This window comes from Ornithodoros turicata, chromosome 3 (assembly GCF_037126465.1).
Source record: "Ornithodoros turicata isolate Travis chromosome 3, ASM3712646v1, whole genome shotgun sequence".
In the NCBI taxonomy this organism is placed as follows: Eukaryota; Metazoa; Arthropoda; class Arachnida; order Ixodida; family Argasidae; genus Ornithodoros; species Ornithodoros turicata.
In genome coordinates this window covers 36,682,742-36,826,920 of record NC_088203.1, presented here as the reverse complement: position 1 = coordinate 36,826,920, position 144,179 = coordinate 36,682,742, and the positions used below count along the sequence as shown (strand labels likewise).

The 144,179-nt window shown below is 45.0% G+C and overlaps 2 protein-coding genes and 1 non-coding gene across 3 annotated transcripts; all 3 read left to right on the top strand.

The window, feature by feature from the left end:
* The first annotated feature begins 54,204 nt into the window (after positions 1-54,204).
* On the top strand, positions 54,205-54,277 carry Trnat-ggu (transfer RNA threonine (anticodon GGU)). The gene has a single exon. It is a non-coding gene; the product is annotated as a tRNA-Thr (tRNA).
* A 714-nt stretch (positions 54,278-54,991) lies between these two features.
* Positions 54,992-74,653, top strand: LOC135386870 (uncharacterized). Its single transcript, XM_064616385.1, has 4 exons — positions 54,992-55,118; positions 55,978-56,023; positions 62,055-62,269; positions 73,706-74,653. The coding sequence occupies exons 2-4, from the start codon at positions 56,008-56,010 to the stop codon at positions 73,955-73,957; spliced, it is 483 nt and encodes a 160-aa protein (XP_064472455.1). The 5' UTR covers positions 54,992-55,118; positions 55,978-56,007; the 3' UTR covers positions 73,958-74,653.
* Positions 74,654-80,775: 6,122 nt separating this feature from the next.
* On the top strand, positions 80,776-110,230 carry LOC135386869 (uncharacterized). Its single transcript, XM_064616384.1, has 4 exons — positions 80,776-80,857; positions 105,117-105,212; positions 107,741-107,955; positions 109,716-110,230. The coding sequence occupies exons 2-4, from the start codon at positions 105,131-105,133 to the stop codon at positions 109,971-109,973; spliced, it is 555 nt and encodes a 184-aa protein (XP_064472454.1). The 5' UTR covers positions 80,776-80,857; positions 105,117-105,130; the 3' UTR covers positions 109,974-110,230.
* The last annotated feature ends 33,949 nt before the right edge of the window (positions 110,231-144,179 follow it).

Here is a 144,179-nt window from a genome sequence, read left to right as displayed (position 1 = left end):
CCCACTGCCATTTTCGTTTTCGCCGGATTAGCAATCCGAAGCACGCGTATTACATGCGTCCTCGACAGATGGCGCGGGGTGATGCAATTGTTGACAAACTGCTCGGTTACCTACTAGGTCCTCGGACATGCAATTATGGAAAATTCGATTACAGAAAAACTACAGCGATTTCAGCGGAGTTCTTGGATATTTGAACTTTTGAAGGTCCAAGCTTTTCGCTGAACATAAAGTTTCGATAGGCTTATATTCACTTTTCGGTCCCTTTAACAAACGCATGTTCCACAAAAAAAAAAAAAGGTTTTCGCACCTCCCATTCCTGCCTGCTACATGCCGCTTCCTGTCATTTAGTGACGCAGGACAGTACACAGAGGAATTACAAAATTTAGCAAATAAAGAGTCCTATTGGAGAAAAATTATAACTGAGCCTGGAACACTCAAAGTCATCAATAGTCTCATGTAATGCGCGATACACAAAGTAACCTTTTCTTTCTGTGCTCACAACCAAATGTCGGAGACTGCGCCTGTTTTCGTGTTAACGGTCGACGTTCCAAAGGTCGCGCAGAACTGAGGAAAGCGTTCCAGTTAGGTGGCCAGGCCCTCTATTATCTAACAACCACTTTATGACGTCACAAAATTATCTTCTTTATCACATTATTAATGATTTTCAGCCTTCCATTAAAATTTACAAAAAATATCGAAAAAAAGCGCTCTGCTCTATTCAATCTTTATGGAGCACAACTATAATTCTATCTGTAAAGATCCCTAAAATTATAGTCACTCATTATGAAAAGTGTGAAATGTATAAGAGAAATTGGCCGTTAAACACTTTAAAGGGACTATGAAATTTCCCGAACCCCCATACTTTTTTTCGATGGAAACTGTTCTTCCCGCAGAGAAACTAATATGCCACAAATTTTTCCGGACGAAATCGCTCCACTCTGCGAGGAGCGCGCGCTGGAAATGTCTCTTCCGCGTTCCTCCTCTCCCGCGCATATTTCCCTGCCGATGGTGTAACTGTACGGACCGCACTTCGGTTCCCCGTTACGTCACCGGTGTTGCACAATGGCAAGTAATGCCGCGAGCTCGCGCTGTGGCTGCCGCCACTGCCGAAATCTGCCGATCACGCGAAAGCTGCTGTCATGGAGATTTCCACTTCCGATGAACGCATACGCGGGATCCTACGGCGCATGCTCCTGGCGGGATTCCTCGGCTCGGCGACACGTCACGATGACGTGTTGCTGAGCCGGCCGTGGTCGCGTCAAGTTGCCCGTTGTGTCTCCACTCGGCAGCTCGCCACAGCGTGGCGCTAGCTGTCCTCCCTTCGGCGCTCCGTTTAAATTCGCTCCCGAGAAATCCGCTCGCGCGACGAAAGTAAAATTTCGGTTCTAGACTCGGAAAAATGTCTTCTTTTGAACGAAACGAAGAAAAAAATCGTTTCATAGTCCGTTTAGCCTCAACAACAACAACAACTTTATTTTTAAGAAGATTAATGAGGAGTTTCATCGCCAGGGGCGATAGTCTACCCCATTTGTGATGGTGACTTTAACCTCAGAGTCATAAATATATACTCACTAAAGGACTAAATAATGACTAAACACACTTGAAAAGCACCTTTGCTAATTTCAATCATCAAGGACCACATCAATACTTTGGAAATGGTTTGGAAATGGCAATGAAAACTGCTGCTCTCTAAAACAATTGCCCGATTAAAGACGACAAAAACTAAAAGTTAGCCTGGAACAATCTAACCTATCAATAGGCTTACTTTATGCAAGAGAACAAGCAAAAATTACTTTTTCTTTCTTATTTTGCTTTAAAAATTAGCTTACTGCTAATAAGGCGTGCCAAGTTCTTTCTAACTTCCCATTTCCCTCTGCAACACAGCGCGCGATTCTACTCCTCTGTCATGCAGTGAAGCAGACTCACATCCAAAAGAGTTAATAAATTCAGCAAATGAAAAACATTTTGCCATACCGATTCGCAATCTGCTTCCATCAGCATGCCTTCCCTTTTGGTATGCAATGCCTTCACATTTGGTATGCAATTTAAATAATATTACTTTAAACGCAACAAACTGCAGTGAAATGTGGATGCGTCTCAGGGAGACGGGAATTTCCACTCGTTTGTTAAACGCTCAGATGCCGGCATTTCTGCTCGAATAGCAAAACACATATGACTGCAAAAACTAAGCACAGTTTACTTCATCGACATAATAGATATAATGCATGACATATCTTCGAGCAAAGTGAAATTATTTTTCATACTGAGGAGCATGACAAAACATACAGCAACAACAACTATCAACTGACAAACAAACAGATTTCTGCTGAGAGAAGATTATTGAGCAGCACCATGCGGCACGGATTTCTCCTCAGTAAATTAAGCGCAAAACAAGGTCTCACAAATTCTCTGAGCACAGAGCAGTGAAAATGGTTTCTGCTTGAGCAGCATAATACGATATAATCTGACTTTTTTACCGAGAAAACTAAGCTTGAACGCACACGCTAACAAACAAGAACGTTTTTATTTAAAAAAAAAAACGTGTTAGCGCCTTGAAGCAACTGTGGCTATGAGCGGTCTGCAGGCGTGGATAGATGGAGATAGGGCAGAACGAAGTAGTGGGAACTCAATTATGAACAGCATAAGTGTCACAAGAAAAACGCACGCTTCCCGTTTTCAACAAAGCAGTGCAGATAACGATATCATTGGAGATGATGGGTGGCTAGCAGCGTGCTATGCGGCGAAGTTAATTTTTAAGAGTGTAATAGGGAGCATCAGCGTCAGGTGTTGTCCCCCGCGGGTGTCTCAGGACCAGTTTCCGACGATCTGCCTTATCTACGAGAGGTTCCTCCAGGCCGTGTCTTTCCGGGTCAAAGACCTCATTGTTACTTGGCATGAAGGATGTTTGGATGTTAGGAACGGGATCAAATGTATGGTGAAGCAGGTGGTCTACGTGCACATAACGTTCTCTATCGCTCACCGTCACGATGCATGTTGAGGGGATAACACGAGAAACGATTACTCCAGTTAACCACAAGCTGTCGTTTGGTCAGGATCTAAATACTTGTACTAGACCTCCTGCGTGGAACTCACGATGGGGACCACGGTTTCGATCTGCAATATACTTTACTCAGGCATGGTGTCTCTGCATATGGGATGCCATACTGGGGTGCACCAACGACAGACGTGTCCCGAGCCTCTAGGGCAGGACCATTTCAGCTGGAGAAGCTCCTGTAAGCGCACTGGGGGTATTGAGAGAGGTTGACAGGAATTTGTCCAGGCGATTCTGCAGGCTCTTGACATCAACACTGCTCTTCACGTCCAGTAGCTAACGTGCCAAGCTTCTTCGACAGCTTGAACACACCTTAATGCGGTGCCATTGAATGCCGCGCGATATGGCGAGATGCGCTTATGGCGCTTAGCTTCACGCACCATTAGCTTTAGAACACCACTAGCTTTCAGGAAACTGCAAAGTGTCTCTGACACAAACTGGGGGTCATATTTATCCGTTACTATCTCCTCTGGCAATCCAACCTCAGGTCCTACCCATCCTGGCGTTTTCGTGTAATTTGCGGAATTCTACAACGATGTTGAAAGTCTCCGCGTACCGGCATTCAGAGTAGCCGCAGCGTGCTCCAACACATCCGTGACATCGTCCTTTTTTGTCGATGTATCGCTGAAACATGCCGTAGAGCGAACAAAATGCGCTGCCCTTCCGTGCCCAATGCGAGCTGTGAAGCAATACGACGCTTCGATGACAGCGTTGCATCGGTTGCGCAGTTCAAGTAGGTTTCGAATCTACGACGCGATTATGCCAAAGGCAGTTTGCCTGGGCATTCCAAGAAAGGCGGCAGGGATGGAAGGCTTCCTTTGCTGATGGAGTCAATAGAATGCAATAAAGCACGTAAGATCCAAATATGTGGTCGCCAAATCGTAGTCGTCGGCGAGCCAGTCGGTGAAGTTTGCGCGTGAAGTGATATTCGTGTCGACATCAAGACAACACGCGCAGACATCTTACCACACGAACAAGTCCGCCAAACAACTTTTCTTTGAGCGCCGGCGACGCTGCCCGCGAAAGGGGGGTGTTGGAACTACTTGCCTTGCCGTAGTCTGAGGCGGGAAACGTCACGACTGTCGTAGGGGCAATGCGTCTTGGGCTGATTTTACAGGGAACTGTGCCGACAAGTGTGTGAGGAAAGCCAAGAGAAAACAGCCAGACACCCATTTTCGAAACCGGGTCACTTCCAGAGAAAAAGTGCCAGTTTGAAACTGTGTCAACCAATCAGAGCAAGGCCTCTCGACCAAAACAAACGATCCCACAATATTGTATCCAAGTGTACTGTATAACCGGCACAACAAAGGCAGGATATAGTACAGGATATAGCACAAGATAACATCCACAGCAGCAGAGCTACATGCAATTTTGAAAGCTCTGTGCCACATTAGAAAATCCCAAGCCGGGCATGGGTAGTGTGCTCCGACTCCAGAGCGGCCTTCTACTCCATCCAAAAGCAGGGTCCACATGACCGTACATGACGGTATATGACCGTCGCACAGCGAAGCCGAAGCCTTAGGACATACTATATCACTCCAATGGATACCGTCTGACTGCGACATGCCCGGAACTGAATGCACAAACAGAGCTGCAAGGGAAGCCCTTAGTTTAGCCAGATGCCAAAGTCAGATGCCAAGAATCTTATCCGTAAAAGTACAGAAAGAAGATCCCGCACAATATGGAAACAAACAAGGACACCAAAGAACTGCCTTGCATTCATCGACACTGAAGCAGACAGCATTATTGCAAACAGCCATAAGTCAAACATAAGTAAAAACAGCCACACATTGCACACGACTTGGAGCGCTGTACACAGGAACTACAAGACCCCAGCTAAGGCTCTGCGACTCGAACCTTTTGCAAACGATGCAAAGTCCCAGAGGATACCCAGCACATAACCATGCACTGCCCAGAATATAGCCAAGCCAGACTTATACTCCAACAGACTCTAGCGGCACTAGACAACAGGCCTTTCTCCTTTAGCAAGATTGCCACAAGATGCCCATAAAGCAACAACAATCCAAAGCAATGAAAGCGCTCTGCACTTGCTTAAAAGACAGCGGCATAAAGGACCGCTTCTAAATTCCATTCTTCCCAATTATTATTATAAATTAACGCGTAAGAACTGGAGCTGAACGCGCCCTTAGAGCAGCCATCTAGCTCCAATACACCACAACCCAGCTAAACTTAACTTATCTATCTTAGCTACTGTATCCATGTCAAGCCCTTGCTTCCTCCTCGTTACCCCCACGGACGTGCTCGATGCAGCAGCAATGAAAGTTAGGCCTGATGTCAGACGCGTCGAGTTCCCCAAGCGAGGGACATTGCGGTCGCTCGATACTGGAACGTTCAGATGAAGAGGACCGTTCCCTGTCAAAGTCATCGTTCCAACGAAATCGAGATACCAAGAATCCCATGTTCGTCGCTAATGAAAAGAACAAGATGCTACCGCTGCTCAGCGGTACAGTACTCTATTTCGCTACCCGACGTTGTGCAAACATGTGTGAGTATCGCGCACGCTAAAACCCAACTAATGGCTCATTTTCGTGGTCTGCTGGCAGCTTTCTTCCCCATGTTCTGGGCAGCTGCGTACTCGTGGTCACAGCGAGACAATCGACCGCGTTGTCGTGGCGCGTTCCTGGCGTGAGCAATTAATTCGTCAGCTAGCACACTTCTGCCCGTTCAGCATCGGCAGTGATGGCTGCCCAGCTACATCCAGTGTCGTCACATGCGCATCGCGGGGGCCCGCGCGTCGAAGATAATATGTGTTAGCAGAGGACATACAGCACCGGAACAGGGGCGCTTGATTCCAGCCACGCATGTTGGTTTGACAACTGTAACGTGAACCAGCGCGGATGCCAAGCTAGCAATCTACGTGCACTGGGTACGTGTTGCTACATTTCACCACCCGAATTCGCCATAACTCCACACATACGACGACAAAAAGAAGAAAAAGAACTTACATATTGTCACTTTTGTCAATATTGTCAAAACTGTTACATTATAGCGAGGCGGCAAAACGACATGATGGCAATGACTTAACAATAGAATGAATGCCACTGACAGGCCTCTGTGATCGTCGTCGCCTCTGCTACAATATTCCGAGTGCAGAGGGGTGTATTCGTGTTGCTGCCGTAGCCATCTTCACAAGATGTATTCGTGGCATCGGAGGTTTTCTTTTTTAAGAAATCATAAATGCATCTTGTCTCTGTACCTCAATGAATCTGTGAAGGAACCCGTGAACGAACACTCAGATGATAAAACGATTTTACAGTGCTTTTTCAGTCGCAGTAACGAGTACCCACTGTACGTGCCCTACAAGAATTACAAAGAGGATCCATACAACGGCGATATGTGCTTCAAAGGGCAGAAGTCAAACACCTCTGGCGTTGGCGATATAACCTACATCAAGAACGGAAAAGTGTAAGTAACGTATATGCAATTGGCCATGTGTAGTACGGACGACAATATACACTGTAAGTACAAAATGAAGAGTTATTGTTCAGGTAGCTCAATTCAGTGTCCCGATCCAGTCGTTCTTTCAGTAGCAGTCCCTCAAGTTCTTCGAGCCGACGGTACCAAAAACTATACCGGGATGCGGTTCGCGCATCTTTCTGAGCTTGAGACCGCATACCCACATGCGGAGAATCTGGGCCGAAACGCGAACGCGGGGCGGTAAACTCTTGCCGCTGTGCGGGAAAAGCCACCTCCGCTTTCCGCTTTTTGGCGATCGCGCAGTCCACGATTTTTAGCGGCATCCGCACATGCTGGGCCAATCAGGAAGTAAACAGAAGTTGCGTGGTTCTTGTTTTCTTCCGGCCTCCCGCACGGAGAGCATTGACGGCGTCGTTGACTGGAAGGTATGTCACAGTGATGCTCACGTTTCTCAGCCGGCGAATTTATGACGGAAATAAAATGCCATTGCTGCCTACATTGTAGAGCGTTGCATTAAAATGACTTTTTGGGTCGACACTGGAATAAGATTTGAGAGTGCAGGTAAGTAAAGTGACTGTCATAGTGTCAGAAAGTTGAAAGCTAAACATTGTTCACAAGAAAAGAATGCGCTATTGCCACAGCGAGTGAACTCAAAGCCTGCGTTTCTTTCGTCTGCGATGTTAGTAGTAATAGGTCTTGTCCAGTACGGACCCTAGGTGCCTGGTTCAAACCCCCACAGCCTCTGGGCCGACTTCACTCGCGTATTTTTTCCCGCGCCCGGCGGGCGGCGCGAGGGTGCACTCTAAATCTGGTACCTTCTAGTAAAGGGTAAACATTTCAAAATTTTCACCCTCTATTTCAGAAGTTACCCTGTAACCTATGGGCAATAGCCTCTATTAACGTTACACAGGTCACCTAAAAATAGAGGTTGCTGTCTCCTAACCGCCACACCGACGTAAAAGTAACAGTTTCGCCAGCCATGGCTGTCTCTAAGACGCCCGCCTCTTCACAGACGCTATAATATATGTAATTCATCCAAAGGCATCCAGTGGCGAAAAGCGAGTGATCACTACATGTACAGATTCACATGCACAACAAATGAAAGAAAGAAATAATTGCAACTGGAGCATATGTATTATTTAATTGGCAAACCTGGAACTACAGCTGAGGCAAGAGCACAAGGACGTCACAATACCTGTGGTGAACGACATTCAGTTTGAAGGAGGCATACTATTTACAGTCCTCACGTTGTTGCAACTCCCTCTCCAGTACGCCGAAAACATTTCTATTCCTTTCCGATATGTCAGAATGACACACCAGCGACGCGGCTATGGTTAATCAGAGGCACATGAAGAAGTAAAACGCAAGGATGACAAGTACTAAGCAAATAACGGACGTAACACACACACGTACACACTGTGTTGAACCGTTGAACCGTGTTGAAGAGACAGACTGTGCTGCGATTAGTGTTCCAAGACTGTCCAGCAAAAACGTAACTACGTAAACTTTGTAGTGAACATACCGTAGAAATACTCTGATAAAGTTAAGTTCCATCACTTCAGCCTTGTGCTTTCTTCACAATTCTGAACACAATCCGCAGTTCGTACAGACGCAGAGACAACGTAACGCACACTGATCCGAAACTCTCGTACTGAATGATTGAATGTGCGGCTTGAACGAGAACACAGGGACTTTTTAGCAGTACCTTTTATACAGGTTACCTTGCAAAGGAACAAGAAACACAAACGAAGGAAATTCAATCGCGGAATTCGTATAGACGTTACAACGTCCCTATAAAGGGTACATTTATAAGTTACGTGAATTGGATTTCCGTTGAACTCTGAAGTAACCTCTATTGCCCCTCCAGTGTCACGTTACAAGTCGCGTTTAACCTCTAAATAGAGGTATCGGGCGTGTAACCTCTGCGATATTTAAAAATCTACGTCTATAAAAAGCTTACACATTGCTAAAAGTCACAATAAAGGGTACCGAGTTAAGAGTGTGGACGCGCTTACCGGTGGGCGGCGCGTGTGCGGAGGGCTGCTTGCATACACAAAAGTACAAGTGAAAATATATTTATTAAAGTCAGTAGTGCAAGGAATCATGCTGTGACTCTGCGTGGAGGAGAAAAACCCAGCAAAAAAACCTGAAGCAGGAGAAACACAATACGTAGAGTACACGTAACAAAGAACATACTTATTACAGGTACGATACTTGAATAGGTATCACAGGTCAAACACAATACTTTTTATTAACAGTAATCATACAAGTTTTCAATGAATTATAATTCAAATGGAGTAGCACATTTAATCAAAGAAGATATTTTTAATCAATGCCATTACAATCAAAATTACAAGTTTTATTATAAAAAGTCTGAGACGTGAGAACCTGATAGATGTAAGTAATTTCGAGCACAATATGGAAGCTAAGTTTAATATTCCAACATGACACAAATTTAATTAATCAGTTTCTTATGAAGTGAATAGCGCAGACATAAGGAAATAATTCGAATCAACACGATCAACACATAGCATTAATATAGAACCTAACCGACATATCCTCCAACATGTAAGGAAATAATAGCTACAAAATACCATATCAAAGCGAGAAACGGTCACAACATTTAATCGAAGAAGATATTCTTAATCAATACGATTACAAACAAAATTACAAGTTTTATTATGAAAAGTCTAATGTTCCTATAAGCGACCACCATAGTGGAGCTTTAATTACAAGTTCTGATAGTTGTCTGTAACTAACTGTGAACAGAAGAGACCCTGGAAGACCATGGGACACGAACGACACGAACACAAGAGGAAATAAAATCTCTACCACTACCAAGAAGTTCTTAAAGGGACTCTGACCAGAAGTTGTGGGAGCTCTTTCGAACTTGCAGTCGATAAAGCACCCAACAAGGACTCTCCATGCGAAAATTCACGCATTAAAACCCCACGGTTTCTCTAAACTCGAATTTTAAACATTCGACTTCATCCGAGTTCAGCACGCCCACCGTCAAACCGAGAAAACAAACGTTTATATATAATATCCACTCCGGCCCACCATCAAAATTACGTCAACATGAGGGCCACTGGCAACACCCACAATTGGCTCAAACGCGTCACGTGGTCACACAATACTATGTCAATTCCCTTTATGAAATGGCATTTATATGTTAATACGTTTTTGTTACAGAGCCTCAAAAAGAAAAATATACCCTGCATTTAACACATGCAGTAGGTTCTAGGATTGCCTTTTCAATCTCCGTTCTGTTGTCTTGCGTTCCATATGGTTCCGTATCCGGTCTGCTGTAATGGCTGCCATATGACGGACGAGCTTATGAACTTGTGTGATTCCCGGCTCATCCTGCCTTTTTCGGGTCATTGGGTTGGTGTTGGAGTTTTTGATATGCTGTGAAGCAATGAACCGCAACGGCAGTCACTCGCCTCAGCGAAATTCTGTCTGCTGCATATCAAAGGAGCATCGGGACCTGATGATGTACTGCAAATGCTGAAGTTGAATTCTTTGAACCTTCATCTAAAGAAACCAAGTGTGCTATCGTGTGCTTCTGAGGGAAAAGCAGTTTCAACAAGGTTAGCACATTTATTTTTCAGCTCCAAGTCTACGCACTCAAAACCATGCAAGTGCATCCGATCATTCTCGTAGCTGTTCTGTAACACGTATGCTCTCTTACGTGTCTCACAGAACCCTCCGGTTCATGAACCCAGTTATACTTTGTGGCCCTTTTGATGGCTCCTTGCTAGGCTCTGCCGCCCTGAAGCATTGAGATGACGAAAGGTCGTGGGCGCTGCACCTCTGCTTTCGAAACATGAATCAGTCATTTCACACTGTGCTTACTGGCTTTGTATCGAGTCTGACAAATCCGACAGACCTTGACTGCCTTTTTCAAGGAAGTTTGAAATGCAAGCATGTGTTACATTGGTTTCACATATCCCCACCACATATTGAGCGTGTATATAGCTGTACCTTTGATGCTATACCATATCTGGCGTACATTATTATTGAACACCTAGTGTGGAAAACTCGACACCAGCCACACAATGCCAACAACTGTCTCTGCCTTTTCTTCGATTGCTTATTTTTATTATATTATTTTAGTATAATCGTCTGATTTTTGAATAGTCACAAATTTTCCATGGTTTTGGCGTACTATAGCCTCAGTTGCTTATGCGCCATTAAAATTGAATCAGCATCTTTAACTGCCATTATTCAGCTGAAGTGCCATGTTTCAGTTGGATACAATTCAGTTGGGCAAGAGATATTTTTTTGCTTTCGTTCTGGAGTTTCTCATTTCAGAAGAAAGTCAATGTGAAGTTTGTTTTCGGTAACATTAAGACGACTAAAACGAAACACTTTTCTTTCAGAACATCCCTTATGCACCTGCATTTCAATTAAGATCTGTGTTACAACGATGACAGACCACCCAACAGCGATGAACATTTGATGGTGGAAGTGCTGGAACGAAGATGCGTTAATCTGTGTGAAAGGTGCTTTGTATGTGTCTGAGTCGAGGGCATAGGTCACAAGCTAATTTCTGTCTTGAGAAGAGGTGTGAGCTATGCTCCTTCTATCTACTAACCGGCTCCACTTTTTAGGGTTCCCTGTAACTTAATGGAGCACATCATATACCAGCGCTTTGTTAGCCATGTTGAGTCTATCAATTTCTTTTTTTAAATGCCAGCATGGATTTAGAAAAGGTAACTTAGGCAAAACTAACATAATTCTGTCACAGCATTTGAAACTGCCTTGATTTCTGGGTCCACGTAGATGTAGTATTTTTATTTTGTAAGGGCTTTTGACACCATGCTTAATGATCGCTTGTTTGCCAAACTAGCCTCATTAAAGTTTGATCCTGCTACCATTAACTGGATATGCAGTTTCTTGACTAACCGCAACCGTGCCAACAATTCGTGAGGAGAACCTATCATATCGCCACCATGCAGTGTTTGTCACGTTATATTTGCATCGCATTTTAATCTAGTGTGAAGCAAGGCCTTTAGGTGATCAGTCTTGTATAATTACACGCCACTCTGTTATGTAACACCACACGTTTCTTCAACCTATGAGAGATAAATAAATATATTGCCAAGTAAATTGTTTACAAGGCTCATTACCCCATTTCACCGCATTACCGCAAGCAATTGTTAGAGTAGTGGCCCAGGGTATGAAGCTTGCCACTAATCATCATTCAAACAAAGTTCATAATATAGAATCCTTTACTGAAAATACCGACTTAACACAACGATTGAGAACAAAGAGAGTGAACGTTTCGTCGCCGATCCGTCTGGCATCATCGCTACAACAGAGAACAGTCAAAAACAACATCGAAGAAGTCAAATCAGTTGTGTGTATTCCTTTCATCCAAGGTGTTTCAAGCGCCATTTGAAGAGCACTCTGCCCATGAGGCACTACGACTGTGCATATAAAGTTAAGTGCATATAGACTGTGATGCCATCTACATTGGCGAGACAGACAAAAGACGTGGGACAAGACTAAAAGAGCACACACGGGACGTTGCCAAGGCTTCTAATGCTACTCAACCCAGGACCGAATTAGTCTACCATTGTTGGCCTAACAGACGTGTATTTAATTTTGATGGTGCGATAACATTTGCACGTGACTAGCGATGTGGCCATAGAAAGTCCTGGTTGATCAGACGTGAGCCATCAGCCTGTAATACAAACCGTGGCCCCCTATCGGATGTGTACGACGCCCTCTTAGATAAGTAGGCTGATGTGCTCGTCTTTGGCCTCTGTTGTACTGATGATACCACCCGCATAGGCGGTAAAACGTATACGCTCTGTTTTTAATCGTTCTGTTAAGCTGTGTTTGCAGTAAAGGATGTTACATTAAGAGGTCGTCACCCGCCATTTGGAATATATTTTCAAATAAAGTTGTTGTTTTACAAAGCCCATTGCATTGTAGAAATCATTCTTATTGCCTATTGTTTAGGGGATACCATTCTTGTAGTCACATGAAGCACTGAAGGACCAATTTCGAAAGTAAAGACAATATGATTTATGTTCTTGCCGACATGGCACAGCGTATGCACGAGGTAGCTCCATTTCAGGAGCCTGAGAACACTCAAAGAAATTAGTGTGCTAGCATTAGATATCCGTAGAGCCGTAGAAGGCCCCGGCCGTAGAAGCCCGTACGGACCCTTTCTTCCCTCCGGGCTGTTGACCCACAATTCGCATGAACCTTTAACACGTCACACCTAACCCTTTAAATACCATGCCAATGATGAGGACGGTGCCCAGAAGGCGGCTCCTGTCCTGAGGCAACTCCCTTCGTACTTCTCTACCGGTTCGCTGGATTTCTACCCATCTATATTATCAGCTTGGTGTTTTGCAAAACAGCCTTATATCAAACAGTCGACCTTATGAAACAAATTATTTATGATCTATAGAAACTTTTTTGCAAAATCTCAATAAGAGCATGAAGAAACACAGTAGGTGGTCTATAGAGATCCTATTGGACCCCTATTCCAAAGTGTCAATAGACAACTTATGCAACCTTATGCAACAGAGGCTCAATGGAAAGACGTTAAAAAAGTTTCACCACGTAGTAGATTGACAGGAGTTGAAGGGTGGTGACTAGCTGGTGCATAGATGATGCAGTAGATGTAGCTTTTGTATCCTTCTTCTTGTTATCGTTTTCTTCCTCCATTGTGGTGTCGTGGGGAACGAGCAGGCCGACAGCGCCGCAGAAGCAGCACCCTCGTATCGGAAACGGACCAGTATTGTTCTGCTGAGAGGAGACCGCGGTTCAATTCTGCAACTAGTGACACCCCTGGCTTCCTGCCAATGGACAACCGACATTCTCCCCCCCCTCCCCATGTTGAGCAGAGTTGATCCAACGCTCGCTTTCCGCATGCACGAAACACCTCTCGTCAAGATGCTGCATTAATCCACCCTATGCGCCACGATGTGGCCTTTACAGCTCAGTGGCGTTACCGCTTGAGACAAGCTGACTCTCCCACCTGCTACCACTGTGGTGTTCTTGAGGACCTGGAGCATATTCTTCTTCATTGCTCCCACTACCAACCTTCCCGAACCACACTCTCCGAGTCTCTTCGTCAGCTGGACTCTCGTCCCTTCTCCCTATCGAAATTGCTTGGTCCCTGGCCTAATCCAGCAGAGCAACGCTCTGCGCTCAAAGCTCTTCTGACATTTCTGGACACCATCGGACTTCGATCGTTATTGCGAAGGGGTTCGTTATTTTATTCCCCACATTCCCACCAGCAATAGGGTAGAGTATCGCGTGTGGCGATGAACCTCTCCACTCTCCAAAGCCAAAAAAGTAGTTTTTGTTGTTTTCTTCCTTTTCCAACATATATTAATGCGCTCCTGAAAATACTGTGAGAACGTTTTCCTTCATGTGTCTATATGCTGCCGTGGTTTGAGTCATGAAGCTGTATGCCGTAAGGGATATCACTTCGGAAAGTGATTGTAAGACACTCACTCTGAAGTTGTATATACTGGGTGGTCCACCAACAATGATAGAAATTCACAGTAAAAAACACGCAAGCCACGGAGAGACATGCCGTCAAGCGATTTTTTTTCTGCCAATAGCCCTTGCCACATATTGTTAACATTTTTATTTCATTTCAATTGACGGAAAGTTAATTTCTTGAATTGAGCTCCGAACTTTCCCAAGGCAACCTAACGTTTTCTTTGCAGAAATGGGTTCCCCGTGGTCATTTTACTCCTGTAGTAGAGTAAGCGTTTGGGCTGGTTGGTTCATATTGAATTAAAAACAATTAAAAACCCCCAGTGCTGGGTAGGACAAGGACAGAGGATAAAAGGACAAGGACCGGCACTGAACTGCAACCAAGTGAAGTTTATTTTTTTCGAGCAAACCAGTGACACCCCTCTCACCCCGCAAAAACCGACCAAAAGAGAGCGCTATACACTAGTGCATAGCGCTCTCTTTTGGTCGGTTTTTGCGGGGTGAGAGGGGTGTCACTGGTTTGCTCGAAAAAAATAAACTTCACTTGGTTGCAGTTCAGTGCCGGTCCTTGTCCTTTTATCCTCTGTCCTTGTCTTACCCAGCACTGGGGGTTTTTAATTGTTTTTAATTCAATTTTACTCCTGCCTGCCTGCCACATAATCCCACCCGTAATGGAATGGCAATTGCCGAAATAAATTCGCCGAAAATCCGTGGAAATGAGCCCTTGGCTCCGCCTCTTTTTTGACGGCTCTATTTTGACCGCAAAGCTGCGAAGAAAGGAGGTTATATTGACACGGCACACGAGGGGGGAAATCTTTCTTTCCTTACCCACGGACGAGTTCCACCGCTAGGTATCAGCTTTGCCCACGTCAGTTTCAGGGTCGCGCTCTTTTTCCTGTATTCGTTTTTTGCTCAGTGTGTTTGTTTGCTTTTGGGTGCGCGTGAACCCGCTCCTCCTGTACGCGGCAGTTTTCACTATGACCGCAGATAGCGGTCTCGCAGTTTTTCTGCACCACCTTATTGTCATGAACCTGTGTGTGTTTGAGAGAGAGAGAGAGTTGTATGCGCGAACGCCTGTCAGCGCTCTTCTTTTTTCAATTTGTTTGTTTCAACATGATGCGGATTTCTTCACATTCAATAGACTTCCTGTGTACTTTTATTAGGTTATCATTAGCAACACTTTCAATGCTGAACAGGATACGTTTCACTGAACAATAGAAGACAAACCAACTCTTAAATAACAAAAAACGAAAGTTGAAAGCAAAACGAAAGGCGTGAAAGCAAACTATCACCATGCACCAGGTATGGGTAAAATTGTTCGAAGTGTTCGCCGTCGGCTGCAATGCACAGGTGGGCTCTCCGAATTGTGTCTTTCACGGCCTTTTTTATTTCGGATCTGGAGACCGACGAGCAGAAAGAAGCTATTTTCCCCTGCAGGTCAGCCGGCGATCGTGGATCGCACTTTTGTATACTTCGTCTTTGATGCGACCCCAGAGGTAAAAGTCCATCGGCGTTAAGTCAGGAGACCTGGCGGGCCATGACACTGGACCAAATCGGCCAACCCACTTCTCCCGGAACTTCTCCCTTCTGACGGAGCAGCTGTATGCACGCCGCGCGCAGTGTGGTGGAGCCCCATCGTGCTGGAACTATACGCAGGTCCGTTCAGCAGGAGGCAGGTCATCAACAAAGCTGAACACGGCATCTAAAATTTCGCTACATTAGCGGTTGGCATTTAGGGATCCCGTGAAAAAGATTGGCCCAATGATGGCTCCGTTATAAATCCCGGCCCATACATTGAATCCCCACTCGTACTGATGCTTGCAGTCCCGTAGCCAGTGTGGGTTTGTTTGGCTGCAATAATGCGCGTTGTGGAGATTCACTTGAGCGCTATGGCAGAAGTGGGCCTCATCAGTTCAAATGACACTGTTCACAAAGTTTCTGCTTTCCTTGGTCTGACATAGGATCCAGTTATAGAAATCCAGCCGTTTCTCATTGTCGCCCGGCTGGGAATGTTGATGAAGGCTCACGTACGGGTACGGGTGGAGTTTGTGCTTGTGTCGTATCATCAGCACACTTGACTGTGATGTTTGTATCCGCTTTGCCAGGGTGCGCAGACTTACGTGGGATCATTTCCTACTTCTTTCAGGACCTTGCCTGTTTGTCTCGACCCACTGGCACTGATTGGGTGTGGCCGGCTCTGGGTACCGGAATGGAAGCTTCCTGTTGTGGACAGTCTAAAAAATGCACGCCTTATGGTACAAGAGCTCACCACCCTAGTTCGTGAAAGCATTTCACTGTATTTGAGGACTGCTCTGCATAGTCCATACCTGCGGCCCCTAGAGCAATGATCATCCTTGTTTTTTCGTGGTTGGAATACACGGCGCTTGCCATCACTGCCGTTTACTTGTTCACTGCATTCATTGAGACTAGAGTGCAGAACGCTCCAAAAATGTATTTCCTTCCCTACCTGTCAACACGTCGGGTGACCTCATTTTTGATAAGATAGCTCTGATTCCCGCCCAAGCAGCACAATGTACTGAAAGTCGAGTGTCATGGTGGTGGACGGTATGTGTCTTATCACTGTTCCTTAGTTTCAAGAGTCTGTTCAAGGTCTTCCACTTACCCGTCCACCCCTATTGCACTCGACTTTATGTACATTGTGCTGCTTGGGCGCACTCACCACGCGTGTTTGTTTTGTGGGTAAGGCTTGTAACCCTTCCCCCCCCTCGTGTGCCGTGACAACGTAACCTCCTTTCTTCAAAGCTTTGCAGTCAAACAAGAGCCGTCAAAAAGAGGCGGAGCCAAGGGCTCATTTCCACGGATTTTCGGCGAATTTATTTCGGCAATTGCCATTGCATTACGGGTGGGATTATGTGCTATACTGAGTAAAATAACCCCGGAGAACCCATTTCCGCAAGGAAAACGTTAGGTTTCCATGGGAAATTTCGGTGCTCAATTCGAGAAATTGACTTTCCGTCAATTGAAATGAAATAAGAATGTTAACAACATGTGGCAAAAGCTATTGGCAGAAAAAAATCCCTTGACTGCATGTCTCTCCAGGGCCTACGTCTTTACTATGAAATTCTATCATGGTGGGTGGACCACCCTGTAGACAGGTAGCGAAACTCCCATAGGCCCCTGCGTCTTCAGAATGACGCCATGGAAGAGACCGTCAGCGCCATCCATCCGTTGTGCGGACTACTGCGATTGTAAATAAATGACGTCAGATACGACGTCAGCAGTATGAATAATAAGCAGTGCATAATTAGCCATAGCGGGTTTACATTCGCGCAAATCGTTTGCATTGTATTCCCTTCCGCTTTTCCTGACCGAACCATACTATTCACCTAGGGCTACAATACCAGACGAGAACAGAGAAAAATAAATCATATCAGCTTTATTGGCACATATCAGTTCGAAATACATACAGTTATCTTATCGCAGGTTTCGACAACTCGAAACAGAAGGGTACCGTGATGATCACAAATAAACTAGGAAGTTTTACTTAAGGTCAATTTCTCACCTGGAGCTAAACGTACACGTAGTGATTAGCCGTTTGCATTTCTTCAATGAGTGGTGATAACGGGTCAGTTGCAAAAAACATGTCATCGTTGGTGCACAACTGATTCCTGCTAGCACTGGCGCTATCATGTCCGGTCGAAGTGCAGCAGGATTCGGAAACGTACACGAGTGGTAAGTGATGTCGTATATGTGTACGAGTGAGTCAACAGATAGCTTTTCCTATATTGAAATTATGAATAAACTATAAGTACATACAAGAACCATGCGCACGTCGTAAATATTTTTTTGTATACGATCGTACCTGTGCTAACCAACACCCAGGATCGCTTGAGTCACGGAGATGGCAGTGTTGCCGGGTCAGGTTTGTTTTATTCCCGCCTTCGCTACCTGGTTAAATCTGCCTACCAACACACCGCGGCTTCGCAAAGTGTGGACCGCCTTTAGCCCGGAAAGCAGCTTAAGAAGTGAGGACGTGTATATGTAGTTATTTTATGAACAATTCATAGGCTGCCAGATATCACTATCCAATCTGATTAGAATGCTCCTGTATTAACGACTGCGTTTTAATTAACTTACTCTTTAACTGAAATGAAATCGTCTCTGCTACCAATTAATGTGATCCCACACGTTGCGGAGGTAAACGTATACAAAACTCTGAGGGTATAGAGGTAAGAGAGAAGTACCTTATAATACCCTCAGCTGCCGTCGAAGGTGTTCTATACCTCCCGCATGGTTTAAACGGAGTATGAACTGCGGTAATGAGGTATAAATATGGTACTTTAGCCCCGGATTATACCTTTTTTATACATTCTATATACCTTTTCTTCTAACAGTGCAGTGTATCGTGCAAGTGTGTACCTGATCTTTTTGGAATATCCAAGCAAACATGACAGCCTCGCAGGGAGTGGAAAGGAAAGCGTGGATGCAGGTGTTCTCATCGGTTTCACATCAAACGTTTGCAAAACAAAGTAAAGAGGAAAGTCGAGTGCAGGGTATCTGGCTTTGAATGCTCGCATCACGTCTTGAATGATAGTTGTCGCTGTAGCTCATCATGCCGCAGTGGGGTACCATGCCGAACGTGACCCATGTGAGTCATTCCAGCTCAAACGTCTCAGTGGTGTTGCTCGACCAACGTCGATTTCCGAGGAAAAAATATATGATTTTGGGACTCGCGGGGGGTGTCGCGTAAGCGTGCACCAGATTTTTTTTTTTTTCAGACGCAGTTTAGACGGGATCAAGTGTCAGCTCCGGGCAAAAAACCATGGCGCGCGCTTTGGCGCTTGTGGAGGGAATAGGGCTGTAAATAAATAAAAAATTCGAATTAGGTCGTTTTAAGGAAGGATAGTGCCATCCCAGACAGCTTACGTACCTCAAGCGATCAACGCATTATAGCATACTGGACAAGCAAAGTCAGCGCACATTGTGCCAAGTTCTGGATTGTTTTCCTTAGCAACGGTTGGCTAAAATCAGCTCATTATATTTTCTCCGATAGTGAAGTACCAATACATTGCAGAGACAAATATTTTAGGTCATGTGACATATAGTTTATTTTCTAAAAAAGTGCGAAGTTGGCCTTTGGAGCAAATATTGGCAAATTCGGCGTGCAAAAAAGGGATTCGTGCACGAGTTACGGATCCGAATTTGCCACCGAGGTACTAATCATTACCCGGCTACCAATACTGAAAGTATCTGCAGGGCGTTTTTTTGTTTTGTTTATGGTGCGTTACGAATTTTAAAGGAGCCATAGTACGAGAAACATGAAACGGCGCGGAGCAATGCTTTCAGGACATGCAGCGGCGTCGCAAGTGGTCTTTTAGAGTTTTCATTTTTTTTTCTGTCGAAAGAATTAAATTACCAACCACAAGCTTACGCTAGTAGCTGGCAACATTTGCAGATTACTAGTCCTGTAACATTGCATGCTGCAAGGCAATGGTTTGTGCCAATGGAACCCGTTTATGTTCCCAATCATAACCGGCTTAGATCTTTTTCGTGATGCTTGCGAGGGGTCAGCTGTGTCCTTCTGGTAACTGCACTCTAATTTCCCTTCGCTGCTCTCTGCTCAGTTCATGGCCGGTGGCTCAAGGATAGCTACCAAAGCGAAAGTTATCCTATATAGTTATTCATTTGGGGTCTTCGAACGCCCGGTATGCTCCAAACACCCCCTGCAATACAGTACAATTCTTATATGCGATAGAGTACATTACAATATATTATGTAAACATTCTAAACACCCGGCCTGTCTAAGAACGTCTAATATGTCTGCAATGTCATGAGAAACGTAAACATACCGGGGGTTGCTTGACCAGTGGCATTACACAGCACCAATGATAACAGGAACCCACATAAAATTTAACGTTTGAAAACCAAGGAACTGTGATAACATCGAACGACTATAGTAAGGTCACGTGCACGTTTAAATTCACGGTCGCGGACAGATTATTATATAGTACAGGACGCTGTAAGGTCACTATTTAAAGTATGCCATGTTTTATTTCCATACCCCACACTGTCAAAAAACTGGGGGGGGGGGGCAAAGCGTGCAACTCCCAGCCTCTTTCCTGGAGAAGGACACTGCGGACTATGCGGGTGTTCAGAGATTCATGGTGTTATGATCATGGTGTTAAAATCATGACGACCTATGAATAAATAACACCGATTGAATAAATCCCACCGCTTAGTGATCGTAGACAAGTATCTCGCCTATCTCTTTTTCGCAGAGTCTACCATTCAGCCACGCTGTGACCACCATATATAGCTCCAGCTCATCAGATACACCCCAGGCTTGACCATTCTCATAAGGTTGCACCCATGACTGCAAGAACGAAGTCCTTCTCATTATCTTTCTTCCTAACGTCTTCTTCACGTTCTACGATGTCAATTCTCCTCTGCAATTCATTGCCCGGACCCACTGTAGCCCAAACAAACCCCGAGCAGCTCCATAATGCAATCAGACGACATTTCTCGTGCCGAGACATGCGATTAATGTCATAACAATATTGCTGTATTGCTGTGCTTTCTTTTTACTTAGTTGCTATTTACTTTGTATGCTTGTCTTTCCCTTATATACTTATGCATCTATGCAGATGTATCGAACGCACGTGTTATCGTATGCCACCTCGCCCTGCCCCATGTAATGCACTCCCCCATGGCCCTTCGGGAATATACAGGGTGCTTTTTTTATGCGCTACAGAATTAAAAAAATTCTGTAGCGCATAACAAAGCTATGAGATCAGCGTAGATGCCGTTTTTGCAGTTGAGTTCTACGGTCCGGCCGACATCCTTTCGAAGAAAGTATGTAACAAGATGACTAATTACCTAAAATCCATGACTGACCCTTTAATTAAGGGATTTCGGGCAAAAGCGGGAGATCAGAATGAGAGGCCACCCTAGTTGAAACCCATTTCACGTTTAAAAAATCCTGAAACACGCACCTGCGTTAAGATTTCCAACCCCGAATTTTGATATCCAAATGAGCCGAAGGTGAAAAAGCGCGCCTGAGAAGCACATCACCTTCGACGACGGGGGGTTATCTGGGCGGGAAAGCGGCTGATCTCGCACGCAGGTCGGCACCTACTCCAATCATCTACATCACTCCACATCACGTGGACCTCTTACGTGAAATGAGGGCCGTACCCGCCGCGTTCCAGGTCGCCCCCGTTTCAGTTTCGGCTCATGGGCACATGGATCAGAACAATACAGACAGAGTTTTTCGGTCGCGGCACCACAACACGTCAGCGATTGCAGCATTTTTCGGTTTTCGTTGATGATGAACGAATTCTGCACCTTAATACACGGCTGCAATTCAGTAACTTGAGGAGGTCAACAACCCAGCCGATAATACTTCCTGGCAAGTACTGGTTTACATGGCTTTTGGTGACACATGTTCAAGTCCAACAGATGCACACTGGTGCTCAAGAAGTACTTGTTCTGCTTCGAGAGAAATATTGGATTCTCAGAGGACGTCAGACGGTAAAACGAGTGATTTACTCCTGTGTTGTTTGCCGAAGATTTGCTAGTAAGCCTGCCTGTCAAAAAACCGCTCCAAATCCCTTGGACCCTCTCTTGACAATCGAGGACTTCGACGTAACAGGTCTAGATTTTGCGGGACCCGTTTACTACCACGACCTTTCCGATGTCAGCCTCAAGTTCTACATCACCTTATCTACTAGTGCAGTGACTAGAGCAGTCCACCTAGAACTGACTACCTCCATGGATATCGAGAGCTCCTTACAAGCTTTCAAACAATGTGTTTCTTGCCGGTCGATTCTAAGCAGGATATACTCTAATAACTTTGACACTTTCAAGCGAGCTTCAAAAGAACTGCGAGAAATTTCCAAGATGATCGATGCTGTACCATTTTAAACGTACTGCTCTAAACACGGCATCCGGTGGACCTTCATTGCTGAGCCTGCCGCCTGGTGAGGCGGATTCAGGGAAAGGTTGGTAAGGACAGTGAAGGACACCCTGCATTAGTCTCTTCGAGGCAGCTGCGTCACGTTTGAGGAATTAACAACCCTACTGTGTGAGATAGAAGCTACCATTAATTCTACCACTGACGTATATCTCGGACGATCCTGGAGACTTCTCAGCCCTTTGCCCACTTCGTTGTAGACAAGCGGTTAACCATCCTGACCGGAAACCACCAGGACACTCAGGATATTGAGGAGACCCGATCATCATTCCTGGAAAGAAGACGTCGGCACAGAGATATGCGCGAACGCTTCTGGGACAGATGGGCTCGCGGGTACATGTCCGAACAGCGTTGCGCTCACCGGTTGCAGTTTTCCGCTGCCGTTCTAAATCGGTGAACTGGTGATTGTGTCGTCGAAACCACAAGCACGGGCCGCCTGGCTGCTAGCTATGATCACAGAAGTACGCCCGGGTCGCGACGGGATTGTTCGTGCATACAGTTTCTGTTTTCGTTTTTTGGACAGCGCAGTTCTTTCAGTTGCGATAAACGTTCGCTTCACACAGGCTGTGGAAGCATCCTCTTCCTACAGTATATGTAGGACAATATCTCATTCTGCAATCCCGGTTTTGCTCGATATCCCCTAATTAAAGAGTTAATTAATGACTTTTAGATAATTAGTCATCTTGTAGTTGTATGCTGTCTTTGAGAGGATGTCAGCCTGGCCGTACAGTTCAACTGCAAAGCATGGTTCACACTAGTGCGTTCTGCTGCGTGCGGATGCGTGCGGGCGCTGGTTACCGTGGCAACAGATAGGTGCACAGCAGAACGCAAAGAGCTCGCCCGGGCTCAACTTTTTCCGACGCACGCAGCCGCCCGCAAGCGGAGAAAGAATCGCGAGGCCGCCTTCCGAGCATGCGAAGTAGGTTTCTTTCTGCGTTTTGTCTCTCTGCGTCGTCTCTGTTTTCAACATGGCGGCCACCGGAGTGGAAGGCGTTGAAAATCCCGCTCGGCGCTGATTGGCTTACGGGTTGATGACGCACGCATTCGGGCGCAGGTACGTGAACAGCGGAACGGATTGCTTACAACGAATGCATACGCACGCAGGCGCCCATACGTAGCAGAACGCACTAGTGTGAACCATGCTTAAAAACGACATCTATGCTGCTCTCATGATTTTTTTAAATAAAAATTCTGTAACGGTCAAAAACACCCTATATAAATAAATAAATTGTGCACACTTTTCACTTGAGACCTTGAAGGTCCAGGGAGCCACGCCCCCCCCCCCTTTGCCCCAGCTCGGTACGCCTCTGGCAGCTGACACTACACAGAATGTGATAGCACTTGATAGACCTCTAGGATATGGAGTTTTAGCAACTGCTCCAAGTGTTTTCTCAAAATAAGCAATATTATTAGACCTCGTGTAGTATCTGAAGTCTATTGTCTCACATGCAGTGTCCATACGAAGAGAGAGTTCTCGTTCTCTTCGCCTGCCGGATCTAACGCAGGTAACCTGGTGCACTTCCCAACTGAAGATGGTAAGACGATTTTATTTAATCCATATGACCTATAGCGGAACGTGTTATGACAACTTCGTACAGAGAGAGGTGAAGTAATCTCACGTCGTACTGGCGCACATACATCTTGAGAAGTTGAGTTTGCCCTAGCGTCCTAGCCGCGTCCCCATGAAACAGCGCAAAACTCACCCGCAGGTACCCACAAAACCATCATTAGAAAATTTTTGAGACTCTAGGTACGTACTGTCAAATTTGTGGGGAAATCTGGAACAGAACTTAACAATAAAGAAGGAAACGTAGACGAACTTACATTTACATTCGACCTCCGGGCGTTGTGGGACTATTCTGGCTCATTTCCATTGCGCTGTGTGTATTAGTTAGAACCAGCTTAAACTAAAATTGTGAAATCATCCTGTTTCGCTAATTCGTAAAGATACAGCTACGGTGACCATGACGTCCACGAAGTCAAGGTATGCGGTGGACAGAAATTGACTGACCCTTGGCTGGCTGAATTGGCTGAGCCTCAGATGCTCAGTGTTACCCGCTACGAACTGTGCAAGATTTCTGCGATACACGATACGGTCGCTGGAAGCCCGCTGGCAAGGTGACGAATAAATGAAAACCCTTACGTCAGCTACTCCTGAGTTTCAGAAGCGCAGGCAAACCTTTGTTCACGCAGGGTACACGCTTTGTTTGACGACGTTATTGTAGTCCACGGGATGACAGGACAGAAGTTCCGACTAAAGCAGGACATGAAAACATTTCTGAAACATCTGAAACCTGGGAGTTGTTCGTTCGTGTCGTCTTTTCGTGGGCTTCCTCGTCCTCAAATAAATGTTTTCTCCAACTTCCAAACAAACCTTTCATTTCGGCCACACTGGGTCCTTCACGGTACTCCTTTGCTTGAGCCTTTCCCATCTGTTCCCTGTCACAGAAGTACCTTTACCTCTCTGGAGTTCCCGCATAACTATGGTCGCATTTGCATGAGCGCGACAAGAGCAGATCGAGTTGGGTCGTCGGGTTCGAGTCACTCATATAAACGCTGTGGGGTGTGTTGACCGCGCGTCGCGTCGAGTCAACTCGACAGGAGGGATAGGTTCATTCGATCTGACTCGATCGTTATAGACTCGTCTAGCTAGGCGCTGCTTTGATCGCCTCCGGTTGGAGCTAGTTATGGAAACAAACAGTGTCGGTCGGGTTATGAATTGTTCGCACCTGCGTGTAAGCAGGAACCCACGACACCGGGCGTCATCACCTCAGTAACTGACTTCGAATCGCATCTTTCCGAGAGCTACTCTCGGATTCACCTCGTAATATTCCGTCTTTGTTCTTGCTGGCTATACACGCCTTTCCCCTGATTTACCCAATCTTAACGTGGTACTCGGCTGCCGTGTTGGCATCCAGAGACAATAAACGGAATAGATTTGCTTTAACATGTCGTTCACGTATAATTTCGTCTAAGAGTTCTCTTCTCCGTTTGTTTTGTTGAGCCCTTATTTGACCAATTCTTGAACCAATGCTTTCACATGAAAACTGAGCGTTTTGTGTGACATGCACAGGACGAAATCACGCAGGGATACCAGACGGTACAGGGGCAAGGGAGTGCCCATCCTCACTCCCTTTCAGGCATCGAGATTGGGCATGGTGTCTGCAAGTCTGTCTTACTTGGAAGGTTTTACAGGATTTGCATGCTCGCTAGCATGAATTTCATTTACTTTTTTAAGAAGCCGTATTCAATACATGTGATTTTGCATAGGGCTCCACGTCTCCTGTTGAACGGCCATGACAGCTTCGTACGCGTTCCACATCAAGCAAAGGAAATTTATTACTCTGCATAAATGTGCCAACCAGTACCGTAACTCCACATCTGATACAGTATACATTCAAAATCTAAGGTTGCCTGTTCCTGTTATTCACAATGAGAAGGAGTATCCGTTTCCATGTAACCGAAACTCGTAAGTATAGGAGCTACTCAAAGTATCGAAGTCATTCTGCGCTGCATGTATCATGCGTCGTTCTATTAGGACCACTTTATGCTCCGCATGCGGGCAACGTCCGACGCCCCTATACCATTACATACTTCCGCGCTGTGCGCAGATTCCCAGTAAGCCACCGAAAAGTTTCTGGTTGGTATGCAGCTGCTTGATGACGCCTCGCGCAGACGTAATAATAATATAATAATAATAATAATAATATGTAACTTATGATGTTCGTGAATACTTCGGAGATACAATCTCTGTGAGAGTATCGAAATGCTTGTGCTGCTTGCCTGAGGCTGCTAAATAATACTCATCTCAATTAATGTCGAACCTACTTTCATTGCAGGCTGTGTGACTCAAGAACATCTCTATGACCAATGCGACGAATGCTTGCTGGTCAAGCCGCACTACATCCCCGGTACGTTCGGGAATTCCTGGTCCTCACATACGGAATCTAGTTATTTGAGTGTGGCCATACAACTGGCTAGTAAGTGTCGGGGATCCTCAAATACAGATAGAATTGATGAACTAATGGAAAAATGATGGAAGCGAAAGGCACATGTCGGAAGCCGCTCGTATTTTGAACAGAGACTGCTTGTTTCAAGCCCTACCTGTCCTCATTTCGCGCTCAGGATTAATTAATCTTCAGATTTAATCTCAGAATTAATTAACCTCCTGGAGTTGTGTGCTGCGACTACCGCTGGGAAGCGTCCTATGCATATGTCACCTTTGCACCATTTATTGTTGTTATTGTTGTTGAAGTCTGAATGTTAGACAAAACAGTCTAGTAGGCAGTTCGTCCACCATCGGCCGGTATCGTATCATAGTTACATCACAGTAACTCAGTTTCATAGACTGCTGCTATCGCATAGACTGCATAGTGTACCGCTAAATTGCAGGTGTTCTTGCTGCGCCACATTAATAATGTGCGCGAACAGCACTTTCATAACTGCTCTCCAACCCTGTGAGAAGACTCACCAGTCGATCAAGAAGGCTGTAGTTGGAAGCATTCCTATTTCCACAAGCCCTTTTCAGTGCCTAGATATTGGTATGGAAGTGTACACATCACCGGTGTCGGGCGCACGCCATGCAAATAGTGTTGCCGCCTTTCCCGTCGGCAGATACCGGTCAACGGGGATGGGGGCAACGCAGTGGGCTTTGTGTGCATTGACCTTGAAATGAGTTCGATGTATGGCAGGTTGTTTAACCAAAAGTTACTTTAGTTATTTCAGACTACAAATGACTGCGCGTAAATCCAGTAGATGTCGATGGCAGCCAGGACGTACTGAACGGCGTCACAAGCAGGAAGGTCCCTGATTGGCCAGCTGGAATGCATAACGTCGCATTTTTATTGGTCCTGTTAATTTCATTTGCATTGTGCCCAGTGCTGTGTGAACTAACTTAAACTACGGGTTCTATGGGGAGCTGTTACTGCCACACCACCCTCCAGGTTTTGCCATGTCTAGGATTAGACCAAGTGGATTGTGAAGGACAGTACCAAATTTCGCCGCCATGCACCACCAAATTCATGACACTTGAAAGCTTTTCGCAAGGCATGGATGGTTCTGATAAGAGGTTGTCTACAGTATCATCATATTGGATCAACGTAGCTTTGATTGGGCACTTTAGCTATCGGTCAATCTTTCCCGAGGATGACGCAAGCGAAAAACTCGAGTCGTAAGGTTTTTACTTAGACTTGGCAATTTCCCGAACATTTGATGTCCGTATTACACCTTCACCCAGTCACCGAACAGAAGCCTTGAATTTCCGAAACTGTTCGGGTGAGATCCGGACAGGTGGCAACCCTGTAATGCAAATGTATTAAAATGGCTATAAATATCAAGCTAAACATTGTGCAGACGAGAGCATGACACGTGCTTTCTTTATTTTTTAGGAAATTTTATTATTTATTTCTTCATTTTCTGTGCCAGTTCCTTGGTCTTGACGTATAAAATACTCTATTCTCAGGTCTCGGAACTGTGATGCATTTACTGTTAAAATTGCGGCACAGAAATTGTTGTCAAATCCAGGGGTTGTGGTAAAATTGTTGAAATCACCCAAAGAAGCACAGAACAGAATTACGCACCTGCAGTCCATGTACAAAACTGCATCAGGTACTTTAATCTCTGCTGACACTGCACAATATATAGCTGCAACCTTTCTCCAACAATGAACGCTGCACGAGGTGTCTTCTATTTAGCCGAATTTGTCGTGTGACGAATTCAGTCTCTCCCTATTATTTTCATCGGCAACATCAACATCTATTTGGAAAGCGCTCACACATTTGGCAGCACCGTAACATCATGCTTACATGATGATATACAATTGTGCTCGTTGAGGAAGGGCTCTCTCAAAAAGTTTCTCAAGTCACGAGTGTTTCGCAGGTTCCCCAAATATCGACGGTTTCTCAAGCTTTCGTTTCCACAGCGTGTACCGCATACGGCATTCATGTTTAGCGATGTGCAAAACTTCATTTTAATCATACGAGTTTATCGACTTCCGTATCTTTTGACTGATCCATCAGCTGGAAATTCGATTGACAGTTTGCAATGAAGCAACATAAACATATATTGTTATGAGTCGTGCAACGTAGAACTACTAATGAGGAAGTTGGTATGCTCCCCACGTCCTCACACTCGCAAGCAATGAAAGTTTTGTGTCGTCGTAAACTTTTTCTCCAGCGAAACAGCCGAGCGATTATCAGGTTGCTCCTGCCTGTTGCGGGTAGTATTGCTCGTATGATTACCCTCCTGCAATTGCTGCGAACGAGTGTGCCGTTACAGCTTCCATCTGTTTGCACGGCGCAACCCGGATATGCGTCTCAGTTGTGCGCCACAACCTTTGTAGTGCGGAAACACACCCGTACATCCGTCGCAGCTGAAACAGGGTAGCTTTAGCGTGGCTTCCATATAGGAAAATGATGCACAGCTCGGACACCATTGGATGATCCAAGCTAAGGTGTTCACTTGTAAACATTTTTACGTTTAGACGCATCAGTATTTCACTAAGGTATCGTTTTCCTGGTCAACCCCACCGTGGTCACTGCTTAGGGATGGGCACGACATCTCAGTTAGTGAGATATCCAGCGACACGGGGAAGGTACAGGGCTAGACTAGCAAACATAAAGAGGACCCCGGTTCGCCCGTACGAAACTTTGTAGACTAGCCCCCGGATTCATAGATGGAACTTGATCTCGACTTGACTTGTACAGTGCTGGACAAAAGTTTACGGAACGCGCGAGCGGCGTATTTTCTCTGGGCAGAGACACCCTAGCGGCGAGCGGAAGCGGGCAAGTCCAGTCGTTCAAAGGGATGGAAGAGTGCGCTTGTGGCGACCCGCCGTGGTAGCAGTGGTAACTTTGCTTTTGAGTGTAACGAACGCCAAAATTGTTTCGTTTTCGGTCTACTGCACCGAGCACGATTGGCTATCGCGGGAAGGAAGTCTCTGCGCTATCGGAGAGGTAACAGGGCGCTAAGATGAATTGAGGTGACAACGGGCTGCAGTGCCTAGCTTTTTGTCTTTTTTATTATACAAAAACAGAAGAGCGTGTACCCTTGAACACACACACACACAAAAAAAAAGAGTCGGGGGAGACGATACTGTCTCAATACTTTGTCGGCCCCCCTTTCGCAGCAATAACTCAGGCCATGCGCACAGGAAGGGAAGCGTATAGTCGACGGACAAGGTCCACGTCTTCGCGTAGCAAGGATCACTCTGCTTCTATAAATTCCCACAGTGCGTCCTTGCTCCTTGTAGGCGTTCGTCTCTTGCTCATCCTATTCTTCAGGATGCCCCGGACGTTTTCGATTATGTTTAAGTCCGGGCTCTGTGCAGGCCATGTCAGCTGCATTACGCTGAGGTCGTCGAAAGGACGCTGCTCCCCTATGCTCTGGACTGGCCGTTCCCGGATGGGTGCTACCATTACCAGCATGATGGCAGCTCCGTCCATCGTAGTAAAACTGTCCAACGCCTTCTCGACGACCTCAGCGTAATGCAGCTGACATGGCCTGCGCAGAGCACGGACTTAAACATCATAGAAAACGTCTGGGGCATCCTGAAGAATAGGATGAGCAAGACACGGACACTACAAGGAGCAAGGACGCACTCTGCGAATTTATAGAAGCAGAGTGGTCCTTGGTACGTGAAGACGTGGACCTTGTCCGTCGACTATACGCTTCCCTTCCTGTGCGCATGGCCTCAGTTATTGCTGCGAAAGGGGGGGCCGACAAAGTATTAAGACACTATCGCCTCCCCGCCTCTTTGTGTGTGTGTGTGTGTGTGTTCAAGGGTACACGCTCTTTTCTTCTGTTTTTGCCTACTAAAAAAAAAAGAAAATACTAGGCACTGCAGCCCATTGTCACCTCAATTCATCTTAGCGCCCTGTTATCTCTCCGATAGCGGAGAGACTTCCTTCTCGCGATAGCCACTCGCGCTCGGTGCAGTAGACCGAAAACGAAACCATTTTGGCGTTCGTTACACTCGAAATCAAAGTTACCACTACTACCACCGAGTGTCGCCACAAGTGCACTCTTCCATCCCCTCTGAGCGAGTGGACTCGCCCGCTTCCGCTCGCCGCTAGGGTGTCTCTGCCCAGAGAAAATACGCCGCTCGCGCGTTCCGTAAACTTTTGTCCAGCACTGTAGCTGCCATGGAAGTCTGTCAATGCACTTCAGAAACCCCCCTAGGCTTGAAGCGTTCTTACGCACCGAGCCTACTTGAAACGTGTGGTTCAACTTTCAAGTCAGCGCCCGGGCTACCTTGAACCCGACTTGGGGAAGCCACATGACAGTCAGAATCTTGTGTTGTCTTGGCTTTGCGTGCTTATGCTTCATCAATTTCTTTACAGGATCTTTGCACAAATATTGGTGCAAGACGAAAGGTGCAACACAGTTTATGAGTCCCGAAATGAGAAAAGAGATTTGTGTTCGCATGCTGCACAGTAAATTTTAAGTGCAAATTTGTACGAAAATCTCGCTCTCAGACGAAGTTAAACGTAGCAGGCTGCAAGTTGACGAAGTACGTCAGCGGAAGCTAGCTAGTGTTCATGGAACACGCAGACCGTCTTGAGCGAAGACAGATCTTGGCGCAGACTTGCACAAGTCAAGATGCGGCTTGAAGTCTGGATACATCTGTGAATTCGGGGGTAACAGCCATTCCTCTTCAGTTTCATTGATACTTTTTGCAGTCATTGTGCGCATCTAGCATTGTGCGTCTAGAAATTTAAAAAAAAAAAAAGCAATCTCTCACTATATGATGGCCTGATCAAAAAAACGCCATTTTTTTTTCTCGTGTCTGCTTCTCATTGATATCGACACACACTGGTGACGCTGCCTACAGGAATGTGACATGCTAACGTTTAGCACTGATTCACTTCTTCTGGGGCCTTTAGCTTGTTCTGTCCAACTCTGTCAGACGACTCAGCAATCGATCAAGAAGGCTCTAGTTGCAGGCATTCCTAGCCACAATCCTTTGATCCCACCTGTGTGTTTGCCGCCTCCTGTTATGAAAATGAAGTGCGCACATAAAAAAAATGGCGGTGTGTGAGTGAGATAGGCCATAGAAAATGCATGGGCTGGGAGACATTGTTTCAATTCTAACTTTTGCTCCACATGACGATAACGCTTGCAAATAAATTTTACAAAACTTCAGACAAGTAGTCATCAGTCTGCAAAGCTTGATGCGGGATAAACGCAGTCTTCTATTTTTACGATGCGATCGAAGTGTGTAATGTTTGCTAGACTATCGCTGTAAATCAAAGGTCGGTTTCTCAGGAGACTAGGCCCCGATCTTCAACTTTCACATAGCGATCGTTATCGTTATATTTAGAGCTCGCGCGCTCCAAAGCGTCTTTAATAGGCTCACGCGAGAGCTCGTTGCGAACGTTAGCGTGCTGGCCGTGTCACGTCGCGACTGCGTGGTACCGGGGTTCGAATCCCGGTGCCGGCTGTGCTGTCCGGGGTTCTTCCTGGGTTTTCTTCGGACGTTTTCAGAGATATGTCGGCACAGTTCCCTAATGTCGGCCCAGGACGCACATTGCCCAACGACGTCAGCCGTGACGTTGCCCACCTGTGTGAGGCCGACAACGGCCGAGCCCTTTCACCACCACGGGGCGAAGTGATACATTTAACGCGGTTTATCGGAAAACGACAAGTTGAAGATCGGGGTCCAGCCACACTTGGAAATATAGGTGTCTCGTGTATAGGAATATCGTGTTTTGCTCTATGCGAATTAATTGGGTTTGCCAGACTTATTGACCCAAGTAGGACGGTAATGTCGTACGCATAGCGTTGCAGCGACGAGTGCCCCTTCGAAGCTCTTCATATGTAGATAGCACTACGCACGTGCTAAATGGGCAAACAGCATGCCGTTAACCTTGGCTTCTGTTACTTTGTGCTTGCGTTCTACTTTTGTCAATGGTGATTCACATATCGTACGAGCATATGTAGTCGACAATTTCTTTCAGGTAACGCATGCTTCCTGCTGGTGAAAGAACCCCTACAAGTGCCATCGTGCTGCGAGTATGTGTATACTCTGTTGTGCGGAGTCAAGAAATTCTACGATTACAACCAAGACTGCGAGAAGGCTTATGAATCATAACCAGAGATGCCCTGAATGTCAAACACCCACGTCTGACATGTTATCGAATGCCGCGTAGCATTTACGTATGCCAGCCACGTCCTCAAAGCCTTGTCACCTCCTTGTATCAGCGCCCTCCCAAGCACAATTTCTTGTATCTTTGGTGAAAATGTGAATCAGTTTCAAATATAGTCACTGCTCTGCTACTCAGGTTTAAACGTAATCTTTACGTACGCCACTTCTATGATTTGTATAGTCATGCCGTCGTCCTTTGGACGTCGACCAAACCAAGAACTGGGACACTCACACACTTCGAAGATTAGCAGCACATTTGCTTATTGCATTTGCAGAGGAGGTGGTGTCCCCCTACATGAGACATGACCGGCGGTGATGCAACGTTTCAGCGTTCAGTTCATGTTCGTGAACTCACTCTAGGACGGTGCCGATTGGTGTGGGACGGTGCCGGAACCGTGCACTCTATGATAGGACGGTTTTGCTGCTGCCCGTTGCTGGCGATTCCCATTTCCTGTCCGTCCCCGTCCGTCCCTATCCCATCCCTTTTGCACTGTCTGGCGCCGCATTTACTTTGACATGCGAGTAGTGTGTATGCAACATTAATTCCAAAGTAGTCGGCTCAAAATGTATTCTATTCGCGATATGAAATAGTACCTGTACATAGCACAACATGAACAAAATTTCGTGCGTATGGGCTCACTTTTGCAATAATGAAAAAGTTTAGCATGTAGGCAGTTTGTTTCGGAACTGTCGACAAGTAGCTTTCATCCAGAGGAATTCGCGAAAATGTTATTCCGCATTGTCCCCCAGAATTATTGCACTATTTATCGCAGCAATTGACGTGACTGCCCGGCACTGAGGCCGTTTTTCTTGCCATTACACGCATGTGGAAGAGAAGAATTTATAAGAGAACGCAACGACGAGGCACGGAGAACGGCGACCTGCTTGCAATCCGCCCGTATGTCGTGCTGCTGCTGTTATCCTGCACCAACACTACAGAAAACACTCAGAGCGATATTGAATGAAACATGTAAGAAATCCATAAAGGTGGTACCGCTAACTCGAATTCTACGATGACGCCTTCTAGTGCTGGCCGTGAAACACGGCGAGTGTCCCAGGCGTGGTAGAACTATGGACAACTAGTACAACATGCTGGTAGGCGCAGCGACGCGCGGCAAAGAGGCGAGTTGTCGTCGTTCACGGGCCGCCACACATTTGATGTGTTTGTTCTCGTTCGGTTCATCATGCGTCCATCACACGTCGTCGTTATCGGGGATGCTTACTACAGTCATGGGTGTTTAATTTGCAGTTCACTTGTTTACTTGCACAAGAATTTACCGTAGGCAGCATACTATGCACCGCGAAAAATATTCCGTGAAAAAAAACGTGAAAATGCATGGCAGCTGTAATTGTGAACACCGTGAAAAAGACGGGACAGTGTTTTTGAGATATAAGACACAAACTTGTGAAATTCACATGTCGCAATCGTTCACCGTTATTGTGACGGGATACTGTATTATAGCAACACGCACCAGTCTGTAAAAATTACTTTCTATCATTTTATGGAATCGTGTTCGACCTGTATCATTATCAGACACCTACACAATATGTTCTGTGTTCATAAAACAATATATTCACTGAAGTGTACAGTGCAGTAACTTTCTGCAGAACGGCAGTTTGCAACGGCTCCTTAAATCAGAACAAAACATGAAATTAGGAACATTGAGTGTAAGGCATAAGAAGAGACAAGCCATATTTATGTATAAACTGAAGTGCTCAACAGGCAGTTGAATCTGTGCACTTGAAAAAGCACAATGCATGTATGTAGACAAAGTACGCGAAAGCACAGAAGTATGTCTGTTGTGCCTACCCTGTAGTATTCAGCTTACCCTAACTAACACATGTGGAAGAAGATGCAAGGAACAATATCAAGACTCGCAAATAGGGACTCAAAAGCACAATGACAAATGGTTAAGAGTATGAAAAAATGGGGGGAATGGTGATCAAATAGAAATAATCAGTACCAAATTGCAGACTAAGAAAGGGCTAAAGGGATACCTACATTTCAACTTTACCCCACACTGTAAACTTTTTATCACCTTTAAAGGTGTGCGCTATGCACATTCAACCTGGTTGCGTAACATTGCATCTCCAGGATGTTATTTTACAAAATTAGGAAAGCATTACTAAAGATCAAATGTCAGTGCAAATCTTGCTTTCAATATGTCTTGGATATTGTCAGTACGTGCTAATGCATATATGCATCGCTACCGATAATCGAGCACGCGCAAGTGTCTACAATACTGTTCAACAATGTTGAGATGTTGCAAGACTGCATTTTTGGAGGACAGACAAAACTCGAGTAAAGAAAATTTGTGCGAAACCGTGCTCCATTATGATGTTACCAAAATTACACCTAAAAAGGCGTTCGCCGTGCACGTTATTACACCTTTAAAGGTGTGAAAAGATTTAGAGTGCAGTTTGCAGAGGAGTGATAGAATTCGAACAGGCATGCCACTTAATTTGGTTCACCATTGGGGGCGCTTTGTTCCTCTTTCACTGCTGATGTGTCCAAAACAGCTGTGGAATAAAAAGGAGTGAATTTTCCACCAATCCTAATTTTTCATGCCGTACCATGTCAGGTGTTGGATTGCCTTCCCAGCTTCATGGGCAGGTCAGCCAGCTGTTCATGAATTAGATAAGGCTGCTAATTTTCTTCTGCCACCGGAACTGGCACAATAAAATTTGCAAACCTAGCTGTCTATAAGTGAATGTATGATAACCCAGTTGCCCAATAATGCCACGTTGCCTAGAGCAGCACCAGGTTTTTCAGTATCTGTGAAGCCAAGGAATATAAACACAGAAAAAAGAAACATTTGAAACAAATGGCCGCAAAACTTATTGTCACTTCACGGTAACTATAACCACGGTGGTGTTGGGGGTGCACACTCCACAGCTGTTGGCAGAGCTCTGTGCTAAAGAAAGATTGTATACCTCACTCAGTACTGCAAACAATTGAACAGTGATATAATAGACATCAGACACAAGAAAATATGCAACATTAAACAGAAACTAAATATATAATCGAAAACATAAACATAAAAAAGTACTGTGCACTCGTTACTTCTTACAAATTTTTTGTCTGCACTTTGCTATATCACTCACAGGCAGGAAACAGAGACAATGGAGAAAATCGCCTGTGATTGCCTAGTTGCTGCCATTAGAACTGCTTGCCTGAATTAAAGTTCATACACCCTACACTGACACAACTTTCTGATGTCAATCATACTGCAGTCATCTTTGATATTTTCTTTTTCATGTGCGTCGCCAAGAAATATGTCAATGACCATATTATCACAGAAGAACTCTCAGAACCAAGATGGTGCATAAGAACTTACAGTGTGGAACGAGGTGCGGACTTCATAGTCTTCATTAAAATATGCGCAGACCGGCTTCAACACAAATATATGTTGTCGTCCTGGGCAGCCATTTTCACCACAGGTGCCCTATATGGGCTGCAGGCTGCAGCAACTTTCTTGTTTGCGGCTTCCATTCCAGTCTCCCTGGGTACATGACACAGATACGTTATGTATAGATGAATGTATTTGGAAGTGCCTTTGATAGTCATAATGGTATATTTGAGGTAGTTTGCATTCACAGCAGAGTACATACTCGTTTGCTGCTTGCTTCTTGTCTGTTTATGTCCAGACCCTGTTTGGTAAGAAAATAGAGAAAGAGATAAGGCCACAAAAGTATTAAAAACAGGGCGTATATAAGAAGATGCCTTAAAAGGAACGGTGTTGGCGTCAGAGTAAAAGCTGTGTATAGAAAAAAAAAGTATTGTGCTTGCTACACTGTCACTTCATCAATCGTTATTCTTCCCATTCAAAGCGGGCTCTTCTTGCTGGTGTGCCGTCAGTGCGGTGCCGTTACTCGATACCGCTGTTCATATCAGGCGATGTCGTCGAACGCTTTTGGTGCTAACAACGAAGATACTCTCGGGTATACGGGACAAGGGAAAATACGTCTCGCCAACGCTTTTACCAACATTTCTGCTACTGTTTTATTTATTATATCAGGTGTTTGTTTCGTGCATTCTGTATAGAGTATTGATATTTGCCTCATAAATACTGCAAACACTTAAAAATTATATAAACAACGGGCGTAAACAATGGCCTCATTCCAACAACGTCGGTTAAACGAGATCCAAGGGTCCCTCGACTTGGAATTGCGACTCAACTCTCTTTCGACAGCACTGTCAAGCATTTCTAAAATAAATTTAGCGTCCCGAATTAGCCTTATTAATAAAAAGGTGTAAATGATCCTCAATCTCGGTTGAGCGTTCAATCTCGGTTAGACGGCGTTGGTGAACTCCGGCCTATTTCAAATGTCCACGCCAGTGAACGCAACGGGTTCGCGCCTGTTATTTTCGCGGCGATATGCCCGTATTTTTCACGACTGTTTTTTACAGTGTGGTAATGGCTGTCTGGCTGCCAGAGAAGTAATATTTCACGTGGAAGTTCCTAGTTTACAGCTGCCTGGGCGAGTCTTGCTCTGTTCATGCGCATTCGAATGCTTTTAATATGCACGAAGAAAAACGGAAGCCTCCAGTTCAAAAGCGAGAAATTCCACTTCGGTTACCGGAACATTGAGGTTCTGTGTAATGTCGTCTCTGCAGATAGCATGTCATCCTGTTCCAACCAGGGTTGCGGAATGGGGTCACCCATTCCATTCCATTCCGAGGAATGGAGATTTGTGTTAATTACATTCCTTTCAATTCCTCGGAATGAAAAGATGTATCCAATTCCCATGCACTCGTGGAATGGCTCGGCAACCCCATTCCATTCTAAACGCCAACATGAATGGATAGAAAACTCAATGGCTAACAGAAGAAGTCATACTCTGCTAATCACGTATATACCTATGCAAGCGACTAGCTTTCCAAGTGCATGTACGCCACAGGGGTGAGACAAACCCGCCATTGCTGTAACTACCCTCAAGCGAGTGCTTTTGGCAAAACTGCCATCTCGTCCTAGTCGCACGTCATAGCAAACGTCATTTTGAGGTCATGTGACTTTGTTTACATGTCGTTTGGCCGCTTACCGACATCTTCCCGTCGTCATTGCCAAGCCAAGCCAAGTCAAGCCAAGAGATGAACTATGCTGGTATTTACCAGCGTAAACTATGCGGTGCTTCTTCCGCAACATGGTGGCCCATTTCTCCTTAGTTTAAGTACATCGCATCGGCTAGTGAGTCTTAAGAGGACATATCACATAGGTCTCAACTCAAAAATGAACTTTTTTCTGCGATAGATGGCGCCACACGCGCGACCTTCTCACTCCTCCGACTTTGTAAGAAGTCCATCGCATCTCTGATTGGAGGACACGACAAGCCCACGTGACAGGCGGAGACCTATGAGCTGGGTTGTGTTTCCTTTATTTTTAGATTTCCTCCTTTCCCCGATTTGCTTTTGCGCGGTGGATTTGGTTGTCTCGCGTTTGCTGTTTGGTGTGTACGTTTTACTGGCATTTCTCGAACATGCCGTGTGACTGTCGCATACCGCCGTTACCACCTCGCTTTCTCGTGGATGAAGATTGCTCTAATCGGTAGCAGCGGGCTAAAGCTTTTCACCCGATACGCAGAGACTGTTCGTGGAGGTGTCTATTCGTGATATGGTGATCGTAGTTTTCAGTTATCGTGGTGTCACAGGATCACATGTCCCTGAGAGTATCGGGGGACTCCAGTTGAGCTGAATAGCGATTTTTGTCAGAGGCAACGGTATCCAGAAAGAACGCCGGGTTGTCGACGGTCATATGACAGTGCAACAACCCGTTGCAAAACATCCCTGCTTTTCTAGCCAGTGACATTTACGCTGTTGAACCATGACGTTCGTTGCTGTCGATTGGTGTCGTGAAAGCGCTCCCTCAATCGGCTCGCATTATTTCATAGTAGAACTCAAGGCCGGTGCGCTCGCACAGGACTGCTAGCAAATTTCGATAGGGTTTCGCACTCCCCTTTAGAGCATTGCGCGGGCCTTGTCGGGCCGGGCTTTAGGTTTTTCGCACGTGCCCGTGCTAGGTTCGGACTGGACAACACATACCATGGTGCGGCATGTACGTCAACAGACTTCATGAGACTCGACAGCTGAATGGTTGTGTCCATTTTCATGCCTATTTCGTGTAACGGGTCTCGGTTCTTCTTCTTCATAGGGGTTAGGAGATGTCAGCCAGATGGCCACGGCTTGCTACTCCAAATTCCACACACATGCACTCACACACGTTGGGGCCCACAGGCGTGGTGGGCGCGTTTGGACAGCAGAAGGAGCGTCTTTCAACAAAGCCTGAGAGGAGCAACCGCGTACACACGACACCGCTCTCTCCGTGAAGCAGAGTGAGACGCTGATCAAGAGGAAAGCCGAAGTGCGGAGTTTTCAGGCGTAGTGCAGGGTTCTGCACGACCCGCTCTATCCTGCGGTGCGGATCCCGGTTTGGAGTTTCCCGCGGGTAGCGGGTCGGTTGCGGGTGATATTATTGACACCCGCGCGGGTTGCGAGACTGTTGCGGGGCAGCGTTTTTGGCACAAGCACTGCTGGCGGGTCGGCCACGAACAAGCAACGGCTACAGCAACAACAACGAAGAGAAAAGATCATATCAAATAATAAGTAAACAAAGGCGCCGCAGCCCCTGCTGGTCGGGTCCGGTTGGGTGCGGATTTCATTTTCTGGTAGAGCGCGGGTGGCGGGTCTTGTCAGAGGAGGTAGGGGTCGGGTATGGATTTCACCCACAAATAATGGGTTGCACGTCATACGGTCCAAATGCCCATTTTGTCAAACTACCAAGTGTCCGTCTTGCTTACGCGAACATTTGGGAAAACAAAATGCGTGATAGCGCTTTTCTATAGAAACCGCTGTCTTGTCCCCCGTCCCGAGTTTCTTCAGCCATCAAACAAACCAAACAATGCACGTATGCACAGGTCATGCGCATTTTGGCACTGTAGTCGCCTCTTGAGAAGGGGTAGAGCACTGCATGGGCCGGATTTTCAGGCCCGTGCCCTGCCCATACACCAATATTTCCATACTGAGGCCCTATCCAAACCCACCTCTGCTCTAAGTGTTCCCCAGGCTCGTAGCGGGCCCGATGGCCAGTCCCATTTGTCCATTCCAATTTTCATTCTGTGTTCTCGGGAAGGATAGCTCCATAACATACCCGAAACTCGTGCCAAAATTTTGGCGGCGATTTTGAGTAAATGGCCGCCGGATTTGGCCAATTTCGTGATACAGTGTGCGTGCAGACGGCAGGTGTCAATTTGTTACTTCCCTCACTGTATTATTGTTACTTTTTTATGGGGTTTAATGCTAGCCGGGCCATCCTCAACCACGATAAAAAATTCATAATTCCAAGATAAAGCAACCTGTCTTCCAGTCTGTTCAGGCTGACGTGTTGAATTGTTTGTCTGAATATTCGATATTTCGGACGCGACTGTTTATCATAGTGTAGTTTGCATCAATTGCGGACTATCCGATTCAGAAATAAAAGAAAGTGTTTATTTCCGCGGCAATCGAACTACGATTTCATTTTCACCGTCAGAGATTTCAGGCGAATTTCCATCCTTTCCGCGGTGCATATACAGTTCATAAAAGGACGCTTTTGACCACTCCATAAATAATTTGTTGTTTTTGGTGTTTAAACATATGATCGTCCCACTACAGCGAAGGATTCTTAGGAATACATGCAGAATGCTCATGACAAATAAATCCGGGTTTGGGTAGCATGCCGCAAAATCTTGTGGCAAACGTCCCCACCCTCAAGATCATCCCAATATATTTTGTTTGGCTGGTCCATAAGGCCCTAAACCAATGTGCAAAACACCATAACCGCATTTGATTTTATTTATATTTTTTTTTGGCATGCGGTGGGTTTGTTGTGTGGGCCCCGTCACAGAACATCCGCGTCTGCACGAGCTGGCTGCCAAAGGCTTGGCCGTCGCGTCGATCTCAACGAGCAGACGACCAGACAGCCGTGGAGAGGAGGACTGCGCAACGGCGCCAACTGCGTCTCGCGCACGGCACAGACGCACGCATGGTTCTCCCTTGCAGCTTCTTCGGAGATTTACTTGTTTAGCGTTCAGCTGATTTTGCAGTTCGCCGCATCGCGCATTGTGATCCCAGAGAAACGTAAACGATGAAAGGCGCGTTGGTTGGAAGTAGCCAGCTGAAGTTTATGACGCGTGACAGGTTGTTCGTGGACGCTGACGTGGAAATCGTCACTTTTAGCTATCCCGGAGCTACAGCGGCCCGTCTGAGAGAAAAAATCTATCGACTGCACCTAGCAGTAGACTGGATCGTCATGTATATCGGTGGCAACGATATCCAGGATGGGAAGAGTGCCGCAGCTGTTTTGCGGGAAGTCTCAGTAAGTACAGATTGCAACGATTTCAATCTCTGTCCTGCTAAAACCCATTTCCTCTGACACGCCAGGGAAGATTCATTTCCATGAATTGTCTTCTTTCACAGGATATCGTTGAGGTGGCGAAAGGCTGCGCGGAGCATATATTCCTGTATAAGCTGATGCCACAGACAAGGCGGCCTGAACTTTCTGGCACAATTCAGGGATATAACGCGATGCTGCGCACGATTCCAGCTGTCCGTGTCGGTGACGCTACGGTGTTGAGCATTGACGTGAGCAGTCGCTTCTCGAACGCTAACTCTGGAACTTCCTGGTGGTCATGGCAGGTGTTTTGTACAGTATGCTCGTTAGTTTTGGAAAAACAGTGGGACAAAAAGTAACTGGGGCTACCTTTGTGGTGCTTGAATTACAAACAGGTGCTGGTCTTGATGCGGTACCTGTTTGTAATTCAAGTATCACAAAGCTAGTTTCCAGTTGCTTTTTATCGCGCAGTGTTTCCGAAAATAAAATGCGTACGAAGTACTGGCACATGCCTACCAGGAATTCCGGTTTATTTGTATTGCTGTCTTTGTGAAGTGCTGTTTGCAAAAACATTCCGTATATATGTTCAAATATATTTTCCAGCACAAGGTCTTTACCAGGAACAAGGAGGTGAAAGAGGGAATGCTTTCACGGGATGGCTATCACATTTCGAGGGGACGGGGGTTATCGTGCCTAGCAGACATCCTCCGCACAGCCCTCGTGAAACGCTATGGACCATGGCTGAAAGCACCGGGTCCGCGTCGTGGCATCGTACTCAAGCCAATGGAGTCGTGTGAAGAATGTCGTGCTAAGGGACACCCCACGAGTGCATGCAGGCCTGTGTGCTCACCGCGGTGAACGCTCACCATTTTAGCCGCCATGCCATGACGACACAGAACGATGTTAGCACCATTACCTGCTGTATTATAACAACCACGTCATCTGATCCCCAATCCTATGCTCACTTCTGTCAGCAGCAGCAACGTAGCCAACGCTATTTGTAACCTGTTCCTCCTGCCATCGCATACTTTGCCCCATGATTAGTGTACAAATGGCCCACATCTTACACAAGACCTGCCCGATAAAATTTTGTAAACAACTATCATCATTCCAATGGCGATTTTGTAATGGCTCCATGCCGTCTGCCAGCTTCCGGCTGGGCTGTCTGCTCGTTACCCTAGGCACCCTGAGACCAGTAGTTTCCTTAGAAGTTGGTCCAGGGCACATACGCCCCCCTCCCCGTGATATTTCCTGGAGCAGAAACTCTAAACGTAGCGAGGTGGTGCATGATAATGCGTGTGAAATTTGAAATTGAAAGACTACTGCGTTGCTTGCCACTATGAGTGCGAGTCACTGATGCCCACTGTAGCCTGAATGAGATGGCTGGGTATTTTCCTACGGGTGCAGCTCGTGCGATATGTTTTGGTTAATAAAATATATTATGCTTCATAGCAAGCTTTTCAAGGGAAAAATGTATTTCTCCTCAAATTCGTATTGTGGTCCGTACAGATGTGTTTGCAGTGTTCCCCCGGACTCAAGTTTTTTTTCAGATGAAATCTGGTCAAGGTGACCAATAGCAATTGTTAGTAACCACTGGTTCACAGATTCCTGCAAGCAGACAATCCTAGACAACCAGCACCCGAAAGATTAAAAAGAAATCAGTAGCATGTGTTCACTATTGGTAGATTGGAGATAGTTTATTGAAGAACGCAGCATGTATACATCGTCACGTTTTCTGCATTACTTATGCGTATCAGCTCATGCTTGTAGCCTCAGAATGTTCATTCGTGGATACAGTATCCAACAGAGCACATTTCATCATTGGCGATGTGGCATAAACACATAATGAAGTACCATACAGTCCGCTGCATGTAGGCGCACCTGGACATGAAGGTCTCGCACATACGGCATCAACATATAGCATCCTGGTGGAGAGAGCCAGATTCATAATATGGGAATAGTGAAAACTTGGAACGTGTTACTCAGCAACGAGTTTCCTTTTTGAGCAATGAAGTAGCAACTGATAGTTGCTTTTGCCATGCTTGTCAGTTGGCAGCTAAGGCCTCAGAGTGTGTGTTTATGGAAAAAAAATGTCCAACAGGGCACCATTCATCATTGGCCACATAATGCTGAACCAGGTACAACACTGGCAAGGGCAGGTGCTTCATAATCAGGGAGAGAGTGGGAAATTTTCAAATGACAGATAAAGACAGTAACACTTAGGAAGTTTGACCTTTGGGCGTCTGGCCATCATATCTGCAGTAGTACTGGAAACCTGAATCTGAAAAGGCAATTTTCATATGTTGAAATGACACCCAAGTAAAGGCAAGATGGCAAGAGGACGTAACGCAGAGCGACGTGTTGGGATGTTGCTCGTGCTCAACAATGCGGGGAACTGGCGACAGTTGGGAGACAGCTCTGCACAATTATGATACTTACCGACCTTGTCAAAATATCAAAATGGATTCATACTCAAAATGCCGACATCTAAACAGGCCGGTGGAGCTTCAAAAGTGCTAGGAACACCACTCATGTTTCTTTCCACAATTTTCATACACTCAAGCCAAGGTAGAATACCATGATGGCCTCACACATATAGCATCAACGTGTGGACGTGTTTCAACAATGCCTGGGAAGAACGACGGTTTGGGGACAGCTTTGCTATATTTTCATACACTCAAGCCAAGGTAGAATACCATGATGGCCTCACACATATAGCATCAACGTGTGGACGTGTTTCAACAATGCCTGGGAAGAACGACGGTTTGGGGACAGCTTTGCAATATTTTCATACACTCAAGCCAAGGTAGAATACCATGATGGCCTCACACATATAGCATCAACGTGTGGACGTGTTTCAACAATGCCTGGGAAGAACGACGGTTTGGGGACAGCTTTGCTATATTTTCATACACTCAAGCCAAGGTAGAATACCATGATGGCCTCACACCCCTCCGCAGGGGTAAGGGACCGAGCCGAATAAGGGCACTTCACTTCCACGACAGTGTCGTCACCGACAAGCCCGTCAGGTGTTGCAGCAAGGTATGCAAACTACCGATCAACAACAAGGCCGCATGGTGAATAGTCACCCCTAACTCATCCTACAGCTTAGCAATTGCAATGGGCTCAGTGTCGCGACCATATCGGAGAGCCTCAGTGTCAAAATTACCATAGAGCAAGGAACGAACAGTACTTGCACTGCTCGTTGCATCTCGCATCTTGCATACCTTGCCAAAATTAGAAGCGGTGAGTCGCTTTCGCCTCTCCTGCATCCACAAAGTTCTCGCTTCTTGACCTCGAGTATCAGCCTCGAGCTGCTCTGCATCTGGTTGGGAGAGCACAAGGGAATCCTTGTACGCCGCAGCAGCTTCAACATAGTCATCGTGGTTCGTGTCTGGGGCATACACTATGGAACCATAGTGGTTGTCGCTGGAAGCACGCTTGCAAGGCGCACCTTCAAGTGAACGCTTACAGCGAGCCGCCCCAGAACTCCGATGCCTTATGCAAGCAGCACGAACAGCTGCTTTACGCTTCAGCATAATTTTTGCATACTTCCCAGGGCTGGTGTTGTGCACTGCCTTATGTACAGCACGATGGTACTGCTTAGAGTTGAAAGACACGACAGCCCCTGAAGCCCGCATTCCGAATGATCCCCTCTGGGAAAAGTTTATTCTTTTCCCGCCAGAAAACTTTGCAACGAGAGAATTGAAATGTTCTGCAGCATTATTGTTAACGTCAAGGATCAAGCTGCTATCATTGTTTGCCAAACGACTCATCGCTACAAGGATTTCATTGAAAAGTCCGCATTTCCTGAGCTCTGGGACGTGATTGACTTCCCCTTCTTTTGGACCACTGCAAAATTAACCCGCACATTTTGCGTGGTCGCCGAACACATGGAGTGGCCCATTATGGATATCAGCCACCAGGTTACGAATCTGATATTGTTTGCTGAACTCAGCCTGCTCTTTGCGATAGTGAATAGCCCTAGCAACTCCAACTTTTAGTCGAACAGCATTATCCAGAAGTAGCGTCTTCAGCGATGGGGGAATGGGGGTTGTTCTCTTTGCCAAAGCAATATCTCGAAGACGACTTACATAGTTTCGAAGAAGGTGGTTGCGACATTCTATCTTCTGTACTACCTGACGCTGGTACGGTGCAGCTTCAAGAATTGACTTGTATGTGCTCGAATCACCATCAGCGATCAACTGCAAGTACTTTACCCCGTGCAACTCAATGCTGCGCCTGAAGCCTTCAATGACGATATCCTTCTCCATACTGGTAGAGCTGCTGTCCCAGTTCTTGAAGCACAGATGATTTTTTGGGCTCGACCCTGCCTTGCATCTTGCGCACATTGTACAAAATTTGTTCCGGAAGCCTAGGAACAGTACTTTCTTTGTGCGGTACCCAACAATTACAGCCTGCAAAAACGAAACAATGTCAGGATTGTATTCCACAAAACTCTACCCGCAATGACAATGTTTCCAGGAATTATCCCAGGCAGCACAGCGCGACGACCCAACGTCGGTGCGCCGGCGGCGACCGACCCGACCGGGTCGGCTCCCGACCATGGTCCGGCATACGGTTTGCAACACGGGGATGTTAATGGTCCGTTATCGGCAGCCTGTATCGTACCCCAACGATTTCCATAGGTGCAGCCAATGCACACTTAAGGGTACCTCCTACCCCCCAAGCAAGAGTAAATTTGCGCGATTTTTAAGAACAAAATCAATATGTCATTGTAGAAAACTCTTTATTGCATCATAGTCACAAGATACATGGGTTCTTTAATGCATCACTTCACCAGCAAAGAAAAAAAAGAGTTACATTGAAAGTATCTAACCACCAGTCCCGCATATGTACTATTTACTTCACAAATATTCACTTAACACAGGTTATATGGAACAGAGATAGAAGTTGGAACTCGTTGCCGGTTAAGTTAGACTGTTGAAAGATGGAAGTCACTGAAAAGGTTAGCCTGAACATAATTGTTGGCCGGTTCCACGTTAGCTCAGACAGGGAGGTCCCATGGACCTCCTGAATTTTCATAATTTTTTATATATATTTAGACGCTCATCGCAGATGATGATCAACATTGGTAAAATTCATCATTCGAATACTTCCCGTGCAAAAAATCGAGAAATCCAGCCCTGAATTCGATTGTTGCAATCTTGTCGTGTTTGCACGAGTATACATCCTGAGTTTTAAAAGATATCGTAGTGCAATTTTTTTGTGCTTTAGTATACCTACCTGTCAGCACCCCGAGTGCAAATTTAGGCGCACAGGTGCAACACTGTATCGTGTAAACAGCGGCGAACATGCTCTGTCGCGCAGTTATGTTCAAATGTCGACACTTCTTGCTCTGGCTGTAGATATCTCCGACACGTTCGTACGCAGTGGGGCCGCGTTTTAACGCGCTAATCAGCAGTATACGCCTTTGGAGAAGAAGGTTTTGCGTTAGATGAAATCCCTAACATCGGGCCATACCCTGGCAAAATATATACGAAATCAAGTGGGACCTTTTTGAGAAATACATTTTATTTCGAAATATGCCTAAACATTTGCCTATTTCAGCAAATGCCGCTATGAAGTATATGCAGCATAGATATACCAGATGAAAGAGCATTAAAAGCTGAGTGAGCTGATACCAAGTATTGCGAACAGGGACATCGATAGCCAGGCGTCGAAATTAGGACAAAAGTGCGCGAGAGGGCATGTTCGCCATTTTTTATAGCACACAGCGTTGCACCTGCGCGATCAAATTGGCTCTCTGACAGCTGGCCTGTAGGCGTAATAAAGCAGCATCAAAAAATTTCACAACAATATCTCTTAACACTCGGGAGGTATACGCGTGCAAATACAGCAAAAATGAAACATCCGAATTCAGGGCCGGATTTTCTCGATTTTTTTGCACGAAAGCTATTCGGCAAAAATGCTGATCATGATATACGATGAACTTATAAATATAAAAAATACTCAAGACCCAGGAGGTCGAAGGGACCTCCCTGCCTGAACTGACGTGAAACCGGCCCGTAACTAAATTTCAAACGCAGTTACACGTAATAAAACGTAATGAAAATTGACGTGATGTTCCTAAGCTACTTTAGAAATGTAACAGGTTCCCTTCAAGTTATTTTCTACTTAATATATATACTTTTCAGCTCCTGACCTGTCTATATGGTTAATTCAGACCTTGCTGTCACAATGGGCGATTCAAGACGTTTCAAAATAGTTTTGATATACAAAAATGATATCAATATCTGCTACGACAAAACAAGCCTACATTTATAGCCTTCTTTAGGGAGGGGTTTGATGATTTTGATCTCGTCATAAGGCACATGAAAAAGGAGCACAAAGCAAGTTTATATGCTCTACGAGTTGTCCCCTACATTCATATCCTAGAACCGTGCCAAGTTTTAATCCTGCTACTCAATGCCCTCTATCATTATCAATACACTGCTTATCGTTAAGATGCGCGATACCTGAGCTTCTTAATGCTCGGCTAAAACATAATTTGTAACATTCACCGTGTAACAACGGGAATTACTCGCGCCGTGCACGTGCCCTCTTTCATCTCAAGTCATGGGGGGAGGACTCAGCCTGCGATGTTTGTAGACCTGATTCGAACAAAAGGAACTTTGAACTTTCTTCAAATTACTTCGACGAACTTAACCCCCCACCCCCACCCGCGAAGCAAAAGAAAAAGGGAGAGGAACAAGCTCCCCAAGCAGTTACTGGAGCTCAAAAGCAAAGAGCTATGCAAAAAGTTACTGAAAATAGCTAAGCCGAGTAGCCTAGTTACAATATCGAGTTACTCGTAACGAGTTACGCCCAACAACATAGAACACAGGAACAACTTGAGAATCCGTACTACATGTGTCGTGATCGTTCTATACCTTCTTTAAGAAAATAGAAGAAATGTTTGCGCACCTTTGCTAATACGAGGGCAACATACACACAATTTGGGAACCACAATCTAAGAAAAAAGGTGTGAGAAGGTAGTAACTTCCATAGTTACCTCCTAAGCCAACATAGCGTCTGATAAGGGGTGTAAAAAGGTGGTAAAAGAAATTATCATCCATCCAAATTACAACAAAAAGGTGTACGCCCCCTCGCTCACCGAATCAGAAGCGGTAACCCTATTATTCGTGTCAGAGAGTGAGGTAGCAGGTAGAACTTTGCAACCTTTTAGGCACAACATATGCGACAACTATTACCTCCTAAAAGGTCTAATTGCTCCACCCTTTTTTCTGAGAGTGCAGTATGGCACACGTAGTGTGACTCGTACCCTTGCCTTTAGGAGAAATATTAATGCATCAAGAAGATGCCTTTTCTTATGTCTTTCTTGCTACGAAGGCCTCTTACCTGAAGTCCTTTTAAAAGAAAAACAACACATCATACCACATTGTATTCCTTTCAAGCAAGCATCGCATCGCGATAGGTTCATAGTGTTGTAACCGAAGTGCGGGGTGGATTCTGAAAGTGGAAGATCGCTTGAGGTCAGGGTTACACTGAGAAAAGTACACCACACCACACACACAAGTGTGCACCACAAGATGCAGACGTTATTGAATACAGACCAAATAGCTAAACTTACAGTTTTCAGCATGACATGACAAGATCCGCTAGAAAAATCTTGATCATCATCACTGGCTCTGAGGCAGAGATCTGGTGGTGGGCACTTCGGTGATACCTTCATCAAGGCATTCATTCTGACATTCTGAATGAAAGACCAGGATAACTTTCATTCACTCACAGTTTCAAACAAATTGACATATCATGCGTCGATCACATCACGCAAACGGATTAAAGCGGAATAATTTATTCGCTTCGGAGGTTCCTTTTTTTTCTTTTCTTTTTATTTAGAATGACTACAAAAACGAACCTTAAGCTGAAGTCCTCCAGCATTCCAGTTTTGTACGCACGCAGGAGATGGAAAGCACAGCTGCAGCACGCAGTCGTCCTGAGAAATGATTATATTTCGTTTAATGTCAAATACACAATACATACGATTCCACACTTTACTGAACCATATTTTCACCAAAACGGAGTTCATTATACTAAAAGCAACGCATCAACCACAATGGATCGCTGAAATCGAAACTATGCGATGCTGCGCTGCTAAGTTTCCAGAGAAGCCTTCTAGAAAGGTGTCACTCATGTTGAAAAGCATCTATGAGTAACGTTTATCAATGCGAGGAATACCACAAAAAGAAATAGCACTTACCACTCGATGAATCGCTTAAAAATATTGGAATTCCTCGAAAGTTACGGGAGCACGGCCGGATACATTTGTTTCTCGCAGCGAGAGCGACGGGGACTCCGAGAGTGCAAACACGGCTGGATGATCGGGGAACATCATTGGCCAGATTCGAAACTGTCGGTTACGTGATTGCATCACTCGGCGCCTGACAGTCCGGGAAGAGAAATCCGTTGCTGCACCCCGGTCATGTGACTGATTATCGTGAAGTGATCAGATCAGCATCGGGGAGCGATCCTATATTTTGGTCACATGAACAAGTTCAGTCCAGACCGGGAAATGGTCAGAGCAGCATCGGGGAGCGATCCTATATTATTGTTTACATGACCAAAAGGAGACCAGAGCGGGAAATGATCAGGGCACCGTCGGGGGACTACCTTATCTTCTCTTATGTTCTACCTCCTCAGTTCCCACACTACTGGGAACCAGTCGGGCACTATCGCCCGTTCAAGAGCCGAGGCCCCCATTGCGTTCCCATTCTTTTCCCGGGGGTTCGTGCTGCCTGGGATGCATCTGTATGCGTATCGTACAAACTCATGCCACAGGATGTATACCACTCTAGTAAGTGTGTTTGCCAAAAGACAGCAGTGCCACTAATAGCACCAGAGGGGTCAACTTTTTCCTCCAAATAAATGCTCATAGTGTTCTTTCCGCAAATGGTGGGCACAGACTTCCTGTATATCCCGTCTGCCAAGCGGTGTGCAAGATAAATCCTTCTTTTTCGGGCACCTTTATTTAGTGTAGATAACAATATTTACGTACCAAGCCAGAAAGAGCGTCGTACTTGTTCTTGTATGAACGTTTGCACCAAGCACCATCGGCAACGACCGTAATTATAGGAAAACCGTCAGCATCGACGTCCCCAGCCTCCCTAGCTAACCAAGCTTCCTTAATGCCTGCTTTTCTTATTTCTTCCCAAGCTGTTTTGTCGATTCCTTTAGCAACAATATCCTGATACTTACTGTACGTGGTACAAGCCATGCCGGGTATGTCCAGAGCACCTAGGAGCTCGAGAAGGCCTGAGAAACCACAACCTATAGACACGATACCGTTCACTGCTGGGGAATTGACGTCCATGCGTTGTTGAACAAGTTGATCAACTGGTGCCTCCGTTGTGACTACATCTTTCCTCAGACACATCCTGCACTTCAAACTGAAAGAGCTACACAGACCTCGCCGATGTTCTGATACAATTTCCATGTAAGCCAGGCCGCAACCAAACGGACTATGTACCGACAAACTTTGCAAAGACGAGAAGAAGTGATCAATCTCCACTATACGCCGACCATTCACACTGCTTGTGCGCTGACTCTGTGTCTGGTGAACATTGCCAGTATCGAAAGATGGAGATCGACTGGGTGTAACAGCGGCAGTGGTTGGAACGGGACTTGCTCTGGAACCGGCCAGCTCGTCACAACCTGAACTGCAGGGGACTACATTATCTACCCCAGATGAATCAGCAAATGACGAATTTGAAGGACGAATTTCGCTTGTGCTCGTAAGCGAAACAAGCATTCCGACCGGCATCACTTACAGTTTGAGGAACAACACTACCACCAAAGGTTGAGCCTACAAGGGTATCTGCGCGATGTGGAGTCGTCGAAGTGCAACGATCACTTGGAACAGCACGGCTGGAGCATCCTGCATTACCAAAATCTCTCAAATCCGCAGGTTCCGTCACATGCCTGCCTCTACCACGTAAATTCGCAGTCCTTCTTCTTACGTTTCCGTTGTCCGTAGACGTGACTTCGAGCCATAATGGGTAAATACTATGAACACGCAGAAAACACACAAGGACCGAGAGAAAATGAACAGGACAAGAAAGTGAAAAAAACGCGTAACTTAGCCACGAATTGGTCACTTCAGGACGAACCGAAACCACGGACGCCGATCAGCTGCTGCGCAATACGCGGAGGTTTACAAGCGGAGTACGTTCGGGCGCTGCGAGCGGACGGCGCCACCTTCCGGAATCAGTGGTAAACGCGCCTTGGATGCATGCCTGTACTCACTTTTAATTCTTTTTCGGAAAAACAGAATGCTAAAAACACACAAAAGACGGGTCATTTGAATCCTGAAACATGTCCCCGGTTAACCTCAGAAGCGGATTGTTTTTATTTGCTTTCATTTATTTATTTGGATTTTTTGAAGCTGTAGCGACAAAATTCGTTTCTTTTTTTTTTTAATTGCAATGCTAGAGCGATATTTCAGTTCGCAGAGTTAAGAGATCTTGACGTCACCTTTCCAATGAAAGTTTCCGCATTCCGATCTGTCTCATAGTTCGGGGACAAAACCTATGTGAAGTTCACATAGAAAACAGAGGGGTTCCCAACTTCAGGGATCCATAAAAAAAATTACAACGCTAGAGCGATATTTCAGTTCCCAGGTCCCCCGCGCACGCATACACTTTTTGCCAAACACTTCGGGGGAGCCAGACTACGGCCTGTTGCCCTATTTTTAGATTGAGATGGCAGACGATCATGACAGCGTACGCCACCTATTTTCGACAAATCAAGGGAGAGAACGGTGTCATTCGAGATGATGGTTGCTTAGGAATGAGGTTACTGCCCTTTCGTTTAATGCACTAAGTTCGCCGCGTGACTAGGGTATTAGAAAGTAAAGCGCTAGCCACTCTCATGCTGATCAGAATGAAAAGAACATGCCAAGCTGGGTTCCTTTGCGGATTTGAAATAAAAAAAAGCACAGACAACCATACTGACATCGTATTTAAAAATCGTCAATGGGTCGAAAATGAGTCGAACTCTCTGTTTGCACTTGGTCTGTCTTTGTTCCATAGACACTTCACTCTAACGGCGACATGTCACGACGGCGGTGGTCAGTGCATACACAATAACGCGCCTTTTACATAAAGACCCCGAGCTCATACTCTCACTATTCCAATCGAACTCACATGAAGCGCCGTTTGCTGATTAACGTCTATTCGCGACTCTGACTGGTAATGAATAATTTGAATGACTCAAATAACTTAGGTCAAGGTAGCATGCTTTGTTGACTGTTATATTCCTGGCGAGATTCTGCGAACAACCCGGTGGGTGAGCCAACACCCACGACATGAGCTACGCGCAGGGACAGTCAACACAAGCCGGTAATTCATGGGTATGCTCCTCTTGTAACCACTACTGACCTTGTCTTTAAAATCGCACAAATTCTTTCAAAATCCCTAACGACGATTGACGCCTTCCTGTCCACTTCCAGCACTGTACCACACAAACGGAAGTTTCCTTTAACCTGCCTGTTGTGCTTCATTCGTAACTGTGGCTTCTGAACCGGTTCGTGAACCCGAACCGTTTGGAAAAAACTGGTCTGAACCATTATAGTTGCTTTCTTGAAGCTGAACCGCAACCGAACCCTTATCGTCGTACCTAAACCCAAACCGAACCGATAAACATGTCGGTTCGGCTCTCTGCCTTCAACGTTGGTTTGAACAGATTTCACCCGTGGCTTTTAGTGAAAATAGAAGTAGACTTGAGAAGAGACTTCCAGAGTGGAGGAATTCTTATTAAACCCATTAAAAACCAGAAACAATGCACTGTACCAACTGTACCCAAACACATACAAATATAGTTTGTTGTAGTTATGTGCATGTTAGCCCATTACAGCTGAGCAACAACCACTGGCGGATCCAAGGGGGTGAGAGGGGACGGATGGGCGATCGCCCCTCCAGAAATGTCGGTTTATATATTGGATTTCTTTCGCTCCCCTTCATGGATCCGCCACTGCCAACCACACACAGTGGACACCCAGGGTGAGAGCACAAGCATACTACTACTGCAGCCAGTGTCCTGAAATTATGAATTACCATTTTTCAGAAAGCGATGACCACACGCAGCCTAAAAATTATATTGGGCTTCTTCCATTATTCTATTTCTTGAGATCTTGTTGGCAGCCGCCAAGTTCGCAAAAGTGACCCTTATCCAACGAAAGGATGGTAAATTGCAAGCGAGCTGGTGATAAGTACCATGATAGAGAAACCCCAAGAAGAGGGACATTATAGGGACATACACACACAACGTTGGAACATTGCGCATGCCCCTTCCTATCTATATACTTCCTATCTATAACTCTACACTGCTGCAAGTCGTACCAACAATAGCACACAGCATATTCTGCACTTGAATGCACCAGAATTCAAGCCTCTGCAGGAACAACAACTTCTGTGACCAAAACACAACAGCCGACAGATTTATTTTAGTTAAACCTCAGAGGGAAAAATAGCTCTTGCACACATGATGTTGCTTGAATGTAATCCTTGAAGCCTCTGGAAGAAGAATAGTTCATTTGTGACCAAAACACATCAGCTGGAGGATTTAGGTTTCGATTACACAAAACTGAGAAAAAGAATGTGCTGTTGCAGACATGATGCTGCTTGAATATAGACCTTGAAGGTATTGGAAGAACACTTTATTTGTGGCCAAAATATGACAACTGAACCAATATTTAAATTTATACCTTATTTCAAACACACAAAACGTGCTGCCGTACACATGTTGCTGCTAAAATGTAGGTACACTGTGAAAGCAATCAAGTAAGCACACTTCACTTGATAAGCAGAAACCTTCGCTAATCATGGGAAGCGGCGCTGGGAGGTTGTGTAAATGGCATGGTCTTTCTAATCTTGTAGATAGTGGTTAGAACTATGAAGTGAGCTCACATAACTCGATGCAACTGGACGCCACAGGTCATTCTCCACGCCAAGAATATCAGCTCTCAGAGATATACGCTCTCAAAAGGTTTTGTCTGCCTCCGTGCGTTGCGCTATCTTTGTGGATGAATATGTCCGCGACAGGGATGTAGCCACTGACATTCCATAAGAGATAACTTGGGACGAAGCATCTCCCCTACGTCGGCCCTTTATCATATTTCTGAGCAATGACATTGATGTCGTGCAGTCTGGCTAGCACCAGCTAGCCCTATTTCTGTCCAACGTCTTCAAAACTGAAGTGAACGAAAAAAAGCCGGAAAGTGGGTACTCGATAGAGGTGTTAGAAGAATTAGAAGAGCTCATTGCAAAGAATGTGGGACATAAACGTAAAGCAGGCTTCTCCTGCATGCTGCCATAGGCGCGATGCATTAGGACCAAGCTAATAGAGAAATAGCAGCGAACAAGTGAAACATTGATTGCTTCAGGCGCATTATCGCTGACAGAGGTGTGCGAATCCGAATACTGTAAAACCCTTGAATTACGCGAGTTAAGAACCCGCGCGTATTCGCCGCCTCTGAACTTCGCGAATTGAAATCTTACGCCTTGATTACCTCACACTGCAAAATTTTCGCGCACACGTAAAATTCGCGAAAATTTAAGGTTTTACAGTATTTAGACCAGAATGGAATAACGAATCGAATAGGAAATAGAACGATGAAAGATGAAAGTCACTGAAAAGGTTAGCCAGCTGTAGGGATCGAACCCACCATTCATGTTTATATGAGTGAGCAAAAAATGTAAGAGTGAAAGGAGGGTGAGTGAGAGTGAGTGGCTGGTTTGTCGTCCCTTCAGATGGCGCACCCCGAAAGTCGCTGGAGAGGCGTGTTAGCTTAGCTCAATTGGTAGAGCCCTGGACCGGTAATCCAGAAGATGTGGGTTCGATCCCTACAGCTGACTAACCTTTTCAGTGACTTTCATCTTTCATCGTTGATTTCTTAGGCAATTTGAGGCTTTGTTTGTATCTGTCCCTTCTATGTTGTTCCAGCCTCAGAACATCAGTTTCTCCCTTGTTCGACAGGAAATAGAACGCCAAATATGAAATCGAATATCAAATAGTGGTACATTTTCACAAACTATTATTGGAAGTAAAATTTACCAGGACTCCATGAAAAATTAACTTTTCCACATAAAAAGCAAATTCCACGCGTTTGCTTCATGTTCAAACGTAATGTAGGACCAAATAAAAGCTATATTAGAGGAGAATTACTGTTCCTTGACTGGCGATCACTATTTTCTTCGGGTAGTTCACTGGAACTGTTCGCTTCATATTCGCGAGTGTGGGCAAGAAAGTGGAGAGAGTACATGCAAAGTGACACCAACACCGTAAACGTCCATAGAGAACCGGCTTGTTAACTTTTACCCCGTTGCATTCTGCGTTTCACGTTCTAGTGAATTTAGTTTATTGGTTGTCATTACGCATAGAAATGTAATCCCGCCTACGAAACAACCCCCCCCCCCTCCAAAAAAAAGATCAAAGGCATGCAGATAGACACAGCAAACCTTGTGTATCGAATATAGTGCAGAAGAAAAGAATCACACAGTGCAAATGATATATCGTGCATAATGCGTTATTGCGTGTTATCTCTGGCAGAGAAGTGATTGTGTGCACCCAGTTGGTTCTTTTTCCAGAGCGAATTGCACGACATTTCAAGTACAGGAAGAAGGAGATAACGCCCTTACCTAGTTGTACAGAGCGACGCTTCGAGCAGTTCCTCATTCAGCGTCTGCAGCTGCACAGGTGAGTTCTCATTTGACTATTGCAACTGTTGCAAGGTGCCGTGGTACACGTAGCTTCTTTTCTAACAGCTTCATCGGTTCGCAACGTGTTTTCTTTCCAATCCCAATCTTTCAGTCCCACAGAAGTTAATGTGTGCAGACAATATAGTGCATACCGAGGGCTGGAACCGGAGATACGAAAAAAAAGTAAAGAAAAATTCGTATTGTGTTTTTTTTTTTGTTTTTGCCTCCGTTTCCAGCCGTCAGTTTCAGTCCCAGCTGATGACAGACGCCGTATATTGGGTATGCATGTCGTCTCTCGCGGAGCTTGCCCTGGTGCTGCGTGTTGTTCCTCCCGTCCCTTCCCATGTTCGTAACCATCCTAATGACGAGTTTGTTCGCAAATTTTTGTTACGCCGTGGCATAAACTGACGAAAGGCTCTTTGGCTCCGACTTTGTCGCGGCAAACGTCCCTATTATTTTCTTTTTCACTAAGCTAAACCGACAAGCAGCACCATGGCCATTTTCTGCTCTTGTGTTGACAACGCCCGGAGATTTGTTATGTTCTTCCTGTCTCGTATGCCCCTGATGCTTAGCTGAGTAACAAAACAGAAATCAATTGTTTGTTCATATTACTGCTGTTACTCGAATGCCATTAACTTGAATACTGTCAGCTGGAATATGAAGCACGAATGCACGCGCTCAAAATTACAATCAACATGTACGAGCACAAGTAGGCAGATATGAGCGCAGTATGAAAATGCAACACACGAGATATCTAACCCCAGTGACAACGAAGGATCAGAGCTAGAGGCCATATTATTCAAATGCTCGGTCTTATGTGCTCTCCTATGTTCTTTCTAAAATCCTGCTGTCATTAGGTGCTGACGGGAAAGACCAGTGATCCTCGAATGGCAGGCACAGTCAGTAAGTGCCCTTTCTATGTATTTCTTAAAGGGACTATGAAATTTCCCGGACACCCCACCAAAGTTTCGCTGAAAACAGTCATTGCTATCGAGAAACCCGTATGGCATTACTTCTTTCCTGGCAGAGCCGGACCATTCTTCAACTTCGCCGGGTGAAACTCGGCTCCTCTGTTTTCCTCCTTTCTCGCGCCTTCCTCCTCACACCTCGGGAGCTACTATGCGAACGGAACGTTTGCACACGGCAAGCTCGGTGCACTGAACCCAGCCGTATATTTCGCCCTTAAGCGGCTTGCACGGCGTGGCGCTCCTAGTCCGCTTAAATTCGCTCGTACACTCTAAGAAAAAAAGGAGTAAAACGGGGAGTAATTGCAGCTTCTACTCCCCTAGTCTGCAATTACTCCCCATTTTAGTCCCCTAACCCAATATTTAGCCCCGACGTTTACTCCCCAGGACTGCAAATTGTCGCTAAACTTTGCGAATGGTCTCCTGAATGCAAAAGTCTACGTAAATATGTGCCCTGGTCAATGTGAACGACATAAGGCTGTATAACTCACACAACGTAGCAATTTTCCAGCCACACAGAGTAAGAAACAGTTAGCGCATCTCTCTTCGCAAATTGTGCCCTAGTATGGCGCAAGATTTTATATCACTCGATATATCACGGTTGACGGTTTGCTTCAAAGTACCTTCATGCATGCGCACCAATTATGTACCTGGGACTCTTACAACAGCGCGTGAAACGCGGTCTTCACTCTGTGACATTCATTTACTCCCGTGCATTTACTCCCGAAAGGGACTATTTTTGTGGCAATGCAAATACTCCCCAAAAGGAGTAAAACTACTCCTTTTTTTCTTAGAGTGTAGAAGAACGGCACGCTTGCGGAGCGTCAAACTTGTGTCGTATGTTCACGAACATTCATTCTATCTCTCTAAAAAAGGAAAAACAAAGAGAGAGAGAGAGAGAACAGAATCGTTTCATAGTCCTGCGGGTCCAATATTTAGCTATATGAGTCCAAAACACGCGCGTTCAAAGAACAAGAAGTGGTTATATTTACTAATTGCTCTCTCTTTTTTTTATGTTTGGTGGAGGCGCCTGCTGACTGATGAAACAACGAACAGCCGAAGTGAGCCACAAATATAGAAGATAGAAACACTTAGTACGCTACGCGACATCCAGGCACGCAGACTTGTGCCCGTTCCCCCCCCCCCCAAAAAAGGAACTAAATACCGTTACCCGTTAGTTGAGAAAAAAGTAACTAAATACTTTACTCGTTAAAAGTAACGAGTTCTCGTTACTCACAGGTAACGAGTTACTTTTAGGTTACCGCCGCATAGTTAAAGGGACCAACAAACATGCCGTCACTTGCCTTCAACTCTTTATTAATGAGGAATTCCACTTCAGAAGAAGCTGATCGCCACACGTGGCAACGTGACTAGTGACCCTTTGTTTTGTCTTGTTCCCCCTCTGCGTCGCGTCTTGGGTATATAGTCTGCATGATTGTAATAAACCTTTTGCTGAGTCTGAGAATTGTCGCCCGTCCTTCGTGTTCCGTGTCTCTCGGCCCCTTACCATGAGTATATATCAGCTTGCCTGGACCTTTTCCCTTCTTGCCGAAGTGGGGGTGATCAGAGATTATGAAAACACAAGAAAAGACATCGATTTTCGTACCACCGATCACCAACGGTACCTGAAAACAGACGAGGGGCTGCGTCATAATTTAGGGCGCTCAGAAGCTTTGCAAAGACAAGAAAAGGCTAGAAGTTGAAACGCGTTTTTTTTTTTTTTTTTTTGTAGCCATAGCACAATTGGTGCCCATTCCTGTGAAGGAGGGGTGGTCGGAGATTACGGAAATAACAGAAAAGACGATTCTCCACGTCAGCAACACATCCAGCGAGGACTGCAATAATACTTTGAGTCACACGTGGTCGTGGACGTGGTCGTGGGTCACGCATTGCGCCACAATGAGTGCCGAAGTGTGCTTCCCCGTGCTGAAGAAAAGGAACGAGTAACGTCAGTAACGAGTTACCAAGTTTTGTAACTGACTCCGTTACTATTACTATGTTTCAAAAAGTAACTGAATCGTTATATCGTTACCAAAAAAGGAACCGTTACTAAGTAACGAGCTACTTGTAACGAGTTAGGCACAACTCTGCAGGCACAGCATATCCCATGGACTTTTGCGTGAATTTCTGCATGCTTATATGACGTTTCCTGTGGCCACAATGTCACGCGAGGACCCACGTTGGGTTGAGGCACATTAAGGGAGAGATTGAAGTGCACAAGAAAGTCCTTTAAAGGGACTATCGCATCTGGGAACGTATGTACGATACCGAAAGGGTAATGTTCCTCACCACTGCAGAGACAACTTTGCCAAATTTCTCTTCCGGAAACAGCTTACATATTAAGTAAACGAGTTTTAAAGGTCCGCATTCCATCTGCAGCCACGACGATGATGACGTAAGCCAGGCGCACGAATTGGAGCGCAGCGCAAGCGATTGTCTCCGAGATCGTCTGCTTGTCGTTCGCATCGCAATATACTGAGTGAAAAGTCCTCAGTAAATACGCTGACTTTCGCTTACCAGTGTGAGTGCAGACGTAACCATGTTACGTGAAACACGGCGTTACGCCCCTGGCTGTACGAACACGTTCAACGTTAACCAGAAACATCATTCCGCGAGCCGGTAACAGAGAAGACGCCGTCCCATAGCATTCCGCCTCGCCCGCCTGCCTGTCGGTCTGTTGCCAAGGCTACCAAGGTCCCTCCGGCCGCTCCGTGATTGGTATTCCCCATGTCAAAGGGCGCGCAGTGATTGGCCTCGTCCGTGTGACGTTTTCAGTGAGGGAATCCAGTAATGCGTCGTCTGCTCTTGCCAAGTTTTATATCAAACTACACAGGAACAACGCTGCCAATTCGCGTCGGGTTTTCGGCGTTATTATCAGTGATGAACGCGGAGTAAAAAAGCACTACAGTTTCGGAATCGACCGGGACGGATGCGATAGTCCCTTTAATCTGTTTCTGTGACTGCGACAGAACGAGGACAAAACATCTGGGTTTACAATTGACATCGTAGAACGTGAAGAAAAACAATGTGCAAGTTTCCGGCGATGCAGAATCAAAAATAACAAAGACGGTTAAGAGCATCAACTGTTTACTATACACACATTAAAAAACAAGAATTTCGTGCAGTAGGCTGCACTTCTTCAGGTTTGAGGACCTGTTGCAAGTGGTGAAGGATATATCTATAAAAAAAAAGAAGTCGCATGGTACAAGAGAAAAGGGTGAGGGTGAAGAGAAATACAAACAAACGCAATACAAATATAAACAAGGTCAGACAGACATACAGACGGGTCGGAGGTGTACGTGGAGGAGACCAATGCACATCACGTGAATAGGCACAGCAGCCAGTTGGCAGAAAGAGCCTTAGAATGTGTACGGGGAAATGGGGCTCAAGGGCGAAGGATTGAGGACACGGGACACCTTGATTGCTAAGATCTTCAGACTCTGGGAAAGTGGTGCGGAGTTCGTGGTTTACTGATGGTGTATCATCGTGAAAAATGGCAGACAAATGATAATAGGCGGGAAAATAAAAGAAATATTAAAAATAATCAATAAATAAACTCACAGTATAAATGACTGTAATGGGCTACCGTACACGTTGATGCCGTGCGGTTGCAACGTTGCAAATTTCGAAATGAAATAGGATTCTCGATTTTTGCGTTTGATGTCACTGGCGTCATTATGTCCATTGACAGAAGACAGTCTGATGCCGTTCACATCAGGCCGACGTTGGGAAAAAGGAAGGAACTTGGCAGCGCAGTCACTTATGATGTAGTGATGGACCTGTTCTTGCACTGATCTTCAAGGGACGACAAGGGATATTCGTGTCAGTCGGTATGGGAGCGACGATGACAGGGGTATAGAGTCTGGTCAGTCCGCCCGAGCCTTTGGTGAGATCTTCTGCAGCCTCAGCTCACTCTCCGTCTAGATGAGGGGTGCCGAAGTGGCGGCACGCGTGGCCCCCGAGCAAAAAATAAAAAAAAGAACTTTGCCCAGGCTTCATGAACAGTAGAGGTGTTATCATTCGGCTCTGCACTCGTGCAGTTTATCTTGCGTTAATTAGTTATAGAAAACTGTTACCACTGACCTGTAACAGGCGGTGACTCTCTAGCTAAGAGACAAGCGGGGCCGGTTGGCACATGACAATAGCGAAGACGACGAAAGTAATACAAAGGGAACGAAGGGAACACAGCCAGCTAGAACACGTCGAACTTTCAACGTTCAATCATAATCAACCCTTAATCATATGATAAAAGGTGGAAAGTTCTAAGTTCCCTGTCTGTCTCTTGTTGCTCTCGTCGTCTTCACCTATCAGTCTCGAAACCTGCCCCTGTGTCATATATTTTATTGATTAACATTACTAGTATATTCCTACCAAAATTTCTGAGCAAACCCGATTGGTAAAGTTGGTATCTTCAATGCCAAAAGAAAGAACCAATTCAGCCGAAGGCTTGATGATCTACCGGGTGAACTCGAGCAAAGATTATTCGAGTGCAGGAGACTTGAAACGGAGGTTTTTGGCTCGCCGTTTGCCGCAGTTCTTGACGACGCTCCTGATGGTTAACATATGGCACAGATTGACCTGCGTTGCGACGCACCGATAAGAACAGGTTCGCTGAAGTGCTTCGCTGAAGGTTCGCAACTGTGCGCACAAATTGCAACACAGTGAGTGACAAACTAAAGCATCGGGTGTACGTGCGCTACTTATGGCATCACCTATGCACTCGTTCCTTATGTCAAAACTGGAAGGTGGTGGGTCCGAATCCTACCGCCGGCTGTGCTGTATGGGATTCTTCCTGGGTTGTCGCCATACCATTAAAGCGTACCTGTGTTGAGTTCGGACGTGTGGACAGATTTCGGGTTCCTGTTGCGTTACGCTCTATTTCATACGTATACACTATAGGCAGGAATGCCTCGGCCAGGGGGCGCGCTCAATCACCGTGTACAGCACCGCTCCTGTCAGTGACCCAACTAAAGTCTCGTGACAGTCGTTCCTCCAACCTACAGGCGCCCTACCCTTAAGGCTGGAAAGCCTCGCGCAGGGGCGCGCTCAATCACCCGGTAGTAACTAATCATTAATTAACTAAATGGTGGCTGTCTTGTACTTTCTAGCAGGCTAGGTGGCGCATGCTATCGCCAATCCAAAGGGAAGGCCGTTATCCATCCATCCATCTAACCATCGTGCAGCGCCGCTGGCGGCAGTGACCTAACTAAAGTCTCGTGATATTCGTTCCTCCAACCTACAGGCGCGCTACCGTATACACAAAACGAAACATGCGAAAGCCCCGTGGTTTGCGAATAAATGAGTAAAATCGTACAGGTGAACCACATCCGGTTTCGGTTCATCGTGACATCACCCCATGCCTCACGTGACGGCCAGTCTTTGGAAATGATTTCATTGCGAGCAGAATGGACGATAATGAGGCGTCTGGAAGTGATGACAATTCGTACAACGGGATTGACATCGAGGACGAAAGGTACGAACGCGAATGCACGCCCTCAACGCAATCTGCATTGGGCATACGCCGGAAGCTTCGCCCCGTGACGTCATGATACGTTTTTTATTCGAGGGTAAAGTCCCAGTCTTTAAAATTCAAGTAAAAGTTATCTATGGCACGTACACGCGAAATATTTTTGTGTTGACAAGTGAAACATGCGAAAGTGAAACAAGTGAAACGTATCGACGGGTTCTACGAGTGTCGATCGTCACTAACTTGGGAAGGAGTCGTTGTATACTCTTATGTACGACAGGTTTTTGAAACAACCAAGGAGATATGGCAAGAAAGCCAGCAATGAAGAAAGTGTGATCATTTCCTCTTTAGGAGTTTTCATATCCAGAACTGATCCGTGCCAATCTGTCGAGCTCGTCCCAGCTCTCCACTCGTCCATCCATTTCCATATTAATGAAGATCGGCCGTCTCTATACATGTTTATATGACGCCGTAAGTAATAAACATCTACGATTCTTCACAGGCAGGAGCTTTGGAAGCCCGCCGTTCCACTGGGTGAGTGCAAGTCATGGCAACGTGCCGCACAACGCCGTTCCAGGTGGGAGAGACTCTGGTGAAACTCTGTATGTCGGGAGGGCTCACAAAGGAGGAGACCTCATTCCAGGAAAGATCATCCCCTCTCATCGTGTTATCTGCGTGCCACGCATGGGATGGGAATATCCGATAACGTCGTATGAGGTAAGATAGGCCATGGAAACAGAAATCATTGCATCTCATATCACACGCCTACAAAATCAGTAAGAACCAATACGCATTTGTCCTAAATCTGATGAATGTTCCACTTAAAAGTTGTAACGCGCTCATCCTCCCCCGGACGAACGAAGTACTCACTCCAGTACACCACTTAGGTAGTTCACAAAGTAAATGAACCTTGCACTGTTCCAGCTCCCTCCTTGTTTCTCGACCCTCACTGGTCCCTTTCACGGTCATGTACTGTGGCCATTTCGTCAAAACAAAAATAACCAATTTCTCACACACAAATTCATAGAAGAGTGTCTGTGTGAAAGGGGAATGAGGTCAACGCGTAAATATCTTCTTATGTCAAATGGAATTGTTGGTATAGACGACAATGGCTACATGCATAAGGTCATAGCTCGTGTATAAACGCGCGCCATTAAAGTTTGGGGACACTTAAGTGCTCCTTTAGCACTGAAAGGACGCCAAGGGTATGCTTTATTTTTTCGCGTATTTACTTGTTCAGAATATTTTAATGACTCTGGCATAACAATTTCCACAAGCAACCGACTGACATATTTATATACTACGGTATACAATACAAAAATAATACAACGAAGTCAAACGACCACACAGGTTACTGAGTGTATTGCCAAGTAGACTAGTTATGTACAATTCATCGTTTGTATGTACACATGACGAGGAAGATTAAAACATTTTACGTCGTAGAGCAGACTATATACAATATATACGTCAGGAAAATATGTTTATCAGATCAATGTTGACATCCCTAATGTATATGTGCATGTTTAACCACTGACGCAGAAACCCATGCTCCCCAAGGGAGAACAACCGATGTTCAAGGTAATCGCTGAGCAACTGCAAAAGGGTGCAAGCCTTGGATGCATAGCTGCAACCCGCCTATTTTGCAGTACCGCGCGGCAGTTGAACTTCGGAAGTACGTATGGCACAATGATTACTACGAGGTGGTCGAAACTGCTTCGTCTTCGCGTTGAGACGTTACGTCTGACGGTAAACAAGCGGCATACCAAGGTCCACATCGTCGACACTACCGTCGAGCCTCACATGGTCTAAATGCCCATTTTGACTATACCCTATTACCCAAAATGTCCGAATGATCAGAAGGTCTAAAATATTTTCGGTCCTTATGAGCAGTTAAACCAAATGAGCAGGTCGGGGGGACCGGTAGGAGCTCATATCCTCCGAACTCCCATTTCCACCGACGTCCCAAATCAACCAAAAGCTGATTTCCTCCGAAAAAATATTCGGAGGTTCTGGGCTTTCGGTTGATCTGGGCAGGCGGGTGGAAGTGACCCATATCCCCCAAATGCTCTTTTCATCCGAGCGTCCAGAACCACCGAAAGCGGGATATATGAAAGGGCACGCTTCCCCCGTTTTCCAGGGAGAGGAGGAAGGGTGAGCGGTTTCCAAGTGTGCGGGAATCCAATGTACAGCTCGAAGCAGAGTTAACTGGAACGCCACTTCGACTGGTGGAGCTAAAGTCGGGAAGAGAGCAACCCTAGCGGCTCTTACGAGAAATAAGGGCAAATAGTGTTTCGACTGTCCCACTTGTGCTGCGGGGGTGTCCGCCGTGCCATGAGCTGTTGACTCGGCATTTGCTCGCAGCTATGTTTATCATTGCGATGTTTGTTTGTGTTTGCGGCGATTATGTAAAGGTGTATTCCGGCCGATATGCGATATGCCGGGATGCGATGCCTTTATCTCATTGATATACGCGAAGGTGGTCGCGTTCGCTCAGAGGAGCATTTTTAGATTTGTGATAAAACAAATGAGGATGCACGGAGTCTAGTGGCAAATTTATTGGACATGCTGTCCACCTTTGCGTGTACCAATGAGATAACAGCATCGCATCCGCATGATATCGGCCGGCATACACCTTTACATAATCGCCTCAAACCCAAACAAACGTCACGATGATAACTACAGTTGAGGGTAATGCCGAGTCAACAACTCATGCAAAGGCGGACACCCCCACAGCATAATGGCAAATTCGAGTGGTCATTTCGTGGCAACTTTTTTTGCCAGATTCCGAGCAGTCATGTTCGCTGGTTAAAGCGAAGCAATCGCGCATGTTCGCGTGGCGCTTTCCGAGCGCCAGGAATTTGCCAGCTAGCTCTTTTTTCGCCCGGTCTCGAAACGATCGAGCAGCGGTTTGCCCAACTATATCCGGTGTCGTCAAATCCGCACTGCAACGGTGGCGAGTGCCCTCATTAGCCCGCACGTCGAAGTTCACGCCCACCAGGGAACCCGAAGACGGGCGACCGCGATGGCCCTAGCGTGATCCAAGTGTACGAACTCTGCCCTGATTCAAAAGGGACGAGGCGAGCCTGATCTTTATCCTGATCCTAAAACCGCTAGATCCCTGGCACTCATGTTCGGGTGGCAACTGTCACGTGATCAAGCTCAGATCAGAGAGATATTTCGAAAATGAATTTTATTCGTATGCACGTTGCTGATGGGAGAAGCACTATCTTCGGAAGCTCAAGGAGGTCCGCGTCATGAGGAAGTCAGCGTCATGACGCGTATGTTTTGTATCTGGAATATAAAGGACGGCGGAAAACACACAAACCTCAAGCACCTAAATCTGAGGAGATTGACAGTTCAGACGATATGTTGGTTTCATGCATTCATGCTGCTTGAAACCTTTTTTCTAGGGGTTGTTTTAGCCGGTTAATAGCGTATTTTCTGAACGTCTGAACTGTATTAACAGAAAGTATAAAGTAAAGGAGGAGGTTCCTTTTGTAAGCTTTTTCGGCACCTGTGCCATGGGCGCTTTGTTACTATTCGCTTTCCACTATGATGACCTACACAGTGCCTTGGCCCGAATCACTCACTTCGAAAATATCTCTCTGTTGGGTTCGGATCACTTCTTGAACGCGATCGACATCAATAGTACATTTCCTTGTCAAACTTCACTTCTGAGTCTAGTGCTAGGAAGTATATTGGATTCCCGCGCACCCAAGAACTGCTCACCCTTTTTCCTCTCCCTGACAAACGGGGGAAGCGTGTCCTTTCAGGTATCCCGCTTTCGGTGGTTCTGGGCGCTCGGATGAAAAGAACATTCGGAGGATATGGGTCACTGCCACCCGCGTGCCTAGATCAACCGAAAGCCCAGAACCTCCGAACATTTGATCCGAACGGCGGGAAGTTCAAGGACATCTTTCTCTGCGTCTACAAATAGAAGAAAGAATGGGGGTCGCATCATTCTAGCAACGTAAGGTTTATTTCTTTGAAACATTTCCTTGGACATGCACACAGTTCCGTTCTCGCAGTGTGGCTCTTATTTATTTTCAACTTACACAGACAGTTCGCTCGCGACTCTCTTCATGATTAGCCCACTAATAATTTCCCAACAAATGGGAGACACGCTGTAGAGGTTTTAATCACGTGAGAGAAGTGCTCTGTAGCATGGGTAAATGGTGGCTCTGGCACCATCTTCTCGGAGCAGTACCTCCTGTAGCTGCATAAGAAGGACGCTCTAGCCTCTTCTATTGGTGCGTTGTTCCGAGCAAAATTGGGGTGACGGAGATTCGATTAGGCCCCGTTCAGCAGGTGCCGAATGCGTTCCTGGTCTCCAAAAAGCTTCCAGAGGCCCACGTTGGCCATCCACTGTCGTTCAAAATAGCCACAAAACAGAATGAGAGCTGCTTCTTTCCTGGGGTCATCGAGCAGTGGCCTCGATGGATTCACTGATATCGTCCAGTATGGCGTGACAAGTTCTGGAGGAAGGAGGCTGAGAGCTGCGCACCTGCGCAGCCATGCCCGGATGCCGTTGAACTCCTCTCCAGCATGTGTTCTATTCCCGCAATACACTGTTTGCGTAAGGTACCATACGTGATGATGATTGATTAAATGAGAAATAAATACCTAGTTTTACTTCCAGGCAATCTGTCGTCGTAATTTCATGTTCAAAGATATAAAATAATTGTAATGAAGAAGGAACATGAGAAGACGAAGGAGAGCAAGAAAAAAAGCTTGTTGTTCCGGACAGGGACGGATTCACAGAGTTCCTCTCTCATTACTAGTCTGGCACGGCACACTGCACAAAAATAGTATATTATTACAAAAAGATATAAACCAATATTGTTACCCTGAGGCCGAGCTCGCCGACCTTCTTCTGCAAGCACAGCCCGAAGTGAAGTAGGCACCCTTTTGTGGTGGATTCCAGGAAAATGCTGTGAAACGCCCGCATGGCACCTTCCTCGAAATCAAAGTGTGCTATTCCACCTGCTATGGCACCCACCGTGCCGTGCGTCTGGAGTCTATTCGTGGATGCAGACCCAGTTTGTCATGGGCCCTGCACCGCAACATAAATTCCGAGTCATTTGTCGTCATTTACTGCTGGTGCATTTCTTAATTCGAACTTGAAACTCAAAAAGTAACAGGCGTGACATTACACTAAAAATGACGTCGAATAACTAGTTCTGAAAGCACAAGACAACGCGATCGTATCATACACCAGCCTGCGAAATCACTTGCCTACCTTCTCTCAAGAGCGCTCCTGACGGCTTGAAACAGCGCCGTATACGTTTGCGTAGTCTTACCAGGGAGGAGCCACACCACGAGCTGTACGGCTTCGCCTCGTACAAACACATGTATCCAGTACAACTGAACGAACACTCGAGGCGTTACAAGAACGTGCCGTCGCATACAGAGTGGCGGGACGCATGTAGCATATCCAGGTCCAACGTAGAGGCAAGTGCCAGTGAAGGGGAATGTGTGCGCTGCAAGATGGCATACGAGCCCGGTGTTCCAGACTGGAAATCCTCCCAGGTCTCTGTAAGACCTTTCCCTAGCGTCCCTAGGATCTCCGATGCCGCAAACGACGGGATACCTGTCATGTATCGTTCTTTAATATGTGGAACGCACCGAGCTGTGGCAAGCAAAAAGACTGACTTTGCAGATCCATCCAGGTTACAGCAATGAACATATCTCAACTTTATAACAGCATGTGGTTGTTAGAACTGTTAGTACATCAATATTGCGACTAGCAGTTTCGTGTAAGAAGACGGGCATAACGTAAAGGACTTCGAGTGCACCAGTCTCGTCAATCGTACAGCTGCTCATTTGGATGTCTGCGCGAAAAGACAGTCCTATACTGGCCGCCCTTACGTACCTGTACGTCGGGAGATGGCTTTCTATAGTTGAACGTGTTTCTTGTCGAACACCTTTGTGGTCTTGATGAAATATCCGTTGGAGACAACTGTACGCCTCCCGAGGTGTGTTGCATGAGCATTGAAATACCTCTTTCCTGACGCCCCTCTCGTAGTGCTTTGTAGTCACCTGGAAGAGAATATGTGAAACACTGCTAATATAAACTACAAGTATCGCCAACAGACACTTTGCGCACACGTAAACGTCATCGGCTCTGTAAGAAATCTTTTCGCAAGCATGGGGACAGGGCGAGATTTTGCCATTGGAGCAGGTTGCACGAAAACGTTGAGGCGGTAATCGGAGGACAAACAGCATCCCTGAACGTGGTGCCGTACCCACCACCAGAGGCTACACAGGTGTAAGTTTTAAGCTTCCCTTATTGACCTGACTGACCCAGAATTGCATGACAGCAGTCTAGGTTAATTATCTATTGCGGATACGTAGGTTGCATACAAGATCCACGATAGATACCGCTCAGTGGTTACTTGTCTCTCTCTGACTGCTTTTCCTTGATTTCTGTTACCATCATTCCCGCATTATTTTTACAATTAAAGATTTTTCTGAAAAATAAAATAGAACCAATAATTAATTGGCCACTTAATTTTGTTCAGTTTGAAAGTCGGGGTTGCAGATGTGCGGGGAATCATCAGGACTTCCTATACAACGCCGGTACTGACCTTCAGACTGGGAATGGCGGACCCCGAGAGGTCCTCATGCGAGAGGTCCTCCTTTCGCGAACGGCATCCACTGCAAACGTAATATGCTGTACGCTCAGCGTCCTCAGCCGTGTAGTTAGCCTGTATCGGTATAGCACGCCCTCATTTGGATTGCTTCAGACCAAAGCAAGTCGTTTCTCTTTGGAGCTCTTCCACCATTCGTGGTCCTCGAGTTCTGCCATCCTACGTGGTTCAGCACAGCTGGTATGACACGGGGTCGGCACGGCAGTCGCCTTAAATTCCCGTTGAGCGAATAATGCGGAAAACCATGCTTTGTATTTGACAGCTTAAAGTACACACTACATTGATGAAAAGAACATTCAACTTTGACACTCTGCATTGAGAATACTTCATAAAACAGACAAGGGGTGTGTTAGTTTCTGCGCCATTGCAGTCTAGGACCGTAGTTATTTGTATGGGGAGAGCACGTGCGGTCCGTCGTAAAAGCGAAGCTGCTGACCTTGCGCGCCTGGTCCCCACTAACCCACAGCCCAGTCATGACAGCAGATTTGAAGCTCTGGGAAACGCTAGAGGTTGTCGCTTTTCTTTACGCCCGTTACGGCCCGATGAAGCTTCTGCAGTAACATGGGCGTACTCAATATGGAGGAAGTCTCTAAACGTGAACCATTGGCTGGGATTCTCAAAAAATTCGAACGGCCAACAAGGGACGGCTCAAAGCCCGTGCGACTCGATTCCTTCTCTCACTGTCCTTGAACTTCCCGCCTTTCGGTCCAAATGGGCGCGTTCTGACAAAATGAGCACCGGGACTTCGTGGGCAGGTCTCCCCGACCTGCTCTTTTGGTCCAATTGCTCACAAGGACGAAAATATTTCGGACCTTCTGAGCATTTGGCCATTTTGAGTAGTCCGGCAAAATGGGCATTTGGACCATATGATACTGTACCGAGCCCTTCCTGCCACTAGAAGAGTAAGTGGCAGTGCAAGTCTCCTCGACTAGACTCGCATTCGTGACTCCTGCACTCTTTCTATATCCACGTCTGGAAGACGCTAGTGCACATGTTTCTACTCGATGACAACCTTTTGATCAATATGGCACATCTGCCGGGCACATCTTGCAGAGTTCCCTCGGCACAAGGATTCTACGCTCTGGTCCTAGGCAATGCACAACAGACAAAGTTGTCGCGTTGGGGACAAACATTTCTTTGTTTAATATGGTCATGACGTTTCTAAGCGCAAACAAATAACTATACGTTTCCACACAAGGGAAGCTCCGCCCTCCTTCCGATTGCGGTCTGCTTAAAAATGCACGTGATAACAAATGTTTCTGCCCTTTCCAGAAGGTATCAGAAATTAGCGTGTGCAACTTTGCAGTGATCCCTGCGGGAGGTATTACAATTCGTGCGACATACCACAGTTTGCTGCAAAGTACGCATTTTATTAGATACACACGGTCGCGATAAGATAGTTGAAAACGATTCGGAATGTCCATCTGCCGTTCTATGTCATCGATGGCTGTGAGCCAGTTCCCCATGATGACTCCTGTTTGATTAAACTCTATTCCCAGTACAGTGACACACTCTGAGAAGTTTATACTTCCAGGCAGTTGCCCTGAGAGACCATGGACTCGCAAATCTTTAGTCTTGTTGACGTTCTAAGAAGCACCAGAGAGCACACCGTATGTGTTGAAAGCCTCTAACGTTTTCCTCGCGCTTTCAGCATCCCAGACAGAAAGAACTACAGGGAGTCTTTTTTTTCGATGCAGATTTTTCATTAAACAAAACTCTAATGGCTATAGACATCCCGTTTTCACTTCTATCATCGCTGGGCCGGCGGACGTTCTTGGCCATGTGTTGCTCAACCGTCGAAAGACTAATTACCTAAAAATCTTCATTAACTTTTTAATTATAAAAGCTATGAAATTGTCCCAATAAGAACATCTGTTCCATTCGGTCATCCAATATCGTAGCCGCTTTCAGAAAAAAAAAATCCGTTCGATAGATCGTCCGCAAAAAATTCGTGAAGGAACACCATTTTTTTCTTCATTTGGTTGCGCATCTTCGGAGACACGTCTTTCCTTCACCGCCATTATGAGAGGGTGATAGAGCACACTGTCGCCTCTTGCGTCCTGGCAAAAGATTCAAAGAAAACAGAAAATGCAACCCAATATGAGGGCAGTGTAATAAAGTAGAGGAAGCGTCTCCGAAGGAGCAGGTTATAAGATGATGCTTTAATGGCTGAAACAGATGATGAGAATGAGAGCACACCCTCTTGGGATTGCGCCACGTGCACGTAGATGCACGCGAAGGCGGAAACAGTCCTTGTTTTCGTCAACACTCCCGCCCCATGACTTGTCATTCCTGGAGTTCCAGAGCATGTAGTAGCTGAATGGGCCTTCGTATGTATGCCCCATTTGAAGTCCTAAGGGTACAGGAGCGAGCGAGACCATCTCGCCCATGGTGGACCTGTTGTATTCGTGCGAGCTTCCAAAACGTCTTGCGAAGTCGTTCATCTGAGAGCATTATGAGTTGATGTTGCGAACTGTTCTGGATGTACACTGCTGACTAAGATTAGCTCTGACCGTAAATGCGCCAGATACTGACTTGACCATTGTCTCCAGTGCCGGTCAAGAAGCCTCTCCTTCTCTTTGTTCAGACTTCTCAGAATACGATCAGCAACCGCCAGCTGTAGGCTTGTCATCGGTGGTAAAGAAATAAGCCTTTCCCAATGAGTAGATGTGAGGGAGACACAGCTTCGGTGTCTTCTTGGTCTTCTGTTAACGGTGTCAATGATCTCGAGTTAACTATTGCTTCGACTTCAGTGAGCACAGTTTGAAGTTCTTGGAATTCAAGCTCACTCCGACCCAATGCCTTTGTCAAGGCTTCCTTGACCGAACGCACCATTCGCTCCCAAAACGCTCCCCACCGCGCTGCCCGTTCAACAATGAATTCCCACGTAATCCGAACCTGTGCGGCATAATCCCGAACATCTCGAAACTGAACAGCCAGCATGGCAGGGAGCTTACGAGAAGCTTTCTTGAATGTCAAGAAATTATCTGAATAAATCTTCTTTGGGATTCCTCTTCGTGCGCCGAAGCGCTTGAAAGCCATGAGAAAATTCCCAAATACTTGATCTGTCACAAGCTCCAGATGGATGGCTCTAGTAACGGCACAAGATAATAAGACCACGTGCGCCTTCCTGTAACCTTCCGCAGTTTTGTGGTACAGTGGCCCTGGAAAATCTACTCCAATTGTCTCAAAAGGCAGGTGCTGCGTGGTCCGATCTCCAGGTAAAGGTGGTTCCTGTTCAGCACACGGACGAGTTTTTAGTCGCCGACAGAAGTAACATTGATGGAGGGTGTACTTGACGGATTGCCTTCCTTTGATTATCCAAGAGTGGTCTCGCAATTGGTGTAGACTCTCTTGTACTCCAGCGTGATTCAACCTTTCGTGTCCACGAAGCATAATTAACCGAATGAACCAAGCTTCTGAGGCTGGAGGTAGCAGGATCGGGTGCAGATTAGAATATTGAAGTCGTCCTGTAAGACGAAGGATACCTTCGTGATCTTTATACGAGCGGAAATTCTCAAGGTGTGGAGACTTAGACGACAGGAATCTGTCTTGCGTGTCTTTAATCCAGAACTTCTCAGCTCTGCTCAGTTCCTCTGCCGTAAGAGGGCCCGCCTGTTTATGACCCTTCAGATTCTGCACGCAGCGGAGAACCCATGCCGTAACACTAACGAGTCTGTTTGCTGTGCTGTATCGTACTGGTGACACAAAACTCGGGGAAGCGGAGACTAATGCCATATGTAGGATGTCGGAGCCTTTCTTCCCTCCGGGCTGTTGAGCCACAATTCGCATGAACCTCTACCACATCATACCTAACCTTTAAATACTACACCAATGACCGGCCTCGGTGGCTTAGTCGATAGCGTGTTCGCCTTCTGATCCCGAGATCGTGGGTTCGAACCCGGCCGAGGACGCCGCCAACTTGGTGGCAGGGTACAGGTTGCTTAGATACGCCGTCTTCCGCGAGGGACGTTAAATACGAGGTGCCGTGTGATGAGCTTTCCATCGCACGTTAAAGAACCCTCAGGTGGGCAAAAGCAATCCACTGACCGACCGTTGTGGCGTCGCTCATGATCTCAGTTGTCTCGCGACGTAAACCTCCATAGTAGATATTATGCAGCAAAAAGACAGGGACACATATAGAGGAAGGCACAACATGATGACTGCAAGTAACGATTGCAGTCATCGTGTTGTGCCTTCCTCTATATGTGTCCCTGTCTTTTTGCTGCATAATATCTACTATGTCACGTTACCAACTACCCCAACTATCAACAGTGTAAACCCCCATTATTATCATTATTATTATTACCATACTCCTGATGAGGACGGTGCCCAGAAGAAAAACAGCCTCTGTTCGAAATATCGGCGGCTCTCGTCCTGAGGCAACTCCCTTCGTATAGCCATTATAGTTTTTTTTTATGAAAAATCTGTATCGAAAAAAAAAAAAGACACCCTGTATATCATCAGCGTATACCGACATTCTGACATCTCCAGTACCCGGTACAGGGAGCCCACAAATATCGGCATTACTTAGAATTTGACACACAAAAAGGTCCAGGGAAATCACAAACAACAAAGTGCCGGACAGAGGACAGCCCGGCCTGACATCTCTCGAAAGAGAGAAAGTGCGGGTAACTTCGCCATTAATGCGAATTTCCGATCACAAGTTGCTATAAGGACACCTGAGTGAATCTACAAATTGGGAAGGAAATCCAAAGCACTCCATAACAAAAAAGAAAGAGTCGTGTTTCACCCTGTCGAAAGTTTTTGACTGGGCCAATGACAAAGCTGCACCCGACAGGCCCCGTGATCTGGTGTACACTAACAAATCGTTAACGGGGCGGTCTGGGAAAACCGGAACTTGATTTTTTCCAACTGCCACGGAGGCTTACGTGCTGTGTGGAAAGTTTCAGCTCACAAAATGGCGTGGTTTTCGAGACACGGAATAAAAACTACTCCTCTGAAGACATCCGGTTTCGTTATTCTCCCTCGCATACTCCTTGCCCCAAGGATCCTCTATGTACGTCATCCGTCATCTTTTCATCACCAGTAATAATATTCAAGCGAATAACGCGACCCTCGGTATAACTACGGAATGAGCATGAGCATAGTAAAGCTGGATTAAGGGCAACCACTCCAACGCCCTGTGAACGCTTGCTCATTAAGGAAAAGAAGCCTTTGACATCATGATGTCTTTCAAATTTACGGATGTCAGCTGCCTCACTTATTTACTTCCTTCCTTACTTACACCTTACCGTCGGTATACGGACAAAGTGGATTACCAACATTACCACGTTTGATGATAGTGAGAACTGCTCCGCGGTACATTTGTTATCTTTTTGTTGACGATTGGCTTGCGTAGTGTGCTATAGTCCCACATCACCACCATCTCTGACATCACCGCCTCCATCATCATCAGTCTCATTCTTGCCCCAATGGCAATGAGGTGCCGTTTCGCCTGCTTTTTAATCACCTCCTCGGCCTACTATTTTTGCTGTCGCAGGCTCTGGTGTGTGACGACAGCAGCCAACTCAGCTGGGTAGAAGAGTCCGGAGGAAAACTACCGCCTGGCGCGATCCAGGGCGGAGTGACAGCCAACGGTGAACCCCTCTACATCGCTCGGGCACACCACCGAGGCACACTCGCCATCGGGAAACTTGAGTGCTCGCACGGCTGTGCTTACATCGCATACGGTTCAGGAGAATATGCATACTCCGAGTACGAGGTACTAGTCTGGCGTGCTGGTAACTTCTGAACTGCACTTGACAACGTGGCAATGTGCGCAACAGCCGTGCTCAACGCAAGAACGTCACGCATAAGTTCCTTCCTCTGCTCATCCTTATTGATTGCGATCTTTTGTCATTTCTTTTTTGTCATTGTTGATGGCTTGGGGGACTCGATTCCACACTGTTCTTATGTGAAACATGCTTAGAGTGTAGAAAGCCTATGTCTAATAAACGTAAATGCTCCATGTCATTCATGCTATCTGCACCATAACCTGTCTAAAAGAATCGCATAACGACATCTTTGGTGACTGAACTTGAAAACTCTGAGCTATGAGTGCAACAAGAAGGCCAATACTGACGAAGCGCTCGAGCCTCAACTGTTTTGTTTGTCTTGTCACTTCCGTTGCACCCACCGCATAGGCTACAGTCACTAAGTAGGCAACGTTTCAGAATAACGGCACCTGTTATGACCACAAGCTGCCGCCATATCCCCCGCGCTTTTTTCCTGTGTAGTCTTTACCAATCAATGCTATTCTTGTTATGCAACTAGTTGTTTGTGACGTTGTATTACTTTTCCACTGTTAATCCATTTCCTGTCTTTTTTTTTTCTTGTACTCTTGTACTTTACTTGTCTTTGTAATCATTTTCATTTCTGTTATGCGTTCTCCATGTAATGCCGCAAGGTCCTTGGAGCAGTACAATAAATAAATATCGTCTGCAGTCTACACTGGCGTCACCTGACGCAGTGCCGTGTATAAACGGAGTCTGGCCATTAATGGGACTAGTGTATACCTGAATCTCCGCCCATACTGTGAACGATCTCGCCAATCACAGGTCAAAGTACAGGTCGGTAATGATCACACCATCCAATATTACATTATACCTCTATCTAAAGCAGTGCCGCAAGTTTTGGGAATCTCGATTTGATTGGATTGAAATGGATATCTCCCTCGGCACAATCAGAACATTTTATACCGTCTGTAGCTTGAGTAGAGGTGTGCGGCGATGCCGTTTTTGTCGGCGGCGGCGTTGGGTCCACTTTGGGCCGGCGCCATCGTCATCGCATCGTCATCGCGGCGTTGAAGGCGTTGAGGCGGCAGGTGGATCAAGCTGCCGTGAAATCAGCGTCAAACAGCGGAAGCTGCCATCTTGTGGAACGCAGTTACCAGACACGGAAACCTGAAGTTCGCCCGTTACGGCGGCACAAAACGCCGCTGTTGTCTTTTTGTCAAAAAAATAAATGAAATGAAAGAAAAACAGAAGACATCTACCAAAATGTTAAAGATCAATGACTTGATGCTTCCTCTTTTCCTCTATCATGATTACTCAAGCAGCTCCTTTCTAAGGACTTCGTCAGGACTGTGTGCCTTGACGAAGGCGGAGCTTCCGCGCAAGACAGCGCACGACGGGACACGACGAAGAAACAAGTGCACACACAGAGCGCTGACTAGAAACTGAAGCTTACTTCCCAAAGGGAAGTAAAGTGTTTTTACGTAGTTATGTACCAACTTGTCCAAATCTCCGCCTTAACTCTGTTATACCAACTCCTCGCCAGCTTGATCCTCCAGTTTTCTCGCGAACCGGAAACCAAGATATCGAAGATTGGCTCGCGTCCTATACGACCGCGTGAGCTCATACAACAGATGGGACGATCCTACTAAACTGAATAATGTCGTATTCTACCTCGCCGATCTCGCGAGAATTTGGTTCGAAAACCACGAAACGGAATTCGAGAGCTGGGCTGTCTTTCGCAGTCGTGTCCGCGAACTGTTTGGCACCCCGGCGATTAGGAAGTCGGACGCTGCTGGGCGCCTTTCGGTAAGTTATCAGCAACACGATGAATGTTACGCAGCCAATATCGAGGACGTCCTGGCTCTTTCTACCCGGGCGGATCCTGCCATGCATGAGCTCGAGAAGATCAACCATATAACCAAGGGCATCGGTGAAGAGGCCTTCCAGTACATTCTTCTAAAGAAACCCTCCACCGTCGCCAATGTGATCGAGGCCTGCAGATCATTTCAAGAGAAACGGAGCTCCCGCGTGTTGCGTAGCACGACATTTCTCGGTGCACAACCTTCTGTGCTTGGTACCTCGAGCCTTCCTGACGTGGGAGCACTCCGAGTGCTTATTCGTCAACTGATTCGCGAAGAGTTGTCTCGCGTTGTACAGCGTCCAACCCCCATAGAAACCTGCGCAACCTGTGCCTTGCGACCTGCAGCCTTTGATACGGGACGAGGTGGCGGCTGCGCTGAGGTCGGACTGCACTATGACACCTCGTCCGTCCTAAGCGGATGTCCTGCGCTCGTCATCCCGAAAGATAGGGACTATAGGCTCTATCTTTGCCTCCCCACCGTCGCCACCACCTGTCTATTACTGGCCGCAATGGCGCCGCCCGGAAACACGCACCAAGCTTCTACTTTCGTACACGCGGCCATATAGCGCGATTTTGTCGGAGACGCAAACGGGACATCACAACTGGAGATAACTCCTTTGCTTACGATTCTCGTGCACGTGCAACAGCGAATTCAATGCTGTTCGACCGCAATGACCATGTCGGCTCCAGTTCGAATTTTTCCCGGGACCCACCACGTTCTCCGCCTCCGCAGCGACGCCGTTCAGTCTCGCCTTTCCGTGGCCGGTCCCCCGTGGCACATGCCGCACTGCGCCAGCGAACACCTTCTCCGCAGGAAAACCGCTAGTTGTGGTCCGAGGAGGAGGGCCGACTGCACTGTTTCAAGAGCATCAAACTCCTCCTGTTCTCCCCACAATATAGTGGATGTTGTTCTCGATGGGATAGCTGTGCAGGCTTTGATAGACACTGGTGCTGCTTCATCCGTAATCACGTTGGACATGGCTCGACGCTTGCACAAAGTGATGATCCCTTTGTCTGAACCGTTAATGACAGGCGCTGCTGGGAAGCCTATTGTGCCCATCACTCGTTGTACAGCTCGCATACAGAGCGCAGACGCTTGCTACCCCGCCGATTTTTTTTTTTTTTTTTGTCCTTGGTTCCTGATGTTATGACGTGATTATTGGCTGGGACTTTTTGAGTGCGCACTCAGCCGTCATAAACTGCGCGCAGCATAACATTTTCTTGTCTCCTTTCCCAACGTATGATGTTGACCACTCACCTCCTCCGGGTCAGCAAGTTTCTCTTTCCGAAGACGTTGTTATAGCCGGACGGACAACCTGCGTCACCCTTGTACCGTTGATTCCGTCGTCGTCGCTCGCTGAAATCATTATCACGCCCGAACGTCACAGTCTGGCCAATAAAGGAGTGGTTGCGCCTTGTTTTTGTCGCGTGGAAGATGGCTGTATACTTCTCCCGCTGACAAATCTATCTTCGGAACCCGTCTTGTTACGCGTTGGCTTCGTTTTTGTGGCTTGGGAACCGGTGGCGCCGTCCGCTGCTCCCGAGAACAAGACCGTCTCAGCCGCTGATATCGCTGCACTTGAAGAAAGGATCGCTGCCCCTTTGCCTTGGAAGCATAGATCGAAGCTGCTGAACATTCTCATCCGTTACGTTATATGTACTTCCGACGCAACGTCGACGTAACCCCTCAACTTTCCACCTGATCTTCGCCCGTCATCGGTCCACGGGGCTGCCAGTGGGCTGTGCTGCTTGGGTTGTTACAAGGTCATGGCACAACAGGCTCTTAGCTCATAAGGCCCATATTTTATTATTATATATTCTTCTTTGATAGTGCTCTTAGCTTGAAAAAGTTTGCCAATCGATCGGCAAAACAATGTTACACGGACCCGCACTCCGAAGAACCAAGGAAAAAGGCTTCTTATCACTAATCTGTGATATGGAATGTAAAATGCATGCTAGTCCTGTTATGTCGTTGAGGTTTTCATAATCTTATTTTTGGCATTACTTATTCAGACTCGTTCATGTTGGGCAGAATAGGATTTTCGTAGTCTGTGAACAACGCCGGACAGCTTGCAACAGGTCTTCAGCCCAAATTTGCTCGAAACTTGAATAATGACAAATGATTACGGCAAGTTTAATTGGTCAAAGCATTGGCGGCTCTGTACACATTTTGCACCGAAATGTGTAATGAAAGAATGTTCAAACTTAGAATAATAATCAGTGCTCAAGAGCTCCAACGAATATGTTGAGCTGGTGTGTGTCGTCCATGGAAAGCAATGCTCAGTTTGCCTTCATTCGCATTACAAATCTCGTCCAACTCAATATTTTACTACCCAAACACAAAGTGGCGCCATCGAGATAAATGGGTGTTTATTGAGATCGATTCAGACTGTATGGGGATACCATAACCAATACTGCGTCCACAGGAAACTTGCATTCCGCCAGCTTCTCCTACACTCCCGACACCAACCGTGCCCGCAGATAGCACGCCTTGCAGAGAGTAAGGGAGGTGTTTCGTTCGTGCTGGTTTGTAGCTTAAATTCTTGTCTATGCACAAAGTTTTCGTGCAGCACAATATTTCCATTCGGCCTCAATGATACGTAAAATATGAGCGACTGAGAAGGTAATTGTACGATCATGAATACACTGGGTCGTTTATATTGAGTATGCTATTATTTTTGAAAAAGAAATAAGCAATTACGCTCAGGCAACTGGTCTCCATAACTATTCACGCTAGGCAAAATAAATATTGGTTCCTAAGAGTAGGATACAGATAAGCACTTACCTAGTGATTTAACCGGAGATAAGAACGTCCGCATTTGTATCGGTGGCAACGCATCTTGAACGTTCCGTTCTTCCAGAAACTGTAGGTCAGGCAGTGTTTCGACTCCAGGTTCCATTAATTTGTCGACTACAGCACGAATATCGCTTTCCGACGTTCCCGGGAGGGAAACAGAAACACGGAGCTCGAGGACATCCATATGTAAATCACCAAGATAGATTAGCTTCACCCCATGAACCACAATGCAACATATCAGAAACTAGGAGAAAACAGTTGAGTGAGGCATGGCGACACGTACCCCAAATTTAATACCCCAAAAAATGCAGTTCCGCTGGCTAAACCAGGAATACGCAAGCCACGGGAATTGAAACAAACTTCATTTCAATGGGGGTCACCATAAGCGTGAGAGAGCTGAGAGGTTTGCCAAAATTGAGCATCACGATGTCAATATGTAAATGTTGCAAGGATAAGTAGGCAACAGTGTGCTTAAAATTCAAACAAAAAGAGGAAAGTTACAAAATTTGGAGTTGGAGTTGGGAAAGAATACAATTTCTTACACTTCCTTTACACTTTTGTTGCACGAGTCATATATGGCACTTTCAACATGCGTATTTAACAGGAATGTCCTCAAGGAGACAGCAGGGGACATACTATTATGTCAAAAGGAAGTGCTTTTGGTTACATACATCTTGCTAGACAGTGCATATGATGCCAGAGGTTAAAAATCAACTAATGATTCCACATCTGCACAGCAGTGCCTTGATGCCTCTTCTAGCGTAGAGATGCCCAACTACGATTGGAAAGCTCGGTTGTGCAGTCCTAGCACGAAGAAGACGTATGCATCTGAGCGCACAATAACACTAAGTAGATGGGTAGAAATCCAGCGAACCGGTAGAGCTGTAGGAAGGGAGTTGCCTGAGGACAGAAGCTGCCGATATTTCGAACGGAGACTGTTCTTCTTCTGGGCACCGTCCTCATCATTGGCATGGTATTTAAAGGGTTAGGTGTGACATGTTTAAAGGTTCATGTGAATTGTGGGTCAACAGCCCGGAGGGAAAGGGTCCGTACGGGCTTCTATGGTCGGAGTGAATGGCCGCTTCATTAGAGTGTGGAGGGGATTATTAGAACCCGCATTAGACCTGTACATTAAACAAGTAAGTAACGACATCCTTCGCGGTATTTCCCAAAGCTCGCGTGGTCACGACCTCACTAAAACAGAGCGTGACATCATCAAAGCGCTAGCTGACAGAGATGATATCATTATCAAGCCCGCAGATAAGGGTGGGAGTATCGTCATCTGGCCCACAGATAAGTATATTTCTGAAGCTCGTAGGCAACTCAACATTACGCAACACTACTTCAAACTGGACCACGACCCAACAAAGGAGTACACGGCGCTAATAAGCCATACCATACAGGACCTCCACGAACGAAAGCTCATCACACGTGATGACCTCAGATATCTCACCCCATCAAACACAGGCGTAGGTCGTTTCTATTTACTGCCCAAAATCCACAAGGTACACGCCAACGAGCTCTATACGGCTGACATCTTCGGCAGGCCTATTGTATCTAATAACAACACACCAACAGAAATACTCTCGAAATTCCTGGACCGCTATTTAAACCATATTCCGACAACACTGCCATCGCATGTACAAGGCACACCCACCTCCTCAGAATAATCAGAGATATAAAACAACACTCGTGCATTTCGTAGGGACACAATACTAGCCACGCTGGATGTGACATCACTGTATACTAACATCCCACACAACGACGTAATCACAGCCCTCTGCAATACCCTTTCTACAATAAACACCAGAAAAGACACGGAAACGTACTCGGGTTGTGGATCATTTCGTATGTGTACTAATGGGGCAACACATAGCTTTTTCTACATTTAAATTATGAATAACATGAACAAACTATTAGTACATACAAGACGCATGCGCGCGTAGTAAGTATATTTTTTGTTTTGTTTATGATCGTACTTGTACTACCAACACCTCGCTTGAGCCACGGAGATGGCAGAGTTGCCGGGTCAGATTTTTTTTTTTCTCGCCTTCGCTACCTGGATAAATCTACCTTGTTGGTTACTTCACAGAGACTACTCCGGAAGACTGTCTAGGCGGCGCCACTCCCTCCGGCAAGTTCGTCCATATACAAAAGCACGAGACAACAACACGGACTTCCACTTGTTGGTTGGCAGTAGCGCAGTGCACGTTCTCGAGACCAACGAAAGCCCTGCTGATTACTCGCTTCTTCTTACAGGTGAGCCAATGTACATTTCGTTTTTAATAAGAACTGGTATCACACTGCTGCTGCTGCCGACATCAAAATGAGCGCAAAAGAGCTCCCGAAACTTGCTGAGGAATGGAAACGCGACATGAGAAACTGTTTTTAGGAAATGCAAGAGTCACTTGAAAGGGATTAATCGTAGAGAAATAAGAGAAATGAAAGGGCCATGAAGCATATGAGGAAGAGTTTCGAATAAATGAGTGCAAAGTTAAAAATGGCGACTAAAAAACAACGGGAGTTTAGATCTGAAAACGGAGAACTTCGTGAAGCGAACAACATTATTAAAGAACGTCTAAAGGACACAGAAATCAAAGCGAAGTAATTGAATGTGAACACAACATGTGTAAGAGAAAAGTAGAGATAAAAGCGATACCTGCTGATCTTTTGACAGACATTGCAGATCTTGTATCGAAACTTGAAACTTAATTGAGGAACCGATAATTGAATGTGACACTACCGTATGTCATCCTATGCCTACCCCTAACGAGAAGAACATCATCATTCAGTTTAGACATCGCAGCAAACGGAATATATTGCTTGAGAAAGCAAAAGTGAAACGCCCAACAACCGTTGAGCTCGGCTTCACTACCACAACACCGATTCTGATCAACGAACATCTCTGTCCGAACTTCAAAAAAGTGCTTGGTGCCGAAAAGAGAGACTCAGAGCTTGCACATGCGTGGACACGTAGTGGGAAAGTATATGTACGCAAGAGAGAATCATATCCTCCTCTGCCGGTTTATACGAAGGAAGATGTGCTCAAGGTGTCGGGCTATAGGTTGTACATTTATTGTATTTTTATACATAACCGCTTCGCAGCCATACCGCATGTATTTGCTTCCCGAGAATCTTCTTCTTCTTGTAACACCACGGAATTCACTCTCTTTCATGAATGTTAACGCGCAGTCCGCACGCATGCCAAGTGATGAGTTATCAATCTTCTTTCAATCCTTTAAATTTAAATTTGATGTAGTCATGCTGTCCGAAACATGGTACAGAGTACGTACTTAGGTACGCAGAGGCGCATTTAGGGAAGATGTCCTGACCCCCCTCAATTCCAGACTTGAACATAGGGTTCAATGGACCAATGGCATGCACCTGGAACTTGTCCATAGCGGACCACCCCCTCCCCCCCTCGGAAAAATCCTAGATCCGCCCCTGTAGGTATACGTACGTTCAGTTTACCAGACTACCAGCACTTCTTTCTGAACAGATCAGCAGATGGGGTGGAGGTGTGTCGCTTCAGGTATTGAAACATATAGTTTGTGAACCAGTACCTGACCTGTCCTGTGTTTCCGAGCATGTTGACATTCAGACCGTAAAATATGATACTGATGTATTTACCATTGCCTACAGACCCGTTTCCGGTGATGTTATCTTCCTGTGCTTTGTTGAAACCCTGTTTAGATTTGTGTCAGATAATATGTGTACCTTGCACCTCGTTGGTGATTTCGACATCAATATTCCTGACCACACATGATCATCACAAGAGCTGTCACACTTAATTGATGCTTTTGGGTTTTCCAGTGTTAATACTGCTCCAAGCCAAATAACAGAAAATTCATCCTCATTAATCGATCTATTTCTGACCACCAACTTAAACGATGTAAAAGCTGGTATTATCACATACGACATCAGTGATGGTTTACTAGTATTTATGTGCTCTAACGTGCATCATCACCGTTCACAGCCGGCAACATATACCGGACTTCAACGAATAATGGATGCAGCACTTGACGGTTTCACCTTTGAACACTAAAATGCCAACGATGCATATGATGATTTTTTCACTAAGGTCAAGCACTTATACGACAGAAATATTCCAGTTAAGATAAAGAAACAACGTCGCAATATACGCAAGCCTTGGATCACTCCCGAACTACTGGGTATGGTTGAGGCCCCTGGGTTTCTGCTGCGGCAAATTCAAAATTCTGCGGCAGCGACATGTAAATTCCGCGATTTCCCGCGGAAGGCGGTCAACGGCTGCTTGAAAAGGGAAACACTTTATTTTCTTGGATAATGTTGGGACAAAAATATTTTATAAAATCACAGATCGAAGGCAGTGTTGCGGCTCAGCATTACATACATTATATCATGAATTCTCCTCTGACAAAGACTAAAGTCTGTCACCTGCAATTATTTTATACCTGCTGAAAGATCTTCCAGCATCATAAGAGTTTATTGGAACTTTATAAGAAGACTATAGGAAGGAGCTCATAATACGTACCCTGTGGAAGTTACAGGACTTCGTTTCTTGGAAGTAGGCATTATTTAAGAGTCTTTTAAACGCAATCTTCCAGGCATCAAATCAAAATCACCCACTGCTATCGCTAAAGTGCACAGTGGAGGGATGCCGCCCCTTCCTCAGGTGAAGTATGCACAATAAACTTCGGCTAACGTTATCTTAAGCTAAACCACAATCTGTTTGTGCTGGTCCTGCAGCATGGGCAGTTTCGTAAACCAGGCTTCAGCTCATGCCCCAAAGCTTCAGGTGAAGCCTACTTTCGGGAGGCGTCGTTCGTATTCTGCGAATAGTCGGATATTCGGAAATCCGAATATTGGGTAATCGATTCGCGAATGAAGTGCTTCGAGTGACTGATATTTGATTCGAATTCGATAACTCCAATACCTGCACACCTCTAACAATGAGGGATTCCGTCAAATTCCGCACCAAACGAAGGATTCCGCGATGAATTCCGGAATCGCGGAAAACCCGGGGCCTTAGGTATGATTCGCGAACGAAAAGCTGTATAAATCCTTCATCTGTTCCCGAAACACTGACAACCTGAAATCTTTCAAGCTTTATCGGAACGAAGTGGCAAGGACTTTGGAGAAAGCGAGGGCGGCTTACTATCATAATCCGATTATACTGAGTTGCCGAGCTGTTTCCTGCCCTGAAGACGGCGCCAGTGCAGTCCCAAACGGCTTTAAACTACATTTTGAGCGCTCTTCGTCACTTGTGGCTTTTCAGGAGCTTTAAAACCAGCTTTAGACCAGGTCGAGCTGTTTCCTCCGCTTAAGACGAGAACTGAATGTGACATTGACGTGTGTCACCCTGTACCTGTCCCCAGCAAACTCTAGAAGAACGTCATCATTCAGTTTAGACATCGCAGCAAACGGGATACAATGCTTGAAAGAGCAGAGCAAAACGCCTAACAACCGTTGAGTCTGGCTTCACTAACAGAACACCGATTTTTATCAACAACATCTCTGTCAGAACTTAAAAAAAGTGCTTGATCTAGCTCTAGCCACACAGATAGACTCAAAGCTGGCACATGCGTGGGCACGTAGTGCGAAAGTATATGTACGCGGGAGAATCCGATCCTCCTCTGCCAGTTTATACTAAGGAAGACGTGCTCAAGTTGTCGGGCTAGGTTGTATATTTATCATGCCCAAGATTCGCGGACATGTCTCCCTAAAGTATGCTTAGCCTAATAGCAGCTGTTGTATAAGTAAGACAACTTTACATTCGCACACGTGTATATGTGAGAGGAGGCATGAAACCGGAAAGTAAGGAGGAGGACAGGAGAGAGCAAACACTTATCACGGGTCGCTGCCTTTTGATTGGTGATAACGGGCACTGCGTGACGAGCTTGATAAGGATTCTTCAAACTGTTCCATCGCTTTTAAATACCAGGCTTCTTTTAGACGAGTATCGCTGGTACAAATGGCATACTCAATGCCGTCATACCTCCGACACTTTCTGTTCTCCCTATTATCGCAGGGAGTTTCATTTAAAATGAGTCTTTTTTTTTTAAGAAATGGTGCATTGCATTTGAACAAGACTTAGTGCGTAATGTTACGAACGCATTCTAAGGCTCTGTTTTCTTAACTGGCCGCAGTGTCTATTCATGTGATGTGCAATGGTTTCCTCCACGTGTACCTCCAACCCATCTCTATGTCTGTCCGAACTTCCCTAGCCGCCTCCTATGGATTGCGTTTCGCTTTTGTTTGCTCCTGTTTGTATTTGTATTGCATTTGCTTGTATTCCCTCAGCCCTCACCCTGTTGTCTTGTACCATGTGACATGACTTCGATCAATCCTTCACTGCTTGTAACAAGTCCTCAAACCTGAAGAAGTGCAGCCTACTGCACGAAAGTCTTGTTTTTCATTTGTATATAGTAAACAGTTGGTGCTCTTGACCATCTTCGTTATTTTTGATTCTGCCTCGCCGGAAACTTGCACATTGATTTTCTTCACGTTCTACGATGCATAATGTCAGTAAAGGTCCAGAGGTACTCAGTCTACTTTTGTTTCCTCGTTGATTAATTAATTCCTTAATTGTAATTAATTGGTGATCGATTTAACTGCAGGGACTGTGAATTGCGGAGTTCTAGATGGGGAAGGGGTCTTCGATTCTCTTATTCGTTGTTATGTGCCTCCTATCAGATCTTTTTCTGTTAAACAAAAAGCGCGCCTGGAGTTTCGAAATACTGCCCGAAGTTGCACAAACGCGCACGGCAAGAAGTGATATCTTCGTTCATTCAAAATGTATAGATCACTTGACTGATTACAAACAAGACGCGCCGTCTGCGCATGCGCGGAGTTGGTGCGGGCTAAACACACTGAACTCAGCAATGCGAATGCTTTCCGCAAGTACGAAATGCGGCTGTGTTGCACTGCTACACCACTCTTGACTGTCTCCCTCCACAATACCCGAATAATGTAGAGCTAGGAAGGAATCAGACAAGACCAAATCGTTTATGAACGGTATACAACGTGACGATCCCTTTGCGCTACACATTGACAACTGGACAGCCCAGCCACAAAACATGCCGCCGGTCACAATCGCGTTGTGATTTGTCTAATATTTTCGCCGAGCCAGTTCACTGCTCATATCGTGCAAGCGTAAGTCGTTGGAAGCACACATTTACTTCACCATAGGCAAGCTGTGTATCGGGACGTTTCTGGAAACTGTGCTGATTTGCTATGGTGCACCGGTTCATGTTAGTGTCGTTTTGTTTGTATACAGGTGTCGTGATGGAATCTCAAAAAATGCGATGTCAGTGTATCCTTCCGTTTGCCTGATCAAAACGATTCCAACACACAAATCGATTCACAATCAAACGATTTCTTCGTTCTGCGTTGAGCAGACACTTATGAAAAGTGATTTCAACCTCTAATCATATAATAAAGTGTTCAAAGTTGGATATTTCGTGTCTGCCTCTGTGTTGCTTGAGACGTCTTCGCTGATGACTCTCTAAACCCGTCTCTGTGTCAGACTCTATTAGTATTACTAGTACATTCCTACAAAATTTCTGAGCAAATCCTGCAGGGCTGATTTGTAATATAGGTGCCTTCAAGGCTACCAGAAACGGACCGGTAAGCTGGGTGATCTCCCGAGTGAATTCGAGCATCTACAGGGTTTCCCAGAAAACGTAATTGAATTTAAAAAAAAAAAAAACGCTACCTGGAATCATGCGGTCAACGGCATTTGTTTTTATTAGGTTTCTGCCACCTCCAGATGTGAATGTCATGTATCGGAAGTTTAATTCTGTAAATATTTGCGAACTGAACTCGGAAATTAGTAAATTAGACACGCTCTTCACATTGGTGAGGTAAAAAAAGTGACCTTTACTTTGCAAATTTCCGAGTTAGGCTCGCAAAAGTTTACATAATTAAACTTACGTTACACGACATTCACGTCAGGAGTGGACTCTAGGTGGTGTAGTTTTTTATTATAATTCAATGACACGTTTTCTGGGGCACCCTGTATATCCGAAACACGCTACCGCAAGGGACAACAACAACATTATTTTGAGATGGAGAGTGGGGAGGCGCAAGGGAGTCGAATAGGGCCCGCGTTGTTCTTTCGTTTTTAGTTCGGTGTTAGCACCGCGAAGCAACTGCGGCCACGGGCGGCGTAAACACGTGGACAGGTTAGTGTGCGTCCTGGGCCGACTTCAGGGGGAACTGTGCCGACATTCGTGTGGAAAGTCTTCGGAAAACCCACGCCACGCCACGCCACGCCACGGATATTCCAGGAGAGCTGGTGCGTAGTTCCTCCATGGCTCAATGCGGCGCGCGGGCGCGAATGAGTTCGGCACACCTCGTGTGCACTAAAAAGAAGAAAAGGACGATCGCGTATCGCAATGGTAATGGGAATAATGGGGTAGCGTTATCTTAGGCTATTGACAGTACATTGTCGAAGGCCAAGTACAGCAGCGCCTCGAGTGTTTGCAAAAATCGCCTAGGGTGAACTATTTCACGCGCAAAACATGCCGCTAAAATAAGCAGGCAGTTGCACAGAACGATGCATATCTGCGAGCATTTGCTTAAAGGAAGGATCAAAAGCGCGCTTCTGACAATGTATGGGAAGTTCCTGCACAGGTGCGTCGCCATGATCGGCTTGAAGTCAAGAAAACATTGACACAACACGGTTATATGCTCCGGTTGTATTCTGTGGACTTAAGTGAGTTGAACATAGAGGCATTAGTCGTACTTAGATCACATTTACATTTTGTTCGTGGATGCCGCTGCTGGACAGCGCAGGTGCAACTGGTCGACCAGGGTGGCAATCAAGCTTCCCTGTGGTGTTACTAGGAAAAATTAAGAAAAACTGTGAAACATTAAAATAAGCATACATTATATACATGCGAAATCCGTGACCGTCATAGATAACGTAAAGAGTGAAAGGGAAAAAGTCTGTGGACAGATCACATGACAATAACGATCGACTACGGCCATCAGAATTTTTGTGCATCTTTTTAACGCCATAAGTACAATGTCAGAAAGATAAGAAGAAAAAATAATAATCTAAGAAGAGAGCGTTCGATTTCCCAAAACGCGAACATCACCCAGGCAGCACAATGTACTGAAAGTCGAGTGCAATAGGGGTGGGGACATGTAGGTGAAAGGCCTTGAACACACTCGTGAAACTAAAGAAGATTGATAACACATATACCGTCCACCCCTATTGCACTCGACTTTCAGTGCCTTCCCAAGCAGCACAATGTACTGAAAGTCGAGTGCAATAGGGGTGGACGGTATGTGTCTTATCACTGTTCCTTAGTTTCAAGAGTGTGTTCAAGGTCTTCCACCTACCCGTCCACCCCTATTGCACTCGACTTTCAGTACATTGTGCTGCTTGGGTTGTGCTGCTTGGGCAGTGGAACGCGGTATCTGCAGCGCTGTCTTTTCTGTGTCTAAAGCAGAAGACACATGAAATGTCCTTCAGTGTCTTTGGCCGTGAAAGCACACCTTTACTGTGTAGATGTTCTTATCAAACCCGACTTGCGGTGCTGGTTATCAGAGGAGAACGCGCGCTGAACTCTGATAATTCCCCTCCCTTTCGAGTTTCATTCATCCTCCCATTGACACGTGTTCAAACGTACAGTCGGCTTTCCTACATGCGGAAAGGTCGATAGGCTAAGCCCTCTTTAAGTGTGATGTCTCACATTTGAGTCGCACATTGATGCCCTCGGTAACAGAACTGGCTCGATACATAACCAAGACATTCACTTTAGGTTTCAAACATGGTCCCTCTAACTGCGAAACTGCAGTGGAAAATTACCTAAAGCGGACAGCTTCTGATGTATAAGACTGTGAAATCACGATGGAGCGCGAACTGTACTTATGTCGCATTGAGTACAGTGTGTAGGATTTCAAACGCCGGGTCAACAAAAGCCTTTATAGATATACGGATAACTCTTTTCCGGCAAAATTTCTTGTATATAGATCTCACAGCATCCAGTGTGGAACCAGTGTATCCAGGTATCGACATTTTCCGCCAAAATGAAATTGTACCATTGCGTCTATGAGTACAATGCACGCGAAGCACGCTTAAAGTTTTTGTCCGCGAATCTTGGGCATAGGTATTTTCATACATAACCTCTTCGCAGCCATACCGCATGTATTTGCTTCTCGAGAATCTTGTAACACCACGGAATTCAATATCTTTCTCGCATGTCAACGCGGAGTCCGCACGCAATAAAAGTGATGAGTTATCGATCTGCTTTCTGCCCTTTAAGTTTAAATTTGATGTCATAATGCTCTCCGAAACATGGCACACAGGTGACTTAGATACGTTCATTTTACAAGACTACCAGCACTTCTCTCTGAACAGAACAGGCAGACGGGGTGGAGGTGTGTCCCTTCAAGTATTCAGCCATGTAGTTTGTGTACTAGTACCTGACCTTTCTTGTGTTTCCGACCATATTCAAATTCTGACCGTAAAATATTGTACTCATGTTATTACTGTTGCCTACAGAACCCCCTTCCGATGATGTTTATATCTTCACGCCCTTTGCTGTAACGCTGTTTAGGCTTGTGTCAGATAGTATATGTACCTTGCACCTCGGTGGTGATTTCAACATCAATATTCTTTACCAAACAAGAGCATCGCAAGAGCTGTCACACTTATTTGATGCTTTTGGTTTTTCCAATGTTATTACTGCTGCTTCCCGAATAACTGAAAATTTGTCCTCATCAATTGATTTATTCCTGGCCAATAATCTAAACAATGTTTTTTTTTATTGCGTGTGAGCACCTCGAAGCAACTGTGGCTATAAGCGGCACGCAGACGTGGACAGATGGAGAGAGGATAGCAGGAAGGAGTGGGGGATTAGTATGCGTCCTGGGTCGACTTCACGGGGAACTGTGCCGACATTCGTCTGGAAAGTCTTGGGAAAACCCAGGGAAAACCTCAGACAGCACAGTCGGCGGTAGGATTCGAACCCACCACCTTCCAGTCTTCAGCACGACCTTGGCTACTGCCAACAAGCGGGCTAAACGATGGAAAAGCTGGTGATCATTTACTAGTATTTATGTGCTGTAACGTGCGCACAGCGCAGCACCGTACACAGCCAGCAGCATACAAGATGATTCACGAACCACGTAATTTGGGGTTTACAAGCAAACGGTAGAACGGGAAAATATGACGTTTGTCATTGACGTGTGTCACTCTGTACCTGTCCCCAACAAAACCGAGAACGTCATCTTTCCGTTTAGACATGACAGCAAACGGGATAAGATGCATGAAAAAGCTAGAACAAAACGCCCAACAACCGTTGTCCTTGGCTTCAGTAACAGAACACCGATTTTTGTCAACAAACATCTCTGTCCGAACTTCAAAAAATGTGCTTGATCCCGCTATAGTAAAAAGAGAGACTCAAAGCTGGCATATGCGTGGACACGTAGTGGGGAAGTGTATACGGAAGAGAGAATCCGATCCTCCTCTGTTGGTTTATACCAAGAAAGACGTGCTCAAGGTGTCGGGCTAGGCTGTACATTTACGGTATATTTATACATAACCTCTTGGCAGACTTACCGATAATCTTGTAATACCACGGAATTCCCTCTCTTTCTTGCATGTTAAAGCGCAATCTGCCCGCAATAAAAGTGATGGGTTTCTCAATCTTCTTTCAGTCCTTTAAATTTAAATTCGATGTCATGATGCTCTCCGAAACATGGTACACAGATACTTTGGTACGTACAGTTTACCGGACTACCAGCACATCTCTCTGAAGAGGCCATTCAGACAGGGTGGAGGTGTGTCGCTTCAAGTATTCAGACATATAGTTTGTGAAGTCGTACCTGACATTTCTTGTGTATCCGAGCGTGTTGAAATTCTGACTGTTATATCTGGTGCTCATGTATTTACTGTTGCCGTCAGACCCCCTTCCGGTGATGTTTATAACTTCATGTCCTTTGTTGAAATGCTGTTTAGATTTGTGTCAGATAGCATGTGTACCTTGCACCACGATGGTGACTTCGACACGAATATTCTTGACCAAACAAGATCATCACAAGAGCTGTCACACATATTTGATGCTTCTGGTTTTGGTTTGTTTGTTATTAGTGCTCCCGCCCAAATAACTGAAAAGTTATCCTCATTAATTGATTTATTCCTTGCCAGCAATCTAAAAGAGGTAAAAACAGGTACCGTAACATACGACATGAGTGATCATTTACTAGTATTTATGTGCTCTAACATGCATCACCACCGTACAGAGCCACCACCATATACCAATTTCAACGAATAACGGATGCAGCACTTGAGGGTTTAGGCATGATGCATTTTATTTATTTATTCTTAGTACGTAAAAGGCAGGGACACATTACGTAACGGAGTTAGGGCACATGACTATACTATATGACTATTCTATATATAAAGAGATCCATAAAATAAAAGATACAGGATAATGCACGATGCAGACATAGGAAAATAAAATTGAGATTGATGAAATCGAAAACAGTACGGATAAATAGTAAGGGCGTGATAAAAATGAGAATGAATACAGTGTGCGATAATTACCAAAATATGCACAGTTACAGGAGCAAAACAAAACACAGGAATAAAAGAAATACATCGGAGCAGGTTATAAACAGCTATTAGTCAATAAGAAATGCCAAGTAGGTGAGCCACGGACTGTTTGAAACGAATGAGGTTCGTCAATGAGTGGCGTTCTCAGGGAAGGTCATCCCATAGCTTTGATGCGCGCGGGATCAATGATTCTCAGCAGGAACTGTGAGTGCAGTGCATCCTGACTTTCAAATGATGATCTAGATGTTCGGAGATTATGGTGGAGAATTCAGCATAGAAGAATGTAAGGGTTCGTTGTAAAATACCTTATGAAAAAGGCATAGGCTGGACAAGGAACGACGGACCATTAGAGGAGGCGGAGAAAGGGAGAGTTTCATAGACCTAACGCTGGTCTTAGTGCAGTAGTCGGACAGCCTCGATGGAGTTAATGAGAGAAAATTGGTGGGGATACCAGATGGGCGCGGCATAGTCGAGTTTAGGCCTGACTGAAGTTGTGTAAGGTAATGTTTTTACCGACGGCGGCGCCAGCATGAGACTACGTTGTAAAAATCCTAATGTGCGATTACAGTGGCGCGCAGACTTGCCTCGAACAGCTCAGAGCGTGTCATCGAGCGCTGATAGATAGCTGGAACCGAGATTGGGATGGTCCACTATACCGTTGAAGGGAGCTTTGGTACGTACAACGAATGCGTCAGCTAAACGGTGCGGTGCGGCGAACGCATCCGTTGTGCATACCGATCGTTCCTTCAAGAGGATAGTGGATCATCCCAATATCGTTTCCAGCTGTCTATCAGCACCCGATGACAAGCGCTCCGCTGCTCGAGTCAAGTTCGAGGCGCGCCACTGTAGCATAGGAGATAATGTATGGGGTATGGCTAGACCAAGAGAGATTAGTTGTTAAGAGTTGTTGGTATTTAATGAAAATGCGCGGTTGAGATTCGTGACGTTGAGGTGATATTCTGTAATGGTAGCGTTACTCATGTGTAAGACGTACTTTCATATTTATCAATGCTAATATGTAAAAGCCAGGTCGAGCACCAGGAGTGGATATAATCAAGATCGCTTTGAGGAAGATCATGGTCGGAAAGAGAGATTGTTTTGCGATAAATGACGCAGTCATCTACGAAGAACCGCACGGAGGAAGGTCGTTAATATACGATGGGTGTTCAAGTCAAACCGGGACTTTCTGTCTCCTGAGTGTACAAATGGCTCGCGCTACTTCTTTTTCGTCATTTTCACACGCTACAGGCCTCCGCGTACTGCACGTGATGGTCCAAAGTTTGTGCAAAACAGAAGACACCTGCTGGGCAAGCTGGCCGACAACGAGGTGAGCGCGCATATCGAACAGCGATTTGTCATGAAGTTTCTCGTGAATGAAGGCGTAAATTCATCTGAAATTCACAGAAGACTTCAGGCTCAGTATGGCCACGATACACTTAGCCAGAGCAAACTGTTTCAATGGTGCAAACGGTTCCGAGAATGCCGTACATCAGTGCAGTACGATCCCGGCCGGGGCGGCTCAGAGCCCAGTGTCAGAGTTCCTGAGAACATCCAACTTGTGGTGTGCCTGATCCTCAAGGACGAATGGATAACATGTCTCGAAGTGGCTCGAAAGACGGACCTTTCTGTGGGAACGTTGAACACTATCATTCATGAACACCTCCAGTTTCGGAAAGTTAGTGCCCGTTGGGTCCCGAGGCAGCTCTCCGTGTTTGACCGGCAGAGAAGACTGGAAATCTCCCAAGAGCTAAGGTACCGTTTCGACACTGAAGGACAGCCGGGTGTAGCACGATTCACCCGCTCTATTTCCCCCGTCCCATTTCCCCCGCGCCTTTCCTCCCGTGTGTCATTTCCAACTGTGCCGATTCCCCCGTACCCATTCCCCCGCGGTTATTCCCCTCTGGCTGGTCTGCAGTGCACCGGATTAGTGCTTGTGTCATCGGTATCAGTAAGGTCAGGTCACGTACGGCAAGCATGCTTTGTCGCTTTTGCCGGCATACTTCAGAATTCTGCGAGCACCATTTTCTGAGAATCCTTAAGGGAACGACCAATGACATGAAGCTGTGTGTCAAACATTGGACTTAAAAAGGCGTCCTGGCAATCGTGCCTTAATTTCGCCATGGAGGTTCTTAAGAGCAAGAGGGGAAAAGATGTTGCCATACCTGATGGTTATAGATACAACCTCCAACGCCGCAACAAGAACGGGACGATTGCATGGCGATGCTGCAAGTACGGCACTAACGGCTGCAAATCCAGTATGCTGACGGAGGCAAACAACATCGTGAAAAGCGCTGGTAAGTGTTTTTCGATTTCTTTTGCGACGGAGGGTATAGGACGGGTACAAGGATATTTTAATACTATGCCCATAAAGATACAGATGTAGAGACAGAGACATCAGAGGAAGATATCGAATTTGATGATGACGTATTTATGTCTCGGGCTCCGAGCTCATTAATCGCCACTTCCCATTATTTATGGTTCATTTTCGCTATTTGTTACTCATTAACATCTTGACATCGCAGGGGCCCATTGCCATGCGCCAGACGCGGTGGATGTCCAGAACGTTCGCTTTACGAATGCTGTGAAAGAGCGTGCACACCTAGAGCCACACGTTCCTGCTCCGGAGATATATAACGACCAGATCCTCAGCATGGCGGGTGGGGATGTGAGTTACGTTTTAAATGTTGTCTTTGTACTAAAACTTTTTGTGGTCGTACTTCCTATTAAGGTCTTGTTCAAACAGCGGCGCGTGTCTACAGCTTGCCTGTAGCAAACGTTACCGCATTTTTTATTTGTTATCGCGATTGTAACACGTTTGCATATCCTAACCGCCACTTAAATATTTTATGCAGGTGGAGGACGAAGTTCTTGCCCATATTCCGACATTCGAGAGCCTGAGAAGTACCATATACCGGGAGAAACGCCGACAGCAACCGAATCTGCCGCAGGTTGCAGCTGATTTGCAGCTAACTGCCCCATACACTCAAACGTTGAACGGACAGGACTTCCTTTTGTTTGACCTAACGATGAGTGCAGGTCGTATCTTGTGTTTCGCCACGCAAGGAGGTCTCACGGTGTTCTGCGAGGCCGACGAAGTTTTCGTTGATGGCACGTTCTTTTCGTGCCCTTCAATATTCTTTCAAGTGCTCACAGTTAGCGCTGTCAAAAACGGATGTAGTGTTAATACCGCCTATTTCCTCCTGCCCGGCAAGTCACGGGAAGTGTATGTCGCCGCATTCATGCGCTTCCTTGAGTGTCTTAGCGACCACGAGCTCCGACACAGAGTGACAGTCGTTAGGACGGACTTTGAAGTGGCGCTGATTCAGGCACTCTTGTATACGTTTCCTCGAGCGACCCACAGGGGCTGCCATTTCCATTTCGGCCAAGCGATATGGAGAAAAGTCCAGGTACTTGGACTGAGCACTGCGTACAGCGACGACCCGTCAGTGAAGGCTTTCGTCAGGAAGTCTGTTAGCTTGGCATTTGTTCCGGTGTCATTTGTTCGTGTCGCCTGGAACGAACTGAAGGCCACAGCCCCATTGGTGCCAGGGATTCCGGCCTTCATCCTATATTTCGAAGACGTGTGGATGATGGGCTCCTTCGATATAAAACAGTGGAACCATTACAACAACCGCAGTGCTCGAACCAACAATCTAAAGGAGGCCTGGCACCGGTGAGCTATGAATGGCAACGAAATTTGTCTTGCTCTAGCGCAGTTATTCACATCAAACGGTTTGTACAAAAAACTGAATCACACTTTCCTTTTACAGGAAGATTAGCCACATGCTGGGGAAGGCCCACCCAAATATCTACGCGTTCATCGACATGATCAAAAAAGACGAAGCAACAGGCAGGGTAACCCTACTTCAGCTGTCCAGTGGTGGGAGAACACGGAAGAGGATGAAAAAGTGGGACCTGAAAGATGAAGAAATACGGAAGCTGGAGGAACGTCTGAGCCGCGGTGAGATCAACCTCGAACAGTTCCAGGACAAAGCTCAACATTTTTGCGGCATATAGGCATTATAAACATATAAAACACACAAACATATATGATGAACAAAAGTGTTCAGGTGAAAACTAAAACTGTTATTCAACATCCAAACCCTTTTTGTCTTATCCTTTTTCTGGGTCATATTCTTGGACGGGGGAGACGCGACGGGCGAAATGGGGGCGGGCGAAATGAGCCGGGCGTACCGTGCCGGGGGAATCGATACGGGAGAATAGAATTCGGGGGAATCGTGCACCACCCGGACAGCCGTTCCTTGATCGGATCATCACGTGCGATGAAATGTGGGTGCACGATTTCACTCCTGAGTCTAAACGCGCATCAAAACACTGGGAGCATCCTCGGGCTCACCAGCTCCCAAGAAGTTACGAACCACCCCGTCTGCGGGTAAGGTCATGGCCACGGTTTTCTGGGACAAGGCTGGTGCTGTTCATGTTGATTTTCTGCCCAGCGGTACCACCATCAATAGTGCATATTACTGCCGGGTTCTCATGAGTGCGCATAAGGCGCTTAAGCAAAAGCGGAGCGTGCCTCATTACCAAAGGAGTCCTCCTCCTACAGGACAATGGACGCCCGCATAGCGCGCATCTCACGACACGCGCCTTACAGGAACTTGACTGGGAGTTGCTGCCACATCCCTCTTACAATCCAGACCTCGCCCCCGGCGATTTCCAGCCACTTCAGCGATTTCGAGCCACTGAAGGAGTTCGTTGGGGGCCGCCACTTCAGCTGCGACGACGAGGTGAAGGATGCGGTCAGATCATGGATGCTACGCGCCGGTAAGGATTACTACGCTGCTGGCATTCAAGCCCTCGTGAAACGCTGGGACAAGTGCGTTAGTGCAGCTCGAGATTACGTTGAAAAAAAAAAAAAACTAATTTCTCGTCTGTCAGTTCAATTTTCTTGCGAAAAATGGAATGGCGAAAAATGGAAAGTCCCGGTTTGACTTGAACATCCCTCGTATATTAGGTACAGTAGAGGGCCTGTAACACATCCGTGATGTATGCCCGATGTTACTTCTGCATATTCGCAACTGCAAACTGAGATGTATTCGATAAAAAGTCACATATCCAATTTAGAACGGACAGATCTGATTCAGTTTAGTTAATTTCAGTATGAAGTATTTCGACTTGGGTTGTAAGTCGGCTTGGTAGCGAACCGAGGCATCAACACGGGAATGAACAACTGAACAAATTTATTTACAGTGACATGGTCAGAGCAAGAATAAGAGCGATTGGCAATGGCGCCCAACGGTTATATAGATATTGGGCGAGGGAACAACCTTGGCACGGGCTTCAAGCTGGTCTTGGTCTTTCCGAAACTAGTCCGGTTCCCACGGGACGCCGAGTCTGCTTCCTTTTTTCAAGACCTTGCGTTGCGCCATTGTTCTATACATTGGCCAGACTCCTTTCAGTCCCTGAATGCGGATAACGGGCGTTTATCTCACTACGCGTCCTTGGTCGGCGATGGACTCCAGGAAGGGTTGCCGAAAACGGTGTACAGTCGTGACAGCGACGGATTAGACGAAGGAATGCCCGAAATGGTGGCCGGTCGTAACAGAAGTGAAAATGGGGAAGTCGGTCGAAAGCTTTCGCGAAGTCTATGAATGAAACATTGACTGGGTATCCCTTGTCCAAAGCAGATAATTATCGGTAGTTAAGCTAGCTAGCTGAGTCTCGCATGAGTAATCTTTCCTGTAACCGTGCTGATAGTCAATAAAGAAGTTATTGTCTTCAAGGAAATCAATGAGATAGGAAACGATTACATGTTCCATGAATTTCCACTTTAGGCTGGTAGGAGGAATTGGTCTATAATTGTATGGGCCATCCTTGTTACCGGACTTGATGGAATGACCTTCCCGATTGACCAGTCAGTTGGAGATCACCTGACGATAGTGATTGTAACAGTATTAGAGTTAACAATTCTGCGGAGATAAATTTCGTGTTTTAAGCATTTTAGAGTTGATCGCACCAACTCCAGATGTTGACGACGGTTTGCATCTCTCTATGCACTTGAGAACACCTTTGCATCCGCGGAAGGTTGCACGACGACGCATTAATGACGCTTGGACTACGCGCGGGAAAAACAGAAGAAAAAGAATTATTCAGAGTATCGGCGCACTTGCCTCCTGCGCAAAACTGACGATCCCGCAAGGTCATGTTTGTGTCACTACGAGGAAGGATAGTATTCCAAAAATTTTTTGGCTGAGAGCTAATCATGTTCAGTAAGGTTGTGGAATAAAATGATTTATTTCAAAAATTTGTTAAACCACGGGGACGTAAAAGTATGCTTGGTGTATATTAGTTTATGTCTTATTGGTCTATGTGCTTGGTAAAAGCAAATGGGATAAGGTGCTTGAAAAAGCAAGAGCAAAACGCCTAACAACCGTTGACCTTGGCTTCATTACCGGGACACCGAGTTTTATCAACGAACATCTCTGTTCGAACTTTAAAAAAGTGTTTGGTCTAGCTATAGCCAAAGCTATAGCCAAAGAGTCAAAGCTAGCACTTGCGTGGACACATAGTGGGAAAGTATATGTACGCAAGAGACAATCCGATCCTCCTCTGATAATGTATATAGTAAACAGCTGATGCTCTTAACCGTCTTTGTTATTTTTGATTCTGCATCGCCGGAAACTTGCACATTGTTTTTTCTTCACGTTCTACGATTTATACAAGGTAAGACGTGTTCAATGTGTCTCGTTTCAACACTGCCAGAAAAATTGTGCAGCCATGTGGCAAACTTTACATAGCATTATTCGAACTACAACCTCTGGGCTCGACGATATGGCATCAGCCGGTGAGAGAATCAGCGGCGATCGCTTCTGTAACACATTCAACGAATATTTAGTCAACATTGAGCAAGATAATCGAACAGGTGCTGCGGAGGTGGCAAACGGCTGTAGTGATAAAACCCAATGCAACCCATGTAAAGAAGCCAGAATTCAAGACCCATTTTCTTGGATGGCTGAACAGAAACATACCGTGTTTGAGTTTTTCGTACCTTATTGCTTCTGCAATATACTGCGCTAAACTATTAGTTTCAGCTTTGTGCACATTTCACATGTATGCTGCAAGTGGAAGGACGTCACAATATGTGAAAAAATAGCACATTGTACACACTCAAACTCAATGTGCATGTTTACTGATATAATTTTGGTATAGTAGCTTGGGGTAACTCCATTCTACAACACATGAAAAAATAACAGAAATCAGGTGAGCTGTTTTGGAGATAATGGGTAATGGGTCATACAGAAATCAATATTCCACGGAACAGTTTATGAACGTCACGACCTACATGGCTCACACGAAATGAGCAGACTTGGAAACCTCCCCAGTTTCTTCGTCCACCTGCTCTGAAAATACAGGTATAACTGTGCTCCCTGGACTGATTACAGCTTCAGGACAAATACTATGAAAGCAAAGAGTACTGGAGAGCCCACTGATGGAGTAAAGGGGTTCACCGTGCTCCTTCTTCTTTCGTACTTCAGTATCACAAAAGGGTTTGTGGTTGACTATATGCTTGCTGTGTGTCTTGGCTTTGTGCGAGCAACAGAATGGGTGTGGTTCAATCACAAGGGGCCACGCAAGTACGAAATTGGCGAGAAGATTTCCGAAATGGACTTCAAACCAGAGTTCGAGGTATAGCTCGTTACAAGTAACCCGTTACTGTAACTAAGTTCGTTTTTTTGGTAACTTGTAACTTAACTTTTTACTTTTGCGCCGTGGTAACTTTCAAGGGGCGCATTCCTTTTTCAGGTAACTTTGCCAAAGTAAGTTAAGTTCCAAGTTACTTTTAACTCGCTTTTCACTCACGTCTACATATTTTCTTGCTTTCTCTCCAGTTCCTTCATGGCATTTTGCCATAGATATTATATCACAGTATTTTATTCAGGAAGGAAGAACGGCTGCCATTGAAATGAAGCTGAACCATTGTGCGCCCACAGGGAGTAAAATGCAAAACGTTCGAATAGACCTCAACTGAGAAACGTCATCATGACATTGGTAGACAGACTGAAACCGAAACAAATCGGAAGGAGAGGGCTGGGTTCAACGAACGGGCACTTGTTCGCTGCCTCCCATTGAAAGAAAAGCAGGACTGTGGGTCGCGTTCCTTTAAGGGACCATATCGTAATCCCGTCAAGACCGTGGCTTTCGGGCGCGACCTTGTTCACCTCTTGCTTCGAGCGCAGTTCAAGTCTACCAAATTTGTGGCGCTGTCGAACACTATGACGTCAGTTGTTTACAAGTTTAAAAACAGGGAGAAGACTTTTGTTGGACATAAACGAAAACGATCTAAGCGTGTTGCACTCCTCCGCAGGCAACTCAAGGTCTACCTCAACTGCTCACGCGCGCTGCACCTGGGTAATACTATTTTGTGTCCGAAGTAACTTGGAAGTAACTCGTTCTTTTTTTAAGTACCTCAGTAACTGCGAGTTATATTTTAGGCTGAAGAACTTCGTTACTAACTTAGTTACATTTTTCACATGGTAATTTAACTTGTAATGAGATCTTTTTGACGGGTAAGTTCTCAATCTAAGCTTAAAACTCCACAGTTTGAAGTCTATTTGGGAAATCTCGGCTTGCACGGTCCATCAAACAGTAGAAGTACTGGAAGGCGTCGGAGTGGCGGAATTTCCTGCTTTTCTTTTCCCCAGTCATTCTAAAGGACAAGCTACCGAGAAAGTATTATTACAACTGGCTGAAGTTTGTTCAGATTATGCATGTCCTCTTGTCAGAAACAGTTCCACTGCACAACATATCAATCCTCCATCATGAACTAATTGAGTTCTTGATTGAGTATCAGAGTCTGTACGGCAAAGAAAAAATTACCTATAACGCACACCTGCTTTTGCACATGCTGGATAGCGTCAAGATCTGGGGTCCACTCTGGGGTTACTCAGCCCTCCCATTCGAAAGTCTGAATGGGAAGCTACTAAAATTCTTTCACACGTTATGTTGGACAACAAATATGTGAAAAGTACTTCATGTCTGTGCAAATCCACAAGTTCTCGTCTGCATCTAAACCACAGAGATTTAAGTAGCTCTTCGAAGACATCATAAGGGGCCACCGACAGCATAAGTTTGCCCAAAACTTTGGAAATGTTCTTGTGTATGGGAAGGGAATGCAAAAAGTCAGTGAGTGGCTGCTCAGCAAGATGTCTGTTGACGCCCTTAGTATTTGTGTCGAGGAGCCGGACAAGTCTCGGCGCAGCAACTCATACTTGGTCAATGGAGAAGTCTTTGGGTGTGTCAATAAAATAGCCGTCATGTGTAAAAGTCACAGTGATCCTCACAGCTGCAGTTGCAAACAAAAAAAAAGAATAAAAAACAAAACGTTTCCATGCAAATTAACCTGTTTCGGGTAACACTGATGTTCTGTCCTTACTGAACAAGAAGATAGAAACACGTACACTTGTCCAGGTAGAGGAAACAGAAACAGTGGAATGCATTGAACACATTCATCCTAAGAAGTGCATGTTTTTTGGGGTGTGATGGAGTACATTATATGTATATTGTTAATGAGAGCCTTGTTCTTGAAGTCAAGTACAAAAGTGTTGTACACTGAGTACTGATATGTGTGAACAGTGTATCCTATAGTCATAGCGTGCCATTTGTGTGAAGATGTTTCACTTGTAGAGGTTGCAGCAAGCACGTGTGACATGTTGCGAGAGCGTCAGAAAAATAGAAGACGAGCATTACCGTACCTCAGACGTTTTGAATCGACAGCATTTCCTCTCAAGTGTTCTTGGCATTTTTTCAGGTATGTCCGTCATGCATGCAGAAAAGAAAAAAAAATCACAATGCACGTTAATTTCATTCCATGTATTTTTGATCGCTTACCATGCCCAAAACCAGCCATTCTGAGCCATGTCTGCTTCAACTTTGTGTCCTCACAAATTAGCAGTGCAGCACACGAAGCTCTCACACAACAAGAATCCCACCAAACTCTCCTGCTGCGAGGAGGTTTCGGTTTTGTGTGTGTCTTGTGCCACCAATATGCAGCGATGTGAACTTCTACAGCGCACTGGCTTCAGAACGGTTAGTTTTGGGCGAGCTAGCGCATTGAAAATACACGAAATGAAATTTTTCATAATTTTTCTGTTTGTTTCTGCGTGACCGGCACAGAAGAAGAAAATACCTATCAAACTTGAGACAAAATGCTGTCTCAGTTGGTCAGTGTTCCACTCAAAGTGCACTACTACTTAATCTCAAATGCTGCAAATGTTCGAAGAATGTCGGGCTTTGCCTTGCATTTTGCTGATGCCATCAAAATGTTGCACATTTGCTCAGTACCCCCTGTAGTAATACTGTAAGTACATGTGTGTCTGCGTGAGCCAAGTCTTATACAGTGCGACAAAGAAATATAATGTTCAGTTCACTGGGTTCGCGCTGTGATGCAAATGGTGCTTTTCGATAATAGTGCACATACATAGTAGTTTCCATTATGGATCTTCGTGCAAAAGGAGCAATTAACAAGTTTTTCCGGCGATCGGCCTTGCATCAGTCTTATTTGTAAGTGAACACGCATGTGATGAGGCTAATTTGCAGAAACCAGTCCGCAAACATAGCCAGAATGGGACCTACAAGTTGACTGGGCGTTCTATGGCAATTTTCAAATTTGTCATCTTACAGCGGGCAATAATGTCTGCTACACAGGTTGTGTCACGCCACCAGCAGGGCAAATATCATTAGTTATCATGCTGAGCCGGTTTTTTATAGGAATAGTCTTACACATATGCATCACCTCCGCTCATAGCCACAGTTGCTTCGCGGCGTCTACCACTGCATTAAAAAAAATCACCTGTTTCTTTTCGTTTTGTTGTCTTTTCACCTCTTCTGAAAATTTTTCTGGCTTTTGGCCGAAGAAGCAGGTCAAAGTCTGTCGTTATATTTTGCTTTCGGAAGCAGTCCACTGGAAGTCAGTCCAAATAAATGCCAAAGGTTGTCTCCAGATTTTGTTTAAGTGGCAGTCTAAGGAAATCGAACCAAAGGAAATCCAAAGGCTGTCTCCAGACTTTGTTTGCCAATAGTCTAAAGAGAGTCAAAGTCAAAAGGATGGTAAAAGAAGCCTGTCTAAGCTGGTAAAAGGAGGATGTCTAAACAATGTCAATCGACAGGCGAAGTTAATTTTCACACCACCGTGCTCCATACCTTGCTCAATATACAGGTTACATTGCAACTTCCTGTTGTTCAGCAGCGGCTTTGGTTTCGTTATTGCGGGCGAGGTTACCATAGGGCGGGCTAGGGTGCCATAGTTTCGCTGTTTTCGTCAAGCAACCACGATCAGTGTTGCCACAACCGTTGGAGTATGTATGAGAATGAGAGTATGAGAATGAGACATTAAAAAGTATAGAGATTTAAATAAAAATCTGTATATGGGGGAACTAAAACATATAATCAGCTTAATTAACATTGTTTTGAGGCAAGTATTTTTTTGCGTTTGATCTCCGAACATTTTCTATTTCGCTATCGGAACAATGGAAATATGTGATGGCGAACGTTATCGGTGAGTGCGCAGAATGGCTTGGCTCTACCTGGTTCGAATCCTCGCAGGGGCTTTGCTGTCTGGGAATTAAAAAATATTATTAGTTTGTTTGTTTTTGTCACCTGACACCGGCGACTGCTGAATCTGGCTTCTCGTCGCAACGTTTTTTTAGCCATTGTCCAAAAATCTGATCACACAGCGCGCGCAGGCTAGGAGGTCCATGATGAAACAAGCCTGAGCATGGGATCAAGGAACCTACACAGCTACCGTTGTGTATGGTCGTGTGTTTTGTGTAGCCCGTGCTATGCTCAGGCTTGTTTCATCATGGAGTCAAAAAATCTGCAGATTTCCGAAATAATCTGGAGATCTGTAGATGTTGCCGAAAATCTCTAGGTCTCCATACGAATCTGTAGATGTGGCAACACCGTCAACTACTCTGCGTCGACCGCGCTGCTTTCACGCCAGAAAAGGGGATTGACTTGGATAACGAAGTTGCTATTCAGCTGGATATACCAGGGTATGCAGACCAACGACTACAATTAGTTTCATTAGTTCCACGACCAGAAACGCGAGATCGCAATCTTTTCGTATCTACTTCGATTAATTAAATGACCAACTTCGAAACATTTGTGTCAGTTACTTCCATAGCACTTTGGATTACGGACCATCCCTTATGAAAATGAAGTTTGCCTGTCTACTGACATCTTTTGAACATTCTTTGGCTTCTCTGATTTTTCTTTTGACTTTGATTTCCTATTGACAATTGTCAAAACAATTGCTGTGGGCGGCTTTTGGGCTTTTTTTTCCCTTTGAAAGTCTAAAGAGGTCGCGCCAAAGGAAATCTGTTGACTGCCTTTGGACTTCACTTTTCTTCATGTTCAAAAGACAAACCAATAGGTAGTCCAAGGACAGCCAAGAAAGGGTGTTCCGACGGGAACTCGAAACTTTACTTGCAAGCGTAAAGTGGATTAGTGTAATAGATTACACGATAAAGGACTCACACATTCCTAGAGTAGGAAAGAGAAAAAAGCCCAGGGGCTCACATGGTAGCACAAACGTGTATGGGGTAAGGTGGGGGAAGATGAGACACGGGGCAAGATGCGACATTTTTTGCTCAACGCCGCCGCTCTCAGAGACGTGTTGCTCCATGCGCTTGAAACTTTACATGTCCGCTTTATTGCACGTGAGAATTGTCCGCGCTGGTGTCCGCGTTGAAGCGAAAAAAAAATCAATACAGATGCCAAGGATTTGAAAATATTCAGGAGACGCTATTCGATGTTTTAAATCAAATGCAGAGGATTGTGTTTTCCCTGTAGGAGCAGGATGAAGGTATGCAAGCACCAGACTACGGGGGACCAAGGAAATTCTCGCTTCATTGCTTTAAAAAATGAAGTGACTCAATAAAGTACACCCATTCACATGGGATTTTGCGTTCCTGTCCCTTAACACTTCACAGCAAATTGAATTAAATTCGTGGCCAAGGCAACTTGAGACAACGTAGTATGTGCAGGGGGGGGGGGGTAGAGCAAGTAATAAAAAGAAAAGTCAATGACTTTCAATAGATGTTCAAACCAAAGCGTGTTTACATTCAAAAGGAAGTCCAGAGCAGGAATTTGTTTTGAAATTTTTGGGCAAAAAGGAAGTCTGTCCCAAAGAACCATTAGTTATCCAAAGCAATTCCAAAGGATCTTCCATATCAAATCTATAGAATTCCAATATTGTGTATATTGACTCATTTGATTTATTTCTGTAGAATTGTATGACATGAACAAATATATTTACATTAGCGATTGTGTGATGGTGCGTTGGGGTAAATCTAAAATGCACCATTCATTTCCGTCGAAAAACTTTAGGTTGACAGGAATTCTGGGTCCAACCGAAGAAAAAAGAAAAGTGAATTTCTTGCAGTTCAATAATATATAGATTATCGTGAGAGATGGGAAAAGTTTTGGAATACAAGTAGAGCTGACCGCATAATTTACTTCAGAATTTCTTAATTTAATTTACCTCATAACTTCATACTACATCATTTTCTTTTTGCTTTCTTTCTCTTTTTTCTTCTTCTTTTTTCTTACTTTTGTTTCCTTCTTCTTTCTTTTTCTTTTTTTTTTTTCCTATTTTGCAGGTTAGGCGGAAAGTCTGTATACCGGCTTTCCTGGCTATGCAGTTGGCTGTTACGCGCACGGCTGGTACTGCGCGCTCCTTTTGCTCTGAGCTTAGGTGGGGGAACGACGAAGCGAAGGTGGGACGCTGCGTCACTGTCTGTTCCTACCCCTCTAAAATTCGAAGTGGAGAGGCGCTAAATTTCACCGAGTGCATAACGCCTCCGAAGGTCACCCGTTGCAGTGCCTGGTTATTCCCGAGCACATGGGGAGATGTCACGCTCCCTATCAGTTCATGAAGTGGTCAAAAGCTATTCACAAAAACTCCCTACTGGTGGTTGGAATCTGCTTAGATGTATCAATTGCTTTCAGTTAATGGTCCTACAATGCTTTATCTCTGGATCTTGGCTTTCTTGGCCGCAGATGTTCATGATACTGCAGTGTATGCGACGGCAGCAGGTGATCCAGGTGAGTGCCATATGCATTTTAGAAATGAATTCATGGGTCCAGACCGCTATCAGGGGTACAATGTTCATCAATGACAAGCATCATTGCAAACCTACCGAAACAGAAACGATAAGCGGACGTAAAAGTCCCGTACACAACACTGCGAGACCGCTGCTCAGTTTTTTTATCTCGTGTGCCCCCACAATTCTAGCTGCAAAGTCCGGGTAGCATCGCCAGAGCTTCAAAGAGTCGGCAATCAAGACGACAGAAGCTTGATGTTTACAGTTTTTAATGGAAAATTTTAGTACTGCGTGCGCGCGCTTAAAGGGACTATGAAATGATTTTTTTCTCGATTTCATCAGAAAGTAGACCCTTTTCCGAGTCTAGAACCAAAATTTTACCTTCATCACGCGAGGAGTTTTCTCGGGAGCGAATTTAAACGGAGCGGCGAAGGGAGGACAGCTGGCGCCGCGCCGTGGCAAGCTGCCGAGCGGAGACACAGCGGGTAACTTGATGGCACAGGGGTGACACAAACCCGCCATTGTTGTAACTACCCTCAAGCGGGTGCTTTTGGCAAAACTGCCATCTTGTCCTGGACGCACGTCATAGAATACGTCATTTTGAGGTCATGTGACTTTGTTTACATGTCGTTTTGCCGCTTACCGACATATTTCCGTCGTCATAACGCCAAGAGATGGACGTATTTTGCCAGCGTAAACTATGCGGTACTTCTTCCGCAACATGGTAGCCCATTTCTCCTTAGTTTAAGTACATCGCATCGGCTCAGTGAGTCTTAACGCGCGGTCGTCGTCACATCTTTGGAAATCGTCAAGACTGCGAGGCCTTATGTGCAAAACTGCGCGTTTTACTGCGAGATTATCGGATGAAAATAATTACCGTGATCGAAAGACATCCAAAACGCCGCGCAGAAACAACAACCGCATTGTTTACAAACGGTTTGGCCGCCGACCTCGGGCGCCGCCATCTTTGAGGTCACGTGTGCCTTGACGTTTGCTGTGACGTGCGACCAGGATCTGTCCAGGATGCATTGCGTTCGCCCAGCACGCTTTCGTCTACGGAGCAATACATTGGATGCCACCCCTGTGCTTGACGGGACCACGGCCGGCTCGGCGACACGTCATCGTGACGTGTGGACCGAGCCGAAGGATCCCGCCAGGAGCATGCGCCGTAGGAACCCGGGTATGCGTTCATCGGGAGTGGAAATCTCCATGACGGCAGCTTCCGCGCGATGGTGGCAGTTTATCGCAGTCGCATCTTGTGGTTTTCGTCGACATGCCAAGACGATGTTGGATTTGGTTGCCCTAATTTACGTCAATACTCGCCTGGTATCCAATGTCTCATGCTTCCCAGTGACGAGACGGACAGCTTTTGATGCCACGAAGCAATCGGACCGCGGGATTGGAAAGACGATGTGGTGCTATCGACTGCTCGCGTTTTTAGCGGACATTTGCATGATCGAATTTACGAAGGGTACGCTGAATCTCTTCAACGTACCGGATAACGAGCTCAGTGTCGTCTGAATCAAGGTGTAGCAACCTGCCAATAATTTTCCAGCCTAAAAATAAACACCGTAGAAAATAAAAAGCTAAGATTTTTTTTATAGGACCATACATAGAGTAAATCATACAAGATTTCTCGGAATCACCATGGATCACAAAATTTCCTGGGAAAAACACATTGATTCATTGTGTAAAAGTATCGATTCTTCAAACACAATATTATTTAGGCTCCGTGACATATTTCTTTTGTCCTCACTTCTTATTGCTTACCACTCACTGATTAATTCGAGAATATCATACTGTGCGCCTGTCTACGGCATAACCTACCAATCATCACTACACAATCTCCAGGTAGCCCAGAATAACTGCATCAGAACCATCATGAAGATCAGACGCAATGGAAGCGTCCGGCAGCTGTACCCTCTCTTAAACAGTTTACCTGTTGGTAAACATGTGACGCATCGCGCTTTGTTACTTACGTGTAAGTTACTACATAGCCAGATTTCTATGCCACACATCGATATCGTCTACAATAATAACACTGCATTCACTCGATCATCTCACCTGAATCTTCTCTCAGTACCAAAATCCAGAACAAACTATGGTGTTTCTCGGTTTCTTTACTTCTCATCGAAACTGTGGAATTCTCTACCTGAAAATATAAGAAACACAGCTACGTTTCCTTCCTTTAGAAGAATGCTCAATCATTTCATTCATAATACGTAATCTTTTCATAGAAATTTTGATCTTGATGTGTGTTAGCTGTTTTCTAGTTCATTGTTATCCATGTTGATTGTAAATCTCTATCGTTTTTCTTATTCTAATTGTTAACTGAGTTGTCTCTTGCCAAGATTCGTAATCAACGGGGGTCCTAGTGTATATGTATGATGTAACCTCTTGTATAATATTGTTTTTGTCAAATAAATCTGAATCTGAATCTCATATAGCAGAATTTCTTACTATAATTTCGTAGATAGTTCATGACTGTGTTGTAATGTAGTAGGTGGTTAATACCTCTAGTTCTCGCAGGCCAGGGGTACCAAACTCTGCCATGCCAGTGGGTTGAAGAAGGCGGTCGCAAATGGCTGGACAAAGGTGTTATTGGCGGCCATGAGAATGGTCGAGTCATGTACGTCGGAAGGGCTAGCTATGAAGGCGGCGTCATTCCAGGCAAGATTATTCCTTGGCACAACACCCTGTTCATAGGGTCTGATGGAAAAGAGATTTCTTTCTCCAAATATCAGGTGAGACAAGAAACATACGGTAAAGCACATTCACTGAGCACCGTTTCAATTTTTCGCAAGCCCACAAGGCGCATAGCACGACTCACAGGCTCCATCGCTGAATAAAAACAAAAAAAAACGTTAACAAATGTTAATGGACCGTAACTACCGTAGTAGTAGATAGTATTAGCAATAGCGCGCTGTGTGTCGCTTGACTTGCTCGATTTAGTAAGCATAGTTAAAGACGATAATTACTGACATAATCAAATAGGTCTTTTCCACTGCAGCAGCGACTCGATTATATCTTGTTTTCACTCTGCCGAAAGACAGGTAACTGTCATGATCCCGAATATCACACGCCAAATATTGCAGAAGTTCTTTTGAATAAATTGGTCAATTATCCGCCAAGTACAATACTATCTGGTACGCGCTTAGCAAACGTGAGCCTACGTCGCCTAAGCCGCCTTGACTCCGAGTGTAACTCCGTGTTCTCCAAGCACCTAAATTCTGGCAGGATGAGCGACCCTACATTGACTTTTGAGAACACTCTCTCAGCCTCTGTAAGCAGCATTAGGCAAACGTCCATACTTCCTAAGTTATGGCGTCACTCCGGTTTTCAAGAACTCTGTTCAATTATCCCTTTACTTGCTGACGACAAGGATGTCCGATAACGGTTGTTGTTGTTATTTTTAAGTGTTGAGAGAGGTCAGAGAGAGAGGTGCTTCATTTGAGACTTCGTGTTGTGTTGTTTACTGTCGTGCCCATCCCTCAGGCTGCCCTATCACAGGGTACGACCTTTCAAGAATTTATGCCATGAACTCACGACCCAGCCCTCGACGGCTACATTTTGCTGTTTAGACAATGCAGAGTCATTACAGTTCTGCACAGAGAGCAAAGTCTCGAATACTCCGAATGAAAGCGCGATAAGCAACATCGATTTCAGACGTTCACATGTAATTACCTTACTTTTACTTAAAGTCTAGTTATCCGTTTAATTTTTGTTACTTTTTTAGGTTTGAGCATAAAATTATTACTAGTATTAGTGTTGCTTGTACTATACAGCCAAACATTAGTATTACGTACCAAAATACCTGAACATAAAACGTGTTACATATTAGTAATGTGATGCTCACTTTATTCCCCACTTTATACGCATTCATCAAAACTGTAATATAATTACTGCACTTGTGGGCTCTCCAATTTCAATTCAATTTTAATGGCAATTGAAATTTAAAGGTTTTATACAGGGTGGTTACAGGATCGGTCACTGATTTAAATTGTGGTTGCGTGATTTTAATTGTTATCTTAATAACCGTATTTTGTGCTAATTTAAACGTGCTTTTATAAAAACCCGAGTAGTTTGTTTGCATGCAACTTGATTCACTTGAAAAGTCTAAACCAAGGTATCCGAAGTGAGGCGACGTTAGAAATAATATCGGGTGCGCTAAGCACCATCAGCATTCGGGCCTGTAAATCAGCGCTATAAGATGAGCTGTGTGGGTGATGCTACATGATGGTGGGCCTTGAAGCGCGTTTGAGATCACGTGGGATGCTTTAAACACTCGTGCAGTAATGCATCTCAAAGAAAGTGAGGCAAAACTCTTTTCTCTTTTTCGTTTTTTACTTCTCATACACTCTGTGAGAAAGATGAACTCCGGAGCCCTTTTATCACGAGGAGGGCTTTGAAGAAATGACGATGCATGGCTTTGGTTGTACATACTATTATGTGCTCTAAGTTATGATGTCGACAACTGTTTGCTACACGCTTTGTTCTAACACAGGCTCTGGAGTGTACAAGCGGCAGTCAGCTCATTTGGATTAAAGGAGCCGACGGGGAGTTACCCACTGGTTCCCTTCAGGGCGGAAACACATCAACGGGCGAGCTTCTCTACATTGGTCGCGTACATCACGATGACACCCTCACTGTAGGCAAACTGCACACCTCTCTAGGATGTGTCTCTATCGGGTACTATGGGCAAGAATACTGTCACCGCCAGTACGAGGTGCTGGTGTGGCCCATTGTCCAGCTTGTGAAGTAAACCTTATGACGACGCGATAAGAAGCCACGACGCTGATAGCGCAGAGAAACTCCGTCGAATCAATATGAACATCTTCTGATCACTGATGTTATCCACAATGAGAACCCATCAGTGTTGCTCATAATAATGAATATTGCTCCGCAAAGTTATCCCTCCAGCTTTGTCTGTGCTGCTCAAACTGGATGTAAATGAAAGGTAAACTGCAACCTGGTTTATGAATAAATTAGTCAATTTTCAAATAAATAGCCATATGTGAACTACAACTGACTCGCTTTGGTTTCTTGCTATCCGAGAAGCACACCGAGCAGAAAGGGCGTCTATACCAATGCCTAGTTTTATCCCGTTGAAGGGGTGACTACAGGGACCACGACCACGGCCAGAAGACAGACACCAATTGGACCAATTGGAAGACAAATTGAGTGCAAAGGGTTCCAACCTATGGTCGGCCTAATTTAACTTTCTTCGAGGACAAATCGCCGCCCCACTGGACGCATGACCTCTGGACCGGTCATTATTTATTTATCCCCAATTATTTATATACCTCAAAATCCTTAAAAATATCAAGTTTATATCAGCCATCTTTCTATCACACATATTTACACAGTCCCTAAATTCAGGTGTCATGTCTCATGACTGGCACCTGGCTAAGATTATTCATATCTTCAAAAAAAAGGTGACAGGTCATCTCCGCTCAATTACCGTCCTATTTCATTGACTAGTGTGCCTTGTAAGGTACTTGAACACGTCATCTTCTCTGCTTTATCTTCCCATCTCGAATCTAATCGCCTTTTCTACCACTACCAACACGGGTTTCGGAAGAACTTCTCGTGTGATACGCAGTTGGGTCATTCCATGCGAAATCACCCAAAGGTCGTGCTCGACCCCCCTCAGTTTTGCTTCCAAAAATTATCATGGACTCCTTATTGCAAATAAAGACATTTTCCCGAGTTTTACTGGACAATGTTGAACTGTTGTCGATTTAGGAGGGGTCAAAGTTCGTCAGAATCGCGAAAACCATGCTACGAAAAAAGTTACCTACTGAGCAGGGTTTCGAGTCTAGGTGGACTTTAGTGACATAGAATGCAAGAGCGTGGCCCTAACATTCTGCCAATATCAAGTTCTTCCCTCGTGTTTCATTTTCGGCCAGCGAAGCAGGGCTGCTTTTTAGCGCTATTTCTTACAACTTTGCGCCTCGCTAAGGGGATAACGTTTTTCCGTGTGGTGAAGTTTTCCTAACCCTTATGGGGGACCAGAACAGACATTATATTCAGCTAAGTCACATCTATGCTACTACCGCGTACTAGCCCGAGACGTTCATGTGGTGCTTGCTAATCTTATTCACATTGAACAGCTGGCTGCTGCTGATCACCCAAGCAGGCTGGAATTATAAAAACAGTTTATTTGCAATTCAGACTGTCTACATATTTTATTTTCGCGACTGTAACAGTTTGAAGTAAGAGCAAAATGATACCCACGTAAATGAATGCACAACGGTTTCATTATTATTTCATGTTTTATTTTCAAACGTTAAAAAGCATAGGCGACCATTGGTAGAGTATCTCATTAGAAGTGATTGCTACAATTCTTCTGTACGGCGAAAAGATAGGTCTTGAACGCTGCTCCGACTGGAGTTTCCGTGCGTGCCACGCACTTTCATACCGTAGTCCTTCATTTTGCACGCGCGCATTTGCTGACGTTCATACTTCGGCCATTGTTGAACACAACGACTTCAGCAAGAAACTTGGAGCAATAAGAACCTTTTTGGTTTCCCGGCATGCACCACATGTGAGAAAGACGGTCATAACCTAATCAGCTGAGCCGCGGATGAGCTCACCTAAGCCGATTTCAAGGCCATGTGTTAAAGGTATGTACGGGCGCATTTTTGGACGCTACAATGCAGCAAAAGCTATCCGCTCACAACGTGATCTGCGTTGCTATTAATCATAATGTTCCTTGTGAGTGTGAAAGCATCGCTGTGGTTTCTCCACTTTAAAACGCCGCGAATGAAAGACTCTGAGAAACACCCACTAACAATACTTACCAATGCACTGATAACAATAAAAACTACACATTTGATTAACAAAAGGGCTGGCAAAAAAAAAAAAAAACGCATATCCGGCCGCAAGACGCGGCTTGTGAAACCTAGGCACATGCGCGCCTGAAAGCACAGGGAGCCGTCTCGTGCGGCCCTCGCGTAACCATGTGGGACATAAAAAATATTTTCTCGCCTTTATCAAAAAGTACCTTCTCAATTTTTTATATGATTTAGTAGAGATATTGATATGTCATCTCCACCTATTTGGATTGTTCTCGGCCGACCACTTCATTTTCAAAAATCCCGTTGAAAACGGCCAAATTTACCAAAACTACGGCATTTGGGATTAAATTGGGCAACAATTATTGTGTGGTCGGCCTTCAAAACATGGGATTTTGAAGTATGGAAGGTACAGAACACACTGAATGTATTTGTCCCTTCCAGCTTGTGCGAAAAGTGGCCTTAGCTAGGCGCAAAGTTGTAAGAAATAGCGCCAAAAAGCAGCCCTGTACCGCTGGCCGAAAATGAAACACGACGTAAGAACTTGATATTGGCAGAATGTTAGGGCCACGCTCTTTCATTCTATGTCGCTAAAGTCCACCTAGACTCGGAACCCTGCTCAGTAGGAAGCTCTTTTCGTAGTTTGGTTTTCGCGATTCTGACGAACTTTGACCCCGCCTAAATCGACAACGGTTCAACATTGTCCAGTAAAACTCGGGAAAATGTCTGTATTTGCAATAAGGAGTCCGTGATAATTTTTGGAAGCAAAACTGAGGGGGGTCGAGCACGACCTTTGGGTGATTTGGCCTGGAATGACCGATTTGTCATCCTTCCTTCATGACCTACAGATCAACATGGATTCCAACATCGAAACAGACGCTATCTTTCTAGATATCTCGAAAGCGTACTGGGAGTCACTCATCATTGCTTTACAAACTAACTTTACTCAACCTAGACCCAAAGGTAATTGCGCGGATTAGAAGCTACCTGACTGGTCGCTCGCAAGCAACGTTAATCTACAACTCTCTCTCTCTCTCTTCTTTTCTACCTGTGTCCTCTGGCGTACCTCAAGGGTCCGTCTTAGGTCCCCTCCTTTTTTTCATATTTATTAATGATATGCCTAGTAATATATCGTTATGCGTTCGACTCTTCACCGATGACTGTGTAATTTATCGTCGCAGTATTTCTTCCTCTGCCGACACTGCCCTCCTACAGCATAACTTGGACGCAATTAACGCCTGGTGCTCGACTTCTCTCATTAAATGTCTAAATGTGCTCATATCACATTCACACGGTCTCAGCAACACTTAGTTCGTAGTTACCTCCTAGGGACGTCGCCAGTCGGTAACCTTTTTTCGTATAAATATCTCGGCATACACGTCACCAGCAACCTCTCTTGGTCACACCATATTAACGCTATTACTAATGAAGCGAACCCATGTCTCGGGTATCTTCGTCGTAACTTGAAGTCAGCACCTAGTTCGGTTAAACACCAGACGTTTACTGCACTGTTCAGGCCGAAGCTCGAATATTGCTCTTCTGTCTGGGATCCTTACTACGTCAACTTAACCAGTCTTCTTGAATTCGTACAAAATCGAGCCGCTCGATTCATCACAAATACTTACTCGTTCACTTCCAGTGTATCATCTCTTAAACTCTCTCTTCAATTACCGGAACTCTCTGTACGCCGAAGATATTTCCGTCTTTGTCTCTTTTTCAAATTCCTCCACAATCCCCAATTGCGCCCTGACTTCATACAACCTGCCTCATACATCTCCGCCAGAGTCGACCATACTTTAAAAATCACACGACTCCGGTGTAGATCCCTTCATTTCTCGTATCTCGTTCTCTCTTCCCCAGGCGTCAGGTCACCATTACACATTTTGAAACCTTCAAGAATGTACTTTCTCAATACCTAGGCTTGTAAACATTGCGGTTCATTATTATTGTGATTTCGCATATTGTAGCATATTGCTCTCATTGTACTCACTGTAAATGTCTTGTTGCTTTGATGTGATTTTCTTCTTTTTTACCTTCCCTCCCTCATGTAACGCCCACAGGGCCTTTTGAGGTACAATCAAAAACTTACCATCACAAACTTTAAGCGTGCTTCACCCGCATACTCCCATAGGCGCAGTCCATACGCGCCATTCCACGTCAAATGATCCACTCCCCCCCCCTAGAATTTTATATGATTTTTTTGTTCCTTATTACTTTTCCTTTATTACTTATTTATATATATATATATATATATCCTTTATTACTGTTCCTTATTACTTATTGGTCTTTTCTAACGAAATTTAAATTTATGGGGTGCAGAGCCCCTCAAAGATGCAGTGCTTGGAAACCTATGTCGTTTTGAGCAGGCACTACGACCCACGTAAGACACGGAGCACGTTAAAATCTCTTATCAGTTAAGGGAGAGTTCGTTTTACCGTATGTAGGCAATTTTAAACATCGCACTCGACGGGCTCGACGCTTGTGGCGAGCACGAAATTTGCAAAGCTTGTGCAAGCTTACGAATTTTTATTTTTTTTTTTGCTATATAAAATTTTGGAAGTTCTTCCTCAAAAAAATTTTATATATAGCCCCTATGCTGTACTTTACGCACAAAAAAAAAATCCAAATCCGCCGGTGCACGGTAAGCCGCAGTAAAAAAATATGAAGCTGTGAAAGTTCGACAAAATGCACATTTTTGACCGAAAATTTCGATGTGAGTAGGTCGAGATAGAAGCGTGATGAAGGTGTCATTCGATGCATCGTCTTTCTAGCAAGATGTTACAAAAAATCTCACAGGTACTTTTTGTTAAACTCAAATAATATTTTTTTTTATTGAAGGTACCTTCGCAAAAGTGTATGCGCGCTACGGCACATCCTACCCAGTGAACAACTGAGCGGGTCACTCACAAAACATTAGATGGAGAAAACAACAACAACAACTTTATTACGGGATGATGGCTGGGGAGTTTCATCGCCGGGGGCGATACTCTACCCCATTGCATGTGGTGATGCGGGGAATGAAATAATGAGCCTCTACACAATAAGGATCGAAGTCTTGTGGTGTTCAGAACGGTAGAAGAGACCCTTGAGGACAGAGCGTTGATGTGCTGGATGTGGCCAGGGACCAAGCAATTTTGTGAGAGAGAGGGGGCGGGAGTCTAGCTCGTTGAGGGAGGCGGAGAGTATGGTTCGGGAAGGTTGGTAGTGTGGACAATGGAGAAGAATGTGCTCTAGATCTTCAACCGCACCGCAGTGGCTGCAGTGGGGAGAAGAAACTTGTCTCAAGAGGTGGCGCCGCTGTGCTGTGAAGGCCACGTCGTTGTGTCATCAATCCGTTGGCGGGTAGCCAGAGGAGTCACGGGGCGTCGAAGTACGGACCGACGATCTCCTCTCAGCAATGTAATACGCGTCCGTCTGCGAGACGAGAGAGCTGCTTCAGCGACACTGCCAGGCCTTCGACACCGCAATTGGCTGGAACCCATTGGAGAATTAGCCTGTGGCTTGCGGCGTAGATAGTGTGGTAAGCCATTAACACATCTGTGACTAGGGGTGCGGATGGGCCTCGTATGCCGGAAATTTCAATTGTTGAAGTGCAGATTTGGAGTCAGTAAAGACTGCCCATTCCTAGGGTGTACGACGCCTTCGTACAGTCGTACTTCAAGTTACAGACGTAAATAACTACGCGTATGAATACTAGGAAAACAACGCTTCAGCGGTTCGGCCGTTCGGCTACCATTGAGGACGAGGCTATGGAGTAACGACGGAGCCGTATGGTGTTGCGGGATGTGCTGCATAAAAAGGGTAATCACTGCAAGCTCTAATAAAGCTATTGTTTCTTCTGCCGATTTCGTCAGGTATTTATTTTTCAGACGTGTAACGACTTGGTGTGCTAACACGCGCGTGCAACTCATGAAGGAATTCATGGGTGAAGTGACATTGATGCAGTCGTAGCTGTTTTGGACATGAAAAATGTCATGGATGAGCACCATATAAAACGTACCGCAAAACTACTGTGTCGACCATTTGTCACGACGGTAATCACGTAAACATCATGTAAACGTCTCTTGCGTTCCTCGGCCTCAGCCTACGAATAACCGCTAATGTTATGTTTGATAAGAGCCGCGAAAAGTGGTTCAGCAAGGTAAAACTGTGCCGGGTACGTGCCGGGAACACCGTCACATTAGGGAGGTGTTTAATTAAATAACAGTGAAAGATAGCAAAGGACTGTTACTGGTCATGTAGACAGCAGATCACGTTGACCAACACATCAATGGATTGTATAAATAGTCTTCCTGTCAATGGACAACTGAAATTTTCCTCCCGTCTATACTCAGCAATGTTGACCCAGAGCTTGGTTTTTGGATGCCACAAAACACTTCTCGCCAAGATGGTGCACTGTGACTCATGGACTGTGACTCAGTGGGGCATTTACAACTCAGTGTTATTACCACCTGAGGCAAGTTGACTCTCTCAGATACTGTCACTGCAGTGCTGTAGAAGACCCAGAGTATATTCTGTGTCATTGCCCACACTACCAAGCTTTCCAAACTGCCATTTTCACATAAAATTGCTTGGCCTATGGCTAAATCGAGCCCACGAATGCCTGCTCTCAAAGCTCTTTTGGCAATTTTGGACTCCATGGGACATTATCTCCTTCCTCACACCACAAGCAGCTATGGGGTAGAGTATCGCCCCAGGCAATGAAAGTCCCTGTCGACCTCAAAATAAAGTTGATGAACAACATCTGCAACTTCTGCGAGGTGGTTTAAACCACTCCTATAACTACATGTTATATAAACAAAATACAGAAACTGACACTGAAGAGGTTTGTTTAAGTTTAATTTGTAGAAGCTTTGCGTGGAGGTTCACACTTCCTCAGGTACTACTTGAGGAAGCGTGGACCTCCACGCGAAAGCTTGTACAAATTAAACTTAAACAAAAATCTTCAGTTTCGGATTCTGTATTTTGTTTGTGTGATCTACAGGACTTGAATCCCCTCTTCGTACACACTTCAACTACATGTTATGAGTAACCTAGGAATGCTGGTATGTGGGTGGAGTGGCTAGTTTGCCACAGTACCACAAATAGGAACACAAATGGCTGATAAATCTGCTACAGAGTCTGGGCCAACACGATGAGCACTTGGAATCATCACAGTTTCTAGTACCACGCAGAGGAAGATAGAGTAGAGTACCCTCAAATTTTGTACTACTTTTTCTGAATTACTTGTAATTATGCTGCAGCTACATAGGTAGCAGTTCAAATGCTACTCACAATTGCCAAAACTTCATGCTCGCATTCAATTATTTAAACTTTGGTTTGTGATATGATCAATGTTTCGGTGACTTCCATAGGCCCAGTTTCACCAACTCTGGTTAACTGAACCAATATCATGGGTTGCCAATTCTTGAATTTAACAGACACTTCTTTTTTTTTTCATCAGTGATGTGGTGAATATTTCAGTAATAACTCCTTTAGTGAAGCAGATAGTTTAATGACAGTTCATCTTAGTTCAGATGCTGAAAAGGTTGGTGAAACTGGGTCATTATGTAGCCTTTGTGTTCTGGTGCTGTGCAATGGTTTTTCGAGGGATTCAAACTACAAAAAAGGTTAATAATAAAAAAAAAATTCCTGGCATACCTACCTACATACATGTCCCGGACAGCACGTAAAAAACTCTACATAATATAAATGTCATCATGACATTGGTAGACAGACAGATACCGAAACAAATCGGAAGGGGAGGGCTGGGTTCAACGAATGTGCACTTGTTCGCTGCCTCTTCTTGAAAGAAAAGTAGGACCGAAAGTCGCGTGCCCTCTCAGAGACCACCGTAATCCCCTCAAGACCGTGCCTTTTAGACGCGAACTCATCCCCCCTAGCTTTGAGCGTAGCTCAACTGTACCAAAATGGTGGCTCTGTTGAACAGAGCGATGTCATTTGTTTTTATGATGAACAGTATGATGTCATTTGTACCGTTTCCAAGGCACTTTGTACAAGGGGTTTGTATGCCAGCAGCGTACTGTCTGCGAAATGTAGTTTTCGTGTCCACTTCAAGAACATAACTTTTTTAAGAGGCTTAGAGGATGCGTAGCTACTGTGTGACTTCCACTAGATATCAGAAGAGAGGTGCACACCTAAATTCCTGAAATCATCAATTCAATTAATTGTAGGATCAAAATTACATGGGAATATATTGAGGTTTGTCTTGTTCACAAAAAATATCATTGCACACTCTGCAAAGTTCATCGGTAGTTGCCATGGCCTACATCAGTCATAAACACTGCAAACCAGTCATTGAGCATAGTCAGTCCGCGGTATGCAAATTGAAAAGCGCCATTGCCCATTGTGAACATCGCCATGCAACAGTGCTTGCGGCTTCGCATTTCTCACGGGTTCCGGAAGAAATGGTCCCGGAAAAAATGGTCCCGGAAGAAATGGTCCCGGAAGAAATGGTCCCGGAAAAAGTGGTCCCGGAAGAAATGGTCCCAGGCGGAGAGGGCGGAAAAAATGGTCCCGAGTCCAAAGCTTCGCGTGCTTGCTCCGTAAGCAGTGTAAAGAAAGATTTCCTCATTGACAATTCACCCTTATTTCATTAAGTAAAATAGCTTAACGATGCTTGATACTTAATTAATTGACGAAAAAATTAAAATAAAAGTACTTCCGGGTGGTCGAGAGAAGCGTTATTGCGCACTTATACTTATGGGAAAGACAAGGAATGATTCCGAATTCGCTTGTAATAGACCTCTATCAGGGGAACGTCACTCTGACGTACCGATGACGTCTGGTAGGCAAATTCGAAACCGAAACCGTGCACATGAGGCTTCGCGGGCAAGTGCTTTCCCATCAAAACTAATGACGGCCGCAACTTGTTATTCAGTGCCAGAGCAGTCATTTATGAGTTACCGTAATTGACTATTTTAATTAATGAAAATTTGTGCCTGTTGTGAATAGAAAGTTGTACGGCAGAGCCATACGATGCATTTTTCGTGAATTTGATTTCCAGCGACAGTGTATAACGAAATAAAAATTAGTAAAAAAAAGACTACATTCAAACTCAGTGCCAAAAACTTCGAACTCGCTCATTTATTGTGCGACAACAAGTCATGTCCGAAACTTAGAAGCACGCGACTTATGTGCGAGCACGCAAACGCACAGCGTGTCCCACACCCCTCAGAAAGCTTTCCAGAGTATTCCTGTCGTCTACAAAATCTTGGCAGAGACGTCGAAGCCTTTCCTGCAACTGTAGGGTGGTGGTCCTTTGCCTCTTTGCGGGTGGAGCGCCGGCTAGTGACTGCGTCATCTTTCCTTCTACCGCTGAGTGCTCCAGGCGCAGTGTGGCTATTGCTCGCCATACTGTGGGGTGGGAATGGCCCACCAGACTGCTGAATCTTCTATTCCATGCCTCTGAGTGGTTGTTCGTTCTGGCGCCACCTTCCAATGTAGCTTCATGGACGTTCCACACTTCCGGTGGAAACCGAGGTGGTGTGCGACGAATCCGGGGGTTTTCGTCTAGTCTTCCAACGTGTCGGTATGTCCCGTTCACGTACGTCTCATCAAAGTATGCGATAACAGCTTCCACCCCTTCTGGAGCGACGGCCTTCACGAAGTTCATCCCTGCCTCAACGTCATCAAGGGGAAGGAAGGCCAGGCCATCCAGCATGCCGATAAAGTGACGAAAATCATCGTCGTCTTGATACCTCGAAGCCAGTCCCAGTTGCTGGATCTTTGAGTACGTACTTTGACATAAGTGAAAGAAGCAGCCTCTTGTTTGTACTTCTTCACCCAAGATGGCCTTCACTGCGTTCATGGCGCCTTTTTCGAAGTCCGTGATGACAACATCTGGTGAGGGCATCATACCCTGGGCACTGCACGCATCGACGACGGCTTGAAAAAGTTCCTCATACGCTTCCTGCGTTTTTGACGTCATGAAAGCGTACACAACTGATACAGCGCTGTCTCCAAGAGGAGCTAAAATGAAATAAAGCTGTTTGAATAGCTTCGGGGCAACATCGAAGTTCCCGTCCATGAACCATAACGTGCTCTCACTTAAAAGCCTGAGCCCACTTACTGCCGCGAACACAACGAGTCGGTTCTCCGCGTCGGGTTCGTTGTCATAGATCAAGAAACGTTCTGGGGTGGAGCCACTCGTCAATGCCCAGTCACCATCGATTATAAGCTCACGGAGGGACGCTGGTTGAGGTGGATAAATCGAAGACCTCTGAGCACGAACACATCGCTTCAGGCTGTCTTCGCATATGAGCAATGTCTTCTCCCCAGCAGTAAGGCACACGGTGGCTTGAGCAACAATTGCAGCTGGCCGTTCTGTCGATGACATCGCCATGTTCTTCATCCTGCACCGAGCCTTGGCAATGTTGACGGCGCCGCTGTCGGGTGGATGGTCGTGAGATGCGCTCACCCTGCAATCATCTCCACCCTCTCCACTGCACACCACAGCTCCTTTGCAACCAGTGCGCCGCCTGACACAGCGCCAGCGGGTCCCCGAGGCCACTGGCTTGTGTTTCGTATACAGGTAACCACCCACGCACAGTTTGTCACCTCCTTTGTTGGACTCTAAAATTTCCATGCTTGGAAACAGGGGTCAGAAATCTGAAAATGCGTGAAAGGTACTACTGAATAAAACATGAAGCGAACAGGAAGCGAACATTATAAGTGTCTCAAATAGCAGTGCATTGTAAATCATCGTGGTCATGTTAATAAATTTGCTGTATAATCCCGTTGGTAGTTCACAGGCGCCGTTAAAATAAATACTTGAACTGAATTGGGTTGAACCGTAGTGGAAGTAAACTTAACAGAACGATAAAACAACGTATAGCTCATTTTGGGTGCCGTGTACTTCATATGCAAAGTCTAGCTTCTGCTCTACACCCTTCGAAGTAAGGTAAGAATTCTACCTCCTGGTGATGTGAATGTCAACACCGTTACATCAACCATTAACATTACGTGCCAAGGAATTCGATAATCACAAAATAGAACGATATCATAAAACATCATGCTTACCAGTTGGACTGGAGATGAAACGATGTCTCTCGGTGCTCCAAGACTCTAACTGTCCAGAAACATTTGCTAACCCCAAATATATACCGACGGATGCAAGAATAGCTCATTTCCTTCCACCACATTTCCGAGAACAAACAGGGTCAGTAACCCGACGGCCGGGGTCAGAGTCAGCGGAACAGTAGCCCCACATGAAAGTTTAGAATACATCAAAGCACGAAAACCCAGGACAAAGAAGCATGTAAAGGAGATTCCACTTACAGCAACCTGAAAGCGTTTAAGGTGACTCAACGCCCTCATTGCGTTTTTTGTCCGGATTTTCAAGTGTCCGTGGTCAATGCTTTCTGTGGCATTCTTTTACTTTTTTCGTGGGGGAACAAACTGTCCCAACGTAGCTATTTGTACCAGAACACGTGTGCTGGCCGCTACGACAAAAGGTCTTTTCGACCCCCCCCCCAAAAAAAAAGGAAATAAAAAAGAATGATAGGAATGGATGGGCCTCTGCCGTTGACAGGAACCGAATCTCGTAACCACGTGACTCCGAAGTTGGACTATAGTTAGTCCCCGTGTAGCTCTAAGGAGACGGACACCAATCCCACAGAGGCAGGTGGTTTTAACTCTCGCAAAAAAAAGCGAAAACACGCGAAAGAATGCCGCCTAGCAAAGATTACCTTAAATGACACTGAGAGAAGTCGGCCGAGGGCGAACTATCGGGGTGTATGGGGTTAATGAAGTAGTCCGTATTCGACCGTGTAACCGCGCCCCTCTCACTGCCCACGGACACACGCAGTTGCGCCTAAAGCGGATACACGGCGAAACGACTTTGCACCGAGATATCCGTGCACCGAAATGTCCGAGCTCTGGAATGTCCGTGCACCGAGACGTCCGTGCTCCGAAATGTGCAGCGGATGTGCAGCAAAATGTCATGCACCGAAAGGTCCTATACCCTGTATTGCGATCTCATACAACATTGTGAATTTGGCTCCGCTTCAAATAATCGCACTTAGCGAGCCTAAAATGCTCTTACATCGTTAAAATACGCACTGATCAATATAGACCACATGACGAATGTGTACTGAAGTGGAAGTGGGATTCCAAGCGGAAGACCTTAAAAAAAGAAGTCGGGACCATTTTTTCCGCCCTCTCCGCCTGGGACCATTTCTTCCGGGACCATTCCTTCCGGGACCATTTCTTCCGGGACCATTTTTTCCGGGACCATTTTTTCCGGGACCATTTCTTCCTGGACCCCCTTTACACAGCACCAGCTTCCTCGACGCACTCGAATCGCCGTACTGGTCGCCTGTTCCTGACCTCCTTCACTGAACTTTACAGGCCGCTGCTCGCAGATTTTCCGCTCCAACCTCGATGACTTGTTCAGACGAGATTTTCCTTGACTCAGAACGGCCCAACTTGCGAAGCTGCACCGCTGTCCAACGTTGCTCCAGGCTAGTCGACGGCGAACATCCTGTCGACTGCGCCAGTAAGGTTTTCCCCTAGTCGATGATGGTAATGACGGGGGAAGGGGTTGGTGTTCGTCGGTGCCTTGACGGCCGTGCATGAAGCAAACGTAGACTAGGAGTACACTATATACAAGTTTATTTACACGGGGTGACCAGTATCCCACCCAACTGCCAAATCCTGAGTGATCGATACAATCACATTCACTTTCCGCTACACCTCGGTCCGAGGTCAGCGACAAGGTAGGTTTCGCGTTCCGCGACCTTCATCCATTATGACGAGTCTCTGTTGACCTTCCGTGCGTATTACGGAGTCCTTTCTTCCCCACGGCTCCACGGCGGGAGTAGCCTTGAGTCGCCACTTAAATTGGTCACTTCGAGGTTCGGTAATATTCCACTACAAGCGAAGTATGATGGAGGCAATAACTTCACACCCTATATACATATATATATATATATATATATATATTTGAAAGAAGTCTAGTGTCATTTACTTGTTTCTTTAGTGGCTTTTTCCCCTCATTATAATTCACTGGCTTGCACTGTGGCATTGAGGAGTGCTCAGTCACCCTCCCAGGAGTATAACGCTCGCTCAGCGACCCCTCGTTTGCCGGTTCGGAACGATGCGCAGCCACCCAGAGCTGACGAGCCGCAAACACGGCGAATCACGTGTCCTCTGGTGCCGCCGCATCGTTCCATGAGTATCTGTTTCTCTGCGCGCAGCCGTAGAAGCCATCTTAATCTGTAACTTTGAATTTGAAACACGTGTAGTGTCATTTACTTGTTTCTTTAATGGTTTTTCCCCTCATTATATATATATATATATATATAGTGTCCCAGCTAACTGCGAGCATATTTGCAAAAAATATATATGACACTTTTTCCAAGATGAAATCAATTGCAATATAGCGTATGCTGAAGGGCACTCCTTAGGAGGGTACTAGCAAAGTTCAAAGGCAATGTCTTAATTAACTTTCATTAGTTAACTTTTTAATTATAAAAGCTACGAAGTTGTCCCAATGAGAACATCTGTTCCTTTCGGACACCTGATATCGTAGCCGTTTTCAGAACAACAATCCGTTTGATAGATTGCCCGCAAACAATTCGTGAATGAACGCCATTTTTTCTTTATTTTGTTCATTGCGCATCTTCGGAGACGCGTATTTCCTTCATCCTCAATGTGAGAGGGTGAAGGAGCACAGTGCCGCCTTATCCGTCGAAGACGAGCTTTAACTTGCGGAAACAAAACAAAAACAAATGTATCGGGTGACTCCACGGAGGCTGCCCTTATCTTGTGTTGCATTTTCTGTTTTTTTTTATCTTTTTCCAGGACTCAAGAGGGGATAGTGTGCTCTTTCCCCCTCTCACATTGGGGATGAAGGAAATACGCGTCTCCGAAGATGCGCAATGAACAAAATAAAGAAAAAAAACGGTGTGCCTTCACGAATTTTTTGCGGACGATCTACCGAACGGATTTTTCTTCTGAAGACGGCTACGGTATCAGGTGATCGACAGGAACAGATGTTATGGGGACAACCTTATAGCTTTAATAATTAAAAAGTTAATTAAGACATTGTCTTAGGAGTTTGCTAATGCCCTCCTAAGGAGTGCCCTTCAGCATATGCTATATTGCAGTTGATTTCATCCCGAAAAATGATACATATATTTAAAAAATATGTTCACACTTTGCTTCGACGCCCTGTATTTGAGTGGTCTACCAACCATGATAGAAATTAATAGTAAAAAACGTAGGCCCCGCAGAGACATGCGGTCAAGGGATCTTTTTCTGCCAATAACTTTTACCACATATTGGTAACATTTTTATTTCATTTCAATTGTCAGAAAATTAATTTCTTGAATTGAACCCCGAAATTTCGCCAAGCAACCCAACGTTTTCTTTGCGGAAATGGGTTCCTCGTGCTAATTCTTCTCAGTATAGCACACAATCCCACTCGTAATGCAATGGCAGTTGCCGAAATAAATTCGCAGGAAATCCGTTTAAATGAGCCCTTTGCTCCGCCTCTTTTTTGACGGCTCTTAGTTTGAGCGCAAAGCTGCGAAGAAAGGAGGTTACATTGACACGCTACACGAAGGGGGAAAGGGTTACAAGCCTTACCCACGGAACAAACACGCGCTGTGAGTACGGAAATCAGAGCTATCTTATCAAAAGTCGGCTTCTAACCCTTTCTCCCCTCGTGTGGCGTGTCAGTGTAACCTCCTTTCTTCGCAGCCTTGCGCTCAAACTACGAGCCATCAAAACAGGCGGAGCCAAGGGCTCATTTCTACGGATTTTCGGCGGATTTATTTCGGCAATTGCCATTGCATTTCGAGTGGGATTTCGTGCTATGCAGAGTAAAATGACCACGGGAATACATTTCTGCAAAGAAAACGTTAGGTTGCCTTGGGAAATTTCGGAGTTCAATTCAAGAAATTAACTTTCCATCAATTGAAATGAAATAAAAATGTTACCAATGTGTAGCAAAACTTATTGGCAGAAAAAATCCATTGACAGCATGTCTCTGCGGGGCCTACGTTTTTTACTATGAATTTCTATCATGGTTGGTGGACCACCCTGTGTATGTGTAAGTACTGTATTGTCTATGTGCGCCAATACCAAGGCTTTGGCTGTTCTTGCGCGCGTTAATAAAGATTATTATTATAATCTTTTGTTCAGCGCCTCGATAACAATTTCTTCCGGAACCTTCAGCCTGGAACTCAGTGGCTTCTGCGCATGCGGCGTAAACATCTGCCTTTGGGCTCACTGCAGTCAGTGGCGAATCGTTGTTCTGTTTGACTTACTGTATTGCTTGCATTTGAGAGGTAAGCAAGCCATTTTGTTTATTTTGGTTGTTAGCTTTGCCCCTGACTGCATATCTGTGAGCTGATGTCATGTCTCAGCAATGCGTAGCTTGATTCAGACCCCTTCCTAGGGACAGCAGCTTTTTGCGTTGCTCTGAATTTGAGAATAATTACCATCTCGGAACACAATGTTCAGGGGTAGCGGATGGCACCTTCAAGGGTATGAGTGCAGAGAAGAAAGAAAATTGGAGGTGTCGCACATGTCGCGTTGCGGATTGTCGCTGTGCTCAGTCACGATCATCAGATTTGTCTGAAATCTGCAGAAAGCTAGGTGAGCTGATTCCGCTCAAGTCTGCAGTTGACATCCTCAACGCTAAAGTCAATGAGCTTATGGGAAGCTGCGGTAGATAACTTAGCCATTGTTAGACACACCCACCATACATGCAATCGAAGCATCCCTGGATGATTTTTCGAAGAGTTATGATGGCCCGTGTGGAAAAGTAACTGAGTTCCCAGTTTGGAAGCCAAATGAAACTAGCAAAATAAACAGTTTCAAACTGCGCCCGCTTCTCTACACGATAGGGAACAGAAACCTAGAAGCCTAAACATGGAAATTCATGGACCGCCCAAAATGAAGACCTTGCTTTGCTAATGGCGAAGCTGGCCGATAATTTCAAAATCACTTCGTTTAAACTCGATGGTATCCAGGACCTCCACAGGCTCCCTGCAGGACGTAACTGTGTCCAGCCAATATTAGTCAGTTTTAAAAATACTCACACGAAGACTCACAGAAAGAGCCGAGAAGCAGCTAGTTCTGTGTCAGATACGAAAAGGGATTTTTATTCCAGGCGCTCGCGCTCGGGTCAGCTGAGCGCTCGTCGTCGCTCGCTCACGAAGACTCGCTCACGAATACTCACACGAAGAATCAGTGGATGACCCTGCGTTCTAGACCGGGAGGTTTGGGGTGGTCTGGAGAAAGGATTTATTTCAGCGATAATCTTACGCAGAGGTACAGAGAGCTGTTCTGGAAAGCTAGAAGCAAAGCAAAGGCATCGCACTACCGTTTTATATGGGTCAAGAATGGACGAATATTTGTACGGAAGGCTGAGGGAGAAATGGTTATTCAGATTGCGAAGCCGGGTGACCTAGAGAAGATCGTGTGATGACTGACTTTGTGTTCGTAGTTATGTAGCAGTGTGCATTTGTACCACAATGACCGTTCAGTTTTCACTACTTCCAGACTTGCGGTCTAAGCTCGATGAATATGAACATAGTGGCCATTCCGTTTGTAGGATTGTACATTTGAATGTCAGAAGTATGAGAAAACATTGGAATGAACTGGTCGCCTACGTTCACACGCTTTACGATATTATAGATGTACTCTGCATATCAGAAATACATTTACACAAAGCTTAAGTGGGGCTATATCAGCTAGTAGGCTTTACTTCTTTTTTTAAAGTAAGACCAAATAAGAGGGGTGGTGGTTTAGTCATTTTTGTTAAGCAGTGCTGGAATGCTGCCACTGAAAATACTTTCTTTACCGAAGGAGAATCGCTTCCTTTGTCGGTGTCAAAAGAGAGTTTTTTTCTTTAGCTATTCTTGCTTATTATCGTCCTCCTTCTTCAAATGTTCACTCTTTCTAGTGTGGGTGGAGAAGTACCCTCTCTGCTGCTACCCTGCAGGACAATTTCTGTCTGGTTGGCGACATTAATATAAATACATTAGATTGCTATCGTTCGACAGCTTTGGATTATCTCGATTTGCTGGCGGACTTTGGAATTCACCCTACCATACAAGCTCCTTCCAGAGTCGAAACTTATTTATCGCAGGTTAAAGCGTCTTGTATTGACCACATTAATGTGAGGTGCAGGGACTACAATTTGTTAAGTGCTGTGGTTTCCGAGAAAATAGCCGACAATTACTTTGTGTACCTCTCAATCGCTTCCTCCTCTCACTGTTTCACTCGCTTGGCTAACACATCATTCAAGTTTATTGACAACAGGATTATTGATATGACTATTAATTCCTTCGATTGGAATATGACAAAGGATGGATGCAGTGACATTCAGGTTTATGATAAACTGGTTGACGTTTTGCGCTGCCTCAACGATTCCGCTACAGTTACAGTTTCTCAAAGGAAACGACACCCAGAATACCGTTGGCTATCTAGTGCGATTTTAGCAGAGATTGCAGCAAAAAATGCCTTGTGGGAACAAGTGCGTAAACACCCTGCTGAAGGTAGGCTTAAACATCAGTACAGAGCGCAAAGAAACAAGGTGAATCCCTTAGTAAACTTAGCCAAGAGAAAGTTTTATTGAGAACAGTTTTCCAAGAATCGAGGGAACATGAGACAAACTTAGAAACTTATCAATGAATTACGGAGTTCTAATAAAGATACTAATTCTGATGGGATGCTACTAAAAAGTTTTGAAAGGAGCTAGCTAACAAGTTTCATACTCATTTCCCCTCCATAGCTAGTAATTTGAATACTTGCGTTCCTTCTTGTAAGGAAGCTAATAGTATGGCTTCCGCATACCTCTTTGGTATGACAGAAGCGGACTTACTCTCTATAACATCTGGGTTTAAGGACAACAAAGGACCAGGTATCGATGGCATCAGGAACAGGGACCTGAAGGTTCACTTTGATAAGTTAAAACACCTACCGCTGTTCATATTAAATGGCTTCTTTGAAACCGGTATCGTTCGATCCGCTTTCAAGCAGGCACAGGTACGCCCTCTTTACAAAGGTGGCAAACGCAACGCCATGGAAAATTATCGTCCGATATCGGTATTGCCTATCCTTGCTCAAATCATGGAGAAACATGTCGCTAAAAGTATCGGTGCTTTCTTGGAAACATTTGACCTACTATCCGCTTCACAGAATGGTTTTGTGCAAAATAAGGGTACTATATGTTTGTTGGAAGACTTTGCTGATTGTTTGTATTCATAACTTGACATGAACCTTGTAGCTGTTGCGCTTTCTTTGGATTTGTCAAAAGCTTTTGATTCTATAAAGCATGAGCATCTTTTACAAAAACTGTACTCGCTGGGGCTTAGAGGCGCTTTCTTTAATTGGTTACGTAGTTATTTACAAGGACGTTCACAAAGAGTAATTGTTAGTGGTAAACACAGCAAGTCAGTAGCCCTCCATACGGGCGTTCCTCAGGGTGCCTGTTTGGCCCCTATACTCTTCATCATCCAGGCCTTCGCCTCGCAGTCCACAATGGTAGCAGATTGTTCAATGTAATTTGGGAACAATAAAGTCATAAAGTCACAAAGTCAAAGTCATCTATGTTAACGGCCTGTCAGATGTGGTGAAGACCACTTCAATGTTTCAGTACGCTGATGACACCGATTTGCTCTGTACTCATTTGCGACTCCAAGATGCCGTTCGATCTTTACAAAATGATACCAAAAAGGTTATGGACTGGTTCTTTGTAAATTGTATCGCAGTCAATGCAACGAAATCAAAGCTAATATGTTTCAACAATCCTCACAAACGTATTGATTATGACATCGTTTCTTATTTGCACAGGTCTCACTGTTCTAACTGCGGTTGTGTACCTTTACAATTTGTATCCTGTGTAAAATATTTGGGTATCTATTTCGGTACTGACTTGTCATGGAATACACATTTGCTGACGTTCAAAACAAACTGCGCGAAGTTGTATGTCTGCTCTACAATATTAGGTCGTGTATCCCTTGCTCAGTTCTCAGGCAGACATTGCTATCTTCGGGTCACTCCATACTGAGATATGGTTTAACAATATTTTTCAACTGTTCATTTACTTGGAAGAATAGGATTAACTAGGTCTTAAGATATGCCTTAAAAAGTGTGTCCTTTCGCCAACAGACGCGTTCAGACTGTTTATTTAAACAAAATAATCTTCCTACATTTGATAACTAACTTGCCCAGGTAGTGATTCGCAAATATTACTGGACCGATAATTTTAAGACTGTGCGGATCCTTCCAATACAAACCAGACGCCCTGAAATACATATTGTCCCTAGAATCTTCACTTTTTATGAAAAAGAATGTAGAGTAGGTGGGGTCCCTCTACATGAGTCCCGACTGGCGGTGATGGTATGCCACGGAGAGGCGACGACGGTGGCCTATCTCCATGGCCGCGCCGGTGGAACTGAGAAGCGGGTGCATTCTGTCTCTGACGTTTAAGTAAGGTAAATCTGTCCGCTGTTGTGTTCTGGCATTGCAACAGAAGCTTGTGTTGCACTCAAGTGGTATCATTTATACAAAAACTTGTTTTATGCCTTTCTGTAGCTGCCGTACTAATATTGTGAGTACAGAGACATACCTGCAGAACATACCGCAGCATCTTGTGTGCTATTGTTGGTCCCAGACAGAACACTATCTCCTGCGGACGTCCGAAATAGATCCCAACGTCCATGTCCTGAAATGGATGTCAGGTGGACATCCCTGGGAGCAATGTGGATGGACGTCCCTAGCCGTACATCCACAGGGTATGTCGTAACGGCCGTTTGAACAATTGTCCGAATAAGGTCCCTGACGGGACGTTAAATGGAGCATTATCGCAGGAGAGAGAGAAACATGGTAAGGTGCCTCGCGCCGTGAGTTCGACTTTGGTGAAACAACTGAATGGCTCACACCAAAAGCCGTAAGAAACGCAGATGTTACGTCATAGTGAGTTGGTACGCCAAGCAGTTCTTCAGTCCACTGTTATAAGTATGCGCAATCGCATTAAACTTAAGCACCTCACCCTTTAGTTTGACTCGCAGGCAGACTGGACTCTCCAATTTGTGGAAGCTCGCAAGACAAGCAATATATAGTATCTGTTTTCGCTTTGAAAGGTATGCCACTGCCTTTCTAAGTGATCTTCATGGTTCTAAGAGCTTGTATATGTACGTCTTTATTTTTTTTAACTTTGTGCTCGTTGTCTCTAATGGAAATACCGCAAACAAAACAAAAACGAGCAACAGAGAAAGAAAGATGCAATGGCCGAGCCTAAAAAAAATGGCGAAAACAAACGCCAACAGCCCCAGTAAGAACCTGCCCACTTACGCAGCAAACTCAATAAAGCAGTATCAATAATAATGAGAAAATACAGGGCCCTGAGCACGTACGCAAACGCCCGTGCAACGTACGGGCATCTCCGTATAATTTCCTATGAGGACAAACGACGGATATTTGTGGGAAGTCCAAACCGTGGCCACTCGGAGATGTGGGGGACGTCCGTCGGAAAAATGTCTGTCTCCTAAGGAGATCCGTATTTCCGGGGAAGGATATCCCCAGGAACACCACGGGAAGTTTTGTTCCGTTTGGGGTATGATCTGCAGCAGTATATTGATAATGTTAATTATTCAATGACTTCAGCAAACATTTACATTCTTATAAACCTGTCACACAGATGCCCTACCCCTTGGTATGCTTAGTTCGAGATTGTACCGAAATAATCCACCTGTAGCATTATTTTTCTATTGGCAGTGGCATTACTATCACAACACACCGCACACTGCATGCCTCAGGGGCGTGCACAATGCATCAACCTTATTCTCAGGTACAGGCAAGCAGGTACGCAATTACAACATAAAACAATTGACACAGAGATCGTAAAGTCATGCCTTTTCCTCCGTGCCTCGGGTTTCATGTTGTTATCCTCACATGCAGCTCATTTCGGGATCACTCTGGTTTACACTTCGCAAAATAAACTTCGAGAATAAACTCCTCGAAATAAATCACGAAAAAATCCACGGTGTAGAGATAAAGCCGTAAAAATCAACTTTTGCGATACAAACGCTTCAGATTCAAACTTTCAAAATAAATCGTCTGTGATTGGTCGACAGGCACGACAGCCTCAAAGCAGCGAAGGCTTTTGGCTCCCGCGTCTCAAAATAGTTCCTCGCAGGGTGAGGCTTTTTGCGGTGGGCTGGGAACGAGAGTACCGAGTCTCGACGAATCGTTTACTGTATTCTCCGCCCGCTATCAGGATTCTGTTGACACTGCAGTTAATGATTTGTTCTGCTGTTCGCCTGTCAAATTTGAGTATGTCGAACTCTGAATTCGTGTCGTGTCACCAAATGAGTTCCCGGTGTTGGTTCCAGCTATGGTGGACACCTGCTATATTATGAACATTGTCGCGAACATCGCCATTCTCCTGCAGGTGCCTTGGTTGTGAAGTCGTAGAGTTGAAAAGTGACGATCGACGAAAAAGCCTGATTCCGATACCGTGTGGATGTGTTGTGTTTGTCTGTCTGTATGTGTTTGTGTGTGTTCCAGCCTCAGAACCGTTGAATCGTGAAATCGGAACCTGCCTGTGGTTTTCCTTGTGAGCCTACGTTCTGATAAACTCTGGGAACAGGTACTGGACAGACTCTCGAAATGCATTTCTGCGAATAAGCTGCATATGAATGTGAAGAAATTGTTTGTTTGTTTGCAAGAAAAAACTATTTTCTCTCGGATGAATAACTTGAGTCAGCAGAGGTGCCCTAATTTTTTGTAACCAGCATACGGTAGTCTCAAAGTGTAACGAAATAAGATTCTAATTTCAGGAACATCCACATTGATTCGCGCACCTTCCTAGACAACGAGTTGCCATGCAAAAGCTGCATCTAAACATAATACTTCAAGCACTTTGTTTTCACTGGTCTTTGAATACCCTGGAACCTAAGAATGCCATTTTCTTAAATACCGTGAAATTTTCTCGCAGAAATTTTTGCATCTTTTTTATTCGCGTGGATATACAGTGCAAATTCTGGTTATCAAAACTCGGAACTGAAGAAAACCAAGCGCAATAAGTCACTGAAATCAGAAGTGCGAGAAATGAATGGCACCCTCTGTTGTATTTGTTTGCCTTCCTTTCTCTCCTACTCCTATGATCTTCACATTCAGAAATCCCGAAGTACGTTTATTAGCAGGTCACTCTTTATGCCAAGCACCCACGCCAAGAAGAGGTATAAAATTTACGGTACCAGCTACTTCATTGTATGGTACCCTTGCACCTATTTTTACAGCTTATAAATATTGTGCTGAAATATGAAATCGTTGCAAAAACTTGCATCCTGCGCGACATTACGTTAAATGTGCTGCTTGCTGTTCTGCAGCGTTGTTTCTTCCTCACGTTCAAGTGAAAAGACAAAAAGAACGTTCCGAGACTTATTCTCACACAACCATTATTTCGGGGCCATGTCCTCGCACTAAATGGTCACGAGCATACTTTTAAAAACTATAGCGGCACATAGGGAAACCGACGTTGCGTTTGCACCAACCTTCTATTTTCAATAATTAAACGAGGCCTAATTAGTACATCCACTTCGGATGTAGAACATGTTGTCATCCCTTATAACTGCAGAAATATGATTTCTCTAAGAATAAAAAATCAGTCCATGGACACGCTATATGCACCGCACCTACTAGAAATTAACCAGTGCTTGCTGAAAATATACTGGTATTTGTGTCTTATGTGATGTATGGCCCACATTTTCTTTTTGACCAGCTATGCCAGTGTGAGAGCTCCTACGCCAGACTAGCTAATTCCTCCTCTTTGTCCTCCATGCGGTCACATATATGTTATGCTACAAGGAAGCTAGCTGGTACCACAGTACCAAACAGGTGAATTAACATGAACACAATCACATAGCACAGTGAATAACAACCACCATTATTGACTTAGTTTGCTTGGTCGATGGCAACTGAAGGTGGCATATTTCTTTCCTCAGATTTTCTTTATTGGTTTGTTCCAGCTAAAAGCAGAAGCCATACACTGAGCAGCAGGGCATAATAAAACCCTCCATAAGCATCACTTTGCCTCTTTGGCTTTGGCAAGCGTGGCTTTGCCTCCACAAGCATGAATTTGACATAATTGCTTTGTGCCGTGATAAAGGGTACTATGACTGTGTTTGCAGTACCATTTAAAACGTTGGCACCTATAGGGCTAGATTGCAGCCCCCTATTATGTGAAGATATTCTGATGCCTGCAGAGCTGTAAGCTGTTCTTCCGGGTGAAAGAAAGCTTGAAGACTGCATACGTTGTGGCTCACTGCCAAAGAGATACGGTTGGAGAAGAAATTACTGGACATAAAGCACAGTGAGGCATGCTCCACCCAGGCCACAAGGAGGTACAATTAATTTGAGTCACCTTCTGTTAATGCAGTAAAAACACCTATTTCCACTGAAAGAAAGACTGTGGGCTTTTTTTCTGTTGTGGTTGAAGGGCACACGAGATCATAATAAATTGTTTCCAAAAGCTGTTACGTCGCATTCTGACAAGATCTGAGCCAATATGGTGAGCTGATGCTATAAGATCTACAGAAAACACATGCCAGCAGATTCTGAACATGCTATAGGAGAGGGTATGCCCTTGAAATGATGAGATTTGTTCACTTTCCAGATGACTTCAGGTATGTGAAAACAATCATAAATGTTAACAAAGCTGTTATGAAGCAGTGACTGCAATTAATCCGTAGAACTGGACAGAACAGTTGAATGCAGAATTTGTTCAAAGTGTGCTATAGCGTCATACAGATGAGATATGAATGAGCTGACGAAACATTTTTCTTGCGTAAGAACAAATACACCTGTAGGTTCTCAAAATGGAAAAGCAGAGCTTCGATTTTCGCAGGAGAGAGGCATCTTTTATTTTTTTTGCTTCCTAGATGGCCTCAACTGACGAACAAGCTGCAGCACATTATGGTGACATTCTTTTTTATTTTTTTAAAGAAAAATAAACCTGTAGATTTTCAATATGTTGCAGGAAAGGACTAGTTATACAAATAAGGGAAGATTTCTTTTAGACGATCTATATGTGAATATACTATCTGAAAAAAAGTAGATTTTTGCAAGTGCTTGATATTCTCAAACACATGGTTAAACAATGAATATAGATCAGCTTGATATTTTTATGTGAAGCTAATCACAAGCAGTCAGTTACAAGCATAAATAATCTGGGGCTCCTTCAAGAATGCTAATTTGTCAGAAATTTATTGTAAACTTGACCCCAAATGTGCTCCGTTCTTGCAAGGAAAGCGCACAAATGATGTATATGTAGATGTCAGAAGGAAGCTCGTAAGGGACAACTTGATATTTCGGCACAGTTTAATTCGCCCCCATTGTTCAAGAAAACAAAATGATGATTTACATTCGATATATGCATCGTCTAAAAAATGCGCACAATTTTTTTCAGTGATATTTAAAAGAGTCAAGCTACATCTCTGGCTGGTTTTGGCTGGAATAGCCCAGGTTGACAGTTACACAAACTGATGTATGTCAGCATTGAAAATATAAAGGAAAAAAGGCAATTTAAAATGCCTCACTCAATTTACTACTTTTCATAGCTTACACCTTGACAGGTGTTTTTTATCCCAAAATGGTTTCATTGCCAAAATCAACGATAATGACCGTCATCACATTAACAAGTTTCAACTGTATACCAAGTAATAACAAACAGGTGCTTACTTTTTCTGCAATCAAGATGTGAATTACATCGTTGAGTTTCAGGCTTCAGTGAAAAATCACTGCTTGTGATGTCAGTGCTGAGTGAGTATGGCACTGCTAGTGACGCAACATGTGATTCCAGTGTCTTTCACCCCACCCCTCGTTATTTCGTGAGCAATTAGCATCAGAATCAATCAGCTTGCATGATGCACTTATGAAGGGTAATTTCATGTGTGCCGATAAACATACTGCAGTGCTAATTTACAATGTAGTTTGTGGCTTTGGAGCACACTCATATTCAGTATGCCATGTGAACTAGAGGAGCATTTTCTGCCATAAACATTAGATGAGCGAAGACCCCAAAAAATGTAAGCACTGTTCACGTGCATTTGACAACCTGCATTTTTATTACTGAGAGGCTCTCTTCGTAGCTAGAGGCAAAGGGTGCTGGCAATGTGGCACATGTTCATAAGATGTAGAACCAGAAACTCAGAAAAAAATTGACAGCATATAATGATCTCAATCATGTCATTGTGCCCGTGTTTCTTTCTCCTGTTCTGCATTTGTTAATTTTTTTGTGTAGTTGCTGGATTTTAACCCAACAGCAGGGGTCAGCAATTAGAAAACATCCATAACATGCAAGGCATACATTTTCTCATTCTCCACATTCCTCATTCAAGTAACGTTGAAGAAGTAACCATGCGAAGAAACAATACAACAGTGAAGCTGGCTTCAGTACACTACAACATGTCACATGTAACAATATACAGTATGCCTCAGAGTTTCTCAAACCGTGTGTCAGGACCCCCATTGAGGCCGCGATAGCACAAACGGGGCCCAAGAGAAAGCAGATGAAGTGAGCGCAATATGCCACAAAACCAAGGAAACTATCTCTCTACGACTGCACTATATTGAAGTTGTTTTACAAAAATGCAAGTTCAGTTCAGCGCACAATCAGTCGGGAAACAAGCTAACTCGCAGCAATGCTTTCGATCAAGTGTGTCGCAGTATTCCTCACTGTATCATGACGAGACCGTGGACCTACAACAGACGCTACTTGCACGCACTAGTATAACATTCATATTTATTTATTTCGAGAACCCCAAGGGTCCGGAGGACATTACATGGTGGGCGGGAACTGGAGCGTAAGATACATTTACAGCAACTTGATAGAAACAAACAAGCAAGCAAAAAAGAACAACACAATTAGCAGTAAGTAGGAAAATAAAGAAGGAAACAGGAAAATAAAGAAACGACGACAGTACAAACTTATATGAAAACAAGTGTTAAAACACGAAACAGGGAGTTCATCCACATAAGTACAGATAATTAACAAATATGATAAGGGGGAGGAGAAAAAGTTCATAGCAACTGACATACAAGCGTGGTGGTCTTTTGGGTGGAGTGAACGGGAGAGGGTATTACAAAATACTGTATGCTCGATAATAGTTGTGAGAGGTGATGGCAGTTGAACAAAAGAATGATCTGGATAATGCATTCGTATTACAATGAAAGCGTGTGACCTTATTAGTGTGGTCGATGCGAGGAAAAATGACACTCGGGCAGGTGATGGGCGATTGGTGCGGTGGCAAGATGAAAAAGAACCTATGGAAGAGGGCTAACTTGGCAAGACGGCGACGATGTTCGAGTGAGCCGAGAATAAGATTTGATTTTAATGGGGTTACCGAGGTATTGCATTAGTATTCGTTGGAAATGAAACGGGCAGCCCGATTCTGGATGGCTTCTATGGCGTCGCAGAGATACCTTTGGGGAGGGTCCCAAATAGGTGATTCCAGCTTGCTTCGTACAAGAGCCGTGGAGGTTAGGAGCTTAAGATGGAGGCCGCCAACCTGAGGGTGTGTCTAACAAAGCCTAGGGAGCGAGAAGCGTTAGTTATTATGTGGTTGATGTGCTCGTTCCAAGTTAGGTTGGAGGAAAGGTGGATTCCAAGATATTTGTAAGAATCTGCTCGGGTTAATGTGATATCACTTAGAGTGTAGGGGCAGGGAGGAAGACAGGAGACCCGTCTTCGAGAAAACGACAAAATGCGACACTTTGCAATGTTCAGAGGCATTTGCCACTCATTGCACCAACGCCCGATTAGTAAAGGTCGCTTTGTAAGGTTAGTTGGTCAGAAGGAGAGAGGATTTGCCTGTACACTACACAGTCGTCAGCAAAGAGACGAATCGTGGAAGATATGCCTTAAGGAAGGTCATTTATATAGATAAGGAAAAGGAGAGGGCCGAGGACTGAACCCTGAGGGACACCAGAAAGCACAGGTACATCTGGGGATAGGTGGTTGTTGCAAGTAACAAATAACGTACGATTAGTCAGAAATTGAGCTATCCAACGGACGACATACGGGTCGAGGTTAAGCAGATAGAGTTTGTATAGAAGCTTAGAGTGCGGCACCATATCGAAGGCCTTGCGAAACTCTAAGAAAGCGGCGTCAGTCTGATGATTATTGTCCGCGTGGAGAAAGATGTCGTGAACAAAACTGGCTACTTGAGTTTCACGTGAAAAGAGGTTTCGAAACCCGTGCTACAAGGGATAGAAGAAGCATTTTTCTTCAAGGTACTTAACTACGTTGGAGTATGCGTTCGAGAATTTTACATACTATAGAAGTGAGTGAAATGGGGCGGTATATATTAACGATGTGTCAGCTGCCTGATTTGTGAATAGGGACAATCTTCGCCGTCTTCCAGGCCTGCGGTATGGCAAAATCTTGGAGTGACTGAGTAAATATGCAACATAGAAATAGATCTCGTGTTGTATAGAACCTTCGGGTTAATAGAGTCCCGACCAGCACTTGACCACAGCTTAAGTGACACAGTGATTTTACAAATGCCGTGAGTGCTGATATGAATGGGGACCATAGGTGACGAGGCGATTACTGATAATGGAGTTTGGGTGTACCCGTTATCGGTGTTGAAAACGGATGAAAACAAGGAAGCGAAAGCGTTGGCGCAGTCGTTGTCGGCGGGTGTCAGTTAGACCGATAAGGTGGGATTTTGGTGGAGATAAAATTTTCCAAAATTGTTTTGGTTTATTCGTCAAGAGAGACAGGAGGTCGATGGTAAAGAACTTATGTTTCACTTCCTTGATCGAGCGCCTGTATTCCCGTTCACAGTAGTGAAATTTAGCCCATGATACGTCGTCGCGAAGACGCCTTGCCTCCCCGAATAAAGGCTTTTGCTTGATTAGGAAGATTTTAAGGCTTTTCGTGAACCAAGGATTGTGATCATAAGATTTCACTCTTATCTTTGGAACATTGTACTCGGTAAGGTAGTTTATGTTGTCACGAAAGAGGGACCAGTTATCCTCAATGGAGTGAGACAAGGTGCCATGAAAGGAATTTTCATACAGGGCTTCAAGACCCTCGTTGATGGCTTGGAAGTTAGCTCGAGCATAGTCGTATATGGTTTTATCGTTGAATTTATGAACATTTTGACTACTTGAAGAGATATCTTAGAAAATGGCCTTGTGGTCACTGAGACCATCAGTGACATGCAAAGAAGTGATGTGCTCAGGATGGGAGGTTAAAACCAAGTCAAGGGTTGACTGCGTGGCATGAGCTATTCGGGTAGGATGTGGAACGACATGCGACAGATTAAATGTAAGGGATAAATCCACAAACAGCGTCTCTTGTGAACTCCGGGAAAGATTGCCGTGGAGCAAGTCCCAATTTATTGACCGTATATGTATCAGCGTATATTGAAGGTATATATTACTGTATATGTATCAGGGCAGATTTCAAGCTTCCTGAGCGCGCACAGACGGTGATCTCAGTTGTCTCGCGACGTAACAGACGGAGAAAGACACCGGCTGTCACACACACAGACATCCCGAAGGCTATGGCCCATCTTTGTGGATGCACCCACGAATCCACAGAAAGACTGCCGAAGCTCTCCCACTCTATTAAGTACATGTAGCTTGAACTACAAACAGTTTGGTGCACACTCCACAAAACGAGAACAGCTGATTGCTGATTTCATGGGCGCGGCCATGCGAGCCGAGAAGGACAGTTCAACAGAGGAGCAATTTTAGGTAAGTTCGAACGTGGCGCCAGTCGTCGGTGCAACAATTTCGAGAGTGAACCGAGCTCGATCAGCTCAGATAACGCTTTTTTCATTCTTTTTCTTTTTAGTAGTATTTATCATTATTTTTTATTCATTTCCAATTCTAATTCCAATTCCAGCTCAACCGCTCAGCGCGCTGACACTAGTGCAACGTACAGTCAATAAATCTTTCGCTTCCTCGCTTCCCTAAGGAGAAGAGTACTTGAAGTATATTCGTGTTGTGTGATTCCTTTTTCCCTCTCTACGTTCCAGAAACATACGGTTTCTGAGACAAGACAATATTGTTGCGAGCGCAATTGACATACAAAAGTATCCCGTACCGTGAAGACCACCACCCCAAACGTGGTTGCCACGGTTTCGGTTTTGGCCCAAAACTCAGGGATTGATATTTTAATACACGTACGTGTTTCAAAATTTTTAAACGTGGATTTTAACTAGGACAATCTCTCATATCGGTATCTGGCTTTTGTTCAAGACGTCCATATTAGAGTTAATTAATGAATTTTAATTGATTAGTCATCCTTATTAGTCATTATAGTCTCTCTTGGAAAAGATACTCAACTGTGAAAATGACGTGCTCTCGTGACATTTTTAGAAAAGTTTGTTCAAGCTGAAACACACACACACACACACAATAAACGGGGTGCCACAAACGCATACTTCGTGGTCGTAGCCATTTTTAATAGAGATTTTTTTAAAATAAAACAACTAGGACTACGTGTACATTAGTTTCGCACTTACGCGTACGCGAGTGGAGGAAAACCTTATCTGCAAGGTATTTTGGCATTCTAATTTCCATAATTCACTAAGATGTATTTTTTGTATGAAGCTGTTTTTCTTTCTTTCGAGAAACAGAAAGAGCAGAATTGCTGGCAATCGGTTTAGATATGAGATGAATCCTTCATCTATATGCTTCAAATTATTATCCACAGAGGTGACATTTGTTTTAAGTGCACCGTTTCAGATTTTCCATTATGGAGATACCTCGCTCGCACTAACTCGGAAGTCGGCAAGGGGGAGTGAACCAAACCAAACCGAACCGAACCGAGTATCGGTTTCTCTGCGTGCAGCCGTAGAAGCCATCTTAATCGGTAACTTTGAATTTGAAACACGTCTAGTGTCATTTACTTGTTTCTTTAATGGCTTTTTCCCTCATTATATCTATATATATATAGTGTGTCCCAGCTAACTGCGAACATATTTTTTAAAAATATATATGACACTTTTTCCAAGATGAAATCAATTGCAATGTAGCATATGTTGAAGGGCACCCCTTAGGAGGGCATTAGCAAAGTCCAAAGGCAATGTCTTAAGTTGTCCCAATGAGAACATCTGTTCCTTTCGGTCACCTGATATCGCAGCCGTTTTCAGAACAAAAATCCGTCTGATGCCCGCAAAAAATGCGTGAATGAACGCCATTTTTTTCTTTATTTTGTTCATTGCGCATCTTCGGAGACGCGTATTTCCTTCATCCGCAACGTGAGAGGGGGAAGGAGCACAGTGCGGCCTCATGCGTCGGAGATGAGCTTTAACTTGCGGAAACAAAACAAAAACGAATGTATCGGGTGACTCTATCGGGACTGGCCTTATCTTGGGTTGCATTTTCGCTTTCCTTTTAATCTTTTTCCAGGACGCGAGAGGCGATAGTGTGCTCTTTCTCCCTCTCACATTGGGGGTGAAGGAAAGACGCGCCTTCTAAGAAGCGCCCAATGAACAAAATAAAGAAAAAATGGTTTGCCTTCACAAATTTTTTGCCGGCGATCTATCGAACTGATTTTTGTTCTGAAAATGGCTACGATATCAGGTGACCGAAAGGAACAGATGTTCTCATTGGGACAACTTCGTAGCTTTTATAACTAAAAAGTTAATTAATGAAAGTTAATTAAGACATTGCCTTTGGACTTTGCTAATGCCCTCCTAAGGAGTGCCCTTCAGCATATGCAATATTGCAATTGATTTCATCTTGGAAAAAGTGTTATATATATATATATATATATATATATATATTTTAAATATGTTCACAGTTAGCTGGGACACCCTGTATATATACAAGGCGTCCAAGCAAGTGTGAACATATTTTTAATTTTATATATATATATATATATATACATCCGTTGAAATAAAGGAATGCGGTTGACCACGAAAATAAATATATTCAATAAGGATCAGAAGTGGAGACAGTTCTTCTACAGGAGAAGGTATAAAAGCGTAACTTTATTAAAAACTAAGGGAGGGGGCATTCGACGTTTCGACAGCAGCGCTGTCTTCAACAGGAATGGGATATTATGGTGACGCAAGACAATTCCAAAGAATGAGAGGGGAATATGTACAAGGGGAGAGGGCAGCACACGTGCTTTGTCAACCAAAGGTAAAAGGGTACAATGAATCGCAGGTCAGTCATGTTGTCGCAAGTCAGCCTCTCCCATTGTACATATTCCCCTCTCATTCCCTTAGTAAAGTTACCCTTTTATACCTTGTCCTGTAGAAGCACTATTTATTTTATATTTTATATATATATATATATATATATATATAACTTTTGAAATCAATTGCGATATAGCATATGCTGAAGGGCACTCCTCAGGAGGGCATTAGCAAACTCCTAAGACAATGTATTAATTAACTTTCACTAATTAACTTTTTAATTATAAAAGCTACGAAGTCGTCCCAATGAGAACATATGTTCCATTCGGTCACATGATATCGTAGCCGTTTTCAGAACACAAATCCGTTCGGTAGATCGTTCACAGAAAAATCGTGAAGGAACACCGTTTATTTCTTTATTTTGTTCATTGCGCTTCTTCGGAGACGCGTATTTCCTTCATCCTCAATGTGAGAGGGTGAAGGAGCACAGTGCCACCTTATCCGTCGAAGACGAGCTTTAACCTGCGGAAACAAAACAAAAACAAATGTATCGGGTGACTCCATCGGAGGCTGCCCTTATCTTGTGTTGCATTTTCTATTTTCTTTTAATCTTTTTCCAGGACGCAAGAGGCGATAGGCGAGATACGCGTCTCCGAAGATGCGCAATGAACAGAATAAAGAAAAAAAAACGGTGTTCCTTCACGAATTTTTTGCGGACGATCTACCGAACGGATTTTTCTTCTGAAAACGGCTACGGTATCAGGTGACCGAAAGGAACAGATGTTATGGGACAGCCTTATAGCCTTTATAATTAAAAAGTTAATTAGGACATTGTCTTAGGAGTTTGCTAATGCCCTCCTAAGGAGTGCCCTTCAGCATATGCTATATTGCAATTGATTTCATCCCGAAAAAAGTGATACATATATTTAAAAAATATGTTCACACTTTGCTTCGACGCCCTGTATTTGAGTGGTCCACCAACCACGATAGAAATTAATAGTAAAAAACGTAGGCCCCGCAGAGACATGCGGTCAAGGGATCTTTTTGTGCCAATAACTTTTGCCAGATACTGGTAACATTTTTATTTCATTTCAGTTGTCAGAAAATTAATTTCTTGAATTGAACCCCGAAATTTCCTAAGGCAACCCAACGTTTTCTTTGCGGAAATGGGTTCCCCGTGCTATTTCTACTCAGTATAGCACATAATCCCACTCGTAATGCAATGGCAGTTGCCGAAATAAATTCGCAGAAAATCCGTTTAAATGAGCCCTTTGCTCCGCCTCTTTTTTGACGGCTCTTAGTTTGAGCGCAAAGCTGCGAAGAAAGGAGGTTACATTGACACGCCACACGAAGGGGGAAAGGGTTACAAGCCTTACCCACGGAACAAACACGCGCTGTGAATACGGAATCAGAGCTATCTTATCAAAAATGAGGTCACCAGACGGCTTCTAACCCTTTCCCCCCTCGTGTGGCGTGTCAGTCCACTGATCTCTATGTATAAAGGCTGGATCGCGCATGGGAGAGGAGCTCGTGAGGGAGAGGCGTGCCTTCGGGCCGCCATGTTGGGAGGCTCTAAAGCGCAGTGTGCGCCCATAGAAAACAATGGGAGGCAACGGAGATTGTGAGTATTTATTGCGCTGCAGGCGTTGATCGTTGCTTGTCATCACACAATTTTGTAAGGTGCCAGTATACTGATGTATCCTAACAGTGTTTCACAGGTGTCCTGCCGTTCGATTCTTAATTACGTTATGTTCTGCATTCCGAAACTAGACCGTCACAGCAGTGCAGCGCTGGGTATTGTACTACAGTACGTTTCCCATCCAATATTTCAACAAGAAACGATGTGAAGTTAACAACAACCATGTATGTAATATCCCGTGCTGCGTTCTGGACAAAAAGTGTTCCATAAAGAACGGTCCGGGAAAGGATATACTCGCATGGCAGAAAGAGATCGTTCTGTAGAATCACAGCCGTTGTTTTAGCCGTGTATGGGTTTAGTATGATTTATATCAAGCATCGCCGCAGAAAGTGTTTTCTAGTGAACGACTGCGGTGCTTTGCCTCGCAAATATGGACACACCGAAGCAGCCCAAATACGTTGTGAGCGTGATCTAATTGCTTCACGCAATTAGATCACGCTCGTTAGGACAGTTAATCAGGTAGTGATGTAAGCTTAATCAATTAAGTTACTTAGAAGTGGTAACACCTCATTGAAACACAGGACTTATCTCTTTTTGAAGTACAGCCCGTCTATGTTTGTTTGTTTCTTCCTTCATTTGTTCTGATTATTTGCAGGCGCGGTTGTGCCAAACTGAATGTCCTTCTCGAGTACTCACATGCTTTAGCTGAATACAACTGCAGCGTGAGCAAAGCTGCTTAGGGACGGGGACCTGCTATCCAGTGCTGGCTTTGTCATGCTTGTTATGTGGAGCACGTTCCAAAAAAATGCAGCTGCACATCTGAAACTCCAATCAGGATCATAGTCATCTAAAAGGGAGCGTCGTAGCACCGTTATGAGACCAGACACACTTTCTGAAGATCTTCTATGGCACCTTCCGCAGTTTGCACAATTTTGTTCAGCATCGAAGCCTCTTATAGGACCCACTTTGCATTAACTGTGACTCCCACCTTACATTTTGATGTGCAAGGGCCCTCTTGCACTACACACGTATGGTCTGCAAATTGCAACAGGACGATTTGGAGCTTGAAACAGTTTTGATTTTGTCATTTTGGTCCTCGTGTACCCCGTCTGTGAAACGCAAACAAAAAAGTCTAACACGATATGCATTTGTAAAGAAGATCACTGATGATGAGTAAAGAGAATATACAAGTTCAAGTTCATTCAACATTTTATATCATACATTATATTATTCAACATTTTATATCAAGTTTATACAACATCAAGTTTATTCAAGTTCAACATTTATTTCTTGCACTTACGCGTTTCAGGATACAATGAACGTGCAGGGAGGTCGCAAAAGACTACATTTATTGTTTTGTGACCTTGCTATAATGACAATATATTATTTAGGAATGACAATGAACAGGT

Coding starts and splice junctions, on each gene's coding strand:
- LOC135386869 (XM_064616384.1), top strand. CDS start 105,131: ATGCTTTATCTCTGGATCTTGGCTTTCTTGGCCGCAGATGTTCATGAT. Junction 105,213..107,740: donor GACGGCAGCAGGTGATCCAG/GTGAGTGCCATA, acceptor TAGTTCTCGCAG/GCCAGGGGTACCAAACTCTG. Junction 107,956..109,715: donor TTTCTTTCTCCAAATATCAG/GTGAGACAAGAA, acceptor GTTCTAACACAG/GCTCTGGAGTGTACAAGCGG.
- LOC135386870 (XM_064616385.1), top strand. Junction 62,270..73,705: donor ATCCGATAACGTCGTATGAG/GTAAGATAGGCC, acceptor TTGCTGTCGCAG/GCTCTGGTGTGTGACGACAG.